Source organism: Suncus etruscus, chromosome 10 (assembly GCF_024139225.1).
Source record: "Suncus etruscus isolate mSunEtr1 chromosome 10, mSunEtr1.pri.cur, whole genome shotgun sequence".
NCBI classification, from domain to species: Eukaryota; Metazoa; Chordata; class Mammalia; order Eulipotyphla; family Soricidae; genus Suncus; species Suncus etruscus.
In genome coordinates, this window is record NC_064857.1 from 725,832 (window position 1) to 870,010 (window position 144,179).

Consider the following 144,179-nt stretch of genomic DNA (forward strand, 5'->3'; position numbering starts at 1 on the left):
CATGCATCCTAACTTCTGTACTAGTTCTCAGTCTCTGTACCTAAAAATTGTGTATTTATATTTGTTTGTTTCCAAATAGCCTTGCATAAAGTAGGTGATAACCAAAATTTAAGAACAATATTTTATGTTAACCAACAAATGCCTCCTGCTTTATAGGTGCTTATTATTTATTCTACAAAGGCAGAAAAACTATATATATCCTCTAGTTGAAGAAGTCATCTGTAATGATTTTGTCCTTTATTTTACTATTATTTACTTCAAATTTATTTTTATTTATTGCTATGAATTTATAAAAATGTATTGTATTTTAATATGCATGATTACTATAATTTACACTATTATTTTTCCTCATGCCTAGGAGTTCTTCATACAACTGTAAAGCAAAAGAGGACAGCTCCATTTTGCTGGTTGGTGTTTGCTTTAAATTTTTCTGTATACTACAATTGGCAAACATGTCTTCCACTCCATGGACAGGAGGTGCTATTATGAAAACAGTCATAGAAATGTATTCACTTCAAGAAGCAAGGAGAGGAATCTATTTTCATAAAACATCTAACCATTTAAATTAAGCAAAATAAATCTGTAAAATTAATTTGCTTGATCAAAAGAAGACTATATTTTAACAGGAACATAAAACACTGATATTTTTCTAAAGTCTTCCATGCACTATTTCTATTTAAAACAGTCCATTTATTTAAGCTAATGTTTAACTCTAATGATCATTATTGTTCCATTCAATTCCTTCCATTGAACACAGAACCTTACATGCCCTTTCACCTCATGTTTGCTCAAACAACCTGATGCCCCTTCACATCAGAGATATTTTCAATTTTTTCCACTTCTGAAGCAAGAATGTTTTAGGGCCCAGAAAGATACTGCAGTGGGTAGAGAGCTTTCCTTGCACATGGCTGGCTCAGGCATCCCACATAGTCCTCTGCACCTCCTGAGACTTATCTCTAGGCTCAATGAGGAGTAAACCCTGAGCACTCCCGAGGTGTAGCCCAAAATAAGCAAACACGAAACTTGCTTTTATAAAGAAAAATACAGGATACACCTACAAGTTCTCCTAGACAGAAGGTCAGCCAAAATGTTTCATTTTTTCACTGCAGAAGTTTTGTGTGTGTGCATGGAAAAGCTCTGTCAAGCCGGGTCCTCGAGATTAATAAGATGTGCGTATTATTTGGGGGTTATTTTCTTTGAGAATTGACTATAGGGTTGGCTTCATTTGGGAGGAAGATTAGTTCTTTGGAAGGGGAGACTAAAAAAAATAGTAAAAGTCCCCCTAGGAGAAAAAGCAGGTCTTCCTTTGTAACCTTTACTGGCACCGTGTGCCCGACTTCAGGCCTTGCAAAGGAGCCAGGCTTCCGTGAGCGAGGAGCAGATGGAACGGGCGATAGTAAGACATTATAAACAGTTTTGAAAATGGGTCTACAAAGCCAAGTGGCCTGTGGAGTAGTGATCGGGGAGGGGAGACGAGGAGAAAGCAGCAACCTGACTTTGAGATTTTTCTCAGCAGGTGGCAAACGCGACCAAATGATTCTGGTATTAAAACCAGTGTTGGGGAGGGGGGTGCCTGAGAGAGCGTTGCAAGGTGGAGCAGATGCTCCCCGCTCCCATCCCGTGTCTGCCTGTGTGTCCTGGCAGACATTCCTGAGTTCCGCCCATTTGTTTAGCTCAGATGCTAGGCCAATAGCGACAGTGGCTCCAGCCTCGCCAAAGGCAGGCAGGACATTCCATGAAAGGCCCAAGACGCTCTACAGACTGGGACGAAAATCCTCATTACCTTCAGGACAAAATCCGAACGCCTTAGCTTGACCTTCAGGGATCTCCTCAGCCCAGTCTCACAGAGTCCTCCAACCTGACTTCCCCACCTCTTGATTGCTAAGCTGAAAGCCAGAGTCCTTCGGTGTTCTGTGTTCACCTTGCACTCACTCCTGTCTCTCATGATCTCTGTCTCACCTGCCTGTCCTACTTGGCCATGTCCCCCAAGACTCAGCCCCTTGCTGAAAGTTCCAGCTTTGCTCACTGGAGATCTTGATCCTGGAAGCTTCTGTCCTGCCTTGCTGTGGCTGCTGGACACCTCCTGGCGATCACCAACATTTACTTGGTGCAGCACTTTGCAGCACTTTTATCTGCTTCATACTGATGCAAGCATGGGGCAGTGCTTCAACATGCCTCTTTCACCCCCTCCAAAAAGGTAATCCTTTACCTTTTTGCATAGAACACAACCACTTACACACTGAGTAACATATATGTTGCTCATATGTACCTCATATGAACTCAAAACTATATCTTTAAATATTTGTTATTTTTCTTTTCCTATTCTTTTGTTTGTTTTTGTTTGGGGGCCTCACCAGGCGGCACTCCTGGCTCTGCACTCAGAAATCGCTCCTGGCTCAGGGGACCATGTGGGATGCCGTGGATCGAACCCAGGTTTGTCCTGGGTCAGCCACATGCCAGGCAAATGTCCTACCACTGTGCTATTGCTCTAGCCCCTCTTTTGCTATTCTTTTTTTTTTTTTTAGTTTTTGGTCACACCCGGCAGCGCTCAGGGATTCCTCCTGGCTCTACACTCAGAAATCGCTCCTGGCAGGCTCGGGGGACCATATGGGATGCCGGGATTTGAACCACTGACCTTCTGTATGTAAGGCAAACGTCTTACCTCCATGCTATCTCGCCAGCCCCTCTCTCTTGATATCTTATAGCAACACTGATAGTAGTTATTGTATCAACTTTTCCCAGAGCTACCTAGACTTTAATATGAAGTTAGGATTGATTGTCAGACCTGAGTCACCTCAAAGCCAGTTCTTTTCACCTATTCTGTCTGGGAATAAAGTGTGATACTTTCTTAAATAAAGAAAATTAATTACGTAGAAATTTACTGAAATTACAAAACAATTGATTCAAAAGACTTTGTGTTAGGATATTAGGACATAAAGAGTGTCTAAGATTTCAGCATCTAAACTGTTTATCCTTTACAAATGAGGATAGTCAGAAATGTTTGTGGAATAGAAAAGTTATCACACTGCACAAAGGCATCGGAACATTGCAAGAAAGGCTAATACTCTTTCAGTAACTACTGCAAAGCACAGTGCCTACAAGGGGAAAAGGAGAGGAAGAAGTGAAAAAGGATAAGTAAGAGAACAGACTTATTTTCTGCTATAAAGTTTGTACCTTGAAATAGTAATTCCCCCACTTCTCCTATCCCTCCACCCCTGCTAAACAAAATTACACCCTTTGAAATTGTGTGTTAATTTAAAAAATTGAGGATCACATGCAATGATGCTTAGGGTTTGCTCCTAGCTCTCTATGCAGAAATCACTTCTGGCAGTGCCCAGTGGACCAACAATATGTGATTCGGGGATCAAACTCAGGTAGGCAGTGTGCTCAGTGTCTTACCTACTGCACTCTCTCTCTCTAATGCATATGCATTCAACTTTCATAGATTCTAAGTAGAATTAATATTATATAGCATATTTCCCTGTCTGCCTAACTTCTTTCACTTGGCATAATATACTCAAAATCTATTTATGATATTATAAATGGCAGAATTTTCTTCTTTTTTTTTTTTTTTTTTTTTTTTGGTTTTTGGGCCACACCCAGTAACGCTCAGGGGTTACTCCTGGCTATGTGCTCAGAAGTTGCTCCTGGCTTGGGGGACCATATGGGACACCGGGGGATCGAACCGCGGTCCGTCCAAGGCTAGCACAGGCAAGGCAGGCACCTTACCTTTAGCGCCACCGCCCGGCCCCAGAATTTTCTTCTTTTTATGGCCAAATTTTCTTTACCTTTCACCCATTGATGGACAGCACATAATATTTTCATATTTTACTTACTGGGAATAATAACAGAACGAACACTGATGTATAGACTATCTTTGATAGTCTCTATTCAAAGTGTTTTTCATAGTGATTGAAGCAATTTTCCTTTCTGCCATGTACACACACATGTCCTTATTTCCTCACACTATGGCTTTCCTGTGTGAGGTACTGTGGATGTCTTCATAACTATTTTAGAATCCCTTTTCTGACCTGTAGTCAATCTTACTATTCAAATCAGAGAATAGCATTATGATTACAGAAAATAGTACTGTATGATAAACTTCAAAATTTAAGATAAATCTTAGCAGCTGGAGAGATAATACAGTGGGTAAGGGTTGGCTCTCAATGTATTTTAGGGTGATACTATTTCCGGCACTTTATAAGATCACCTGAGTCCTACCAGGAGTGATACCTCAGTGCTGAGCCAGGAGATTTTGAGCTCTGTAGGGTGTGGCCCCAAAGAAATTTATGCACACAAACAGATATATAGTTTCTCCCACCACAAAATAAGAAATGATGGATATGTGATGAACTAAAGATAATAGTGAATACCATAGCAGTCATATTGTGATGTGTCAGGTGAGCATGATAGACACTTTAAACATAATTATGTTTATGTTTTGATATATAAAATATGTCAATTTTCTCTCAAATTAATACACAAACGTAGGCATTAATGTCGGTGATATATAGATGATACAGATGTGAATAGATGGTACAAACATAGCTGTTTAAATAAAGATTTTTTTTTAAATAAACAGATATAGGGTTCCAGATGAAGTGATGTCAGCACAAATAACAGAGTGAAAGAGAGCTGGAGAACATATCTTCCCTTTCCAGAACATTCTCTGGCAAACATGCCAGACTATTAACTATCAGAACTAGAGTCATAAGCTTTGGAACAGAAGATGATCTCTGTGACATTAGCTGAGCCTCCCTCAAGTTCTATTTCTGAGAATAAATAAAAAAAGCCTCATTTTTAAATATATATTGATTTCTTTAAATCAATATAAGTATGTACATTTATTTAGGATATAGTTAATACACTAGCATGATCATGAATACTGAGAAAATACTGAGAAGAGTTCATGATTTTTAAAGTTCCTTTAAACTTGTTTATATTTGAGATGAATGAAGTATGCCGAAATAAAGAGGCCACCAAATAATACTAACAGTTGCTCTGAGCATTCCAAGTAAGAGCAACTATACCACAAAGATCACTAAGTTTCCGCCTTAGGACCCTTTCTGGGCACAGTGCCCTTGCAAGACCTAGAGAAATGATCTCTTCAATCCAATAGCTGTGTTCTCACACACTGCACAACATAAGACACTTCACAGTTACAGTTTGTTTATTATACAGTTTGTATATACAGTTATACAGGTTGTAATATAACAGGCTAAGCATACAGCTAAGAAAAATATCCTGAAGTGTCCTAAAATCCGTCAGCTTATATATGAAAGCTGATTCCGAATCGATTCAGCTTAATAACGATGTAAAAACTTCAGCTATTAGTAATAGAAAAACATCTTTCGGGGCCGGGCGGTGGCGCTGGAGGTAAGGTGCCTGCCTTACCTGCGCTAGCCTAGGAGACGGACCGCGGTTCGATCCCCCGGCGTCCCATATGGTCCCCCAAGCCAGGAGCGACTTCTGAGCGCATAGCCAGGAGTAACCCCTGAGCGTTACCGGGTGTGGCCCAAAAACCAAAAAAAAAAAAAAAAAAAAAAAAAACATCTTTGGGACCCAAAGCCATAGAACAGTGTGTCGAGCATTTGCTTTGCACATAGCTGACCACGATTTTGATCCCCTGCACCACATATGGCACCCTCAAACCCACCAGAATCGAGCTCTGAGCATAAAACCAGGAGTAAGCCCTGAGATCCACCTAGTGCGGCCCAAAACTGAACAGAAAAAGAAAAACGAATTTTGATAAGCCATACATTTTAAATAATAATATTTCTCAAACAAATAAGAGTGAATTATCTGGGGCTGGAGAGCTAGCACATCAGTAGGGTGTTTGCCTTGCATGCAGCCCGAGAGAGACCCGAGAGAGACCCAGTTCAATTCCCAGGTTCCCAGGTTGTCCCCTAGCCTGTCAGGGAGATTTCTGAGTGCAGGGCCAGGAGTAACCTCTGAGTGCTGCTGGGTGTGGCCCAATAACCAATCAATGAATCAATTAATCAATAAAAGTTTAAAAAAGAGTGAATTATATTTCTAATTTGATGTAGAAAATTATAGCACAGAATGCTATCCACGAGAAACCAATTGTGGGAAAGTATAGAGAAGTTAAACAAAGAAATGTATTTGAAGCTGAAGTACCTTAGTACTTAGTTCAGTGAGTAAGATACTCGCTATGTATGTGGCCAGCCCAGGTTCTATCCCTGGTATCCCATTTGGTCTCCAAGCATCCCTAGGAGTGAGTGCAGTCCCAAGAGTAGCCCCTGAGCATTGCCACGTGTGGCCCTCCCCACAAAAAAATGTATTAAACAAACTAATTAAAATATGATTTGCTCTAGATCGTTCTGACAATTGACATTGGTCCGGTCTTTTTATATGTTCATGAAGAAAATGGTATGTCCCAAATAGTCACTTATACTCTTCAACATACCTAAACATGAACTAGTGTCAGCTTCAGGCCTTCTTCGGTGTCAATATTCCCCAACCTAGTCGATTTTTATCACACTAAAAATAGAAATATCTGGTTGATACTACTGAGGTCATCTTTTCCATTCTCTAAAGGAAAAGGAGATAATGTCATGAGACCTTTGTTCATTCTACGTAGGAGATTCCTCAGTCTTAAATAATTGTTTCTTCCCTTAGCTTGCCCTTCTTGTGCCTAGAAAATCCTTTCACTCTGAGGAAACGTTTTGCAGTGTTTTAGAGTTAAATGGAATTCTTCCAATTCATGAATCCTTCAAGTTAGTTTCGCCTTTGAAAATATGCAACTGGGTTTTGTTTTTAGTTGTTTGTTTTTCCTTATACTTTATGTGTTTGTATTTTAATTTATGGGCAAAAATGCCATTTACTCAAGTTTTAAGGAAGATAGTTATAACATCTAATTTTCTCTTGACAGTAATCTGTCAGCAAATTATGTAAGGACAGATTTCAAAAGAAAAATTAATGATGTAAAGTAGATTATAGGAACTTAAGCAAGGATCTTAACTGAAGCAAAGACCAATCGATTTTCAGCTGCTGCCATTTACATTGGTGGCTGTTAGGTCATTAGACAGACACTTTAATTCGCTTTTATATATTTCTGCTAAATCTAATTTCACATATATGGTTTTAGATTCTTTTCCAAAAGCATGCAAGCTTCCAGTCTGTACACCGGACAGATTGTCAGGAGCCTGGCCTCAGTCTGTTCTGGTCTCTGTCGGGGTCTAACAGGACCCTAAAAGTAAGGATCCAGGAATGGATCCAGGACTGGACCAGGGCAGCCCTTCTGGTCTGGCTTGATTGTTCTTTTTTTTTTAATGGTAAGCTGATTATATTTTTATATAATTTTTATTTAGACCAATGTGGACTACAAGTATTTCACAGTTCTATTTAAGGTACATAGTGACAGTGAATCAGGGCCATTCCCACCTCCAGTGTTGGCTTTGACTGTTGGAAAGCTTTGACCACCTCCATCACTGAATGTGCCGCCTCCGCCTGCTCCAGCAACTCTGGCAGAATGGCGCCATCTTGTGGCGAACTATAGGTACTGCGTGAGAGTAAGCCTCAAAAGCTGAGGTCTTTGGAGACATAAATGTGTGTGTGTATGTGCGCGTGTGTGTATGTATATATACATACATATACATATATATATATAGATGTATAGACGCTCACACACGTATACTTTATTACACCTCTATTTTTAACCATTAAAAACTTTGTGGGTCAGAGAAGTAGGACATTTGTCTTGCATGTATTCTCTGCATTCCATATAGGCCCCCTAGCCTGCCAAGACTGATTTCTGAATGCAAAGCCAGGAATGTGGTTCACAAACAATCAGGGAAAGAAAAAAGGAAAGAAAAGAAGAAAGAAAGAAAGAAAGAAAGAAAGAAAGAAAGAAAGAAAGAAAGAAAGAAAGAAAGAAAGAAAGAAAGAAAGAAAGAAAGAAAGAAAGAAAGAAAGAAAGAAAGAAAGAAAGAAAGAAAGAAAGAGAGAGAGAGAGAGAGAGAGAGAAAGAAAGAGAGAGAGGGAGAGAGGGAGGGAGGGAGGGAGGGAGGGAGGGAGGGAGGGAGGGAGGGAGGGAGAGAGGGAGGGAGGGGAGGGTGGGAGGGAGGGAGGGAGGAAGGAAGGAAGGAAGGAAGGAAGGAAGGAAGGAAGGAAGGAAGGAAGGAAGGAAAGGAAGGAAGAAGGAAGGAAGGAGGAAGGAAGGAAAGAAAGAAAGAAAGAAAGAAAGAAAGAAAGAAAGAAAGAAAGAAAGAAAGAAAGAAAGAAAGAAAGAAAGAAAGAAAGAAAGAAAGAAAGAAAGAAAGAAAGAAAAGAAAGGAAAAAGAAGGGGAGTCTAGCAGGAGGAGGTTTGGTAGGCCCACGCCTACCAGCACCCCTCGGCCACCTTGCTCCAGATCTCCAGGGCTTCCCCGGGCCACACGCCTGGGCAAGCCGGTGAGTTGGGTCCCTTGGTGGAGCTTGAAGGTACCCTAGGCCTTCCCCCACTATCCATGCGGCTCCTTAGGGAGGGTCTGGGTGGGGCTCTGAACTTCTGTTCTCCCAGCTTCTTGAAGGATCTCTCCTTCCTGGGAGCCGGGAGTCTAGCAGGAGGAGGTTTGGCTGGCACTGGTAATCTGTGTCCAGTCTACATTTTCAAAATCGCGCGGGGGCTATTGTAGCCCCCGCGCGCACAAGAAACATTAATAGTACTCTCACAAGAAACATTAATAGTACTCACTATCATTGAATTATGTTTTTATGTATGCAGAATGTCCATTTTGTACTCTGCCCTTTTGCATACCCCTTCATAAGTTCATACTTCTCTTTAACTTCTTTAACTCCTATCATCATTACTCCTTTTTTACCCTTTCTAACTTAAGTACTGTTGAGTCCTAATTCACAGACCAAAGTGGTGCCCTAGAGTTAACACCCACCCAACTATTTTAAAAGGCATAAAAAGGACACATATCTTTTCAACATTTTATGGGTGTTTTCTTTGACGGCTATAACTTTTGCTAAATACTTTCTTATACATGATGATCCCCCCCCATGTTTTTTATCTTCTCTTTGTGAACTGCTCAATATGGAATTTGGTGTGAAAGAATCCCTCAGTTTAATACTTATGTTTGAACCAAGTCATGGGTCTTGTTGGAAATGTTCTTATGCCCCCATATATCTGATAGCACCACGTGGCTTTATATCTTGTTTGTGTAGGCACACTAACATGGGAAAATACTATACATACCAATAAGTTCTTATCTAATAGAAATGGGAACACACAAATCTTGTAGTGCAATGAGACCTTACACCCTGAACATTGACATAAAGACCTGGCACAGGCCTCAGAAGAATGGGCATTCTCCATTTACCCTTTGATCTACAGAAGACATTTACAAAACATCCAAGGTTGTATATAACATCACCCGGAGGCATTCCTGTACCAGGGACAATCCTACAGCTGCTCTGACATCGATCTACTCAAAAGAGACATCCCTTAACACTGAGAAGACAACAAGAACAATGACCTGCTTACTGGACAGGGCTTGCTGTATTGCCCCTTTATGGTGCGGTTTGTCTATAACATCACCTGGAAGCAATCCTCTACCACGGAAGACCCTACCACTGCTCAGACATCGTCCTGCTCAAAAGAGACTTCCCTTAACACTGAGAAGACTTAACAACAACAACCTGCTTACAGAACAGGGCTTCCTGCATTCCCCTTTCATGGTGAGGTGAAATGAGAAGGCACTCCACATCATGACTTCAATGTAGGACATGCAGATTCCAGAATCTTTAATACAGAAACATGAGACCAACAACGGAGACTGTGTGATAAGTGTGTTGGCGCTACGGACAATGTCTTGGAGCGAACGATAACTTTCCTGAGGCCTAGAGCTGGTCTTATGCCAGGAAACTTCAGGGGTAGGATCTCTTTGTATTTAGGTCAAGGCTATTCCTTTCCATGCCTCTCATATTTTGGTGGGCCTATGCAAACAACAATTGCCACTCTAACACCGTTTTTACTGTGCTCCTTTGACTCTAATCCTTAAAACACACCCACTTAAAATGTGAGGTTAACTTAAGCTAATATGCATGTACATGGAAATGTAAAAAATACTATGCCTCTAATGTTTAAGGAGTTACGTAAGTTTGATGGCTTTAGATTGCCTTATGTGCTGTTAAGAAATATTATAATGTGCTACAATCTGGGGACTTGAGGGAAAAAGTAATTGCACATGGATTCTGTTTTATTTATCTTAACTTTCTTTGGTGAAAGTTCAAAGTTAAGATATCAGCAAGGGGACTTCTTCAGATAATTATGTTATGGGTGATTGTCCTTCCACTGTAACTTTACCTTATCCTCTTTCTTTGCATCTTTTGTTCTCATAATTCATAATAAAAAAAAGTGAAAAAAAAGAAAGGAAAAAGAAAAAAGAAAGAAGGAAGGAAGGAGAAAGAAAGAAAGAAAGAAAGAAAGAAAGAAAGAAAGAAAGAAAGAAAGAAAGAAATAAAGAAAGAAAGAAAGAAAGAAAGAAAGAAAGAAAGAAAGAAAGAAAGAAAGAAAGAAAGAAGAGAGAAAGAAAGAAAGAAAGAAGAGAGAGAGAAAGAAAGAAAGAAGAAAGAAAGAAAGAAAGAAAGAAAGAAAGAAAGAAAGAAAGAAAGAAAGAAAGAAAGAAGAAAGAAAGAAAGAAAGAAAGAAAGAAAGAAAGAAAGAAAGAAAGAAAGAAAGAAAGAAAGAAAGAAAGAAAGAAAGAAAGAAAGAAAGAAAGAAAGAAAGAAAGAAAGAAAGAAAGAAAGAAAGAAAGAAAGAAAGAAAGAAAGAAAGAAAGAAAGAAAGAAAGAGAAAGAAAGAAGAAAGAGAAAGAAAGAGAAAGAAATAAAGAAAGAGGAGAAAGAAAGAAGAAAGAAAGAAAGAAAGAAAGAAAGAGAAAGAAATAAAGAAAGAGGAGAAAGAAAGAAGAAAAGGAAGGAAGGAAGGAAGGAAGGAAGGAAGGAAGGAAGGAAGGAAGGAAGGAAGAAAGGAAGGAAAGCAAGGAAAGAAGGATGAAAGGATGGAGGAAGAACAGAGAGGGAGGGGTGTAGGCAGAAGAGAGAGGGAGGAGGGAAGAGAAAGGAAGAGAACATTCTTCACATCTGATTGTTAGAGACGCTACCAAAACAGACACAGAAAAATATTTACATCTACAACAGTGGTTACTAAAATTGCAAACAAATTAGATCATTTTAGTGAAGATTCCATTGTACAGGTGGTTTTTAAAAATTTATAGATAGGGGCCAGAGAGCTAGCATGGAGGTAGGGCATTTGCCTTACATCCAGAAGGACAGTGGTTCGAATCCTGGCATTCTATATGGTCCCCCGAACCTTCCAGGGGCAATTTTTGAGAGCAGAGCCAGGAGTAACCCCTGAGTGCTGCTGGGTGTGACCCAAAATCTAAATATATATATATATATATACTCATACATTTAAGGAATTCCAACAGATCAAATTAACTCTAGAGTTAATCCCCTCAGACTGGAAGAGACGTTTCTCTGCTTTGAAGGCTACAAACTTGAAGTATCTCAGTGCGGAATTAACTACATTAGGAAGTAAGGACAGTCCTGGATGGGACGCTTCTTCCTTACATGGCCACCCAAAACTTTGAAGACTCTTACCGTGTTTTCTTTGACAGCGGAGCAAGAGATTAAACACCGGACAGCCAGCCCAGTTCAGAGCGAGGGTCTTTAAGTGGGAGTGCCAGGGTCAATGATGATACAGTGGGCAAGGCTATAGCCTCACGTGCAGCCAACCCTGCAGCAGTTATGATCTCCTCAGCCCCACCTGATCATCGCTGGGGTGGCCCGAAAACAACAACAAAAAAGTTTTTGCTGTTCTTCGGCAATGTGCCTTCATTCTTCATAGTTCTTTCTTCCTTTCCAGAAAGCAGACTAGAGGTCTGTTTCCCAGAAAATACCTGAGGTGCAACAGCATCCTCTTCAAATAGGGTCTATGAGCCAAGATTTATAAACATAGAGACGATCCAAGCGGTTCCCAAACTTATTTTGCTCTCAGCACCTTTTCAGAAAAGAATTATGTGGACACCTGCAATCCCCGTTGCCCAGAACCAAGCTATAGCACAGTGGTGGGGTGCTTGCCTTGCAAGTGGCAGCTTTGAGTTGCATCCCCAGAATCCCACATTGTCCTGTGAATACCACCAGGAGTGATTTCTGAGTTCAGAGCTAGAAGCAACCCCTGAGCATCACTCCAGCCGCCCCTTAAGAACCCCCACGCCTCGCAAAATTACCTTCTTGGAGAACAAATAAAATGTGCATCAAATGGTGCCTGGACCTAAGAGTGACTCCTAAGGATGAGGGAGACTGGGACTTGGGTGAGTCCTACACAGTCACTCAGCCCTCTTCCTCGAGTATTTTTCTCAGACAAACACACTGTAGTAGGCAGAGTCAGCTGCTCAGCCAACTATTCCTTGGCCAAGCCAGGCCATCTGCTCCATCTCTGGCAATTAGGTTGAGTGCTAAAAGCCCAAGCATGTCCCCAAGCTCTGTCAGAAGAGCCTGCAGATATTCCAGTGTCTCCTTTCTTCTTACTACATGCCAATCATCATCGGAATCTACATCAGGACCTAGGCATCTGGATAAATGGAAAGATTCAAGCGCTTTCCTTCAATTTCACCAAGAAGGGAGAGAAGAGGGAGGCTCCTGAGTGTCTTTCTGTTCACCCAGCACCCCCCCCCCCCCGGTAATATGTCCTATTATGAAAGACATCTTTCTAGAGAGTTATGCCCTGAACTCCAGCAGCAAGCTTTTTTTAGATTCTCTTTCTTTATTTTGGCAAAGTGTACAGTAAATACCTTACAGTTTAGTTTTTGTTTTTTGTTTATTTGGGGGTGGTTAGGATTTTTGTTTTTGTTTTGTTTTGTTGTTTATTTTTGGGCCACACCCTGTGACACTCAGAGGTTACTCCTGGCTCTGCACTCGGAAATCACTCCTGACTCCGGGAACCATATAGGACACCAGGGATCAAACCCAGATCCGTATTGGGTAGCCATGTGCAAGGCAAATGCCCTACAACTATGCTATTGCTCTGGGCCTAACTTACAGTTTAATGATGGAAGTATACTCATTTAAATTTAGTGCATATTTAATTTTCTTTTATTTATTTATTTATTTATTTTTTTTTGGTTTTTAGGCCACACCCGGCGGTGCTCAGGGGTTACTCCTGGCTGTCTGCTCAGAAATAGCTCCTGGCAGGCACGGGGGACCATATGGGACAGCGGGATTCGAACCAACCACCTTTGGTCCTGTATCGGCTGCTTGCAAGGCAAAGCCGCTGTGCTATCTCTCCGAGCCCATATTTAATTTTCTAATGTTAGATGCCAACTTCTCCTGAGATATCTCAGACTGCAGACAAAATATCCCTTGCCGTGTCCTTATATGGCTCCCCCGTGAGCTCAGTCCCAATGTGTGTGTCCATATGTCTGTTTCCTGAACACACACTGAGTAGCTTAGGTTAAAGCTTCGTTCTTACCTTAATCACTTCTTTGTAAAGTCTCTCCAAGGTTGTTCCATTATTCTAGGCCAAGAAGCTGATGTTTGCGCTGATCCTGTGTTCTGGAATCTCACACCATTGTCAGCTTTTGAGGCCTGACAAATACCCTGTGCAAGAGACTACCATTATAACAGAGCCAGGCAAATGCGTCTTGTTTGTTTGTTTGGGAGGCACACCTGGTAGCACTCAAGGGTTACTCCTTACTCTGCACTCAGAAGTCACTCCTCGAAAGTTTGGGGGACTATATGGGATGCTGGGAATAGAACATGGGTCCATCCCAGGTATCTCTCCGGCCCTGATATGAACAAGTTTAATAGTCAGAGACAAGCTTATAGGCTTACAGGTTGCAAAGGAGGGGAAATTATTCAATGAAACAATAAGCAAAAAGATCTTTAAATACAGGAGGTGATCTGAGTATAAAAGCCCAAAATTATAGCACAAGGACTAATGTCACCAAAGTGTGGCATGAAATAGCATGTTTTCCACCTAAGCCAAGAGGTGGAAACAATCCAAAAGGCCATTGGCATATAAAGGATAAACAAAATATGACGTATACTTAAAGTAGACTTTTATTTATCCTTTTAAGAGGAAAAATATATTGTCACAATCTACAGCATGGTTAAGGCCATGGCTTGAGGCCATTGTGTTAAGTGAAATAATTTACCTGCCTAATGACTCATATTACATGGTTCCTCATAGATGAGGAGCCTAAAGTAGACATAAACGTATAGAAAAAAAGTAGAAGAAAGTGGTTTCTAGGAGCTGGATGGGTGAAGAATAAGAGATAGATTATTTATTGTGTAAAGTTTCAGTATGAAATGGCAGTCACAAAGAGGGATTTTCTGAACTCAGCCATTGCTGCTTCTTGATTTTTTGTGCACCTGTTCTACACTGTTACCTACAGAGGCTACATAGAATCTACCTGATGACATAATGATTTAGTTACAATCTCTTATTACATCACTTTCTTCTGGGGCCAGAGCGATAGCACAGTGGATAGGGAATTTGCCTTGCCCACAGTTGACCCAGGTTCAATCCCTGCTATTCCATATAGTTGTTCCTTGAGTCTGCCAGGAGTAATTTCTTAGCAAGAGGCAGGGTAATGCCTGAACACCACCAGTTGTAGCCCCAAAACACACCCAAAAGGGGCTGTGGAGCTTGCCTTGAATGAAGCTGACTAAGTTTCAGTTGACATCACCCCATATTGTCCCTTGAATAATGTCAGGAGTGATACATGAGTTTAGAGCCAGGAGTCAGTTCTGAGCACCATAAGCTGAGTCTCCTAAACTATCCAGGAAAATGTTGTATCTCAGTAACTATAAAATATTTATTTGCTATTACTTTTGTAATATATAACAAAATATCTCAGATCAAGTAGAGATAAAAAAAATTATCAGACTCAAACACAAAACCCAAAGTCAATAACAACAGAATCGATACCCAATCTACAACAAGCTATACACAGAGGGGAGCAGTTACACTAGCAGTCGAGGTGGGGGGGCAAATGATGGAGATATGCTGGGAACAGGGGTGGAGGGAAGACAACACTGGTAGTGGGAATTACCCTGAGTCATTGTCACTATGTACCTTAAATATTACTGTGAAAGATTCATAATTCACTTTGGTCAGAATAAAAATTATTTTAAAAAAATCTCAGATCAGGGGCCAGAGAGATAGCATGGAGGTAGGGCATTTGCCTTACATCCAGAAGGACAGTGGTTTGAATCCCAACATCCAATATGGTCCCCCATGCCTGCCAGGCGTGATTTCTGAGCGCAGAGCCAGGAGCAGCCCCTGAGCACTGCAGGCAGGGTGTGACCCAAAAACCAAAAAAAAAAAAAAAAAAAAAAAAAAATCTCAGATCAGTAACATTTGTGCACTACCATAAAAACTAGAATGTACTCAAATCATTTTAAGGTTTTGGTTACTGAAGCTAAACTGTGGGTATAGGGCCACAGCAGGCAATGTTTAGGGCTTACCCTTGACTCTATATTCAGGAATCACTCCTGGCAGTGCTCAGGGGTACCAGGGATTGAGCAAGGCAAGCACCTTAGCTTTACATCCACATTATCCTTCCTGTCCCTGAAATTAAATTCCTGTTTCTTTTAACTTTTTGATTGATTGATTGATTGGTTTGGGGGGCTACACCCAGTGGTGCTCAGGGCTTACTCTTAGCTCTGCATTCAGCTCCTGGAAGGCTGGAGGCCCATATGGGATGCCAGGAATCGAACCGAGTTGTTCCCGGATCGACCACATGCAAGGCAAACGCCCTACTGCTGAGTAATCTCTCTAGCCCTTCAAATGAAATTCTTAATATAGATAAGAGTATTACCCAAGTAAGTGGTGATTATTGGTATTTGTCTTTAGGAAAATGTATTGAGTAGCAAATGTCAGCTCTCCACATCAGGTATTTAACATGAAAACAGGTCGTTAAATGTCACCACATAGAAGAGAACTCAGAAGAAGTGAATAAAAATTTGACATCTAATTTCACTCCTCAACTCATGTTTCATGTCTCTGGTCTATTCCTACAACTAACAAGTTCACATATTTGGAACAGAAATTCTATGACCCACGCAGACTAAAATACTTGTGCTCTGGCCCTGCATAGAAAACATTCTTCAGAGTCTAGTGAGATAAAACAATTGGTATGGCGTTTTTCTTGCACGTGGCCAACCCAGGTTCAGTTTCTGGCATCCTATATAGTATCCCAACCCAAACCATCAGAACCCCAATTCCTGCAGAACCTAGACTAAGCCCTGAGCACTGTCAGGTAAGGTCTCAAAACAAAACAAAGCAAAAAGTTCTCCAACAGCTGATCCAAACAAAAAATTTGAAAGCACACCAGTGTTAGCAAAATATATTATACTATATTTATACTTGAGACAAAAAATAAAAACTTAGTTATTTTGTTTATTTATATATGTGTTATATTTATTTTACCTCTGTCATTTTTAAATAGCATATGGTGAAAATATAGAAATTTTATTTACAGAAAAGTGATAATACAATTTACTTGCTGCATAAAATTATATAAAGATAGGCTGTGATCACTTAAGGTTTACAATGAAATATTAAGGGCAATATCTCAAAACATTTTAAATAAAGAGTAAATAATAAACCAATATGATAACTAAAATAAAATTATAGGTAATTGTGAGATAAATAGTATATTGTTTATAGGATGAGAGATTTTTTAGAGAAGCAACTAGAACATTGATTTTCTATGATATTTAAAACTTATGTGATGGTAACTAAAGACATATTATATAAATTAATCTACACAGTTTTATGGATATTGCCAGAATTAAGAAATGAAGAGTTCTAAATATCAGAAGTGTTTCAGGAGACCTGAAAAAGATGAATTTTCTCATGAAAAGTAGAAGTCTCTTTCATATAATTGGGATTACATTAAAGTTACCAGAAAAGAAGAGATACATTTAATAAAACAAATAGAATCAACAACTCTGGTCCCTAATTCTGGGATTGGCTTGTAAGTATTGGAATACCTAATGTCATGCATTTAGGGAATAAATGTTACTTCATAACAAGACTGAATAAAACGAGAAAAAATAAAAATATACTTCACAATTTATTTTAAAGGAAATTATTTATACTCTTAAACTATAGTTAATACATTACTGAGAACTGAAATTTTTAAATGGCTATTGAACTAAGGACACCCTCCAACTGCTATGAGCAGGAAGGGGTTTGTGAAACAAAGATCTGCCACAGGCCATTGAAGCTCTAGTATCCCTAAGTAGGGTTCCACATAAGCAGGCTTATGTGGCTCAAAGACTAACAAAAAACTTGTTTTGTTAATATCTGAGTTCAAAAGAAGCAAACAGTATTTTTTATATTTAAAAACACTGCAAACCTGAATGCCGGCAATCTCAGGAGGAGAGACTGGGTAAGGCCTCACCCTGCAGAAGCCATCCCAATTGCACCCATCACCCTTACTCACTGATTCACCAATGGTTCTGCTTCCCCACTCATCTACTGCTCTCTGCAGAGAACTAATCTGAAGTATGCAGGTATTTGGGCTGACATTACCAAGGCTGTTATTTGAAATTAAAGATAGCATCTTATTCCTGCCATTTATACTTTATGCCTTCTGGTTCTTCAGTCTGGCAGCTAAAATCATGCCCATGAAAACCACAGTTATCAGCAATAGTGCTTGGAATTCTTGGACAATTCCAATGTTTTTAATAATACTGTGTTCCCCTTAGGAACAAACCAATTTAGATGCCCATGTGTATTAGAAGCCACCTAATGTTTAGAAACAAAATAAGTATCAGAATTCTCAATTAGGAATACTAAACCTTTTGACTATGACTTAATGACCAAATTGCAAGATACAATAATTTTCAAAAATTTTCTTATGGCTGTGCTTTTTTATTTTTCTCTTTCTTCTATTTTATTTTTATTTTCTTTATTTCTTCTTTTTTAGTAACTTCACTCTCACTTACCTGGAAACAAATGTATTATAGTCAACTATGTAAATTATGTGATTCATGGTCTTTAAATAAAGTCATTTATATTTTTTTTAAAAAAAAGATGCTGCAAACTTTTTCTTTTTTCTTTTTTTTCTTCTTAGTCTTGTCTTGTCTTGTTTTGTTTTGTTTTGTTTTTGTCTTAGTTTCGGTTTTGGAGCAACACTAAACAATGTTCAAGCCTTATTCCTGCTATGAGTTCAGAAGTCAGCCTCCATCGGGCTCTGGGCATCATTTGTGGTTCTGGAGATTGAGCCCAGCAAACAGTCTAAGTTTCAGCTTTGCATAAAATTATACAAGGGCAAAATTTGAAATAAATTACTCCTATATTTTATGGTTTGTTTATTATGAGTCAAATCTATATTAAGTAGCAACTGGATGCCAAGTACAGTGTTACAAATTATCGATGAGATAATGACTCAAATAGTCAGAGCCTTGCCATGGAAACAGGAACTGTTATGTTATAGAAACATACTTCCTGTTGTAATTCTTAATAATAATTGACATGGAAATCTATAGAAGCTACTTGAAACTGATTTTTATAATTTCTATTTTTATATATTCTTTACTTATTATTGTATATGTCCTTATATCTTGTATATGTCCTTATATCTTGTGTGATATAATACTACTTGAAAAATAATTTGTTATTCTTGGTTGTCAAGTTCTGAGGACAAGATTCTGTATTTTATTTAATAAAATAATGGTGGGGCTATCTTGTTGATTATATTCATCAATTGTCATAATGATGTAAATTTACAATTATAGGCCATTATAAACTTGTCTATATAAATAAGTGTATTTAAGAAGTATTCAACAGGCTGGTCCGATGGCAGTGGTTTATCAGAACTTATTAACGTTCGTATCACAAAAGTTGGTATATAACCCCCTACTGCTCAATTTGACTGGCTTTAAAGAAAAAAGAATAGGCCAACACCTTTTCTTTTATATGCAGGTAAAGGTTCAGATTTTCTTCTAATTGGGACCTATCTGCTGCTTCCTCTATTTTAAGTTCTCTTTGCAGCACTTAACATTTTTCTCCTGGGTGAGGCAGGGTGAGGAGGAGTGTATGGAGTTGTTGAAGAGCACTAAGGACGTGTGTAATAGAACTTACCTTCTCTTTTTCATCCTCCATTGACCCTAACATGATAAAAACATGCTAGGATATAAAACATTAGATCTATATAGGATATAAAACATTGATTCATGTAATGAATGCTTTGAATGATTTTTATTACACATGGCAGGTTGAAGAAACACTCCTGAAGGTATCTGTATTTTATTTTCAAATGACAACCCAAACTTAGCTGTCAAAGTTTGGTCAGTCTCTATGGTTACTAAAGCACTGAACCACCACAGCCAACTGCACTGGAGGAGGGTGGTTGAGTTTGGTCAACACTGGTCAGTGAGATGCCTGCTCCTGCTGGCCCAGACATTGGTCTGTGAAGTGAGAGAAGAAAAAGTCAGTCTAGTCAAAATCTTCATAACCTAGAAAAAGTAATTTAATTTTAGTGGGGCCTGAATGGTAGCACAGTGGTAGAACATTTGCCATGCACGAAGCTGACCTGGGTTTGATTCCTGGCATCCCATATGGCCCCAACCCTGCAGGGCGATTTCTGAGTGCAGAGCCAGGAGTAAACCCTGAGAACCACTGGGTGTGGCCCCAAAACCAATCAAAAAAGATATTAAAAAAAAAAAAAAGAAAGAAAGAAAGAAAGAAACAACTGTCTGAAATGACTTGGAGTCTGGTACAAATGTCTTTAAGGACCATCATTGCTAATATAATTGTTACAGTTAAACCAAACTGCAGACAAACGTTTTGGTTTTCTTATCCAAGTATCTGTCTCCTGTCTCTTTGTGCTAGTATCTGGTTTTTCTTCCTTACAGCAAACACCTTACTTTTCTTATGCAAATATCTGGCTTCAGATTCCTTGCAGCAGACAACCAGTTCTGCTTCCATTTTTTTTATCTTAGGTTTCCCACACTTTTTCAGTCCTCATGATTTTTTTTTAATTTTTTAACATTATTTTTTTTAATAATATATTTAAGCACCATGTTTACAAACATGTTTGTAGTTGGGTTTCAGTCGTTTCAATCATAAAAAGAACACCTCCCTTCACCAGTGCAGCATTTCCACCACCAATGCCCCACCCCCCATCTTCCTCCTCCCCACCCCTGCCTGGATTCCAGACAGGCATTCTACTCCACTCACTCACTACCATTGTCATGATAGTTGTCAGTGTAATTATTTCTCGAACTGAAATCACCACTCTTTGTCGTAAGCTAGCGGGTGTGACCCAAAAACAAAAACATCTGATTAGATATGTAATATTTGATGTAAATAAAATTATAATTAATTATTGTGAATGTATAAAAACTCTTAGCTGGATAGGAGTAAACAAACCGTTCTTGCTCTAGTAAAAGCTACCTTGAACATCATGTATAAATGACACACTTAAGGCCAAGTGCTGAGAAATGTTTTTGTCTTTCATTTAATTTATTTTTTTAGTTTTTGGGTCAGACCTGGTGGCTCTCAGGGTTTACTGGTTTACTCCTGACTCTGTGCTCAGAAATCGCTCCTGGCAGGCTTGGAGGACATATGGCATGCCAGGAATTGAACCACCGTCTTCTGGGTTGTAGTGTGCAAGGCAAATGCCCTAACTCTGTGCTATCTCTTCAGCCCTGTGTTTTGTCTTTTAAAGAACCTCCTTTAATGCTTCCTGGAACTGGTTTCAAAGCCAGCAATTTTCTAGGCTATTGCCTGTCATGAAGTTCTGTATCATTCCTTCAAACCTTAATAATAACCTGCTTGGATAGAGTATTCCTGGTGAGGTGTTTATTTCATTGATATTTTTGTTCTATATCTTCTCTAGCCTTCAGGCTCATAGTTTCATTTGATAGATCTATTGTGAATTTTATGAGCTTTCCCTGTATTTAAGTTCCTTTTCTAATCTTGCTGCTTTCAATATTCTATCCTGTCTCGTATTTTATAATTTTGACTACAACATGAACTTCTTTCATTTGAACAGTGCTTTGCTCGAACCCTTCAAACCTCCTTGATCTGGGTGTCTATTATTCTAAATGCTGGAAAATTCTCATCTATAGTTCTGAAGATTTTCTATGCTGATTTGTACTGGCTGACCCTTCTATGCTATTGTTCTCACATATTGAACTAGGTGACCCTCTCTGTGACTTTCTCACTGATGGTTTTTTGGTTGGGTTATTTTTATTTATTTATTTATTTATTTTTGGTTTATGATCAAACCAGATGGCATACAGGGGTTACTCCTGACTCTGCACACAGAAATTGCTCCTGGCAAGATCAGACAATCATATGGGATGCTGGGAATTGAACCTAGGTCCGTCCTGGTTTGGACACATGCAAGGCAAATGCCCTATCACTGTGCTATCGCTCCGGCCCCTCATTGAGTTTGCTGAGCTCCTGCCACGCTGAGAGTGAATCTTTGTAGTTAGTCCCCCTGGGACTCCTTGAGGAACCAGGCTGAGAATTTATCTTCATTTCCTGCTCACTTTCACCAGTGAGAGGAATTATAACTATAATTATAACTATAAATAAACTTTCATGAGGAACTGCCACACACTTCAGTAATTGTGGAGCTGGGTCTATTAAAATGGCAGAGGTTAGTTGTAGAAGCTGCAGAAGCCTATTTGTAAGAAAAGGGGATTCCTCTAGCATATTTCTTATAAAAATATAAATATTTAAGAATAGCTAGAAAGATAATGAATACCCTTTGCAGACCACACACTTAAACTTAAGGAATATTACAAAACCGTAATTCATCTTATTGTTATTTTCTTTTGTTTTGTTTTGTTTTTTTTGGGCCACACCCGTTTGATGCGAAGGGGTTACTCCTGGCTAAGTGCTCAGAAATTGCCCCTGGCTTGGGGGACCATACGGGACGCCGGGGGACCGAACCACGGTCCTTCTTTGGCTAGCGCTTGCAAGGCAGACACCTTACCTCTAGCGCCACCTCACCCGCCCCCTTATTGTTATTTTCAAATATACCTTATTTTTCCACACAAGAAGTACCCACTATTTTACTTTTTAAAATTTCCTTGCAGTTATACTATTATCGTATACCTATAAAGAACATTATTAGGATTTGGATATCTAACCAGCATTTAAAAAAATTGAAGTTATTTGTATAAAGCAAATCAATATTCCTAATGTTTAAAATTTTCTCACATAGTAAAAACTAGGTTCTTTGTGTATCATGTTCAAATTTATTATTTGCAATATCACAAAACTGAAAATTACCTAAGTGCCCACTGACAGATGATTGCATAAAGAAGATGAGGCATATATGCCCAACAGAATGTATTTGGTTATAAAAACATAAAATTATGCTTAGTGAAATAAGTCAGATGGAAAAAGATAAACACCATATGATTTATTTATGTGGTAAATAATAAAGCTAAGCAAATGGATTGACTGAATTAAGCAAAAATAGACTTCAAGTTATAAAACCAATTAATGACTACCAGAAGACCAATTAGTGATAATCAGAAAAATAAGTTAGTTTTTATAGCCAATATTATACTTAATGGTTAAAATATGATATTCCTTCCCTTAAGATGAAGCACAATACAAATTCGCTGTCACTATTATTAATCTTTGTTTCTTGGGACACCTTTGGCAATGCTCAGGGGTTAATCCTGGCTCTACACTCAGGAATCACTTCTGGTAGTGGTCAGGGTACCACATGGAATGCCCATGATGTATGTGGGTTGACCGCATACAAGACAAGAGACCTCCTTGTTATAATATCCTTCTGACTCCACTGCTGTTCTTAAATGTAATTTTCAAAGTTCTTGCCGCACAATCAGTCAAGATACCCTCCATCTTTTTCTTTTTTTTGGGGGGGGCACACCCAGCGGTGCTCAGGCGTTACTCCTGCTGCCTTCTCAGAAATAGCTCCTGGCAGGCACGGGGGACCATATGGGACACCGGGATTCGAACCAACCACCTTTGGTCCTGGATCGGCTGCTTGCAAGGCAAAGCCGCTGTGCTATCTCTCCGGGCCCGAGATACCCTCCATCTTACCAGCAAAGAATTTGCCCAACTCTGCAACTAATCTCAAAAAGAATACGATGCTGTTGAATATTCCCAGGTAGATTATCTTGACCGACAAAATCTCTCAGTATGGGGCAAGCAGATGCCCATTTCTGCCAGAAGATACAGCAGCTCAAAGCCACACCTGACACCTCTCTGCAGAAACTATCCAGCTCCACAACTAACTGCCAACATATCAAATTGTTCCGGCTCTATAGCTCCTGAAATAATTTGGTTTCTCCTCACCACAGTGCTGTGTCATTTTAGCAGTGTTAGCCCAGTAGGATCACAGCAAATCACATGAGAAAGGTGAGCTTAAACCATAGTACAGAAGGGGTCAGAAACATAACACAGCTGTAGGGCATTTGTCTTGCACGCAGCTGACCCGGGACGGAGAATGGTTCAATTCCCGGCATCCCATATGGACCCCCACACCTGCCAGGAGCAATTTCTGAGCGCCGCTGGGGGTGGCCTAAAATAAATAAATAATAAATAAATAAATAAATAAATAAATAAAAACCAATAGTACAGAAAACTCAACTAACATCAACCAGCCTCGTAAATGCTTAATGACTTTAGTAACACCATTGTGACTTATAAAATGATCACAAATTTACTTTTATTTATTTCGGTTTTAATAATTCTATTTGCCTTTGTGTTGTAACAAATAATAAAAAGAAGTAAATTTGTTCGTGCCTGCAAGGGTACAAGCTGGGATAGTGAGTGGAACACTGGGGACATTGGTGGAAAGAACAAATTGTGGGAATATGTGTTGAATCACTGAATGCCTGCCTGAAACAATCACACTATGAACAATAAATGGGTAAATCAAATAACTACACTTTTTAAAAGAATAGATAAATATTTTAATTTAAAAATAAATTAAAAATAATTTGAGTGCTGCAGTGATAGCACTGTGAGGAGGGGATTTGCCTTGCATGCAGCTGTCCCAGGTTCAATCCCCTGCATCCTATATGGTCCCCTGAGCCTGCCAGGAGTAATTTCTAAATGCAGAGCCAGGAGTAACCCTTGAAAACACACACACACACACACACACACACACACACACACACACACACACACACACACACACACACACACACACCGGGTGTGGGCCCAAGAAACAAACCAAAGTAGAACCTATCTAACTGTGGGTAAGAGCCCTGCTAAAACAGGGCTAATATTTGGATAGTCTTGTAAGGAAAGCAAGCTTCATAAGAAAAAGTGCAAGCATGCATCAGAAGCACCAGTGTGGGGCAAAACAGAAAACAAGCTGGTTGGGAAACTGTAGGATAGGAAAACTAGTTTAGTAAGTAAGGGATGTTGAAAATGCAAACATGCATCAGGGGCCTGACAAAGCAGGAAATGCCTTACTAGATAAATGCAAACTTATGCAGGTTTCTGAGAACTTAAATAATTTTGCTTAGTATAAAACAAGCTACCCCTCAACTTTAAGATTGTACTTAGGGCCCGGAGAGATAGCACAGCGGCTTTGCCTTGCAAGCAGCCGATCCAGGACCAAAGGTGGTTGGTTCGAATCCCGGTGTCCCATATGGTCCCCCGTGCCTGCCAGGAGCTATTTCTGAGCAGACAGCCAGGAGTGACCCCTGAGCACCGCTGGGTGTGGCCCAAAAACAAACAAACAAACAAACAACAAAAAAAAAGATTGTACTTTAAGTGTGCTGGGGCATTTGTAGTTTAAGTAATCGAGTACCTACTTAGCTCCCTGACTATGTAAATCCTTTGTCCTAAAAATATATATATTAATTTGTGGAGAATGGTTTACTAGACAGAAATATGGGAAGAGGGCCGTTTAGGTAATCCCAATGCCCGAACACCCATTGTGTCTGTTTTATTCTTTGTGACCAGCCTTCCTTCCTTCCTTCCTTCCTTCCTTCCTTCCTTCCTTCCTTCCTTCCTTCCTTCCTTCCTTCCTTCCTTCCTTCCTTCCTCCCTCCCTCCCTCCCTCCCTCCCTCCCTCCCTCCCGTCCTCCCTCCCTTCCTTCCTTCCTTCCTTCCTTCCTTCCTTCCTTCCTTCCTTCCTTCCTTCCTCCCTCCCTTCCTCCCTCCCTCCCTCCCTTCCTTCCTTCCTTCTTTTTTTTTGTTTTTTGTTTTTTTTGGGGGGGCCACACCCGGTAATGCTCAGGGGTTATTCCTGGCTATTCGCTCAGAAGTTGCTCCTGGCTTGGGGGACCATATGGGACTCCAGGGGATCGAACCGCAGTCTGTCCAAGGCTAGCACAGGCAAGGCAGGCACCTTACCTCTAGCGCCACCGCCCGGCCCCTCTTCCTTCCTTCCTTCTTTCCTTCCTTCCTTCCTTCTTTTCTTCCTTCCTTCCTCCCTTTCTACCTCCTTCCTTCCTCCCTTCTTTCCTTCCTCCCTCCCACCCTCCCTCCCTTCTTTCCTTCCTCCCTCCCACCCTCCCTTCCTTCCTTCCTTCCTTCCTTCCTTCCTTCCTTCCTTCCTTCCTTCCTTCCTTCCTTCCTTCCTTCCTTCCTTCCTTCCTTCCTTCCTTCCTTCCTTCCTTCCTTCCTTCCTTCCTTCCTTCCTTCCCTCCCTCCCTTCTTTTAACCATTCTTCTTTTAACTCAAGATTTAGTTGTATCCCGGGCCCGGAGAGACAGCACAGCGGCGTTTGCCTGCAAACAGCCGATCCAGGACCAAAGGTGATTGGTTCAAATCCCGGTGTCCCATATGGTCCCCCGTGCCTGCCAGGAGCTATTTCTGAGCAGACAGCCAGGAGTAACCCCTGAGCACTGCCAGGTGTGACCCAAAAAAAAAAAAAAAAAGATTTAGTTGTATCCCATAAAATTAGGTTTTAAAGGGTCTACTTTGAGAGGTATAGTTTTGGTTATGGAAAGAGAGATTGTTCACCAGTAGATGGCAGTGGTGATTTTATTTCTGATAAATCACAGTCAAATGTCTAACATGCTTGCATGTCCAATGTCTTCCTCCCTGTGTCTTTCATCTCTGTCGACTGTTCATGTATAATTGTTCCCGGTACTGTTGCAGTTTCCTAGTCTTGACTCCCTTCCATGTCATGCCTATTATTTCCTTTTAAACCAAAAGATGATCTACCAATCTCCAATCAAATGTTAAGAGCCTCCTGGGACTTAGAATGTCAAGGGAAAACAGACAAACTGGTTCTCAAAATTGCATTTTACTTGTTATTCTCACTCTATTACGTGGCTATATCAGGGTTTTTTTTTGTTGTTGTTTTTCTTTTTTGTTTTTGTTTTTTTGGTAACACCTGGCAGTGCTCAGGGGTCACTCCTGGCTCTATGCTCAGAAATCGCTCCTGGCAGGCTCGAGGGACCTAATGGGATGCCGGGACTTGAACCACCATCTTTCTGCATGTAAGGCAAACACCTTACCTCCATGCTATCTCTCCGGCCCCTATATCAGTTTTATTTTTATTGTTTTCCCAAACAGTGATATCTCATAGTTATGTTCCTGACATACAGAGCTAAAGATGAAATAAAGTCAGATACAGACTTATCTGACTTATATAAACTTAAAATAGATACAGATGGATACATACACTGTTATACAGAATTATTATATATCCCGAGGCCAAAGAGAGAGTATAGAGGTATGACACTTAGCTTGCATGCAGGATTCAACCCATCTAGTTCCCTAAGCCCCACCAGGAGTGATCCCTGAGCACAGAGCCAGAACCCTGAGCACTGTGGGTGTGGTCCAAAAAGAAACATAAAATAATAACAATAATGATAACAAAAGATCGAGCACTGCTGGGTGTGGCCAAATAAAACAAGAAATATTGGTTTGAATAAATTCTATGTGCAATTTGAATAAAATACATATGTAATCTTATTTGACAAATATTGATTAAATCCTATCCAATTTGTTATTTATATGGATAAAATGTTGCAATCCACATAAAATCTAAACTGCATATAAAATATTAAATGTATGTGTTCTTTATTCTCACTCATTCTTGAAGCTTTAGGTAAATGCTGGACATGAACACAGAAAAGCAGGGCTGGTCTGTAGCAACTGCTGCTGTGAGGACCTATGTAGGTCTGGGAGCATCAGCACAGAGCCATGAAGCTCTCGACATATTCCCAGGATTTAGCATGGCTGAAAAATCTACCAGAAAACTCAGCCTTAAGATAAGATAAAAGGGCCCAGAGAGATAGCACAGCGGTGTTTGCCTTGCAAGCAGCCGATCCAGAACCAAAGGTGGTTGGTTCAAATCCGGTGTCCCATATGGTCCCCAGTGCCTGCCAGGAGCTATTTCTGAGCAGACAGCCAGGAGTAACCCCTGAGTACCACCAGGTGTGGCCCAAAAACCAAAAAAAAAAAAAAAAAAAAAAAGAATATTCCTAGGAAGGCAGCAACTTTTGATTTGCTGTTAAATAAAACTTGCTTCTTTATTCTGTCTAATAAAGAGTGTGAGACTTACAGAATTATAAGCAGCTTTTCTTAATTTTTAGTCCAAACCTCACTATGCTCAGTAGTTACTCCTGGCTCTGCACTCTGGAATCCTCGGTAGTGTGGGGGAAGGAGTTGCATGCATGGGGTTTTTGGAATTGGCCACACATGTAAGGCAAGTGCCCTACACCCACTGTACTATCTCTCTAGAGGGCACCAAGAATTAAAAGATTCTTCCTAGTAAAATTCTCTTACAGTATACCACAGTAGTACCTTTTCTCCCCCCAAGAAATGATAAATAACAGAAGATAGCATTTTAAAATCTCTTTTTATTCTGTAGTATTTGGAGCTAGTATTTTTTTTATCATCACAGGATAGAACTCTCACTTTATACACTGATTTACTAGATTTTATTAATGTCAGTGCCTAGAAAATGCTTTTCCCCCTGCCTGCCTGCCAGGAGCTATTTCTGAGCAGACAGCCAGGAGTAACCCTGAGCACTGCCAGGTGTGACCCCCCCCCCCAAAAAAAGATAATAAAGGACTGGGAAGATAGTAGAGTGGGAAAGGCACTTATTTGCCTTGGCTGCCTACTTTGAACTCTGGCACACATATGGTCATTATTCAAGCTCTACCAAGAATGATCCTGAGAGATGAGCCTTGTGGAAACCCAGAACACTGCTGGGTGTGGTCCCAAAAATCTCCATAAAATAATCATAATAATAACAACAACAACAAAAGATTTGATCTCTATCTCCTATCTTTAAAAGTTTTGTTGTTAAAATAATGTGTTACAGGGGCCAGAGAGATAGCACAGTGGTAGGGTGTTTGCCTTGCACGCAGCCTTCCCAGGACAGACGGTGGTTCGAATCCCGATCCCACATCCCATGTGATCCCCCGTGCCTGCCAGGAAATATTTCTGAGCACAAAGCCAGAAGTAACCCCTGAGAACCACTGGGTGTGACCCCAAAGCAAAACAAAAATAATGTCACAGTAGTGTTAACATTGTCTGCCTTGATATACAATTACCATAACTCACTGTGAACAACTGAGACCAATCCCTTCCCCCATGGCCCTTACGTTGCTCCTAGTCCATCTACTAATAAGAACCTTACATGGACTTTGCATTGACCCCATGATAATCAGCAGGCCATCAGTATGTGGATGGTGTTGAATCTGGTTCTTAATTTGAATAAATAGCTGAAATAACAAGCTGGATTTCTCACACTAATCCTTTGCTTTATTCAACCCTCAATTGGAAGAGAAGCATGGTGATTACTTTAATGAACAACCCTATTCTTCCTTCTGTCAACTATAATGTGCTTTTATTGCCCAAACACATATTCTCATTGACTAAAAATTTTATTATACAGGGGCCGAAGAGATAGCACGGAGGTAAGGCATTTGCCTTGCATGCAGAAGGTCAGTGGTTCGAATCCCGGCATCCCATATGGTTCTCCGAGCCTGCCAGGAGCAATTTCTGAGCATAGAGCCAGGAGCAACCCCTGAGCGCTGCCGGGTGTGACCCCAAACCAAAAAAGAAATGTATTTATTATAGTTTTTGAACTACAATGGTGAAGCTTAAGAGCTATTTCTTTGTCTGTAGTTGAGGCTCTCTGTGTAGTGCTCAGGGACCAGAAGGTGCCAGGGATCAGACTTCCCTTATACAAAGCCTGAGCTCAGCCTATAGAACTCTCTCTCTCTCTCTCTCTCTCTCTCTCTCTCTCTCTCTCTTTCTCTCTCTCTCTCTCTCGCTCTCTCTCGCTCTGATTTTAAATATTAAGCTCATTATTTAACTTAAGGTATTTTCTAAGAGAAGATGCCACTGACTTATTCTTTAGAATAAACTTTTACATCACAGGCAAGTGGCTGCCTTCTATGAGATGATAGTTAAGGGGTGTCGTTTAATCATTTTTACAAATTTTTCGGCATATTTTCTGAGGGCAGCTCCTAAAGCTACTTTCCTAATGAGTAACATCAGCAATAAAATAAAGGCAGAGTTGACTTCACAACGAACCTCAGTATATTTCTGGTTGATGTACTTTGTGGCTAACTTAATGTCTGCCTCACGCCACGTTTTGCTTCAAAACTCATTCTGACATCCTGAAGGAGCGCAAGCAGATGGTCAGAGTTCAATTCCCTCTGAACCACGTTTAAGCCTGACAGTTCTACTCTATGATGCTCGGGCGTGCGTATGTGGCACAAACAAGGATGCCCCCTGCGAGTGCACAGCGCCTGAAACGATGTGAGTCCCACGAGCAGGAAACGTCACCCCTTGCAAGCCCATGTGTGAGCCCTACGAGGACACCTCGGAAATCGCTTAACCCCACTCTTGTGATTCAACTACATGTGCTTGCCCAGGAGAGCACGTAAGCAATCGCTGCAAGCCTAAGGAGCACGAACCTCGATGTGCAAAGCAGTTAAGAGTACAAACAAGCACTACAGCCTATTGGCAACTCCTAACAAGCAGCAAAGCTGAAAATGTGGGAGGACCACATGCAAACACATACGCAGTCCTTGCCCCCTGCCCTGCCACTGCCATTGTCACAGTAGCACCAACAATGCTGAAGGGAGAGCAGACGGAATATAGCCAAACAAATGGAAGTAAAGGGAAATGCTCAGGACCTCGGCTAGTGAACAGGACAGAGAAGAGGTCAGAAATGAACAGCCTTAAAAACTGAGAGCCCCAACTGTCTTCCATGGACAGTACATACTGATTGTTTTTGATTCAAGAATCTTTAGAGGATTAAGAGCAACATTCCTGGATCATGTGCCGACTATCTTAGTTTAATAAGGTTAAACCTATTTGCAGATTGAAGGGTCTCAGTGTATTGGGACAGACACCTTTGTTGTGGGCTAGTCTAAAGGGATTATTTCTTAGGGGGAAATTATTTACCTAACCCTCTTATCATATCCTTTACTAAAATAGTGAACGTGTTTCCAACATTTCTGTGAACTTCTCTAACAAAGTAAATGAACCTGTGGAATGGGATCTTAAGAATCTTTTCTTTGTCCTGGATAAACAAATTTACAGCTTGTATCTTTTTTTTTGGGGGGGGGAGGAGGATACACCCAGCATAGCTCAAAGATTGGCTTCTGGCTCTGCGCTCAGAAATCGCTCAACAGGCTCGAAGGACCATATGGGATGCTGGGAATCGAACACAGGTCCATTCTGGGTCGGCTACGTGCAAGGCAAATGTCCTACTGCTGTGATATCTCTTCAGTCCCTAGAGCTTGTAAGTTCTGAGCAGTGTGGGAACAGTCCTTAAAAAATAAGGCCTTACTGCGTGGGACTGAACACTGCTATTCTGTTCACATAGAATGTTAAAACTGAATTGGGGCTGAATGGATACTAATGGGATGAAGGCATCTACCTTCATTATGGCCAACAGTTTGACCCCCCTGCACAGTCTATGGTTCCTGAGCACTGTCAGGATGAGCCTTGACCACTGAGACCAGAATAAGCCACGAAGCACAACTCGGTGTGGCCCCAGACAAACAAGCAAATGAAAACATAAATGCAAAGCAAATCACGTCAACTTGTAGGACACTCATGTTTGATGCAGACACCTGCTTGATGAAGGATCACCTATCCCCTTTGCTCCCACCACCTACATCTGTTGACCAGAAACGTCAGGAGAAAAATTCATAGGAGAGCAAACCTGACTCTCCATTTTATTAATCTATCGACATTCATATATACATATTTCAGTGAATCAATTGCTCTCATTCATCATTTCTAAATGAGTGGGATTCCTTTTTCCAAAAACACTGCTGGGTGTTCATATTACTTCCCTTTTAAAGTAATGAGTTTCAACTGTCCTTCCTTTATATCAATACTTGTTACTGTTAATTTTTTTAATTTAAATCACTCTAGTGGCCAAATACAAAAAATAAACATTTTCATTTAAAAATAATTTTGTTCTTTATACATATGCTTTAATTCTTTTTATATTCTAGATACCTACCCTCTGTATACATAACAAATATCTTCTCTGTCTGACTTACCCTTCTCTATGAATAGGGTTTATGGATAAAAGTAATGATTAATTTGAATGAAATCCAGTGTTTCAATATTTTTTCTAGCTTTTGGTTTTTGGGTCAACCCCAGCAGCACTCAAGGCTTACTTACTCTTGGTCAGTGCTCAAGAATCATGCCTGGTGGTGCTCAAAGGACCACATGCAGTGCTAGGGATCATATGTACTGGCAGGGTCAGCTGCGTGTTAACCCCTGCATTATATCTATGGCTCCTCAATGTTTTATTTTAATTGCGTTGCTCAATAACTGTTTTACCCAAAGGGATATTTTTTCCATGTTTCTTTTCTTGGTTTTACCTTTTCATATTTATTTAGCTTTGTGATGTTTGAAAGTTTTCTCCACTTTTTTTAAATTCTCTTTAAATAACAAAATATGTGATCTAGGCTAAGGCTCACTTATTTTCCACCTTTTATTAAAAAAAGCAGCCTTTCCCTAACGAAGCAGTGATATCTTTGTAGGAAATCAGATTACATATATGCAGGTCTACTTTGATTTATTCTGATTTGACCATGATACAGCCTAGCACTAAACTTGTAAGGCAACAGATAGAACTTTCCAGAGGTTCTCTTTTCAGGTTGACATAAATGCTTTTGCCTTAGTGTAGTTCTTTTGATCTCTTCCCTGATGGATGTTGTCCCTGTGTAAGGAAAAAGATGGCCATGTGTCTTAATATATGTAAATGGCAGTGATGGTATCTGATTTTTCTTCACCGCTAATTCCACTTTTTCTTTTTTTTTAATTTTTTTAATTCCACTTTTTCTAATAGGAAAAATTGAACAAGATTTAGTTTATTTCTTAATCCAATATGCAGAAAAAAATAAAGTTGCATAGAAAACTAGGGAGCATTTTGCATCATTCATAATTGATTTTCCATGCCCGAATATATATACAAAACCTATTAGAAGTAGTCTAGATATATTTTGAAGTTTCATAGAAATAAGATAGTGCTACATCTAGGAATTTTAAATATTTTCAATTTTTCATGCATAAACATGACCCGCCTAATTTTCATTTGAGAAACTGATGCTGAAATACCTATTTTTCATGTATAATATTTGAAATGATCTTTTAGTTTCTAGAAACAAAATAAAACCATATCTACAATGGCTGTGATTTTTCTGAAACTATGATCTTCAGAAACTGACATACAAAATACTTGATGGGAGGTATTGATCAGTTTCTCTCACACATCCAGTGGAATTACTGTACTGAGTCTAGACCAGAAGCATTTGGTCGCTGCAAACTTGTCTTGTGAAAAGCACATCCACCCTCAGAATGCACCTAGTTCTCATACAAATTGGAGCAGCTAAATTTGCCGATGGAATTGCTATGTTATGAATTACTTTCTCCTTTCTCTTAATGCACTTGTCTTCTTCAAAACGTTGTCAACACTTTCAGGTGCAATGACAAGTGCTTGTGGGTAAATCTTTGTGGGTGAATCTTTCAAGGAAGATTTTTGTTAAGAAAATAACTTTAGGTTAAGTTGTTTTTGTTGTTGTTTCTTGGGCCATATGTTACTGTTGAGGTGTTCCTCTTGGCTCTGCACTCAGCAATCATTCCTGGTGGTTTTTGAGTGTATATGAGATGTCAGAGATCAGACTTGGGTTGGATGTGTGAAAGGCAGCCCAATCTTTATTTGGGGGCCACACCTGGTTGGTGCTGAGCTTACTCCTGGTTCCGCCCTTAGGGCTCACTCCTGATGTTCATTGGAGCAAGAAAAGTGCCTTACCCACTGTACTCTCCAGTCCCCCCAAAGCCAATTTTGATTTACTACTATGAAAAATCTAGTCCGCTTGCATTTACAAAGACAGAAAATACTTGCCTGAATTTCTTTTTGGAATTGGGAAATCTGCCAGTGTCCCAGTAGTCTGTCTCTCCTTTTCTCATTTTCCTCTCCCAACTTTTATCCATTAAATCTTACATTTTCTTTCATTTTATCATTAAACTTTTACTTACAAAAGTAGATTCACAGAATATAAAATATTGTATACTATAAACTTTTATGATTCCGTATGTTGTGAATACTTTCCCATCTTTAAAAATGGTTCTTTTGTGTTTGGGCTACATCTAGAAGTTTAGGCTACTCCTGGCTAAGAGCTTGAGAATTACTCCTGGTGATTTTGGGGAGACCATATGGGGTCTGAATCTGGGTCAGCCAGATGCAAGGCAAGCATCTTACCCATTGTACATACTATCACCCTGGCTCATTTGGTTTTCTGGATCACACTTTTCTCTGAAAACTATTGGGATTATCCTGCTGTGACACTTGCCTTCTTTTTAATATCATCCTTTACTTGGAACCATAAAAGCACTTTTATTTCAGTTAAAAAAGTGATTTTTTAAGTTAAAAAATTGATCTTAAATTAGTATTTCTGTAACCTTATGAATGCAACCTCCAATGAGTGAGGAGTCCCAGTGATAATACAAAAGTAGCAAGACAACAATGAGAGAAGTACAAAAATAGTGTATAAATGAAAATCATATATTTAAAACCAGGGTGTTAATGCCTTTGCTAATATAGAACAAATGCAACAGTAGCTTTTTGTAATCAATTTAGTATCATGGAATTTCTTTGTGAAATATGTGCACGGTATTTAAGAAAACATGTATCTTATGTATGTATGTTTTCCAATTAATTATAATAAAACTGTCAATGTTTCACTAAAAATAATCGATGTTGAAAACAAAAAGTCAGCAACAGGCAAAACATATCCTGGAAAGCAGACATCAGGTAGTTTAATGAGAACCAAACCGCAACAGTCAAAACTAAAAAGGTGCCCATCGGCTCTTTAAGCTCCTGTTCTCCCTTGAGCTCATCTCTTTAGCTTGTCTCAATGTTTCTTTGCTTGTTTTCACTCTGGAGAAGCCCGTGTTCTCTCTCTCCCATTATATGTAAGTTTCAATAACAACTACCTGCTAATAAAAAATAAACTCTTTACAGTTTTCCTCTTCCTACTATTATGCATTAAATACCTTGCATTTTCATTAATGCATTTATTTTTATTATTAAAACTTTTTGTGACATTGGTGATGGGAATGTTGCACTGGTGATGGGTGGTGTTCTTTGCATGACTGAAACCCAAACACAATCATGTATGTAATCAAGGTGTTTAAATAAATAAATAAAAACTTTTTGTTGGGGCCTGAGAGATAGCATGGACGTAAGGCATGCCTTCCATGCAGGAGGTTGGTGGTTCGAATCCCGGCATCCCATAGGGTCCCCCGAGCCTGCCAGGGGCTACTTCTGAGCATAGAGCCAGGAGGAACCCCTGAGCGCTGCCGGGCGTGACCCAAAACCAACCAAACAACCAAACAACCAAAAAAAAAAAAAAACCCTTTTTGTTATACACCCTCCCCAAATTGAAAAGAAATTGCCTGTCAAGGAGACAGAATCAGGGGTGGAAGAATCTGGGGCACTGGTGGTGATCTCAGGCATTGCTAGAATGATGCACACCTGAAATTCAACTATCAATAACTGAAAGTCATAGTCCCTTAATAAATATTTAAAAATCAAAAACACTTTCTTCTAGGATCTATATTGCTAAAGTTAAGGCAGAAATATAGACTAGAGGGCCCGGAGAGATAGCACAGCGGCGTTTGCCTTGCAAGCAACCGATCCAGGACCAAAGGTGGTTGGTTCGAATCCCGGTGTCCCATAGGGTCCCCCGTGCCTGCCAGGAGCTATTTCTGAGCAGATAGCCAGGAGTAACCCCTGAGCACCGCCGGGTGCGGCCCAAAAAACAAAAAAAAAAAAAAAAAAAAAAAAGAGAGAGAGAGAAATATAGACTAGAAACTTCAAGGTTTTACTGTCACAAAAAGAAAAAACGGTGAACAAAAAATTTGTACCTTCATATCTTAAAATGAGGAAAAGAGGGAGGGAATGAGGAAGAAAGGGAGGGAGGGATAGAGGAAGGAGGAAATGATAGAGCGAGGAGGGAGAAGGGAGGAAGAAAGCAAAGGATAGAGGAAGCAGGACAAAGGAAGAAAGGAAGGAAAGACGGAGGGAAGAAAGAAGGATTGAAAGGAAAAGTTACCAGCTTGAAGCAGAACTAAAGACTGAAGGAAGAAATTCCTGGAGAAAAGGTGATTTGAATAAAATAAGAAATATCTGAAATAGAGTTATGATAATTACACAAAAGCACAAGAAAAAGAAAAAAGACTTCAGAGACGATAAGCAGTACCAGGAAGGAATTATTTCAGTCCAGGGTCTGACTCAGCAGAAAATACGTAGTGCTGTAACAGTGAAAGCAACCAGAAAAAAACTATGCTTTACAAAAAAGGTTCTTAAGAAACACTAACTCTTTTTCTAAGATAAAGTATATCGACAGTATAAACCAATTCATCAAGAAATGGAGTTCAGTCAATTTGACACAAAGTAAAACTGGACTAAAAAGTAAAATTAACTCTAGGAACAAAAATGGTATCTAGGGGCCGGAGAGATAACACAGCGGTAGGGAGTTTGCCTTGCAAGCGGCTGACGCAGAACCACCGGTGGTTCAAATCCCAACATCCCATATGGTTCCCCGAGCCTGCCAGGAGTGATTTCTGAGTGTGGAGACAGGAGTGACCCGAGCGCTGCCAAGTGTGACCCAAAACCCAAAAACAAACAAACAAAAAATAGTATCTAGGACAGGGAGTAAGGAACATTGGTATTTTTTTTTTGAAAGCATGTTTGTTTTATACCATAAACTTTAAAATAAGGATTAAAGTTCATACATACAAGTTTTGCCCATAGGTTCTAATATTTATCATGGATGCTAGCAAAATTCCGTGTGCTGAAAGTTTAAACAGTTAAAAACAGTTCAAACAATTCAACTTATTGTGGGCAAGAGATAATATAGTGGTTAGGGCACCTGCCTTACAAGTATGACTCAGATTTAGCCATAGCACCCCTATGGTCCCTAAACCCACAAGGAGTGACCCCTAAGCATAGATTCAGGAGTAAGACCTGAGTATAGCCAGGTGAGGCCCCCACAAACAATATTCAATATTATAATAAAACAAAGTATATTTCTATTCAAATCTGAAGAGCAAATTTAGTTTTTAATTATAAAATAGAAAAATAATTTATTTTTACAATACCTAACAGTAAATACCTAGTATGTCCCCAACATTATTCAAATTATTTTAACATATAAAATTATCCCTCGAGTAAAAGCTTACTAACATGTACACAAGGAAACTAAGTTCAGAGTTTATACTACGTGCCCAAAGTTCAGAATCAGCGGCAGAATTGCAAGTCAGGAATTCTTTATTATATGTATACCGACTGACACTCAAAGGTAAGAAGTGAGTCGATGAATGGAGACTTTTTGGTGTCATTTTTCTTATTTTTATAACTTTATTAAAGTTTTGGACTATACTCAAAGGTATATTCGAAGGTGCTTTGGAGTCACTGCAGTTGTTCCTCAAGAGATGTGAGGTACTGGGGACTCAACTAGGATTCCGCATGCCTAGTCCCTGGGCCACTTTTCTTTAACTGAAAATATTATTGCTATCTTCACACTGCTTTAAAAAGGTCTACATGAAAACTGAAAGAATATACAACAGGATATTAAAAAATGAATAAGCGGGGCCGGAGAGATAGCGTAGAGGTAAGGTGTTTGCCTTGCTTACACAGAAGGACGGTGGTTCGAGTCCCGGCATCCCATATGGTCCCCCGAATCTGCCAGGAGTGATTTCTGAGCATAGAGCCAGGAGTAACCCCTGAGCGCTGCTGGGTGTGACCCAAGAACAATTAAAAAAAATGAATAAGCAACAAACTTCAACACTAAAGAGTGACATCCATGAGATTCTGGATTTGGGAGCATTGTCAGCCCTCAATTCTTCTGCACAACGAGGACATATTGAATCATGCATCATATTGTTCCACCTGTAAAAGAAAAGGGCTCCCTGGCAAATTCAAATAGACCCAGAGCCACCCAAGTCTGCTAAAGGAAACCACTCCATAAAAAAGTAATTTATTGCTTTTATATTTTGCATAAAGATGTCACTGAAGGATTGAATATAAACATATCATTTCTTCATTTATTCATTAATATGTTGTCAAATTCTGTTTTCTATACACCATTGATCCTTTTTCCATTTTCTGTACTAGATACACAACTTAAAAATAGTTAACGTATTTTTATATTTTTGAAAAAGAATCATTTTATTACTGTTCTCTAGCAACAAATCTGAAACAAATCTTAACCAGCTGAACTCATTTAAACACCTCCGCTCAATGGCAACTTGTCTAAAAGATCTAATTTACACAATACTTGTCTACATAATACTGTTTCACCCTGTTACATAGTATGTAAAGTACATTTTTATAATAAACATGTTCTCTTTTCATATGATACAAATGTCACACTTCCCACCAATCACTCAAATATATTAAAAATGCATCCTCCCTTAAAAGGCACACACATTTACAGGTTCAAATCTTTATTGTTTTAAAATTCTACATGTCTTTTACAATACAATATTTTGTTAAGTGATCTCTAAATGGTTAATGTACAATGAATTTTTTTTCTGGAAACTTAACCATGAATTACAACTCCACCAATATGATTATATTCTAAACAAAATAACGAAGATGTTGGGAAAGTATGAGTGCTGCATTTGAAACTCAAAAGCAGACTTTTCCCTTTAAAACTCGTGACCAATCCATCGAAAAGTGCTTTTAAAGATTGCTTCTTATGGCTGATTTTAAAAGCAGCCAAGCCAAATTTGAGTTTCTTTATGATCTCAAACATCAAAGGGCATTTAAAAAAATAAAACCATTTGCTTTAGTAATCTACAGAGGCAAACTCAAAATTATGATTATCTGCATGCAATAACACTCCTCCTTTAAGTAGTTTTGAAGAATTGACACATCTTATAAAGAATGTGTTAAAGAGTGCAAGTTTTCTGATACTGATTTCACAAAAGGACAAATGCTGGTAATAACTAACATTAATACCTAAGTTCAAGCTAATGTGTTTATGTAACAGGCAACTAATATGGCTAATTCTAAGCCTCAATGCACAGGGTATGCCCTTTGAGAAAATGAACTAGTTTGGTCCGCATGGCTAGTTATTTGGGTAAAAAAGACAAAATCGAAACCGAAACCATTTTAATTCAGTCATGGGCTTTGACAAATTTATTTTTCCTAAAATGTAGCCAGTTAAAAAGTAAATGATATTATACCAATGAAGTATATTGTTGACTTTTGTATAAAAAGATGGACTGCTATTTTTGGAGTGATGAATAAGCACTAAAGAACAAATCAGAAAAATGTCACAGAACATATTGATTTTTCTCCCTCATAAGTTATACTTTCTTATTCCACGACACAGCTTTTACTCTGTAAAACTTTGTCCCCAAAGGAACTTTAAATCTGTTTTGTGCCTAAAAAAGAAAGATAAAAAATAATCACTTAAATAACCAAGTCACAATTTTCATCCTAGACTACTACTCAATGCTAAATTACCCAGAGGATTAGAGTGGCATGGAGAGCTCTAATTTTCCTTCCTTTGGTTTTTAGGGACACACCTGCCAGTATTCAGGGCTTACTCCTGGCTCGGTGCTCAGAGATTCCCCCCCACTCCCCGTTGCTTTAGTGATCATATGGGGAACTGGCAATTAAATATAGGTCGGTGGTGTGCAAGGCATGTACTATTTCTCTGACCCTATATTTAACATATATACGAACATTCCACTAATACTCAGGAAAAAAATGAGGACGAATGCCTCCCCCCCAAAGAATTAGTAAAAATGAGTCATTATTTTAAGTATCTGTACTATAAAATTTAAACTCTATCAGTGTACAGGAGCAGAGAGGACCCCAAAAACAGAGTCAAGAAGAATGCTCAGTTAATTCCACTTTCCTATACCAAGGGCTGATTTCAGTGTATATTTTTCAGTGGAGAGCACATAAAAAATTCAATGGAGGTAGCATATAAGAATGGGAAAATGTTGGGGCCAGAGTAGTGGTACAGGCTCTAACCTAGGACGAACTGTAATTCGATCCCATATGGTCCCCCAAGCCAGGAGTGATTTCTGAGTGCAGAGCCAGGAAGAGCCAGGAGTAACTCCTGAGCATCACCGGGTGTGGCCCAAAAACCATAAAAAGCTAAGAAAATGTCGGCTTTGAAAAATATGGAGGCTGGAGAGATAGCATGGATGTAAGGCGTTTGCCTTGCATGCAGAAGGTCATTGGTTCGAATCCCAGCATCCCATATGGTCCCCCAAGCCTGCCAGGAGCGATTTCTGAGTGTGGAGCCAGAAGGAACCTGAGCGCTGCCGGGTGTGACCCAAAAACAAACAAACAAAAATAAAAAAAAAATAAGTTGACTTTTAAGCACGCTGTATATACATATTCCTTTACACATGAAAAAACTGTAATTATAGTGTTAGAAGGAAACAGGTTGTAGTTTTCTTGTCTGGACAGCTATGAGGTAAATAACAAATACTTATAAAGTTGCTGGCTCAAATTCATTCTGATTGAACTCAAGAGCACTTAAAAGCCAAGGAGAGCATAATTAACTATTGCATGAAGCTGTACATCTCCATCAATGCCAAGGTGAAGTCCTTACCTTTTTGGCTTGACAATATTCCTTTTCCATTACTTTCCCAAGCACCCAGGGTCTTCTCGTTGCACCTGAAGCTATTGAACCAAACCATTAGTTTCTTTTTGAAAGACACAGTTGTCAACTCTAATGAAAATAAGCAACAACTAAAACAGATGAAGTTCTCCTGAGTGAATGAATATGGCAGGCTCTTAAATCTGTGCAATCACTGAAAGGTATGGCTTGTAAGACACATGGAATTCAGGCCACTTTTCTTTCTTTTCTTTTTCTTTTTCTTTTTTTTTTTGTTTTTTGGGCCACACCCGGTGACACTCAGGGATTACGCCAGACTATGCTTTCAGAAATAGCTCCTGGCTTGGGGGACCATATTGGACTCGAGGGGTGGAACCGAGTTCCATCCTAGGTCAGCTGCTTGCAAGGCAAATGCCCTACCGCTGAGCCACCACTCTGGTCTCGGGTCACTTTTTAACCAACTTTACTCATTAAAGATGTATGTAATTCAAATCATAGAATAGCAAATTTCAAGACATGAAAGAGAACCTTGGGGCATAAATCATAAATGATAATTTAGGGATTTCTAAATTAGCTCAATAATGCCACCTATGGAAAGTGTTATCAAAGATGCCCTTTTGTATTAAAACAAAAACAAAATATTCCAATACCATGCTGTTTTGATAACTATTGCTTTGTAGTAAAGTTTAAAGTTGAGGAAAGTAATTCCTCCCATATTCTTTTTCCCAATGATTGCTTTAGCTATTCGAGGGTGTTTATTGTTCCAAATAAATTTCAAAAGTGCCTGGTCCACTTCTTTGAAGAATGTCATGGGTATCTTTAGGGGGATCGCATTAAATCTGTACAGTGCTTTGGGGAGTATTGCCATTTTAATGATGTTAATCCTGCCAATCCATGAGCAGGGTATGTGCTTCCATTTCCGCGTGTCCTCTCTTATTTCTTGGAGCAGAGTTTTATAGTTTTCCTTGTATAGGTCCTTCACATTTTTAGTCAAGTTGATTCCAAGATATTTGAGTTTGTGTGACACTATAGTGAATGGAGTTGTTTTCTTAATGTCCATTTCTTCCTTATTAGTATTGGTGTATAGAAAGGCCATTGATTTTTGTGTGTTAATTTTGTAGCCTGCCACCTTGCTATATGAGTCTATTGTTTCTAGAAGCTTTTTGGTAGAGTCTTTGGGGTTTTCTAAGTAGAGTATCATGTCATCTGCAAACAGTGAGAGCTTGACTTCTTCCTTTCCTATCTGGATTCCCTTGATATCCTCTTCTTCAGATCAGTGGAATAAGCTTGAATACTCAGAGAATGTTCCCCAGACATACAATCACCTAATTTTTGATAAAGGAGCAAAAAATCCTAAATGGAACAAAGAAAGCCTCTTCAACAAGTGGTGTTGGCACAACTGGGTAGCCACTTGCAAAAAATTGAACTTAGACCCCCAGCTAACATCATGTACGAAGGTAAAATCCAAATGGATTAAAGACCTCGATATCAGCCCCAAAACCATAAGATATATAGAACAATATGTAGGTAAAACACTCCAGGACATTGAGGCTAAAGGCATCTTCAAGGAAGAAACTGCACTCTCCAAGCAAGTGAAAGCAGAAATTAACAGATGGGAATATATTAAGCTGAGAAGCTTCTGCACCTCAAAGGAAATAGTGCCCAAGATACAAGAGCCACCCACTGAGTGGGAGAAACTATTCACCCAATACCCATCAGATAAGGGGCTAATCTCCAAAATATACAAGGCACTGACAGAACTTTACAAGAAAAAAACATCTAATCCCATCAAAAAATGGGGAGAAGAAATGAACAGACACTTTGACAAAGAAGAAATACAGATGGCCAAAAGACACATGAAAAAGTGCTCCACATCACTAATCATCAGGGAGATGCAAATCAAAACAACGATGAGATACCACCTCACACCCCAGAGAATGGCACACATCACAAAGAATGAGAATAAACAGTGTTGGCGGGGATGTGGGGAGAAAGGAACTCTTATCCACTGCTGGTGGGAATGCCGTCTAGTTCAACCTTTATGGAAAGCGATATGGAGATTCCTCCAAAAACTGGAAATCGAGCTCCCATACGATCCAGCTATACCACTCCTAGGAATATACCCTAGGAACACAAAAATACAATACAAAAACCCCTTCCTTACACCTATATTCATTGCAGCTCTATTTACCATAGCAAGACTCTGGAAACAACCAAGATGCCCTTCAACAGACGAATGGCTAAAGAAACTGTGGTACATATACACAATGGAATATTATGCAGCTGTCAGGAGAGATGAAGTCATGAAATTTTCCTATACATGGATGTACACGGAATCTATTATGCTGAGTGAAATAAGTCAGAGAGAGAGAGAAAAACGCAGAATGGTCTCACACATTTATGGGTTTTAAGAAAAATGAAAGACATTCTTGCAATAATAACTTTCAGACACAAAAGAGAAAAGAGCTGGAAGTTCCAGCTCACCTCAGGAAGCTCATCACAAAGAGTGATGAGTTTAGTTGGATAAATAACTACATTTTGAACTGTCCTAATAATGAGAATGTATGAGGGAAATTGAGAACCTGTTTAGAGTACAGGCGGGGGTCGGGTGGGGAGGAGGGAGACTTGGGACATTGGTGATGGGAATGTTGCACTGGTGATGGGTGGTGTTAAGAAAAAAAAATATTGTTATTCAATAATGGAATACAATGTATATACAATATATTATTATATACAATACATTGCATTATAAAAAAAAAAAGAAGATGATTGTAAAAAAAAAAAAAATTTTCCATTTAAGGCTAACAAGGTTAAATTCCATGGGGCTAAGTTTCTACCCCAAATATAATGACACAGACCTCAAGGCCCTATAAACCACATATATCACCCTCGATATCTAGCCATAAAAGGACATGATGAAACACCCTAGAAACACCTTAGTGAGCCAGTGGTCGGCAACCTTTTTTTTCAACTGAGCCAAATCTCGCCAAAACCACGATTAAAATTTATTTTGAGAGCCACATTTTTTTTTGGTGGGTTTTTTTGTTTGTTTGTTTGTTTGTTTTGGCAGCGCTCAGGGGTTACTCCTGGCTCTATGTTCAGAAATCGCTCCTGGCAGGCTCAGGGGCTGCACACAGGGCGCGCACTGACAGAGGCTAGGAGAGGAGTCCTGACTCCTGGAGTGGCTCCCAGGCACACAGAAAAGCCAAATTAAAAAAAAAAAAAAAAAAACTATGTTCACCTTTAAACACACTCCCCTTGCCCTGGCCCAAGGCAAGAAAGACACTGCTTTTTGAATAGCAGTGTTTTTAATCCCAGCTTATCAAAGAACGGGATCTTTTTCATAACTGCCTGTCATCCAGTCTGGCAGGAGTATGGGCATAGTCAGCATAAAATAAAAAGGTAGGGGTAAAGAAGCAAAGAGAAGGTTGCAAAGATAACATGAGAATGGAGGAAGGTAGTTTCTAGCCCATTAATAAATAGCTATTAAGGCTATGACTTAAGCAGGGGTCTCAAACTCGAGGCCCGAGGGCCATCTGAGACCCTCCTTACAACATTTTGTGGCCCTGGCCTAGAGGAGTCTTTTTTGTTTTGTTTTGTTTTGTTTTAGTTGTTTGGGTCACACCCCCCAATGTTCAAGGCTTACTACAGACTTTGCCTCCTGCAGCCCCCAGGTAAATTGAGTTTGAGACCCCTGACTTAAAGCAAAACTAATTTTTTTCCATGTCCCCCATTCACAATACAGACCAGGCAAAGGGCCTGGGCTGAGGTGTATAGGGGGTGCAATTACTATACCTCTTCTTCTTATACAGTCAGTGTAAAGAACACAGTCTGTGGTAAGCATTGGGAGGCCTAATTTTCAATCCTTAAACATCATTTGGCAAGATACAATGGAAAGATCCTGAATAATCAGAAGCTAAAATACAGTGTTAAGTCATTTTAAGCCCCTGGACCAAGAGTTAGGGAAAACAAATGAGCATGCAATAGGTTGAAGTAGCTTGTATCTGCGAGGACTATGACATTATAACTCTGTTATAACTACTAGTAACGTCCCAACTTTTAAAATGTTAATGGATCCAGTGAAATCATTTTAATAATATAAGTTTTTATTTAAGAGAACAGCAGATTACACAGTACCCCTCTTACTAACTTAAATTCTAGTAGGTAACAGGAAGAAGCAGCTTTGATATATATATAGTCTCTCGGCTGCAAGCTTATCATTACTTTAATTAAGGAGTTGAGTGACACTTACCACCCTCACCTGGTTTAAGATCCAGGGCAGGCAGAGACTCTGAATGGAGGAAGTACAGGGTCGGACTGACAGTAAATAATACGTAATTGTCATGGCGTTCGTCTAGGATGATGAGCACTAAATCTCCCACCTGAAAACTGAACAGAGAAATGTGATTTTATTGTGGAGTTATTAGCAACCCATTCTGAAAATACAATCTACTTATACTATACCAAGATTCTATATTTCCAAATAATGATACAATATTCAATGTCATACTCATATGCACACCATTTTTCCTCTATTTGGCTCTTCTAGAAGGGCTGGGCACAGCAGCAGATGCCCCCAGGAACTAGCAATCATTAGATCCCAAAGGCTTCTTAAGAATAAAATTGCAGGGCTGGGCTGGAGAGATAGCACAGTGGTAGGGCATTTTCCTTGCATGCAGCCGACCCAGGAAGAACGGTGGTTTGAATCTCGGCATCCTATATGGTCCCCTGAGTCTACCAGGGGTGACTTCTGAGTGCAGAGCCAGGAGTAACCTTTAAGCTCCGCAGGGTGTGACCCCAAAACAAAACAACTGCAGAGAAGGCTCAGTGATCAAAGGCTCTGCCTGGCTAGTGTTTACTCCTGATTCTGTACATCTGCAACAGCTGTGATCCTGGCAGCTCTGCCATCACTGATCCTGGCACTGTGAGCCTTTTTGGGCTGTAGCAGTGAGTTGAAAGTGAGGCCTGTGGTGAGCACTGGCATGAAAAGAAGATGCGTGAAAACCATGGCCAAGAAATACTCTGCAAAACCATGAGCCCACAACAAAGGGTGTGTGACCCAGTCTGTGAGTCACAGTATCACTAATAGAGAATAAGGAAAGGGATTTTTTTCTTTATTATTCCAGACTCCTTTCTTCAAATAAAGACCACACATCAAAATACACTGCTATGAGGCAATAAGGTTAAAAACATTATCAAACAATAATGTTGTAGTGTGTAAGAATATGACATCAATGAAAGTGTGAAAAACAAAAAGAAGTAAATAAAGCAACTTTAGAACTCAATACTGAACTTGAAAAATAACACAGAAAGTTGTATGCACCTGACCTGGGTTTGACCCAGTCCCTGGAGCTCCTTTGGAAAAGATCCCTAAAAGAGGATCAGGAGGAAACTAGGAGTAAAGAGCCAGGAGTAACTACTGAAAATTGCTTGGTGACTCCCAAACTGGGGGGGATGGTCAACCACCCTAAAAATTCTTTAATCTCAAAGCAAAAAGTAAAGAGATGGAATTTAAAAAAGATGGCACTGACCAATAATAAAGTAGTCAAAAGGTTTCAAAACATCTGTGTGAATGATGATAAAAATGGTAATAATGGTTTAATTTTCCTATTGGTCGCTGAATCTTCATGTTTCAGAATTGAAATTCAGAACAAAAATTTATTCTTAATTTTCAAATCTTTCAGGGTTCATGCTTTGGAATACAGTTGTAAGATTTCAAGCATGCCATGCTCCAACACCAGAGCAACCATCAGGATGTCAGTGTCCCTCCACCAGTCACAGGGTCTCTCCCAACCTCCCCCAAATCTTACTTACTGAAACAAAAAGTTTATTCCCTCAGAGAGCACTGTGCTACACGAACATGGATATGAAAGATTTGAGCCATTAAAATGAATTTCAGAGGCCAAAGAGTTAGCTCAAGGGCTGCAGAGCATGCTGGCCAAGATTCACTCCCAGCACCAGAAGGTCCCACCTCCAAGAACCACCTGGTGCGACTGCCCCAGCCTAGCACCTACCCAGAAGTAGCTCATAAGCACTGATTGGGAGAACACTGACCCCACAAAAACAAAGAAAAAAAACCAACCAACCAAACAAACAAAAAAATGCATTTTCATAAACAACTCAAAAGTACTCAGTACAAGTTTTTAGCACACTCAAAACATAAATTAAAGTGGATAGGGCACTTGTACTATGGCTGACCTGGGCTTGAGCTTGATCTCCAGCATCCCAGGTGGTCTCCCAAGCAAGAGACACACAGACACACACACACACACAGACACACACACACACACACACACACACACACACTTACTCTCTAATAGCTATCTTTTCAGAATGCCTTGAAGATACTGAAGACATGCTCTGAGACATCTGGAGACAAAAAAGAAAAATACAAAGTTCATACAATTAAACTGCAACATGAACTTACTATGTGTATTTACTGGAATATTACTACAACACATTCACATCTCTGAATTCCAAACTTATAAAAACCTCTCTCATTTGGATTTTGGGCCACCCCTGCAAGTGCTGAAGATTACTCCTGCACAGAATCCAGTCAGTGAAGTGTGCACCGCAGCCTTGTGAGCCATGTAGCCAGTCTTCATACTTAGCCTTTCCTTTGTTATGTGTGGTGGGAGGGGAAGTGATGAACAAAGAACTGGTACATAACACATTAGTCCAGGTATGCACAGCAATGAGCCCATGTATGCATATATTTATTGTTTTTTGTTTTTAAGTATGATATGTCTCTTCACTCGGGAATTACTCCTGGTGTGCTCGGTGGCGCAGAAGAGAGGTTGGGATGAAGAGGGTGGGGGTAGAATAAATGATACATCAGATGGGATATCGGAGATCAAATGCAGAGTCCCCCAAATAAAAGGCAAACATCACAGACATTATGAACTGATCACCAAGGTAAGTTTAGTTATTTCTGACATCTTAAATTATAAATTATTTTTCTTCGGAGAACTTCTAAGAGTGTGTGTGTGTGTGTGTGTGTGTGTGTGTGTGTGTCCGTCCCTCTTTTAAGACTGTGTGTGTGTCCCTCTGCAGCACAGAGCAGCACATGTTGAGCACACATGTTCAGTGGCAGCAGCCTTGAGGCAAGGAATTCCTTGCAAGGAATAAAATTTACCTTCTGTCCCTTATCACAAGTTTAAAAACCTCACAGCTTGTATAATGTAACTATTTGAGGTCTGCTTTTCACTTGGATTAATGTAACTTCATGCAATAAAATGAAAAAAGCCAGATAAAAAACTAAATAAAATGTTTTGTTCCTATTTTTCTAGTATCTCAAATAATGTAACTTCTATGTCTTTTTGTTGTTCATGCATAGCTCAGGGCTCACTCTCTGCTATATACATCAGGATCCTTACTGGTGGTTGCTTATTGTGCTCAGGAGACCACATGGAATGTCAGGGTACCCACATGCAAAGTAAGCACCTTAACCTCTATATCTCTTTAAACTGTGATTCATTAGCTAACTACTCCAATTCCATTTAAGTGAACCCTTCTTAAAAGAAAAGGGCTTTTGCTTCTAAAATCAGTGTACTGGAATAAGTTTGTGAGGGCCTTTTCTGATATAAAGGGTGTGTGTGTGTGTGTGTGTGTGTGTGTGTGTTAAACTATTCTTTCAGCAATTTGAGGTGTGTTTGTGTGTGTGTGTGTTAAACTATTCTTTCAGCAATTTGAGGTGTGTGTGTGTGTGTGTTAAACTATTCTTTCAGCAATTTGAGGTGTGTTTGTGTGTGTGTGTTAAACTATTCTTTCAGCAATTTGAGGCACTACTAATTCTGGACTTCATGCTGTATGTGATCTGTCCTTATTACGTATATTGAACCTTTACTCTTAAAATGTTAGGAAAAACAATTTTTTTTTTTTTTTTGGTTTTTGGGCCACACCCGGTGACGCTCAGGGGTTACTCCTGGCTATGTGCTCAGAAGTTGCTCCTGGCTTGGGGGACCATATGGGACGCCGGGGGATCGAACCGCGGTCCGTCCAAGGCTAGCGCAGGCAAGGCAGGCACCTTACCTTTAGCGCCACCGCCCGGCCCCGAAAAACAATTTTTTAAGAGTCAGAACTGCTAACAGTTTTCAAAACTTTTGCAAAATCCCAACAACCTCTTAAGAAAAATATAAAAGTTCAACCAGGGATAGTGAAATAACATTTTGAAAGCTGGAAAAGACCCTTCTCCCCAACACCAAGATAATCCTGAAATGTCTCCGTTTAAATGTCCTTTCACTGTTCTAGTATAAAGCATAAAGCTTCATAACAAAACAAAACAATGAACAGATCCAGTGCCACTTTCCTGAGCAAGCATTAAATCACCCAAACTTAATGCACCTATTAAGTTTTAATCCTAATATCCAGTGCAATGGAATTGAAAAGCTAATTTCTCTGCTAGCTAAGCGCTGCTCATTCTTGACAGGCTTCAATCCTGTCTCACAGCAACCCAAGACCCACAGCCCAAGGCCAACTGCACCCACCATCCACAACTGCTGCTTCATTAATGGCCCTGTCTCAGCCCTCAACTCCAGTTCTCTGCAGAGATCAAACTGACCAAACCCCAGGTTTATAAAGGTGCTTGGGCTGAAATCACCAGAAGTGTTTTAGGAGTGAATGTGGGTAAAATGCCCCACCTTTTCTTACTTCTGAAGATCCTGGCAGCCAAAAACATACCCCACAAAAGCTGCTATATACTAACTATGGTGCTTAGAATTCCTGGAGCATGTGGGTGCAATGACAATTCCAAATTTTTAATATTGACATTCTAGTAGGAACACGCCAATTTAGCTGCCAACACGCATTTGAAGCTCCCTAATGTTCAGAAACAAAAGTAACAGAAAGATTGACTAGCAGCAAGAACTTAGTAAATCTTCTGACAACAATGACTTTATTGTGAAATACACTAATTTCACAAATTTTCTTCTTACTGTACTTTTTCTTCTTTTTTGATTTCGTTCCCACTTACCTGGAAACATATGACCAACTATGTGAGACATGGTCTTTAAATAAAGTAATTAATATAATTAAAAATAAACAAAAATAGGGCCGGAGAGATGGCATGGAGGTAAGGCGTTTGCCTTTCATGCAGAAGGTCATTGGTTCGAACCCCGGAGTCCCATATGATCCCCCGTGCCTGCCAGGAGCAATTTCTGAGCATGGAGCCAGGAGTAACCCCTGAGCGCTGCTGGGTGTGACCCAGAAACCACAAAATAAATAAATAAGTAAATACGTAATAAATAAATAAAATAAAACAGGCATTAAAATAAAATTCTAAGAAATTAAAAATTCTAAAAATTAAAAAGTAGCTACAAACGTTTTCGAAGTATTAAATATAATCCTAAGAATGTGAGAAACTGAGGCAGGGCTCGGTGGCTGGGTGCTTGGACAGATGTGGATCTGTGATTCTGAGTGAGTCCAGAAGCTCCGCTCTGTGATGTCGGTGGCATACAGAGTCACATGAAAGCTCCACAACTTGGGCCCGGAGAGGTAGCACAGCGGTGTTTGCCTTGCAAGCAGTCGATCCAGGACCAAAGGTGGTTGGTTCGAATCCCGGTGTCCCATATGGTCCCCCATGCCTGCCAGGAGCTATTTCTGAGCAGACAGCCAGGAATAACCCCTGAGCACCACCGGGTGTGACCCAAAAACCAAAAAAAAAAAGAAAGCTCCACAACTTAAGTATGGTATCCTGGCAAATCTGAATCCAAGCACTGCGGCCAGTCCTCACAACTGAAAAGGGAAAAGTTTAAAAATGAGCATGCTCAAGGGGCTCAAGCCGTAGTACAGCGGCTAGGGCAGGGCACTCGCCTTCCAATCTGCCAAACTGGGGCTGGCCTCTGGCGTCTCATGTGGTTCCCTGAGGCCTGCTGGCAGTAAGTCATTCAGGCACGTAAAGCCAGGAGTAGCCGCTGTGGTCCAAGCCCCAAGAAGAAAAGAATGAACTTTTTGAAAAATAAGTATTTCCTTTTCACATCATATAAGACAGTCTGAAACACTAGCTGGTTCAAGCAACTGGTTGCCTTCATAGGCAAGAGTAAAGCCAAGGTCACTCTGCAAGGTCACTCTGAAGACAAACATGCGTCTAGTTGAAGATGAAGCTGGTGGTGCTGTGGGGTCCCCAGTGAAATTCTGACCAGGACTTACAAGTAGGACGGGACAGCAGAGGACAAGCATGACACACAGACCCTTGGAGCCATTTCAGGGAGACACTGTATTTGTCGCTCTATAAGATGCGCCTGACCATTTATACACATGGGTTTCAGACGGTCTCCTCCCCTGCACCAAGGCTTCAGCTCGGGGTGGCATTCACTCCATAAGACGCAATTGGGGGGTGGGAGGGAGAGCATCTTATGGCCAAAAAAATATGCTAACTCTGTTTAGTGAATATGCATTCACTCCATAAGACGCAATTGGGGGGGGTGGGAGGGAGAGCATCTTATGGCCAAAAAAATATGCTAACTCTGTTTAGTTTAGTGATAGTGGGATACTTATGATGTGCCTCAGCCAATCAGATACGAGAAAGTAGGGTATATGCTCTGTGTATTTAGCGACATCGCTTTAGGCACCTTCAGTTAAAAAAAAAAAGAAAAAAAGACTTAGAGCCAGAAGTTAGGCATTTGTCTTGCACGGGACCGACCTGGCTTCCATTCCTACCATCCCATAGGGTTCCCCCAAAGCACTGGCAGGATTGACCCCTGAGTACAGAGCCAGACTAACCCTTGAGCACCACTGGGTATGGCTAAAAACGAACAAACAAACAACAAAAAAAGAATCTAATTTGAAGCTATAAAACATAATCATGAAACATAAACTCAATGAAAATCAGAAAAGACTGCTTTTAAAAGTGGAATAGTAAGGCATGGAATACATGCTTGGTCAGGCCTATAATCAGAGACAACTACTTCAGCATCCACAACAGGACCCACCTTCATCACTGGTATCTAAGTCATTATGAATGCCCAACATGTCTCAAAACAATCTGAAACAAATGAATCAAATCCTGTATCTATCCTCTAATGAAAGGATTATCATGAAATGGAAGATAAAAATATTTTTAATGTGAAGATGAGTTACACAAGGAGTAAATACAGCCTTACCAGTCTTTGATTTAACCGCTTGTTTTCTTCTTCTTTCAACTGTAAAGTCTGCAGAGAAGAGAGTCTTATAGTTTATCTTTTTACCTATTCAAATCTAAACAATGATTTTCAACACCTTAATCTGAATGTTTGGCTCTCAAATAAAAGGTTGGTGAATAATCGAATAAAACAATCTGTGTTTTTAGAGTGGATATTGTCTTTTAGTAACATTATAATTTAATAATATAAAAAGATAATTAGGATAATTTTAGTTACATTTATCTAAACCAGTGGTCCTCAAACTACAGCCCGCGGGCCACATATTGTATTTCATAGTTTTTGTTTTTACTATAGTCCGACCCTCCAACGGTTTGAAGGACAGTGACTGGCCTCCTATTTAACAAGTTTGAGGACAACTGAACAAGACAATAAAAAAGACTGAGTTGTTACTGAGTACAACTTATCATAACGTAAATTTATAAGATTGCCAATCTACCAAACTCCAGCTCTTTCCTCTGATATAAACTTTATGCATATTTTTCAGATGTAAACTTGATGATTTATGACAAAGAAGCCTAAAAAGTCTACTGCCTCGGGTCAATAGATGTCGGGATGAGGAATGCAGTCCAGCAGCAAAGTTCATGCCTTAATTATGCATAAGATTAAAACACCACAAAAAATTGTTATGAGTGAACTTCTCATAAGCATGAAACAATCATTAAAACCAGATCAGACACCTGCCATCTTCCTGGCAGAAAATCAGTTCATCTTATCTATAGATCCTGGCCTGCACAGCTGCAAGTCTCAAAATTTTATAGTAGTGTAAGTGCAGTCGTAGTGTGAATTCACAGGAATTCGGATGAGAAAGTTACATAGAAGACCACCAAGCTCCGTGAGCCTGCACAGTAACAGAAGGCCCAACAAGCACCAACCACAGCCCAGTAAATCCTTAGACACTGATATTAAGGACACCACAGAAAGGATATGACCATTTAAAATAATTTTGACAGTCATTGATCAAAGTTTTGAGAATTCCATCTGCAATACAACACGAATACAATTGTATTCGTATTGTAACAATATGAATTAAATGTGTATGTGCCTGCAGGGGGCAGGCTAAGGTGGTGGGTAGGAAATGGGAGACTCTAGTGAAGGAAATGTCACATTGGTGGTGAGATTTCTGTTTGAAAATTTAAAGCCTAAAACAACTGTATTTTATGGACAATTTGGTAAATCATGGTGTTATGATTTAAAAAAATTTTAAATAAAATAAAATCCAATCACGACAGAAGTAACAAGTGTTTTTTACGTAGGATTTAAATACACATATATATTTTAAGAAAACAATTTTACTTACTCGTTCTAACAGCATTATTCTCTGTTTTTCTTCAGAGAGCATATGAATATTTTCCCTAAGAGAAAACAAGTTATATTAGTTTAAGTCTTTAAAAATTTTTTTTATTCTTCAGGGTGATTTTAGAAATTTATTATTGTCTTCAAAGTTAAAGCTTTGTACTACAGTACAAAAAGTGTCCAGCCTATGTTTGTCATACCCAGCAGTGCTCAAGGGTTATTCCTAGCAGGCTTGGGGGATCATATGGGATACTGGGGATAGAACCTAGGTCAGCTGCATGAAAGACTAGTGCCTTTCATCACAGTATTGCTCTGACCCCTTTGATAACATTTTAAAAAGCAGCCTGAAGTTCAAGCTCCAATAGAATATAATCCTATATTAGCATATGTCCTGAACCTTCATTAAATCTTTGAAATCAAAACTTTATAAAGAAACTTTCCTGAGAGAGAGAGAGAGGGAGAGAGAGAGAGAGAGAGAGAGAGAGAGAGAGAGAGAGAGAGAGAGAGAATTGTGTGTGTATTTGTCCATTAGACTGAAAAAATTAAAATCTAGAATAAATTTGATACAGGCTTTTATATTTATCTCTTTTAGAGAAGTATAAAAATCAAAATGTAAAGTATTTAAAGTCTACCAAAAAATGATTTGGTATATTTAAACCCCCCTCAAATTAAAGGGGCAGGGAAAATAGCATAGGGATTAAGGCACTTGTCTTACACTTAGTCAACTCTTTTGATCTTAGGTACCACACAGGGTCCCTAGGGTCCCTCAAGCACTGTCAGGAGTGATTCCCTAGCACAACTGAGTATGGGTCCCCCCCCCAAAAAAAACCCAACAAATAGTGTTATTATTTCTGTAAATATATCCTACACAAATAATCACAGCATCACACAACTAACACACTTTCCATAATTTTCCATATGTTTATCTCATTAAAGTTGGAGGCATATCAAATTTTAATTATCTAACAGTGCAACCACCAACAGCCATCACCTTATACAATATATCTGCAAGTACTTGTGAGTGAAAATTTGCACCCTTTACCAACTTCCCCATTTCTCTATCACTGGCAATCACTGCTCTATGAGCTTATCTTTAAAAAAAATTCTGCAAGAGCTGCAGATATCATAGAGATTAAGGTATTTGTGATACATGTTGTCAACACAGGTCTGACTCCCAGCACTTTATTTCTCCCACACTAAGCATAGCAGTATCATAGTGATCCCTGGTCCCAAAATGACAACAATCCTGAATATAAATTAAATCATATAGTTTGTGTCTTTCTCTGGTTTATTTTTTTTTTTTTTTTTTTGGTTTTTGGGCCACACCCGGCATTGCTCAGGGGTTACTCCTGGCTGTCTGCTCAGAAATAGCTCCTGGCAGGCACGGGGGACCATATGGGACACCAGGATTCGAACCAACCACCTTTGGTCCTGGATCGGCTGCTTGCAAGGCAAACACCGCTGTGCTATCTCTCCGGGCGCCTTCTCTGGCTTATTTTATATAGCATAGTGTCCTCCATTTTCATCCATGCTTATTGGAATTACTTCTTTCATCCACTAGCTGAATAGTAATGATCCATTTTGTATACAGTCAATATTTGGAGGATGGGGTTGGCCACCTCCATCTGTGTTCAGACCATTTTGCTGGCCACTAAGCTCACCAATTCTCCTGGAGGTGCCCAGGATGTGTGACATATATGGTCAAATATGGTGCCAGAGACAGAACTGAGGCTGGCGTGTACAATACTTGACCCTTGTGCTATCTCTCAGGCCCAAGAATGTAGTTTGTTTAATGCTGTTTCTCCTTTTGCTATTGTAAAAAATGCTCCAAGAAACACAGGGGTACAGAGAAGTTAGATCAAACTGTAGGGGTGTTTATGTCTGAAATGTATGTATATAAGAAACTTTATTTGGGCCGGAGAGACAGCATGGAGGTAAGGCATTTGCCTTTCATGCAGAAGGTCCATGGTTTGAATCCTGGCATCCCATATGGTCCCCCGAGCCTGCCAGGAGCGATTTCTAAACATGGAGCCAGGAGTAACCCCTGAGCGCTGTCGGGTATGACCCCCCCCAAAAAACAAAAACAAAAACAAAAACAAGAAACTTTGTTTATATGTGTCTAAGTAATCTAGCTCTTAAGCTTTTGACTATAAGGTCGACTTATATATATTTACTTGTGTAGTTAAAAAAAAACACAAAACCGAACAAATACCTTTGCTATGGGGCTGGAATGACAAGTATAGCAGGGAAAGTGCTTGCCTTGCACAAGGCCATATGGGGTACTCGGGATTGAATTCAGGCTGAGTATTTGCAAAGCAAGTTTCTTACCAGCTAACTGATCTCTCAGACTCCCCACAGTATTTTTGATCTTTCAGACTCCCCAAGGTATTTTTTTAAGTTACCAACTATTTTTCCATCTTCATTTTTATATGAATTTGAAAATTCAATATCAACATTTACTTATTCTGTTGAAATTTTAATAGGTATAAGAAACTGAGTAAGTCAGATTGAATGATTATCTCCATAAAATATATTATCCACTTATCCATTCTTTGACATATAAATTTCAGGAATTTTTTATCTTTCATAAAGTTCTAGTTTCTTCTACAAGGGCCTTGTACAATTTTTGTGGTTAAATTATTAACAAACTTTCCTTTTATTGGAAATTTCTATATATATTCAAAAATAGATTTTGCTGAAAAATGACTTTTCAAAATAAAATGTTAAATTATAAATTTAACACTAATATTAAAATATTAAACATTAAAATATAAAACAAAATTTTATCAATTGCCATATTTGTATCGACTAAGATGATCGATGATTCCTTTTCATGTGATCACTGAGTATGTAAATATCATTATATTCCTGAACTAGACCACTGGGTTATTATCATTTAAGTGTGTGATTATATCAGAGATTATTCCTGGCTCTGCACTCAGAATCGCTCTTGGCAGGTTCAGGGGACCACATGGGATATCTGGAATTGAACCTGGGTTTACCACTTGCAAGGCAAATGCCCTACCCGTCATTATGCCTTGCACTTTTTCACTTACGTTTTGTTAGTGCTATGTATGTATGTATATATATGTTATATGTGTGTGTTATGTCACATGTCTTTCTAAGAACCTAGTTAACCAGTTTATAATTTCTTCTTTTCAATCAGGCCCAAAGCAAAAATAAATGCCTTTCACTGTTTGTTTTGGGGCTACACCCAGCAGCACTCAAGGGTTACTCATGGCTCTGTGCTCAGAAATTACTTCTGGCAGACTTGGAGTACCATATATGGATACAAGGGATTGAAGCAGGACAAACACTTTTCCCTAGGTGCTATCACTATGGCTACCGAAAATGCTTTTTACTTTTAAAAATCTTCCTATGCCTTCCTCACCCAATATGCCTTCAACAAAAATAAATGTGTTAACACCCATCCTCCTAGAAATGGATCTCAAAGCCTGGGTCTTCTCTACACATGAAAAGTTCAACACTGTTCATCCTGACAATACATGAAAAGCATGACACAAAAGCTTGGTATAATACAGAAATAGGCCAAAGTGCACACAGACACACAATGAGCAGTATCTCACTGAAGTATCTCCAACAGAACTGCAGCACTGGTGTCAAAGCCAGTATCATGACAGTAGCACTGTAGATATGTACGTACTGCACAGACATCATGCTCGTCTCCATCGCTGAATCGATCCTTCCTTCATCTGCGACCTCCGTGGCTAATCTCTCAGCTTCACAGGGAAGTTCAGGTGCACAAGCTCCACATAGTTCAGGGGCTGTTGCTCCATATGACGGAGGAACCAAACTGCTACTGCGCAGCTTACTGACTTCTTCTTCAAGCTTTTTCTTTTCCTCAAGTAAACGAGCTCGGTCCTCCGACAGCGACTCTATCAAATCTGAAGACCACCCCCAACCATTGAAATAAGAATTATAAAATCTTTCATATTTTTCCAATGTTAAAAAGAATTTAAAACTACATCACAAAATGTCACTGACCTTTATCTCGCTCTTGCTGCTGCATTGTGCTTTTCAATTTATCACTAAGATCATTAATTATGTTTTCTTTTCTCATTTTTTCTCTTGTTAAAACAGTGTTAAAATTGGTCTGGAACAAGAGAATTAAATTACCCACATGCAAATAGCAATGAGGACTAAGAAAAGTGAGCTTCAAAATAAGTTCTGTGTGGTACATTTGTATAAGGAGAAGATAAAACTCATAGATGATGCTTGTTTCTAAATGAATGTGAACTACTAGGGAAAATATATCAAGACTTTTTTTAGTGCCCTATTGATATTCCCAATTCAGTTAACTTAAAAGCAAATGTTATTTCTTCACTTTTGTCCAGAAATAGATTGTTATAGTTAAATATTTAAACTATGATTTTAAAATTTAGAAGAAATAATGTAATTTTAAAATGTAGGAGAAATAATGCACTTTTTAAAAAGGTAGTAATTGCAGCTATATGCTTCATCTTTCCTTTACTAACCTTCCTACTAGCTTTTTGCTAGCTCTTCACTACCACAGTAGCATTTCTCCTCTCTCTCTAAACTTTTTGTTTTTCAGCCACACCTGGTGGCATTTGGGTTACTCCTACCAGGCTCTAGAGACCACATCGGATACTGAGGATTGAACCCAGGTCGGCCGAGTGCCAATACAAATGCTCTACCTGCTGTGCTATCGCTCCACACCAGTCCTTCCTCTTAGAGACTCTCACAATGACTAGCGCACCAGTTTTATTTTTTGTTTGGAGGCCTGCTGGGGAACGAGCACAGAGCTGGCCATGTACATGCTGTACTATCTCTCCAGTGCCACATCTGTTTGATAATAACTGGACTTACTATTTTCACAGGCTTGCTCACATGTCTGACTAACTAATCTGGCAATCCTAACTATAGGTTCCTTAATAAAAGTGATAGACTTCCCAAAAAAAAGTCATTTAGAAGATCTCCTTTAAGACCTTCATGAATCTGTAAGTGACATAAGGACACTTTCTAGTCACTTTGTAAATTTAAGACTTCTACTGTCCTTAGACAAGTGCATATGCCAGTAATGCCTGTGGCTAAGAGAAACATTTGTATAGTAAGTCACTTCTCTATAAAATATACACAATTTACCAATGGCTCGAATAACAGCACACATACACATTTGCTCCTACCCATGCCTACATCCTGAAATCTTTTGAATCATGCAGCAAATGTTTAAACAAAACTTTCTTTAAGCATAAATGCAATTGCGCTGCCATTTCTAATTTTCTATCCAACTGCTTCCTGGTATCCCAGGGGAAGTACTCAACTATATATATAACACAGCATGTTCAACACATACTGAATAACATATAATTTATTAGAAAATTAAAATATTTTTTTTTTTTTTTTGGTTTTTTTTTGGGCCACACCCGGTGACGCTCAGGGGTTACTCCTGGCTATGCGCTCAGAAGTTGCTCCTGGCTTGGGGGACCATATGGGACACCGGGGGATCGAACCGCGGTCCGTCCAAGGCTAGCGCAGGCAAGGCAGGCACCTTACCTCTTGCGCCACCGCCCGGCCCGAAAATTAAAATATTATGTAAAAATATCAACATTTTAATTGTGAAAAACAGTCGTAAAGCTGTTAAAGTTCAGTTAAGCATAGACTATTTTGTCATTTCTAATGCTGGACAGTAACATTTTGGAGGATCTATGTGACAACACTCATTTAAAAATACATTTATCATGAAAATACTTAATAAATATTTATAGCATCATGTAGAAAATGCCTGTGTGAAGATATTTAATAAATGCTAAGATCATGAAAGAAAAGCATATATCAGGGCCGGGCGGTGGCGCTAGACGTAAGGTGCCTGCCTTGCCTGCGCCAGCCTTGGAAGGACCGCGGTTCGATCCCCTGGCGTCCCATATGGTCCCCCAAGCCAGGAGCAACTTCTGAGCGCATAGCCAGGAGTAGCCCCTGAGTGTTACCGGGTGTGCCCCCCCCCAAAAAAAAAGAAAAGAAAAGCATATATCAAATATAAGATACACAGAGGAGAAATATTAAATTTACCTTTAGACCTAGGATAAATACGAAGGATATAAGCATAATGAATACCTGCTGTTCTGCAATCAAAGATGTCCGGACATTTTGCATTTCCTCATTCTTTCTTTTCTCCTGCTCTTCAAGCTGTTCTAAAAACTTAGCCTTTTCTTCCTGAAGCTTTTCTTGTAGTTCAGCTACTAAGCTTGAAGAATCTTCTCCGGCAGACTCAATCGCAGGACTTAAAAATTTAATATGGAATGTTACAATTATCATAATTAGTAGACCATAGAAAGGCTACATAACTTTATTATGCATATATTGTGCCTTAATACATATATTAATTAATATATATATTTTGTTTATTAAAAAAACTGCCTATACAACTATCTTATGCCTAATACTAGGCATATTTCTTAGCATAATATGGGTTGTCAAGTCACGTGAAGCCTATCCCTCCGTATCTATACCAATTAAAGGGGAACAAGAGGAGAAAGTTTAACATAAGATTATATATCCTAATATGAACATGGCAGAATTACCGTATCTGATAAATTCAAGACAACAGGTGTTAGTCAGCAAATTGCAATTTTTTTCAATATAAAATGAGGGGCGGGTTCTGTCTAGATAGCATGGACGTAGGGTGTTTGCCTTGCATGCAGGAGGATGGTGGTTCGAATCCCGGCATACTATCTGGTCCCCAGGGCCTGCCAGGAGCGATTCCTGAACGTAGAGCCAGGAGTGACCCCTGAGTGTGACCCAAAATAACAAAACAAAAAAAGGAGGGGCGATATGGGATGCATGCTGGGAATAGGGGTAGAGGGAAGACAATATTGCCTGATTCAATGTCACTATGTACCTAAAATATTATTGTGAAAGATGTGTAATCCACTCTGGTCAAAATAAAAATTATTAATAAAAAAATCAATATATCTCTAGAACTTAACATTAAATCTCAGCTTGGACACTTTAATAACAATAATTTACCTGGTGACTAAGATACATAAAGAAAATTAAAATTAAAAATACTGAGATTTTAATTTTCCATTTTTTTTTTTTTGATCACACCCGGCAGTGCCCAGGCGTTACTCCTGGCTCTATGCTCAGATATCGCTCCTGGCAGGTTCAGGGGATCCTATGGGATGCCAGGATTCGAGCCACCATTCTTCTACATGGAAGGCAAATGCCTTGCCTCCATGCTATCTCTCCGCACCTTAATTTTCCATTTTTAAATAATTCATAATTAATTAGCTAAAGAGTAGAGAAACTAAAGCTGAACTTTGAAGTTCACAAGCAGCAAATTTACCTATTTCTGAACTTATTATATTCACGTCCATTGCAAATTAACCCCGTAAGAAGTATCTGGCAAAAAGCCAGAAAGAACAGGGTAAGAAACAAACACAGGCTAATAACTGTTTTAACTTCTGATAGAAGTTAACCTTATCTACTTTCAAAATCATAAAGCAAAAATGTTTGTCCTTGGGCTGGAGTGATAATACAGCAAGTAGGATGCTTGCCTGGCACCCTGCACACCTGAGTTAGATCCCTGGCATGCCATATGGTCCCCTGAGGCCAGCAGGGTAATTTCTAAGTGCAGAGCCAGGAATTATACCTGAGTGCCACCAGGTGTAGCCACTCCCCCCCACAAAAATGTTTGTCCTTGAGGTAGGGGAGATAGTTCCTGATACACACACACACACACACACACACACTATATAGAAATATATATATGTATGTATATTCACACATGAATTATGAAATCAAAGACATGAAAATACAGTAAACCATGAAAAAGGTTACTATGTTAGCAAACATTTCTTAACTAAATCAACCTGATTGTTTGGTTTTAAAGTCACACTTGGTGGTGCTCAGGGATCACTCCTTCCTTGCAGGCAGTGCCTGAGAACCATTTGGTGCTGGAGATTCAAACTGGGTCGAATGCATGTAAGGCCTATTTGAAAATCTCTGCATCTCTCTCTCCCCTCTCCCCCCTCCCCACAACTACTGCTTTAAGCATGTTTTACTCAAAAAGTGTCTTGGGAATCAGGATGCACCTTTATGCCAGTGTTCTGAGCTTACTCCTGGTTCTGCGCTTAGAGATCACTTCTGGAGGTGTTCAAGGAATCATCTGTAGTGCTGGGGAACGCTTCTGTGTGTGTGTGTGGGGGGACCGCTTCTGTGTGTGTGTGTGTGTGTGTGTGTGTGTGTGTTCTGGAGGTATTCAAGGAATCATCTGTGGTGCTGGGGACCGCTTTTGTGTGTGTGTGTGTGTGTGTGTGTGTGTTCTGGAGGTCTTCAAGGAATCATCTGTGGTGCTGGGGACTGCTTCTGGGTGTGTGTGTGTGTGGCTGGGGACCGCTTCTGGGTGTGTGTGTGTGTGTGTGTGTGTGTTTGTGTGTGTGTGTGTGTGCAGGCAAACACCTTCACTGCTCTACTCGCCCTTGGGGACTGCTTCTGGGTGTGTGTGTGCGCGTGCGTGTGCGTGCAGCCAAACACCTTCACTGCTCTACTCGCCCTTGACCCCCTATGTATTTGGTTTGGTTTGGAGCCACATCTGAGGTGCTTGGGATCACTCCAGGTGAGTGGGAGACAAACAATGGTGGTGATCATACTGTAATCAACTTCGTGCATACATAGCTGGCATCTTACCTTCTATACAATCTCTGTAGCCCTTGGGTTATGTCATTGCTATAGTTATTATAGCAACTTGAATAATCATAGATAACTGATTTATGATGTTTCAGACATTTTAATACTTGCATACTTCAAACTTATTGATAAAATTGAGTGACTCAGATAGACCATTTGCCCTGAGGGATGACACTCAATGACCAAACGTGAAATTCGCACTTTAAGACATCATTGTTCTATCAAAGCTTAAGACTTAGTTCGCGGGGCGGTGAGGTGGCGCTAGAGGTAAGGTTTCTGCCTTGCAAGCACTAGCCAAGGAAGGACCGCGGTTCGATCCCCCGGCGTCCCATATGGTCCCCCCAAGCCAGGGGCAATTTCTGAGCGCTTAGCCAGGAGTAACCCCTGAGCATCAAACGGGTGTGCCCCCACCCCCCTAAAAAAGACTTAGTTCGCTTTAAGAAAGACCAGTATGGGGAAATCCACGCTATAAAACACAATTGATTTGCAGGCAGAAGGGTCTGCAAGTTGAAAATCACAAGAGATATGGAAACCTGACAGGCCACAAATATTTAAGTATTACTGAAGAATTAAAAAACAAATAGGGACTCAGAATGCCAACAATAAAATGCTCAGGGTATAAATCAGGCCCTGGCATGATTTGTATACTATACCTGATACTATTCCTTGCCTATTGCAAGAGAAGTATTCCTTAAGAAGTATTCCTGCATAGGATATTAATAGGAAAAATAAAAAACCAAGTTCCATATAGGTAACCAAGGGTGAGCATGGTATAGGAGTCTAGTTGAGGAAGGGCAATAAATATTTTTCTTTTTTCTTTTTTCTTTTTTTGGTTTTTGGGCCACACCCGGTGATGCTCAGGGGTTACTCCTGGCTATGCGCTCAGAAGTCGCTCCTGGCTTGGGGGACCATATGGGACACCAGGGGATCGAACCGCGGTCCGTCCAAGGCTAGCGCAGGCAAGGCAAGGCACCTTACCTCTAGCGCCACCGCCCGGCCCCAATAAATATTTTTCATTTTAAGTATGATGCAAAGTGTTTTGTGTGAAGTTTTAGCTCAATAGACTGTGTCTCAGCTGAATCATGAAGCCCTGGGTTCAGTTCCATGTGCACATACATTTGATACAGCAAAACAAATTTTTGGTAAGTATGAAGAGACTGTATACAGCAATGGAGCAAGAGAGCAATACAGCAAGAAGTAAATACATTTGAAGTAAAAAGGATTTCAGCATGACAAAGGGCACGAAGACTTTCAGAGACAATGAAGCAATTCAAAATGTATCTATGTACTGATACAGATGATTAAGCATTTAAAATTTCTACACGTCTCACATCTCAGAATTTCATGGAGAACTCTGGGGAAGTGCTGTCCCTCTATCAGGGTCATGAGAACAAACACACATTAGTCTCTGTAAATGCAAAAATCACCACAAATATGAGAATGAGCACATTTGGATACTTAGAACAAGGTACATGCTGCAAGGTAGAAACCATTGTTAGGAAGAGCAAAGAAAGCAAAGTTTAATATAAGAATGGGCAATATGGAGCTGGAGTAGGAAGAGCATTGCATATGGCTGACCCGGTTTCCATCCCTTGTATCCCCGTCTCTGGAGCATGCCAGGAATAATTTGATTGCAGATCCAGAAGTAACCTGGTGCTGCTGGGCATGACCCAAAATTCCAATACCAATAAAGCCCCCAAATAAAAGGGCAATATAAAAACTGACCCATAATGCCCATTCTGGAGACAGAAACTTGTGTCCCTAATATTCTAATATAAGTACATGCCACATCATATTGTTTGAAAGTCTCCATGGAAAAAATATTCCAGGAGACATCAGTATCATTATTTCATTAGATTCAAGATAGCTCTGATAACAAGGGAAGAGGGATTAACCTTAGTAATAAATCAAGAGAAATGTTCACTAGCACCAAAACAAGGTTTTTCAGTAACCCCAGAATATTTGGCTTTCTTTGCAATTAGGAGCCACGATTTTACTCGGTAGGAGGGAACACATGAAAAAAAAAAAAATCTCACATTTTAGTTTAAAAATACTTTGAGAACTGGGAGATAGTTCAAAGGACCCAAATGCTTTGTTTGAAAACAGGAGCCCAGAATTAACCCCCAGCATCTCATGGTGGCTGGACTATGGTCCAGAGACCGAAAAAAAAAAAAAACAAATTATCAGTAACACAAAACATCAATTAACTTCAACTTAATAGGAAAGATTTACACAATCCTATCTTCGTATATATTAATATCCTAAAATAGTCTTGGATTGAGAACTCAAGGGAACATATTTGTGAAAATTTAGTTTTTTCAGATACAGGAAATGGAACCATCTTCTGTTGAGTAAATAGTGCATAACAGCTAGCAAAGAGTGCCTGTTATGCTCATAATTTCTAGTCTATAGATTTGCACTGTACTGTTCCATTGTTGAAATTTTATCATTTCAACCCAGATGGCAAGTTATCCAAACACTTGTGAGCCACCTGCACATATTCTTCACTTACATTGTTTGTTTGTTTGTTTTTTTGGGTCACACCCGGCTGTGCTCAGAAATCACTCTTCGCAGGCTCGGGTGACCATGAGATGCTGGTATTTGAACCACTGTCCATCTAAATAAGTACCCTACTGCTGTGCTATCCCTCTGGTCCCCTTCACTTACATTCTGCATGCAGGTAAGTAAAAAGCCCTTTCCAAATTCTCAGAAATAAGATTTTTTTTTTAATGATATCTCAAAATCTCCATTTCTTTAATCCCAAACTGACTGAATAATTTAACTGTTGGTCACTTAATTTCATCTACATTTTCCTAATTTGCTACTACCTGGGACGAGTTCTTTGACATTATTATTCACACACACATAAAACCCATACTGAAAACCTTGCAAATGATTCTCCCAGGCATTTATCCCAATGATGGCTGTGCCATATGTACAACCACTCAATTGGTATAAGGTAGGGAGATGTACAGGAGTGTGCCACTACATTATCATTATCATTTGTTTCCTTCCTCAAAAATTGGCATAAAAGGGGCTGGAGAGATAGCACAATGGTAGGGCATTTGCCTTGCATGCAGCAGACCCAGGAGGTAGGGTGGTTCAAACCCAGGCATCCCATATGGTCCCCCGAGTGTGCCAGGAAGAGTGCAGAGCCAGGAGTAACCCCTGAGCACTGCCAGGTGTGACCCCCCCCCCCAAATAAAACCAAAAAAACGAAGAAAGATTTCATTCAATCCAGTGACCTAAGTTCTGGTCAGGCCAATTACATGAAACAGTAAGAAAACACAGACTCCAAAATATATGTGCACTCCCACATTTATAAAACCACACTATCACATTTACTAAATTATTTTATTAAACAAAAAATTTGGCATAACAGAATACCCTAAATTCCTCTCCCCAAAAATTGGTGAAGGCAGATAGCCATCCAAGGTTTGGAACATTACAGTCTATTCTTCAGACGTGGCTGCAACCATTCCTGTAGGCAATGGAAGGGTACTGAGAGATTGCCAAGTGCCTCACTAGTATTTGCTGCTGACACCAGGAAGTTCTTTAAAAATCTGATAGTTTCCTAATCAGTGACCAGCTTTGGTACTTCCATGAACTCCATCCAACTTCCTCAACTTCTTTGTTCTGCTGTAATCTACGGAGTAATGAACTCACTGCCAGCACAGTGAGCATTGGTGGACTCGGGCATGGGTAGAATAGATGGCATCAGCACTTTGGGAATGTTATGAAGAGGAAGAGCTTGAAAAATAATTCCAAATGTCCCAAATTCCACCAAACCTTTCTTCACAAGTAGCAGCAGCCTTTTCTTCCTTACTTAAAATCCTTGACTCTTTAGCTTGATGTTCTTTCCTGCTAATCTTTAGTTCAATCCTTGACTATTCTCATTCCATTGTTTTGTTTTCTTACTGCTTCATTCTTGATTCCAGACTCATTAATACCCAGATCCCTGGAAGTGAAAGATCTAACTAAAAGGGAATTCTAATTTTAAGTTTTCATTTATTTTGAAGTGAACATGGAAAATATGGGAATGAATCCAATGGAAGTTAAAACAAGAAGAGATAACAATGCTGGATCAGAACAAATCAACTCATATGAATATCCAGATTGTATTCTACATTCAATGTCAGATCCAAGTTTCCAAGTATGGCTACGTAGACCCGGAATCTAACGAGCAGCAGTGAGCCACTGCATGACTAAAGTTTAGGTCCTAGTTTCTTCAACTGTGGCACCTGACGGTATATGGCCATGATGTGATATACTGTGGGGGTAAGGCTCACATGCAGCAATACTAAGGGCTCAAGGATCATTCCTGGTGTGGTCTGGGGACCATAAGGATGCCAGGAAATAAATCAGACCAGCTATGTGCATGTAACATGGCCTACTTTCTCTAACTACACACAAAAAACCTTAAAGTTAGAACCTGGGTGTGGGAGCAGACCCAACAGGTGCTCAGGACTTCATCCTGGTTCTAAGCTTAGGAATCACTCGTGGAGGTGTTGGGGCACCATACTGAGATCAGAACCTGCTAAACTATTTCTCTGGCTTAAATAATAATTTATTATCAGTAAATGTTTGACTGGTATACTTTTTTTATATACCCACAGTCATATAATAATTTCTTGGGCAAAAAGTTGGAAATTAATATTTTAGAAGTGCCTCAGACCACAATTACACAAGCAAATAGCTTGCAGATCAGATCTGGCCTGTCTAGTTTATGTAATTAAATTTCATACCCTTCATGTATAGCACCATAGTGCTCTCTTGCCAAACTAGGAGCACAGTAGCTTGAAGAGATCATGTGACCCAAAATCTAAAAATATTTAAAACCTGGCAAGGTGTTACTCCTATTCCTGGCTCTATGCTCAGAAATCACTCCTGGCGGGCTCGGGGGACCATATGGGATGCCAGGATTTGAACCACTGTCATTCTGCATGCAAAGCAAATACCCTACCTCCATGCTATCTCTCGGGCCCCTTTAAAGAATATATGCCAAATATTCTCATATTATGTCCAGAGAAACTTTCAGAAAATCAGCAAGGTAAAAAGTGTTTTCATGATACTACTAAGATGACATGTCTTTGACACCTGATATTTGCAGACCATAAATTATAGTCACCGACAAATTACACTTTTAGTTACAATACTTTTTACTGCAATTCAGGGAAAAAAGAAAAGTAGGTCTATTTTGGAATCGTCATGAAGACTGCGATTAGCCCCCCCCCAACCAACCTGAGCACATAATTTTTTTAATATATGTGCAATGACATGAGAAAGTATTCAATTACAAATAATGCCAGTCTCCTAGAAACATACAATTACTTAAGTGTGTTGTTTCACCTACTTTTCTCACAGTAGGCTATTTTTACATAAAAAGATTACAATCTTTGCTCAATAACAAAAGTGATTTCTGATAGTGTATCCAATAACACATAGTGTGCCTGCTTAGTATGTGACCAACCCAGGTTCGATCCCCAGTCCCATATGATCCCGAGTGATCCCTGAGCACAGAGCTAGGAGCAAGCCCTGAGAACTGCTGCATGTGGCCTACAAAACAAAAAGATAAATTAATACAATGAAAAAATGTGAATCTAGAAATAAATTAATTTTTAAGACTACATCTGTAACTGTAAGTACAGAACTAATGCACTTTCCTAAGCACTGGTGAATTAGCACATTTTCTTAGTCTATGTTTAAAATGTGTTAGAATCAGAAAGAATAAAACAGGAAAAACAAAATGACTTGGCATTGTGTATTTCCCTAACGTACCTTAGGGAGTATCCCTTCCTAATTCTGTCCATTGCCCCAATGCCCAGAAGACCCCAAACAAAAACAAAAATATATCAAAGGCAGGGAGTATAGCACAGTGGTGGAGCACTTTTTTGTTTTTGTTATTTTTTTATTAAAAAACTTTATTGATTGATTGATTGATTGGTTTTTTGGGGCATACCCCGCGGTGCTCAGGGGGTACTGGTATGGTACTGGTATGGTACTCCTGGCTCTGCACTCAGAAATTGCCCCTGGAAGGCTGGGGAACTATATGGGATGCTGGGAAATCAAACTGTGTTGGTCGAATGCAAGGCAAGTGTCTTACCACTGTGCCATCTTTCAGGCCCCGATGGTAGAGCATTTGTCTTCCATGTATGAAGCCATGCAAATGTGCACACATGTAATCACCTGAGATCCACATGACAATTTACAAATGACAACTTACAACACAATTCAAAAAATCATGAGTCAAAAATATCCCCTAAAAATACAAGAGCTTAACAAATACTAGTTAACACAAATTATGAAAAAAAATTTCATCAAAACAGGCTCAACTCCACAATGAAACTCAAGTTTACATTTCCACTTGCTGGAATTTCACTTAGCATCAAAGGTAAAAACATCACAGTGATCCAAAAAAGGCTACTTTTAAATATTCTTCTTTTCTAAATATACATGAGTGAATAACTAAATTTTTATTTAATACTTATATCATACTTGAACACACTGAACAAAGAGGCAAACAAAAATACTTTAAGTCAAATATATATATATATATATATATAAAACAAAGTAATTAAAACATTTGTGCTAGTTTTAATTATCTCTTAAATGTGAATCTCTAATACAGAAACTATTCCTATAATCCATGTTGTAAAAGAATATCTTTGGTGATTTTTAATGGATAGAAGAGTACTGAGAAAAAGTAAAATAAAATCACATGATCATGGTTTTTACATAAATGGTGGCAGCGTGGGTACTAATAGATAAATGACACAGTGACCGACCCCTAAAATATTTCCCATCTAGGCCTTTTAAGAACAAACACCTTTAGTCTAGAGAAAGATTCCTCAAGAACTCTAAGCAATTATTATTTTGGACACCAAAAGAGGAACCAGAATGCCACCTTTACCAAGAAGCAATGGGATACCTGGCATTTCCAGAGCATTTAAAGAAACAGACTACAGTAATTATATTTGTACTTCTTTGTGATTTTTAAAAATGCTGTCCCCACCTCTCCATTCTTCTACCCCTTAACCCTACAAGTACGGTTGTGATCATAGCAGTTAATACTCTATTTTATTGGCCTGAAATTCAAACTGCACATGAAAAAATTTTGAATTCTCAGGTTTTATGGTGGCTGAGAAAAGATATCTGAGGCCATATGAAATATACAAGCTGAATCACATTAGACAGAAACAAGAAATTTTAAGTGTCTTTATTTATAAATTCAATATTGGTCCAAGAGTTTTGTAGGATTACTTAGTTCAAAATGGGTATTTACTGCTGAACTGTTATTTTGTCAATCCTTTTATTCCCCTACAATCTCATCTGTACAAAAAATGCAGTCTTTATTTTTCCCAATCCCCATTAAATTTTCAAGTTTGTCAATGATAATAATGTACGAAAGTTTTGACAAGCAACTTGGGCTCACTCTCCAGAGTGCATGAAGACAGGTGCAGTTTCCCAGCAGACTGCTGTCAAGTATGTAAGAATTACCCATGCTGACTGCGGACTGAAACCCAGCTCTGGGGCTCTGAAAAGATTCCTGAGGGTTGTGAGCAGCTTCTCAGCGAGCCATGGAGAATCACTGTTGCTTCAACTTCTGTTTTCCTGATATTTTCACTGAGAGCTTTCCTTTGACTTTTGATTGCCCCACTCTGTAAATATCCATGCAGGCCCCAACTGCTACATTAAATTCTCTACTCCAACCACCCTACAATTTGTTTTCAGAATAGAAGGGAAGTTCAATTGGACACAATACATGAATTCTACACAGTAGAGTCGATGACAAAAACTGTGTAAAGAGGTTAGAATGTAACATTTATATCTCCCTTTAGATATAGTCACTGGAAAAATCAATGATAGAAAAGTAGACATTCTGGAAACTTTATTATACTACAAATCCTCTCAACAAATTTTAAAGAGCAGAAACAAGACCATTTTCTCTGATCATCAGACAGTAACAACTAAAGTATGAAAAATCATGATGAATTAAAAAGCACAATTTTTTGAACTACAGAAGAAATAAGTGAAATTGTAGCATGGACTGCTGCCAATGATGAAAACTAGAACCCTAGTTTTTTAGTATTTAGTCTTTAGTAAACACTACTCAGAGGAAAAATCATAATCATAAACATCAAGATAATCAATTTCCACATTTGTCTCCGATAAATGAGCAATTTATAGCATGATGATACAATTAAACTGAACTGGTAGTGTTTAGATTCTGTAATTACAAATCAAAGTTGATTCTTACCTTTTTGCTATTTGAGTCTCAAGGTGCTTAACTTTTGCTACTAGTTCTTTCTCAACAGCCTCTCTCTCCAACTTAAATTCTTTTAGGGCAGCCTGAATGGCTGCTTCTTTTTCACAAGTAAGCTTCTGAATTAACTGTTCTCGGTCTTGCTCCTGGCTCACGACAAATCCCTCTTTGTCCTTCTCAAGTTTTCGGATGATAGCTTCATACTTCTCTTCTTGCTGAACCATTTTTTCGTCTTTCTGTTTTTCAAGAGCCTTCAATTCTGAGTCCAATTTTCTCTGCAGTTCCATTATTTCTTCTTTCAATTTCTTTTCTATTTCAAATGCTTGGTGGTGCAGAGATGTTACTTTACTTAATTCAGCTTTGAGCATATTAGATTCTTCTTCGTGTCTATTAATCAACTCTGAAATGCAATGATCTTTTTCAATTGTCATCAAAGTTCTTAACTCTTCCAAACCCACCTGATAATTCTCATTATTGTCCTCTATCTTCTGATTGAGTTTACTTATTTCTGTTCTCAAATTTTCTGTCTCTTGTACAAGGAGAGACTTTAAGGTCTCCTTCTGTTGTGCTTTGTTTTCTTCCAGTAGGATTTTAATTTCATCAGCTTCTGCTTCCTTTAATGCAAGTTCAACCTCTAATTTGCATCTCATATCTGACAAATCCGACACCTTCAGCTTTAATTCCTGGAGCTGTTGTTCTTTTTCCTGAATGATGGTGGCATGAGACTCCTGTATCTGATCAATTCTTTGTTTATTTTCCTTCTTCAATTCCTCCAAAGAAACTTTGTGGTCGGTAATCACCTTTTCAAACTCCTGAGTGTGCCTGACATGCAGCGTGTCCTCTAATTCCTTTAGATGACTCTGCTCTAAGCTCTGAAACTCAGCCCTCAACAGCTGAATCTTCTCGTCATTTTCAACATGAGCTTTCTTTAAGTCTTCTAAAACCAACTCTCGTGACTGTTTCAGTTCATTAATTTTACAATTTTGGGTATGCATTATATTTTCCATTTCTAACAACTTCTGTTCCTTTTCATTCTGTAAGTAGATGACAGCTTCCTTTTCATGTTTAATCAAAGAAAACTCATTATCTTTATTTTGTAAAACCTCCTCCAGGCATACTAATTCTCCTTTTAATTTTTTTATTTTGTTTTCATTTTCTTCGCTCTCCTTTACTAGTGTCTCAAGTTTATCTTCATATTCACTCTTTACCGACTGCAGTTCTTTTTGATGTTTTTCATTTAGTGTTACTTCCAGAGAGCATTTTACTTTTTCAATAATGTTCCTGATTTCAACTGCTGTGCATTTTAAAGAGTTTGAAAAGTCACACTGTTCCTTTTGCACAAATGTTCTGAAGTGACAAAGGTCTTCCTTAATAGTTTTTATGCTGAAGTGAGAGTCTTGGGCAACCACTCTACACTTTTCTAACTGAATATTTAGAGAAGAATGGTCTCCCGACGACTCGTTGCCACACACATTTGTATCCTGCATACGTCTACTGTCTATTGCATTGATAACTGATGAATAAAGTGATTCTACCATCATTTCTGGACTTTGTGGATCACTTATAGGGTTAGGAGATGACAAATTTTCTTCTATTACAAACTCATTCACTGCAGACATAAAATCAGATTCGGGGCTCTCTGCTAATGAATCCAAGTCTAATGAAGCTTGGCGAATTGTCTGCTCTATGTTTGGGTGGGGGATAGTTTCAAAATCAAATGTATGTGCATCGATGCTATCTGGAGATAATTCTTCTAAGGGACATACTGTAGAACACAGAGGATCCTGAACAGTGAGTGGAGGAGGAGATTTTGGTGAGGTAGCAGTTGTAATTCCTGTCGCATTTTCTATCCGGGGAGAGGAAGCCGAATGTGGGGAAGTTTGACTCGTGGATGCCTAGAAAAGACAAGAAAAACTATAGAAAACTGCAAAAGCGTAGACATTTTTCACTTACAAAGCAAAACATTTTTAAAAACTGAATTTGCCTTTTGTTCACTCAGTAGATCTGTAATGGTCTGTGACATTTCATCCAAACTTTGTGCTGCTTTTACCAAATTATGTAGAGCAAGAACATGCTGGTGTAGAGGTTCAAAGTCACAAAGTAAAGGGACCCTGAAACAGAATGCAAATGAGTTTTTTCAATGAAAATATCTTTAACTAAAATAAACAAATTTAATCTATGATGAAATTACAGCAAGACATCACCAATATAGTGGTAAGAATCTCTCAAATACACTAAAACTTAAAAATCAAGCATAATTTCCTTCATATTTTTTTTGACTAAGAATTCTCACGTACAGTAATGGCTCTGGGGTTATGCCTGGCTCTGATATTACGGGTCATTCCTGGCAGTGTTTGGGGACCATGTGGGATGCCAGGGATCAAGCCCTGGTTGTACTATCAATCTGGCCCCAATTTTCTCCATTTTGTTTGTTTTCATAGTCCCCAGAAATTTTCTAAAAAGGAAAAACCAGTTATAAGGTAATTTCTTACTTTAGTATCTCTAGAATATTTCCCATAGGTTTAAAAAAGACATGAAAGTACTGAATGAAGGTCAGAAAGATAGTACAATAGGCAAAGTGCTGCCTTGCACACACTCAAATGGGTTCAATCTCTGGCTCTCCAAATGGTCTATGGAGCCCCTCCAGGAGTGAAGCCGAAGCACAGCATCAGGAGTAAGTCCTGAGCTCAGCTGGGTGTCTCCTCAAAACAAACAAACAAACAAACAAACAAAAACAAATGAAAGTGGGAGGTGGTTCAAAAGGTGGAGTAAATGCCTTGAACGTGCTAGTTGATTCAGGCAATTGTGCACACATCGTTTTACTAGCACTGCTTAGCGGGACTGAAACCTGAACAGCATCCACATCAGTCTGCATGGCCAAGCCAAACGCTGCTTGCCATTAGTCGGCCCCTGTTCAACAAGCACTGCTGAAGAGGCTTCTATTAAAATAATGGGAGGCTGGAGATGTACTACAGGAGTAAGGCTCTAGCCTTGCATGCATGTGGCTGACCCTGGTTCAATCTCAGCTCTCCACAGTTCCGAACTTTTTTGGGTGCAGCCCTGGAGGGCCCCAGCCCAGTTACGGTAGCCTAGGGCCTAGGTTCTTCTAACACTGACCCCTCAAGGCCTATCATTGTCCTGCCGACCCCCCCCCCCCCCCCCGCCTCCTGAGCACTGCTTGGCAATCTCCCCAACACAACTAAGATCGGAATAAAATTTACCTGAGGAATGGCTGAACTTCTGAAGGACAAAATGATTGCAGGAACTGTAAATCTTTTAATGAAATATCTGGAAGTTCACAGTCAAACTTTCGGGGCTTCTGAGTCTAGACAGAAAAAAGAATTTATCAAAATATATTTCACAAGAGTATTATAAATTATTGAAACTATAATTAATAAGCCAAAAATTAAGTTTAAATAACTTATGCTAAATAATAAAAATAAAGGACTATTTAGGGACAGCACTATATTATTTGAATCTTAATAGCTACATCAGCTGTTGTTGATCACTGACGCAAATGACCCTCACGTGCAAAGCCAGACGTAACCCCCCGAGTACCTGAATACCTTAAGTACTCACATCTTGAGCACCACTGGTTGTGGCTAAAAAAACTAATGACTGCAAAGTATTTCTCTGATTAGTTGAGAATGAAAATCAGAAGGAAAGAGAAAAAAGAAAGAAAATGAGCAGGGTTGGAGAGATGACATAGCTTCCCATACAGCATGGTTCTAGACACAACACCATATGTATTCCCACAAGCCCCACCTAAGTGATCCCTGTGCACAGAACCAGGAGTAAGCTCTGAGCACAGCCAGGTATACCCCCAACCCCAAAGCACTACAGAAAAAACAAAGACAACAAAAGGGGCAGAGAAATGGAGCAAAAATGAGGTGAGAAGAGGAAAGGAATATTAAAAAAGAGTGAAGGAAGGAAAGTGACTAAGATAATCTATTACTAGGAATAATAATAAAAAATAATAGAGCATCATCTCTGCATTAGGAAGGCTTGAACAAAAACTTTCTATCATAAAAGCTTTATGTCTATTGGTTTTTGAAGTAAAAGATCAGGCTGATCAATATTCTTTGAGTTTCTAATAAGATATTTTAGAAATAAAAGATTTGGGCCAGAACAAATAGTAGGTAGGGCTTGATTGCCTTGATTGGGCTCTTGCACATGGCCAACCTGAGGTTCAATTCTGGTCCCCTGAATACCAATGGGTGTGACCCAAAATGGCAGAAATAAGTCTAAACACATATAAAACATAGATTTAAATCATGGATTTAAAATAAATACATACACAAAAGGATGAAGGCCAGGAGTCCAATCCCCTAAACAAACGATTTCTTAAGAAAGATTTCCCTGTGTAAAGAAATTAACCATGTGGTTATTTTCTGACTTTAAGGTTAAAAACTATCTCTAGTATTCAGGGGGGGGGAAAATACTTGAATCACTTAAAATTTAACAGATGAAAAAACCTTATCAAGAGTTTAATGTCATTCATACCTATAAAAGGAAGCTGTGTCAAGGCCGGAGCAATAGCACAGCAGTAGGGCTTTGTTTGCCTTGTACTCAAATGACCCGGGACAGATCCAAGTCTAATCTCTGGCATCCCATATGGTCCCCTGAGCCTGCAGGAGTGATTTCTGAGCAGAGGCAGGAGTAAACCCCTGAATACCACCGGGTGTGCCCCCCCCCAAAAAAAAAAGCCTTGTCTCTACAAAATTAATTGGGGCTGAATCGCGTCCCATGTGGTCCCCCAAGCCAGGAGCAATTTCTGAGTGTGTATAAACAGGAGTAACCCCTGGCCCCAAAACGAAAAAAAAAATGACTCAATCATAAGTACTCACTAAATAATTTTCCAAAAGATTCCCTTTTTGACTTTTCGGCTTCATATAATCGCTTTCCATCCTTGACTAAAGCACCAGCCCACTAAAAGAAAAAGCACACATTAGTACCACACTTTAATTCATTAAGGCTCATGTATAATTAATAGAAGTCAATTTACGTACCTCCCTGTAGTGTTTTATGAACATTTTTCTCCTTACAACCTCAACAACAGCTAAACAGTACATTTGAGGAACTGTACTTAAAGCTTCAACAATTCTGACTCTTTCCAGCAGCTCTATGACTAGGCGAAGCAAAGCCTGCAGTTTTTCTCCATCCTGATCAGCGTGAAGCATTACAAAGCAACACCACCTACACAATGAAATCAAGACCCACAACCTAGTCAATTCCAAGTGAATCAATCAGGTATCTTAATATACTAAGAGAAAATCATTCTTCCACCAGTGCCAGACATCTTCAGTGAAACAAAACAGGACCACTTACTTCAATCTGACATGCAGATTATTAGCTAGTTCTTGTTTGGCAGTGGTACACTTCTGTTTAATATCCAAGAGTTTTCTATGATTCTGTAACATAATCATCAACTGATTTGCATGACTCAGGCACAAATCCGGTAACACAGATGCATCTTTCAAGTTTTCAGCTCTCATTTGATTAGCTAAAAATCCCTTTGAGAGAAAATATTGAAAGGACATTAATTATTAACTAGCATCTGGAAAATCAAATACTCAAGAGGACAGTCTTATAAGCTGTTCTACTTTCAAATGCATTTTCAAATCTCCACTTTTCCAAAGCATAATAGATATCTTCATAGGACAAGAAAGAAATTCTAGCGCTATGATCATCTACTTTTGTTCCATTTGCAGACTAGAAAAGTTAGAAACTCAAAGTGACTTATCCAACACATTTACCTACTAGCACGTGTGTGTATTCCATGTTACTGGTCAGAATATGACATTAAGTAATGCAACACACTAATTTCATGTAACCAAAGATACACGATAGTATACTTGCATAACAAAGTTTTCTTGTATATTTACTTTCAGATGAATTCTCATTATTTTGCTGACTAGAACTCATGTTTCACGTAATTCAGATATAGCATATTTAAGTTTACTTCATATCTCCTAAGTATTTCAGCTCTTTTCATATTAGGTTCAAAGACATAACTTCAAGCCTTCTAGTTATACTGATATTCTATTCTTGACTCTACTAATATACTGTATACTTTTGGGAGAAGGGGAGGAGGGATGTGGCTTAGATATATACAGCAGTCCTCAAATTTTACCTCTTAGCACTGTGATCAGAGATCATTCCGGCTGGGCTGGGGAACCATACGTGGTACAAGAGATTGAACCTAGGTTGTTTACATGCTGTACTCATTAAAAGCACTTTTATGGGCTGGGCGGTGGCGCTAAAGGTAAGGTGCCTGCCTTGCCTGCGCTGGCCTTGGACGGACCGCAGTTCGATCCCCCGGTGTCCCATATGGTCCCCCAAGCCAGGAGCAACTTCTGAGCACATAGCCAGGAGTAACCCCTGAGCATTACCGGGTGTGGCCCAAAAAAAAAAAAAAAAAAAAAAGCACTTTTATATATTAGTTTCTTTTCAAATTGCTATAGACTTAACTGTATCTATAATTTTATATACTAAAATATACTGCTTTGGGGCTGGAGACATGGCTCAATAAGCTGAGGAACCCTTGAGCACAGAATTAGTAATAGCTCCAAGCACTGCTGGGGTGGACCCAAATCCCAGTCCCTCCAGCACACACCCCCTCCCTGAAAAGCTATTGCCATTGGATAATTGGTTACTGTCTTATTAGCCTTCTAAAAATAGATCCAAACCCCCAGATTTCTTGAGGCGGAAAAAACCTTACTTTTACATGTATGTAAGAAGCTTGGAAAATGATGAAGCAGATAAGTGATTATAACATTTCCAATGCTACTGTGTGTTCCCGTAGTTAAGAGAGTTAGTAGCTCAGCTTTTTATCAAGAGCACCAGTTTTCGGGTATGAGAGCTGATGTCAAATTATTTAGTTTCGGGGCCGGTGAGGTGGCGCTAGAGGTAAGGTGTCTGCCTTGCAAGCGCTAGCTAAGGAAGGACCGCGGTTCGATCCCCTGGTGTCCCATATGGTCCCCCCAAGCCAGGGGCAATTTCTGAGCCCTTAGCCAGGAGTAACCCCTGAGCATCAAACGAGTGTGGCCCGAAAAAAAAATTTGCCCCCAGGATTCTTTGCATGTGGACACAGAATTAGTAATCATGTCCTCTTATTGTGGAACTTTCCTTTTCACATTGAGCTCTAAGAAAACTCAGATAGGGGACAGAGAGACAGTGATAGTTACTGGCTGTAGTGATGGGAATGGTCAAGCAAGACAGCAAGGAAGAGACAGTAACGTGAGAAATGCAATGATCTGCAATATCTCTATAAAAATGAAAGTTTCTACTACTTAATAAAAAATTTCCTTGCTAATATACAGATGGTGTGATGTGACGATGCATATCTGTGTTACACAATGTTACATAGTTTATAATAAAAGGCATTTTCAAATGTCGAGGTCAAAGTATTAATTGTTTTGGGGCCGGAGAGATAGCATGAAGGTAAGGTGTTTGCCTTTCATGCAGAAGGTAGGTTGTTTGATTCCCGGCATCCCATATGGTCCCCTGAGCCTGCCAGAAGCAATTTCTGAGTGCAGAGCCAGGAGTAACCCCTGAGCATGGCGAGGTGTGACCCAAAAACCAAAAAAAGAAAAAAAAAAAAAAGAAAAAAAAAGTATTAATTGTTTTCAAAGAAATAAATCAAATATTTAATAAACCACCTTTTAAGTACTTAAATAAAAATCTTGAATGTCCTTCAGTACTATTTTTTTTTTTTGCCTCCATGGAAGTAAGGTTTAGCAGTTATATGCCCTTTATGCTTAAAGGTAGGTTGAGAGCAGATTTTCATCTCTACTATGTTCTGAATTTTGCTATACTAATCATAATGGCTATATTCTAAAGAAACACACTAAGTTGCCAGTTAGTACAGTACTCACAACTCCCTCCAATATACAATAAATGAATTCTGGGGAGAAAAATATTATTTTCTAATTTTACCAGTAATCCTCAAAGAACCACACCATACCCACAAACACAGGCACCATGGTGCCCTTTGGCCAGCTTTACAGATTCATTCTTTTCCCTAGCCTTGAAAAATCATGGTACAAAGGCCACAGAGCAGAAAGCAGGCCATTCTGGGAGGAGGAGAGGGCTTCAATTCAAACCCCTGCCTCCATTACCCAAAAAAATCCCACTTGCTGGGCTTATATCACCAGGGCTTTTTGAAGTGAATGCAGACACCCACCCCCCACTCCTCCTCCTTCCCAGAGGCTTGTCAGATGAGAACACCACACAAAAGCCACTGAATCAGTATATTGCTTTGAATTTCTGGACAACTTCATTTGTTAGGTGCTATCACCCCTAAAGGAACACATCAATATAACCGAGTGGTCAGCTAACAAGAATTTACTAAACCTTCTGCCACTGCTAATTTTCACAAACAGCTTGCCATTGTTACTTATTTCTTTCATTCTTTTCAAAAATATTTCTATCTTCTCTTCCTTCTTTATTTTTATTTATTTTTAAAATAACTGTTCTCACTTGTCTGACAACAAATGCATGATGGTCAACTACATGTTGCATTTTATTTAAATAAAGTAAAAAAAAAAAACAGGCAAATAGAGAAATAATTCAAGATTTGTACGATCTGAAGTTTCTTTATTAATTCAGACCAGAAAAACCCCAAAAGCAAAACAAAACAAATAAAACTACAAACATCCTAAATATAGCTTACTCAAAAGCTGTTTAATGTTTTATTTATCATTTAAAATCTTTAGACAATAAATCTTTCTATTTCTCCTCTTTTATGGAAGGATGGAGGATTCTATTCTTATAATACAAAATCATAAAGTAAGAAAATTAAAACAAAACTTAACCAAGTTAATAAGATCAGCAAGGGAAATGATGTTTCAGTTAAAATTCTTGTATCTACATATCTTGGCGATGCAACATATAGATACAGAAGTGAAACTTGTTCTGTGGTCCCCATACCACCTCTTAATATAACCAACATATCATTTTTTTGGGGGGCCACACCCATTTGATACTCAGGGGTTACTCCTGACTAAGCGCTCAGAAACTGCCCCTGGCTTGGGGGGACCATATGGGACGCCAAGGAATTGAACCGCAGTCCTTCCTTGGCTAGCACTTGCAAGGCAGACACCTTACCTCTAGCGCCACCTCGCCGGCCCTAACCAATATATCTTATAGTTAGTTTCACTAAAGTGCAGCTGGAAGTCATCTGTCTTGAAGTTCTACATTTCATTCTTACAGTTTAGCTTCCAATAGGTAATCAGACAATTAAGAAATATAGTATATCTATGTATTACAGAAGAATATTAAGAATGCACTAATTAGAGATGATTAATTAATTAAATGACTAACTGATAATGTCCAAATGCTACTACTTCAAGTAGCAAAATTAGAGATAAAAGACAAGGGTTTTAAGTTTTAAGGGTTCAATTCTTTTTTTTTCTGGCCACACCCAGTGGCTATCAGGGGTTACTTCTGGCTCTACGCTCAGAAATCACTCCTGGCTAGAGGACCACATGAAATGCTGGGAATCGAGCCTGCATTTGTCCTAGTTTAGCCTCCTTCAAGGCAAATGCCCTACCACTGTGCTACTACTCTGGCCCCTTGAGGGTTCAATTCTTTAAGCCACTGCAACTTAGAATATCAACAAAAACTGCAAATAAATTAGGCATAAAGTAGCATAAGACACAATCATTTTCCCATTATAAGGAATACTTTAGGAACACTGAATTTTACTCTGGCTTATACTGAGGAATACTTAAAAAATCAGACCATGATTTGCCCAGTGGTAGACTCACCACCCCTAAGATGCCCCCAAAATGTTAAAGGTCAGATCATAACCACTAAATCTTTTGCTATTTATTCTTTGAAATTCCATTTTCGTTTTTGTTTGTTAATAGATCTACTTTAACAAGGAATCTTGAAATACTGCAGCAAATCAAACCAAAATATTCTAATTTTAATTTTCTTAAAGATTATCATATTTTTGTTTTTATAGAAATTTCAGTTTTATTCTTTGCCATGGGAGCAAGAGGCATGAATGTTCTTCAACATATACAAAGATGTCCTCTGGGCTACTCAAAGCATTTCAGTTTTAACTCTTCAAGCCTCAGCTCATAAATGTCAAGAAAATACCTCTATCATATGTAAACAATAGTGCTATGTTAGTTAGCAATGTTCAAAGACTAGTGAAAAATGGAACATAACAAATTAATGTGGCACATAAAATTCCTTACAGAAAACTATAAATTCCTTTTCCTGAGAGAAGGCTGAAATAAGCACCTGAGCAAGTTCTTTCTGTTCATTCACCAGGCGGCTGCAGCTAGCGATCATCTGATCCAGGGCATACAGGCGATCCTCAAGCCCTTTGATAGCTTTCATATTCTGATTATCAAGTTTGGCAATAGTTTGACGGCACTCTGCTATAAATGGTCGAATAATCCTCGGATCGAGCTGAACAACAAGGAATGAATATGAATAAAATTTTCAGCAAAATTGGTATATTTCAAAGCATCATATCTACAGAAGAATGAAGACAAACATAAAACAGCAAAAAAGCAAGGAAAATCTGAGTTTTATTAGACTACGTAAATGAAGGTGTTACTTTTCTCTTATTTGGAATTATACCTGTTGAATAACTCTACAATTAAATCCATTCTTGACATCCCACAGAGATTATGATTTTCAGGGCTTGTTTATATTAAGTAAAGCAGAATAACTACAAGACTTTTTTGGTCATTTAAAATAAATCAGTCAGGGGGCCGAAGCGATAGCACAGCAGCAGAGTGTTTGCCTTGTATGCAACAGACCCAGAATGGACCTGGGTTCAATTCCCAGCATCCTATATGGTTCCCCTAGCCAGGAGCAATTTCTGAGCGAAGAACCAGGACTGGGTGTGGCACAAAAAACAAAAGAAAAAAAAAATTTGGTCATTTAAAATAAATCAGTTAGGGGTCCAGAAAGATAGCATAGCAATAGAGCGTTTGCCTTGCCAACAGCAAACCTAGGATGGACAGTGGTTTGATCCCCACATCCCATATGGTTCCCCGAGCCTGCCAGGAGTGGAGTAATAATTCCTGAGCGCAGCAGGGTGTGACCCCCCCTCCAAAATAAAACAAATCAGTATACGGGGCCAAAATGATAACACAGCAGCAGGGTGTTGGCCTTGCACATGGTTTATTCAGATGGACCTGGGTTTGATTCCAGCATTCAACATGGTGCCTTGAGCTTAGCACCCATGGTTCTGGGTGTAGCCCCAAAATCAAATTGAATAAGTAAGAAATCAGTCTAACAAATCTCTAAAACATATCAACACCTTCAAACTTACTTAATCATATGTTCAATTTGCTTAATCAACTACCAATCTTACTACCAATTGTCCCCACACCCTGGCTTTAATTATATAAAATTAATGATGTTCAGACAGTCTAAAATAATCTCGTGAGGTTGCAGAAAAGACACTCACTTGATAGATAACTTCTGGCACAGGTGAACACCAAACCCTCCATCTGGCACCTTGTCACTTCCCCTTCCCTCAACTGTGGCACTCCTAATACTGTTTTTACTGTCAATATTACTCCCTTTTCCCTTTAAGGAAAGTTCACTATAAATGAATCCCCATACATAGAAGGCATTTAGCTAATAGTCACCAATGGCCTCATGGCTCTTAAAAGATTCTACGTTGAAGACCACTTTGGAACATGCCCTCTGCTCGCTCTCTGGTAGCCATAGAGTGCCTCTCTGGGCTCCTTTTGCTGTATGATTTATACGAGGAGTCAAAGGATCATGTTTCATTTCACTGGAGCCCACAGCTCAGGACTTCGAATACTTTTTCTCTTTTATACAACCATGTGTCTTGTTTTTCCTTTGGAGGTAGAAAGTAGCTGTAGGTAAACACAGAGCCTGACAGAATACACATCCTATTTTACTCCCTTGACAAACACCATGTCCTGTTCTTCCTTTAGAGTACTTATCCTTTTTTTCTCCTAACCTAATTGGCAGAGACACATTATAAATATCCTATTCCCACCCAATAAAGGGTTGTTGGAGTTATTCCCTGCCCTCCCCCCCCCCCAAAAAAAAAAGTGGGTCTGGAGGATTTTTGAATCTATAAGCTCTTTGCTTGCCCTGGATCTGACTTCAGCAGCCTCACTTACAAACCTGGAATTACTCAGGGATAAGGGGGATCAGTCGTGACACTGCTCAAGGATTATCTGTAGTGATAACAATAGAATTGGAGCTAGCCATATGCACAATTAGTGCCTCACCCCTCTGCCCTATCTTTCCAGCTCTTATCACTGACCCATTAAAAATAATATGCAGAAATAATAAAATGAGGGTCAGGAGGACCAGTCTATGTTGGAGCAGTGCAATTAGGGTAAGACAAGGGACCACTACGATGATAATAATCGGAACTAGTCAAAGTGGACAATAACTGGGTGTTGAATATAAATATATAAAGTGATACAACACACAGTATTCCTTCATAATAAATAGTGCATACCACACTGTCTAAAAGAAAAAAAGGATAAAGGAAAAAAGCAAGAGAGTGAGAGAGTGAAAGAACAAGAGAGCGGGAGCAGGGAGGAGGAAAGAAAAGAAAAAAATCAGTCACGCCAAAGGTGGCTAATTCTGCCTTTTTCTTTACAGGGCCTGGCATTCAAAACCCAAGAGTAAAGTACTAAAAATGTTAAGTCTTATGTAGCAGAAAATAACACAGCAGAAACAAACTAAAGACGTTGTTATACTATCTAATTTACAAGAGAGAAAAAACTTACTCTGAAGTACTACAATCACTAAGTTTGATAAAGGAACAAGCCTACACTGTTGCTGATTGTTTATGTTTACAATGTCTACTAGTAAGATTATGAATTAAGCCATTTAATGTATACTTCATTGTAAACATGCTGCAAGGCTCGCTACTTTCACTGTAAGACAATATTCATTCACATTATACCTAAAATACTTCGTGTAAATCAGACCCATTACTTAGCATATTACAGAAATCAGGTTAAAGGAGTTATCAGTCTGATGAACAATGGACTCAGATTATTTTTACTAGTATGATTGATCTATGCATACCTAAAACCTTCGTTATAAACCAACATTAGTCTACACAGACATTTTCAATACTCCAAGAAATGCCAATCAATGCTACTTACCCTGCTCATAGAATCAAAACACTTCCTGACCAAAGACTCCACATCATTGGGTCTATCTTGTACATTTATCCAGTCTAACAAAGAAACATTAAAAAAAGGCAGATCCCCCTCTTTAGTATCCAGGACGTTTTCGTCCTTCTGGAGAACAGTCTGGCAAGATTCCTGAATTTCTTTCCCACATTCAGCATCTGTTGTATCCTGGGCTACGTGTTCCATTGACTTGTGAAATGAGGTCAACAAGGATTTGTTCGTTGTTCTAGGCATATCAGGAGAGAGCACCAGTTCAGTGGAGGTTTTCAACTCAGCTTTTTCTGAGCTTTCCTGTTCGGGTAAGGAATGCAGTCTTCCCAAACATTCCCTGTAACTATGCCTGGTCAGGCACTCCAGCAGTGGGATCTTGGCCATGACTGAAACTGCAGTTCCTAAACTGAAAATGGAAAACAGCTGTCAGTACAAAAATGGAACATCCCTAGACTGACATTTTGATATTTGTAAATTTTTATTTTAGTTTAGTTTTTGGGTGGGTCACATCCAGAGATGCTCAGGGATTACTCCTGGCTCTACACTCAGAAAATGCACCTGGCAGGCTGGGGAGTGAGGTGGGTGGGGAGACCATATGGGATGCCGGGATCAAACCCCGGTCTGTCCCAGGTCGGCTGCATGCAAGGCAAATGCAAACACCCTACCACTGTGCTATCACTCTGACATTAATAAAAAAGAAAAATAGTAACATCTATCACACATAATCTTAGTATCTCGATCAGGTAAGTGATTAAAATAAATTTAGGGAGCTGGAGCAATAGCAAAATGGGGAGTGTGTTTACCTTATATACGGCCCACCCGGGTTCAATCCCCAACATCCCATATGATCTCGGGGAGACCATATTACATCTGCCAGGTGTAATTTCTCAGAGCAGAGCCAGGAGTAATCTGTAAGTGTCTCTGGATGTGACCCAAAAGCCAAAATACCAAAAACAAAAGAAATAGGAAATAGGTCAAAGGGATGACATGCACTAAGACACCAAGTGTAATTCCTGGTACTACATGGAACCCTCAACACCACCCCCAAAACCATCAGGCCTAAGAACACTGTGTCGCTGGGTCAGGTCTCATAAGAAATAAGAGAAAGAAAAAGAATATGCAACTTCCCTCAAGTTCAAGGTAACAAAAAAATTACAAATGTCAAAAACAGTAACTATTGTACACATACAAAAGATTTTATGACTCAATGCTTTATTTTCACATTTCTTAGACATCCCCCCTTAAAAATAATTAAAAAAAAAAAAACATGCACTCAGATGGCTTGGTGTAAAAAGTCATTGAAATGAGTGCTAGATTACAATGGTTTAATTTAAGTGTTTTAATTGATATTTGGAAATATCAATTTTCCTTTCCTTTTGACGTGTAATTTCTAAACATTTGCCTGTAAAGCTGATTTACTGGAAATATGGCGGTATGGCCAGAAGACAACAGACTCTTGGCTTGATCAAAAAATATTTCAAGGGGGCCAGAGAGATAGCATAGAGGTAAGGTGTTTGCCTTGTATGCATAAGGACAGTGGTTCAAATCCCGGCATCCCATATGGTCACCCGAGCCTGCCAGGAGCGATTTCTGAGCATAGAGCCAGGAGTAACCCCTAAGTGCTGCAGGGTGTGACCCAAAAATAAAAAAAATTTTTTTTTCAATTCTTTTAAATAAATAAAAAAAAAAAAACATGACAAAGACAAAAAAAAAAAAGCAATATATGTCCTAGAGAGAGGAGATAAGGTGCTGACCTTGAATTAAATCAATCCTGGTTGGATCCCTAGGATCCACCTAACCCTCCAATCATTGTGAGACACATCCTGGGAGACTTCGGAACAACAACACACACACAACATCCTCAAACCCTCCCAATAAACTGACAGCCTGGTTGGCAGAGAATCCAGGGGCTCCAGGGCTTCCTGATTAGCAGTTGCAAGTCCACCCAATGCCCCACAAGAAACAACATAAAGAGAAAATATAGAGATCTGCAGACTATGGTCTAAGATTTTTAAACTTTGATCTACAAAATAATACCACGAGTTTAAAAATAACTCGTCTTTTCGTTAAGACTAAAATTAGTTACCAAACAACAAGTTATAAAAGCATTTTAAATAACTTAACTATCCATTTCAATAGCACATACTGGGTAAGTTTTAACTTGATGTCTTCTATGGATTGCAGATAACTTGAATAAATATTTTCAAATTTGAAAAGTAGCTTTTGGTATGAATTTGAACAATCCTCCAGATTGGCCATGATGGCAGCCCAGCCTTGATGCTGAAGATGTTCATCATGGACCAGACCTTCACAAAAAGAGCAAAGTTTCTTGGCAACTTCATACATTTCCTACATCAAAAAAGAAGGAAAAACTGTGAAAGACAATGCTTATACATATGTTTGCAGGTGTGCTCCCATGTAGTCATGAATACATAAAAATAAAAAAAAAAATACTGCTCTGGCAATTATTTTTTGTTTCTATTGGGCATGTCTGACTTTCAGCTCCCAAGCGTCTAGATAAATTGAGCAACCATGAATCCAAGAGGGAAATGGTATCTATCATGGGAAGTAATGTGTGTAGAAAGAAAAGCCTAGTATCTTCTAGATAACAGTTTATACTGTAATATGTAATATATTTATACTGAAGGAAAGATCAGTATACAGTATTGAATATGAAAGGTAAATGAAGGTAAATTCTTATACTAGTACATAAAAATTCAATTATGGGTGAAGAGATATACAGTGGGTAGGACATTTTCCTTGCGTGTATCTGAAACAACTTCAAATGTGCGCTCCCGAAATGGCCCACCCAAGCCCACCAGGAGTGATTCCTAAGCATAGAGCCAGGAGTGAGGTCTGGTCACCACCAGCCAAAAACTAAAAATCAATTATATATGACCTATATATCTAAATGTAATTATCTTTATAAAAGTATGGCAGATTTGGACAGCAGGAGGTCTTCTGGAAAATGTAATACATACAGATGCTCTAAGGCCTCTTCTACTAGCTGTTCACTTGAAGTCCTTCTTTTTTTCTTTAAATTTTATTTTACTGAAAGTATTGCATTCTACAAAATCCTTCATAGCTGGAAGTTCAGATCTAAGTGATTCAGGGACATTCCCAACACCAGTGTCGACCTCCTCCACCAATTAACCAAGAGTGCATCCTATCCCATCACCCTTTGTCCTCTGGCCTGCCAGTGTAACAGGCCCTGTTTTAAAGAAAGAACAGCTTTTCTTTACTAAGGATAAGCATTTTTTTTTTTTTGGTTTTTGGGCCACACCCAGCGGTGCTCAGGGGTTACTCCTGGCTGTCTGCTCAGAAATAGCTCCTGGCAGGCACAGGGGACCATATGGGACACCGGGATTCGAACCAACCACCTTTGCTCCTGGATTGGCTGCTTGAAAGGCAAACGCCGCTGTGCTATCTCTCAGGGCCCAGGATAAGCATTTCTTAATAAGACTCAAGAGCAATACCATTGAAAATGTGGGCATTGTTTGCAAATACAAAATAACTAAAAATGGATAAGGCATATTAATTATTGTTCATGTTTATTGCAGGTTTTCTCTGTATTTAGACAACTCTTTGATTCAATCTAAATGTTTTTAACAGCAATCAGTTTTTCAGATTATTAATGCCTAAATAAATTAATAGAATTTTGAGAAAATCCTACAACAGCAATAAATGTCATTTTGAAAAATTGGTGGTATTAAATTGCAAAAATAATGATAATTTACCACTGCAAGCTGTGTTCTGGAAGCAACTGTGTGAAAAACTGCAGGCATCATAAGAGACTCTTCAACTTTTATTTCCATGTCATTTTCTGTTGAAAAGGTTGTTTTAGGAATAGTAGGTGGACGATCGCATAAGATCATTTCTTTGTTAAAGAGAAAAATTGGATTCGTGTCCTAAGGAAGTAAAACACATACACAGAATACACAGACATATGCAAAAAGTAATTTGTTGCAGTTCCAGATCACAAACCATCCTCCCTCTGTGAAGCAGAGCTCCCACCCGTGGCATGCAGGTGGGATGTCTGTGTGGAAAGGCTTGAGGCACCTACCGTCCCCGCACTGTAGGTGCACACTCTTCGTTCAGCGGCCATGCACTCTCCTCCGTTGACCACCAGCACCTGGTGTTGAATAGCAATTTTGTATTTGCTATAAATGGCATGCTTAAGGTCAGCCACACTAAAAAAAAAGGGGGGAGGAGGTTCATTTATTTCATTTATTTCCATTTGTCCAGTGATAAACTATATTATCACAATAGCACTAGGTACAATTATCAAAGAAATTTATGAATTCAACCCAAAAGTATCCCCATCAGAAAAGAGAAAAAAGTCTGACCCTCTACTTCTAGAACTGGATTTCACAATCGACAAACTGATCTTATATGAATAAACTGGCCATGTGTCATATCCAAAACAGAGTCCATGAAATACAGGCTAAACATACTTATGGCTGTGCACTTAATATGATGTAGCAAAAAAAAAAAAAAAAAAAAAAAAACTCAAATTAACATCAGGTCAAATAGCATTCTCAGACAAAGGTTGTGTGTCAAACTGCCTTATCATATTGCAATATGAACTTCTCTTCCTCTCTTTAAAAAAAATTATTTAAGGGGCCCGGAGAGATAGCACAGCGGCGTTTGCCTTGCAAGCAGGCTGATCCAGGACCAAAGGTGATTGGTTCGAATCCCAGTGTCCCATATGGTCCCCCGTGCCTGCCAGGAGCTATTTCTGAGCAGACAGCCAGGAGTCACCCCTGAGCACCGCCGGGTGTGGCCCAAAAACAAAACAAAACAAAAAAAATTATTTAAGAGGTAAATTTGTATTTTATAAAAAAAAAACTTACTTTTACACACTTTGATTTTTAAAACAATATATTAACCCACAATAGTTTATACTATTTTGCAGACAGAATTATGTATATAATACTAATAGCAATTAAAATATAGACAGAGGGGCCAGAGAGATAGCATGGAGGTAAGGCGTTTGCCTTTCATGTTTGCCTTTCATTGGTTCGATTCCTGGCATCCCATATGGTCTCCTGAGCCTGCCAGGAGCAATTTCTGAGCATAGAGCAGGAATAACCCCTGAGCGCTGCTGGGTGCGACCCAAAAACCAAAAAATAAAATAAAATATAGACAGAATGGAACAAGAGAGCTACTATAGGTGTTAAAGCCTTTCATGTAGCTGACTCAACTCAATTCCTAGCACCGCATGGTTCACCCATGTGTTGAGAGGTGTAGTCCTGGATGCCCTGAGCACTTTTAGGGCGATTAAGCAATCCCTGGGTTTAACTTGAACTGGATCCTCTGGTCCTTGCATTCAACAACAGCCCAGTGGGATAAGAATTGCTAGGAAGGGATCCTGGGGCATCTATTTCCCACCAGCTGACCTCCCCAAATATATCCACTACCAAATATATCCTCTGCTCCCCGAGAACTCCTGGCCACTCTCACAAATATAAGAAAGTATTCAGTAAACAAACATTAGAAACACTTCCAAAGCTAAGAAATAATTATTAGATAAAGAAGGCTAAAATATTTCAATGATTTATGTTCTCATTCACAAAAACACAAACACTATGTGACACAGAATAATCAAACAAACAAAAATATAACGTGGGTGGGTGGGTAGGTGGCAAAAAAGAGAATAGGTCAGGGAAGATGTTACTTGGAGGAGGGATGTGGCATGCTAAAAGGTGGTAGAGGTATTCATGAAGTTTTATTAGTTACAGAGCTCTAAACTGCAGTGTCTAAAATGTATACTAGGGACCAGAGTAACAGCAAAGCAGAGGGCATTTGCCTTGCATGTGGCCAAAACTTGATGGACCCTGGTTGGATTCCCGGAATCCAGTATGGTCCCCAGAGCCTGCCAGGAGCGATTTTTGAGTACAGAGGCAGGAGTAACCCCTGAGCGCTACTGGGTTAGGCCCTAAAACCAAAACAACTTCAAAGGCTTCTTATTAGGAACAGAGTAAAATCTTAAAAATAAATGAATGAATGAATGAATATAATAAATATATTATATTATAAATATAATATAAAGTGTGTCAAAGAGCAGAGATTCTGGATGAAAGGAAGACTGGGAACACTGATGAAGGATTAGTGTTGAAACAAAGCATGCCAAAAACCCATTAACTCTGCAATTCACCATAACTAAAAACAACAAAAGGAACGGTAGATGCTGCTTTAGATAACTAGCAATAATTCTTTTTTTTTTTTTTTGGTTTTTGGGCCACACCCGGTAACGCTCAGGGGTTACTCCTGGCTATGCGCTCAGAAGTCGCTCCTGGCTTGGGGGACCATATGGGACACTGGGGGATCGAACCGCGGTCCGTCCAAGGCTAGCGCAGGCAAGGCAGGCACCTTACCTCTTGCGCCACCGCCCGGCCCCAGCAATAATTCTTTTAACAATGTCATGTAAAACTCAAAATAGCAATCTGTTAGGAAAACTTCAATTTGATAGCTCTGGCTGGACTGAGTTTATCAGTAAGCCTGATAATTATGGATGAATTATTCAAACAAAACCAAGTAACAGATGTAAACTATATGTATAAAAATGTTCAAAATAAAAGACTTGAGACTTATGATACACAATGCAATTCTTACTTAACAAAGGAATAATCTTCTCAAAAAAAATTCATGACTTTTTGCATGCATAAAATGCAAAATTAAACTGAATAAATGGCATGAATAATGAATAAATGGGTCATCTCTATTGTCTCTGACTAGAAGGACAGGCCATGATATGAAGCTCACCACAAAGAGTGGTGAGAGAAATAACTACACCAACAACAATCATGATAATGGTAATGAGTGAGAGAAGCAGAATGCCAGTCTACTTGAATACAGGCATGGGGTGGGGAGGAGGGAGATGGGGAGTAATGGTGTTGGGAAGGTTGCATTGGTAAAGAGGGTGCTCTTTTTTTATACCTGAAACCCAACTATAAACATGTCTGTAATCATGGTGCTTAAATAAATATGCTATTAAAAAATAAAATAAAAATAATAAAGTGAATAAATGAAATACAGCTCACGTTTGCACTGTAAGTTCAGTATCAAATGTTAGGGTCGTTCCAGTATTGACCAGAAATACATATAACTTCATGATGATTTCTCTGGCTTCTGTGAGCTTAACTCTCACACTCTGGTATAACTGCTAGAAGAAATAAGACAAGTCAATTTTATTAAGGTAGCTACAAAAATATCCACATAAAAGATACAACTAAGCAATACTACAAGAAAAATCCAAATTTTTATATATAAGATAGACAATTCAGTAAATTTTTTGCTTTAAAACAGCAAAAATGGCAGTATCTAAACTAATAAAAAACATAATTGCTTTATCACAAATTTCCCAAACCATGTTCTTTAGAAAAAGAAACAAAACAAAGTACTCATAAATCCACCTTCAAGTGAAAAGACAGAAAATATACACTTTCTGGGGCCGGAAAAATAACATATAGGTGGGGCGTTTGCCTTGCATGCAGAAGGACAGTGGTTCAAATCCTGGCATCCCATATGGTCCCCCAAGCCTGCCAAGAGCGATTTCTGAGCGTAGAGCCAAGAGTAACCCTTGAGATCTGCCGGGTGTGACCCAAAAACCAAAAAAAAGAAAGAAAGAAAGAAAAGAAAGAAAAGAAAGAAAGAAAGAAAGAAAGAGAGAGAGAGAGAGAGGGAGGGAGGGAGGGAGGGAGGGAGGGAGGGAGGGAGGGAGGGAGGGAGGGAGGGAGGGAAGGAAGGAAGGAAGGAAGGAAGGAAGGAAGGAAGGAAGGAAGGAAGGAAGGAAGGAAGGAAGGAAGGAAGGAAGGAAGGAAGGAAGGAAGGAAGGAAGGAAGGAAGGAAGGAAGGAAGGAAGGAAGGAAGGAAGGAAGGAAGGAAGAAAGAAAGAAAGAAAGAAAGAAAGAAAGAAAGAAAGAAAGAAAGAAAGAAAGAAAGAAAGAAAGAAAGAAAGAAAGAAAGAAAGAAAGAAAGAAAGAAAATATCCACTTTCTGCACCACAGACTACAAATTCCCTGGATCATTCCTGCCATATATATATAGACTGGAACAATAGTTCCCTGCATACAGTATTTACTTTGAACTTAGCATATGTTTAATCCCAGCATTCCTTATAATCCCATAACCACTGCTAGGAGTAATTCTTAGTGCAGACCAGGTGTAATACCCAGCACTGCTAGGTGTGCCCCCCCCCGCCCAAAAAAAAGGTCTAAATAAATAAATAAATAAATAAATAAATAAATAAATAAATAAATAAATAAATAAAATATCCCAAATCTAAAAATCGTCTTGGAAAAACTGCTAAATTTACTAGGAAAAATTTAATTTGCTTTACAGGGGCTGGAGAGATAACCTTTACAAAAGAAAGAAAATAGTGATTAATACAAAAGTAACCTGAATATTTCAGGTTTTTTCATAAAAATACTTCACGAAAAATCTAACTCCAAAGTGAGCTTTAATTTTAAATACATAACAGTAAGTTAAGAGTAACTGCTATAATTATCCATATAAGAAATACTGCCCCAAGGCTAGAAATTTCTCAAAAGAATAGAATACAGATTACAAATGGGGAATCAGGATTCAATCTCCAGCACAGTATCTTTCCTTAAGTAACAATGCACACACTCTCAACTCCAAAGAAAAATTATCAACCTCCCCCGCCCAAAAGAGGCTGGAGAGATAGCATGGAGGTAAGGTATTGCCTTGGATGCAGAAGGTCGGAGGTTCAATCCCGGCATCCCATATGGTCCCCTGAGCCTGCCAGGAGTGATTTCTGAGCACAGAGCCAGGAGTAACCCTGAATGCTGCAGGGTGTGACCCAAAAACAAAAACCGAAGGAAGAAAAAAAAAAAAGATCAGCACCCAAAAGTCCTGTCACTTCTTAGAACACTAGAAAAGTACACAGGTTGAAACAGAATATTTAAACCAACTCTATAAGTCGTCCAGGTCAAAACCTCAAACATGAAATATGTTCCTCATCTATAAATAAACAGATTTCAATTTCATTTTATTATTTATTTTTGGGCTGAAGCCACAGCACAGCGTAGGGCGTTTGCCTAGCATGCGGCTGACTGGGGTTCAATTCCCTGCATCCCATATGGTCCCTGGAGCCTGCCAGGGACAATTCTGTGTGAAGAGCCAGGAGTAACCCCTGTATGCTGCTGGGGTACCCCCTGCAAAAAAACTCAAAAAATTTATTAAGGGGCCAGAGCCATAGCAAAGCAAGTATTGCATTTGTCTTGCATGTGGCCAACCTGGTTCAATCCGTGGCATCCCTTATTGTTCCTTGAGCCTGCCAGGAGTAACTTCTGAGTACAGGGCCGGGAATAACCCAAGTGCCAGCATGTGTGGCCCCCAAACAAAGCAATAACAACAAGCAAACAAACAAAAAAGGGAAGTATAAACCTCAACAAAAAAAATCTAACAGTATAGTGGACAGAGTGCTTGCATGAAGCTGAACAGTTTAATCCCTGAGCTTCCCAGGAGTGATTCATGAGTGGAGAGCCAGGAGTACCAAGAGGTATTACCCTCCAAACAAATGTCCATAAAAGTAAGATGCCAGAAACCTGTGTTTCTGTCATAAAAAAAATTTTTTTAAAGAAAATTAACCTTTAAACTTTAAAGAAAAATTATCAGGTAAGAAGAAAAGGTCAATAGTACTTCTGCAGAGAGTAACCTACTCATAATAATAATAATAATCACTTTTTATAAATTTTTTATTTTGACTTGTCCCTCCTGGCTTACAATATTGTGGTTTCTCGGGGTTTTGCTTCACATTTCTACATAAATGTAATTGCCACCTATCCTACAAAATTTCAGTGCCATCTCATCACTAAAAAGAACCCGCTAATCCTCCTTCTAACATCTCTCTCTTTACCTTAGTTTTTCAATACTTGAGTTTCCATTACCTTAGCTGCCATACAGGAGTTAGTTTTGGTTTTGCCATTTCATCTGCTTTTAGTCATCCATATTCTACATAAGCAAAACCATCCACTAATTATCCTTCATTTAAAAGTAATATTCACTTCTACACTCAGAAAATATTTTCAACTATTTCTTTTTTCTTTTTTTCTTTTTTCTGGTCTTTGGGTCACACCCTGGCAGTGCTCAGGGGACCATACGGGATACCGGGATTCGAACCACCATCCTTCTGCATGCAAGGCAAATGCCCTACCTCTATGCTATCTCTCTAGCCCCTGTTTTTAACTATTTCTATTATCATTTAAGTTGTTATAGATAAATATTTACCATCAAGAACTGTTACTAACCTTCAGGCACTGTGAAAATGGTGACCACCTTTCTTAAAGCGCAGATTAAAACTGACTTAGTATGTTTTCTTTTCTTGATATTGGCAATTGAATGGCATTCCTGGTTAAACTTAGCAAACTAGAAAAGAAAAATGTCTAGATTATTATATAGAGAAACCATTTAGTTGTGACATGTATTCAAACTCTACTCTTTAGAACTGCATTTGATTTCTTTAAAAAATGAAAAGAGCTTCCATAATCCAGAACCTATGCTCATCCCCACACTAACAATCAGGATTTGGAAGAAGTAACGCAAATGTCAGATGAATGGATAAAGACGCTGTTACATACAGATACAACAGAACTCTATGCAGCTGTAAAGGAAAAGATAAAATGGTGACAGTTTGCTACAATGGAACTGAAGGGCATCACATTAAGTAAAATAAATCAATGTGGGAAGGATAAATGATGCATAACTGGGCTTATCTATAGTAGAGACTAAAGGGAATAAAAAGTTTCAGTACCGGTGACAAACCCTTAGCTTTGAATTACAGTTTATCAAACAGATGCGGGAAGGAATGAAGGGGAATGAAGAGGCAAATTAGAAGTTAACAAGGGGTTGCACAAACCATATGATCATTGTAAGTCCTCGAAGAATGTCGTCTGAATTTGGAGAAGGATTGCATTGATTCTATATAGAAATTTATGTGAGATAATTCTTCCAATCCATGAGCATGGAATTTTATGGTATAGGTCTCTGATCTCTTTCATTATGTTGATTCCTAGGTTCTTGACAGTTTCGGACACTATTTCAAATAAAATAGACTCTGATGTCTTTCTCCCCTGAGTCATTAATGTATAAAGGAATGCAATTGTCTTTGTGCATTGAATTTGTAGCCAGCCACTCTGCTGTATTGCCTTATTATGAAGTTACAATTATGAAGTTTGTGTGGAACCATAAAAGACATAGGCAGCCAAAACCATACTGAAAAACAAGAAACTAGGAGACAAATCACTACCAAACTTGAAGTTCTACCACAAAACAATAGTGATCAAAATAGGATAGTATTGGAACAAAGACCAATGGGTTACAATAGAAAATCTAGTGACAAACTCCCAAGTATATAGTTATAGTTAATCTTTGACAAAAAAAGCCAAGAACACTGAATGAAAAAACAATTTCTTCAACAAATGATACTGAGACAATTAGATAACCACATGTAAGAAATTAAAGACTGGTCCATATTTCACACATTACAGAAGTCAATTCAAATTGGATCAAAGACCTTGAGATTAGACCTGAATCCAAAAGTTCATGGAGGAAAACATAGGCAGAACATGCTAGACTTAGCCTTTGAAGGAGGTTGACCCTGGTGATGGGATTGGTCCTGAAACAGTTAGTCTGAAACCTAACCTTTGTAAATCACAATTTTCAAAATGATTTCTTTTTAAAAGGAAGTTAGCAAATGGATATTAGAAGAGGATATTGGGGGGCTGGAGAGATATCAAGGAGGCAGGGTGTTTGCCTTGCATGCAGAAGAACGGTAGTTTGAATCCCGGCATCCCATATGGTTCCCGAGCCTGCCAGGAGCGATTTCTCAGCATAGAGCCAGGAGTAACTCCTGAGCGCTGCTGGGTGTGACCAAAAACAAAACAAAACAAAACAAAACAAAAACAAAAAAAAGAAGAGGACACTGGACTCTTTTGTGGTGCCTGAGGGGCAGTTAGACAGTTAACCCACCAAAGATCATAAACTGTAACAAAATTATAAAATGCAGCCTCTGGGCCCGGAGATTGTCTTTCAAGCAGCTGATCCAGGACCAAAGGTGGTTGGTTCGAATCCCGGTGTCCCATATGGTCCCCTGTGCCTGCTAGGAGCTATTTCTGAGCAGACAGTCAGAAGTAACCCCTGAGCACCGCTGGGTGTGGCCCAAAAACCAAAAACAAAACAAAACAAAAAAAAAATGCAGCCTCAACTACAATAGAAACAAAAATAAATTACCTTTGAAAAGCAATCTCTTTTCTAGGGTGTTTTACTAAAAACAAGCTCTTGCTTCAATTTAGATGACTTGTTAGATCAAGGATCTTGAGATTAGACCAGAAACCATAAAGTTTGTTAAGGAAATACAGATAAAAGGTCCCAAGATTTGGACCTCAGAAGGATTTTTAATGATATATTGATACTGTCAGAGGCAACAGTATAAAAAATTAAGTAAACGGGATTATATCAAATTAAAAGAGTTTCTTCTTGGTCAAAGACATGAGCTAAAAAGAAAGCTAAGTGAACAAGAAAATATATTCACACTAAAAACAGGTTGATTAAATACATAAAGTATGGGCCCAGAGAGATAGCACAGCGTTGTTTGCCTTGCAAGCAGCCGATCCAGGACCTAAGGTGGTTGGTTCGAATCCCGGTGTCCCATATGGTCCCCCGTGCCTGCCAGAAGCTATTTCTGAGCAGACAGCCAGGAGTAACCCCTGAGCACCGCTGGGTGTGGCCCAAAAACCAAAAACCAAAAAAATAAATAAATAAATAAATAAAGTATATCACAAAGGTCAACAACAGCAAAAAACCCAGAAGTCCATCCTGAAATGTGGAAAGAAATGAACAGTGAATTTTCAGAGGAAGACAGAAGATGGCCAACAGATACATACAATAGTGCTTAGCATTATGAGGGAAGTCCAAATCAAAATGGCAATGAGATATCAACTCACACCAGTCAGAATGGCACCTATCCAAAACAGTGGAAACAATCTGTGTTCGTTCGAATATGGTGAAAAAGAAACTCTCGAGGCCGGAGAGATAGCATGGAGGGTAAGGCATTTGCCTTTCATGCAGAAGGTCATCGGTTCGAATCCCGGCGTCCCATATGGTCCCCCGAGCCGGCCAGGAGCGATTTCTGAGCATGAAGCCAGGAGTAACCCCTGACTGCTGCTGGGTGTGACCCAAAAAAAAAAAAAAAAAAAGAAAAAGAAACTCTCGTCTACTGCTGTCAGGAATGTTGGCTTGGTTCCACCCCTACAGAAAACAGTAGAGAGGGTCCTCAGTGACCCAACATTTCCAATTTTGGGTATCCATCTCTAAGACAGAAAAACTTCATTCAAAAGAATGTTTACACACCATTATCCATTGCTGAATAGTGCAATAGGTAAGATATTGAGTCAGTCTAGGGGTCCAAAGACAGATAAATGGATTAAGATGTGGTACATAGACACTACAGAGCTGCAAGGAATGAGAAGATCATGCTGCGAGCTAGATGGAACTGGAAAATATCATGGTGAAAATAGTAAGCCAGAAGAAAGACAAACAGGATGATCTCACTTATCCGTAATATAAAGAAGGAGAGAATGCAACATAATAAGGGGAAGATGCCTTAATCCAGGGGTTTCAAACTCACGGCCCTCCATACAATATTTTGTGGCCCTGCCCTAGAGGAATCTTTTTTTTGTTTTGTTTTAGTTGTTTGGGTCACACACCCCAATGTTCAAGGCTTACTACTGACTTTGCACTCCAGATCACCCTGACTTTGCCTCCTGTGGCCCCCAGGTAAATTGAGTTTGAAAACCCTGCTAATCACTCCTGACCCCAGAACATAGGGATAAAGACAGAGAAGTAAAGAAATCAAGGGATGATGAGAAAAGAAGTAATGGAGGAGCAGGATTCTGGGCCTCAGGTAAGTCAGTACTGGGGAGTGGGGTGGAAGGAGCGTTAGAGCTATATATCCAAACCACAAAATTAGCAACACTGAAAACATGAGATCCAAATGATGCCAAAAAATCTTAACTCGAGCATTCCCTGACAGGGAATTTCCTGCTTTCAGTCATTATGAATTATTTATTGTCATCAAACTGGCAGTTTTATCTAGAAGATCATTTCTAAATCTTCACTCTGCACCCCCACTGACTGACAGTCAGTAGGAAGCCTCTGCCTTAGAATACAAAGGACACCATTAGTTAGAAAGGTCATCATTTTCCAAGGTCTACTAGTGTTAATTGTCTGTAATAAATGTCAGACATGTTGTTTTCATGGGCACAAAATGCTCTCATTTATTCCCCATGCCCTAAGCATGCAGCACATAAAGTAACCACAGAGAGTACTCCACAAGTAATCCATCTTATGCCATTTACTGGCAGTTACATGAAGTTTTAAATGCTTTCAATTACTTTTCTTAAATACAATATTTTTAAAATCTCATATACTTTAAAAGTTCATTTACATTTCATTTACAAAATCCAGTTCATTCACATACTTTACAAAGTCATTTCACCAATTTATTTTTGCTTTCTTGTTTAAATTCAAATCCAAATAAAGGCAGCTTGGTTGAAAATGTCCCCAAAATATACACTATTAAAACATTATGTTTAATCAAGGTGATATAATTTTTATGTGGTATTTTGACTACTTGAAGAAATGCAATGGCTTAAATAGAGTTGCTGAACACTAAGCTCCACATATAGTGAGGAGAAGGAAAGAAGTTTAGTCTAGGTTTCCCCCAAATAACTTTTTTCCTGCACCATCCAAAATCACAGATAACGTGGTGCACTGGATTTAACACCCACCCAACTATTTCAAAAGCATAAAACAGACAAGTATGCCCTTTGAATATTTTATATCTATTTTCTTTGACAGCTATTTTCTTAGTAAATATTCTCTTATATAGTGACGATTTCCCCTTTTTATCTTTTCTTCTCTTTGTGAACTGATCAATAAGGAATTTGGTGAAAGATTCCCTCAGTTTATTGTTTCTGTATGAACCAAGTCACAGGGATTGGTGGACCTGTTCTTGCAGCCCCCATATGTACCAATAATGCCATGTGGCATAATTCCTTGTTTGCATAAGCAAATGAAAATGGTGAAATTCTATACATACAAATAAGTTCTTATCTAATAGAGATGGGAACACACAAAACTTGTAGTGCAATTGGACCTCACACCCTGAACAATGACATAATGACCTGGCAGAGGCCTCAGAAGAATGGGCATTCTCCATTCACCCCTGAACTAGGGAGGTAAGGCATTTGCCTTGCATACAGAAGGTCCATGGTTCAAATCCCAGCATCCCATAAGGTCCCCCGAGCCTGCTGGGGGCGATTTCTGAGCACAAAGCCAGGAATGGCCCCTGAGTGCTGCTGGGTGTGACCCCCCCAAAAAACCCAAAAAAATAAAAATAAATAAAATAAATAAATCGGCCTGAGAAATAGTGCAATGGTAGGGCGTTTGCCTTGCAAGCAGCCGACCCAGGACCTATGTTGGTTCGTATCCCAAAGCCAGGAGCGATTTCTGAGCACAGAGCCAGAAGTAACCCCTGAGCGACACCGGGTGTAGCCCAAAAACCAAAAGAGAGAGAGAGGAGAGAGGGGAGAGGGGAGAGGGGAGAGGGGAGAGGGGAGAGGGGAGAGGGGAGAGGGGAGAGGGGAGAGGGGAGAGGGGAGAGGGGGAGAGGGGGAGAGAGGGAGAGGGAGAGGGAGAGGGAGAAAGAGAGAGAGAGAGAGAGAGAGAGAGAGAGAGAGAGAGAGAGAGAGAGAGAGAGAGAGAGAGAGAGAGAGAGAGAGAGGAAATACTTTTATTTTGGGGAGGGGGCATACCAAACTGTGTTCAGCTTTTATTGTTGGCTCTGGGCTAAGGGATGTGGCACCAGGGGATCCCAGTGTCTCATGCAAGGCAAGTTACGTTACTCCTTCTACTATCTCTGTGGCCCCAGAGTAATTTGTAATGAGGTATACAATACTAATGAAAACAGTGCACGATGTAGGATCACACATCTGTAAAGAAAATAATGCAGGGGCCGGGAAGGTGGCGCTAGAGGTAAGGTGTCTGCCTTACAAGCGCTAGCGTAGGATGGACCTCGGTTCGATCCCCCGGCATCCCATATGGTCTCCCCAAGCCAGGGGCGATTTCTGAGCTCATAGCCAGGAGTAACCCCTGAGCGTCAAACGGGTGTGGCCCAAAAAAAAAAAAAAAAAAAAAAAGAAAATAATGCAGGGGAAAAAGCATTTTCTAGGCACTGACATTAATAAAATCTAGTAAATCAGTGTATAAAGTGAGAGTTCTATCCTGTGATGATAAAAAAAATACTAGCTCCAAATACTACAGAATAAAGAGATTTTTAAATGCTATCTTCTGTTATTTATCATTTCTTGGGGGGAGAAAAGGTACTACTGTGGTATACTGTAAGAGAATTTTACTAGGAAGAATCTTTTAATTCTTGGTGCCCTCTAGAGAGATAGTACAGTGGGTGTAGGGCACTTGCCTTACATGTGTGGCCAATTCCAAAAACCCCATGCATGCAACTCCTTCCCCCACACTACCGAGGATTCCAGAGTGCAGAGCCAGGAGTAACTACTGAGCATAGTGAGGTTTGGACTAAAAATTAAGAAAAGCTGCTTATAATTCTGTAAGTCTCACACTCTTTATTAGACAGAATAAAGAAGCAAGTTTTATTTAACAGCAAATCAAAAGTTGCTGCCTTCCTAGGAATATTCTTTTTTTTTTTTTTTTTTTGGTTTTTGGGCCACACCGGGCGGTGCTCAGGGGTTACTCCTGGCTGTCTGCTCAGAAATAGCTCCTGGCAGGCACGAGGGACCATATGTGACACCAGGATTCGAACCAACCACCTTTGGTACTGGATCGGCTGCTTGCAAGGCAAACACCACTGTGCTATCTCTCTGGGCCCTAGGAACATTCTTTAATGATATTTAAAACAAAATAAAGCCACTCTTTTTTTTTTTTCCAGTAAGATTAATCATAGTATGAGAACTAAACATTTTAGACTGAGTCCTCCTGAACTATATTGAGATGAAACTGACCTGGACTATATAAAAAGCCTCACCCCGTCAGGATGCTATAAGAAGTTTTAATCAAATGGCTTCAAGGGAAACAGCAAAAACTATGTTTTTGTTTATGTGTTTGGCTGCACAATCTTATTCAAGTGAACCATCCAAAGAACCAGAAGTGAAATACACAGTATATGGGAAAAAACATGGTCTTTTCACAATAGCTTAAAGAGAAATCAATGAGAAATCATAAAAATCTCCACGTCCATTGTCTAGATCACCTCATAAAGTGCAACATCAATTTCTCTATCATTTCCTTAAAAAGACATGGCAAGTCTTAAAAGAAAAAAACTATTTGTGGTCTGGAGAAAAAGACCAAAGAGGTGGAGGGCACTGCATGCTCAAGGCCCCAACTTTGATCCCCAGCATCACTGGGTGGGGCCTGAGGAATCCCAAGCACAGAGCCATTGGGACTGAACCACCAGAACAAGCATCCTGGAAAGCGGTCCGGGGCCCCAGTCAAAGCTGTGGAGGGTCACTGTAGAATACTGAGAGGGGGCACAACTGGTAATGCACAGGGGTTCTGGTTCTGTGCTCAGGAATCACTCAGGAAACCAATGGGGATGCTGGGGACTGAGCTGGGGTCAGCCACTTACAGGTCAAGTACCCTACACTTTACTATCTCCCCAGCCCCAGACTCTGTTAGAAACCTATTTCTACCATAAGCTATTTTTTTTGTTTTTTTCGGGCCACACCCGTTTGATGCTCAGGGGTTACTCCTGGCTAAGCGCTCAGAAATTGCCCCTGGCTTGAGGGGACCATATGGGACACCGGGGGATTGAACCACGGTCGCGATCTTTCCTTGGCTAGCGCATGCAAGGCAGACAACTTACCTCTAGCGCCACCTCACCGGCCCCCATAAGCTATTTTTTCAATTCCACATTTTTATGATAGTTTCTTTAAGAAACTAATAATAACTTTAAGGCAAAACTGCTGAGTAACTGCTAAATATTTCCCAAACAATTATAAAAAGGATCCTGCATGGCTGCGGGAAGGGAAAAAAAAGATCCTACAGTCACTAATAACATCCCACTCCTCCTTTCCTATCCAGTCCCTTAATGTTAATATAGTTTGTCTCTTATGTATTTGCCTATTATACAAAATTCACTTAAGATTAATTCCAGTGCTTGTCCTTATATCTAGCTTATTTCAAATCACCATTTGTTTCTTTTAAGATTTATCCATGTCAGACTATACATAGAAATGGTTGTCAAAGAGAGGTGAGGCACTTGCCTTTCTGGTGACAAACCTGGGTTTGTTCCTGACATCCCTCTCACAAGGTCCCTGAGCCCAAAAAGAGATCCTGAGCACAACTAGGTGTGGCCCAAAAACATCAAAGACGTCACCTCTTTGATGACTGAGTAATATTCCATCCTATGTACGCATGACATTTTCTCTATCCATTAATAAGCTGATGTAAGCCCTGGACTATTTTCACAATATGCTTTAGCGAATAAGGTATAATAATGCTGTCATGGAAGTCATCTGCTTGAATCGGTTCTCCATTCTTTAGAATCTGTATCTAGAAGCAGAAAGAGTGGGACATAAGACTATTATGTTTCTCGACTGATCTGGTGCTCAACAGCAGTGGCCCGTACTCCATAGTGGCTCAACACAAATCGCAGCTCTAGCATCATGTTTGTTTGTTAGAAAGAATGATGAATTAAATTTCCAGAATGACTAGTATTTTTATTTCATTAGTGATATAGAAGGGTTTAATTCTCCACATCTTAACATATACTTCTTATCTGTAATTTGTATTTTAAATTTATTATTATTGTCATTCAAGTAGCTATGAAGAATCACTTTGGCTCATATTTAAGCCAAAGGGACTTATGTACAAATTTCTACTTGTATATTAAATTTGCACTTTTCAAATAAGCATTGCTGCTGAACATCTTTCTGGGTTTACTGGTATTTATGTCTTTTGTAAGAAATACTTACCGTATTTTCAGCGTATAAGACGACTGGGCATATAAGACGACCCTTAATTTTACAGTTAAAACATAGGTTTAGGCCTATATTTGCTATATAAGACAGAATGTTCCTGTGCTACAACTGTATCTTCCACAGTGAGCCAATCACAACAAGCAAAGGTTCAAAGGTTATACTGTAATAGACGTCCTCTCTGACTCTGGCCAATCTGAGCAGGATTTTGACAGTGTAGATTCGGTCCAGAACATTGTCTAATTTGCATTCATAAAAAGCCTGCTTGGACTGGCTGAGTTAGAGAGGCAGTCCGAGCAGCCTGGCAGTGATTGGTGCTGGATCGAGTTGGAAAATTCGTTTTGTGGCAATATTCAGACAATTTTCGTTTAGCGGCATATTGAAACATTTTTCGGGATATACTCGAGGTATAAGATGAGCCCTGGGCCGGGCGGTGGCGCAAGAGGTAAGGTGCCTGCCTTGCCTGCGCTAGCCTTGGACGGACCGTGGTTCGATCCCCCAGTGTCCCATATGGTCCCCCAAGCCAGGAGCAACTTCTGAGCACATAGCCAGGAGTAACCCCTGAGCGTTACTGGGTGTGGCCCAAAAAAAAAAAAAAAGAATGCCCTCTGCATGCCTATGTTCATTGCAGCACTATTTACAATAGCTAGAAAATGGAAACAACCAGATGCCCGACAGCACATGAGAGGCTAAAGAAACTGTGCTGCGGGGCCGGGCGGTGGCGCTGGAGGTAAGGTGCCTGCCTTGCCTGCGCTAACCTAGGACGGACCGCGGTTCGATCCCCCGGCATTCCATATGGTCCCCCAAGAAGCCAGGAGCAACTTCTGAGCGCATAGCCAGGAGTAACCCCTGAGCCTCACAGGGTGTGGCCCAAAAACCAAAAAAAAAAAAAAAAAAAGAAACTGTGCTGCATATACACAATAGAATACTTTGCAGTCATCAGGAAAAATTAAGTCATGAAATTTTCCTATACATGGATTGACATGGAAACTAATATGCTCAATGAAATAAGTCAGAGGGAGAGAGACACACACAGAATAGTCTCACTCATTTAAGAAAAATAAAAGACATTATTGTAATAATACCCAGAGACCGTAGAGATGAGGACTGGAAGGACTAGCCCATAAGATGAAGCTTACCACAGAGTGGTGAACGCAGTTAGAGAAATAAATACAGTAATCATAATAATGGGAGTGAGTGAGTGAAATAAAATGCCTGTCTAGAATGAAGGCAGGGCTGGGAGACGAGGGAGGTGGGGGAGAAAGAAGGAAAAAATAATAAAATGTTCTCTTTCATATAAGATACAAAATATTGGGCCAGAGTGATAGCCCAGTGGGTAGGTTGTTTGCCTTGCACACGGCTGAACCTGGGTCCAATCCCCAGCATCCCATATGGTCCCCTTAGTCTACCAGGAGTGATTTCTGAGCACAGAGCCAGGAGTATAACCCCTAAGCTAGATGTGGACTAAAAACAAACAAAAAGACACTTTTTGGTTTAGGGGTACAAACCCAGTGGCACTCAGGGGTTACTCCTGGCAGGCTCACAGATACAATATGGATGCTGGAGATTAAACCTGGTTTACTGTGTGCAAAGTAAATACCCTATCTATTGTACTATCACTCTAACTCAGATCTTGTCCTTTTTTAGTATGAAAAAAAGAGGGAGAGTTTGCTATCCCAGTGCAAATGAAGATTCCAACTAGTCTTCCCTGGAATTAGCTTTCCAATTGTTATCTCATATACATAAAGGAGATACTATATCTGTGAACAAGAGATCTGATATCAGAAGACCCAATTCAAACACCTGCTAATAACTGTATGATCTATGCAGCTATAACCTTATGCATCTTATCAAACATGCTATTGTGATAATAAAAATGGAGGGAACCTTCACAGGGTTCAAAAACAATCTACACATAAGGGGCCGGCGCCTTGCACGTGGCTGACTCAGGACGGACCACGATTCGATCCCTGGGTATGGTCCCTCAAAGCCAGGAATGATTTCTGAGTGCATTGCCAGAAATAACCCCTGAGAATCATCGGGTGTGGCCCAAAAATAAAAAACAATAACAACAATAACAACAAAGAATTTGGAGCTCTAAGTTTCTTAAAGATTTAGACAACAAAAACAGCTGGCTCATTAAATAGATTTTTAGGGGCTGGAGTGATAGCGCAGCAGTAGGGCATTTGCCTTGCATGCGAAAGGGATCTGGGTTCAATCCCAGGTGTCCCATATGTTTCCCAAGCCAGGATTGATTTCTGAGCATATAGCCAGAAATAACTCCTGAGCATCACCAGGTGTGGCCCCAAAGCCAAAACAACAACAAGAAAAAAAGAAAGAAGAATATACACATAAGAAGTTATGAAACTTCAAATGCAGCACATATATCAATTGACTTGATAAAAACAATTCCATGTCTCTATTCTGGCAGCGGACTAATTTAGTTTTTATCTTTGAAATGATTTATTCCCCTTTTTGTCCAAGTTTTCATTCTATTTCTCAAAACCTTATTTTTTCCTCTTTATAATCAATCCAACACCTCATTTTCCAATGACATAATCCTTATTTTAGGACCTAGACACTCTTCCACTACCTTAAAATCTGTCCCACTGTAATCCTTCCTGAAATCCTTCCTGAACACTGAGCTTTAAACCAGCCTTGAACTAACTTTCCTGCAGAATCACCCTAACAGTCCATCTTCTGTAGTTCTAGGTGGCCTCCTCATACAACAGCAACTCAGGTTCAGTTCTCAGACGACTCACTTTTTGTCTATCCCTTGAAAGAGGCACAAATTTGGCATAAAACAAAATCAGCACTAACTTGACTCTTTGGCATAAGATCTATCTATACATGGAAACTGATCTTTCAAAGTGAGGCTAAATGTCTTCATACAGTTTGTTATCTGTAAAATAAAGACACTTTTTGCCTAGTGAAACAGCAACATTGTATTTCAAATTCTGTAACAGTAAAAATATAATAAAAGCTTACAGAGCCGGGCGGTGGCGCTAAAGGTAAGGTGCCTGCCTTACCTGCGCTAGCCTAGGACGGACCGCGGTTCGATCCCCCGGCGTCCCATATGGTCCCCCAAGCCAGGAGCGACTTCTGAGCGCATAGCCAGGAGTAACCCCTGAGCGTCACCGGGTGTGGCCCAAAAACCAAAAAAAAAAAAAAATAAATAAAAGCTTACAAATACAGCCAGAGCAATTGGGTAGCCGATGAGGTGAGGCACAACTTGCATACTGTGACCTAGGCCTGATTCACATATGGTCCATGTGATCCCTCGTCGCCCCCCACTCCACTTCCCACCAAGAGTCATTCCTGAGTGCACAGTGGGGCATAATACCTGACAATCACCAGGCATGGCCAAAAAACCTCCATAAACAAACAAACAAACAAATAAATGTAAAAGCTTGCAAATATTGGCAGTTAAGTTGAAATTCCAGACTTAAACATTTTTATATCCCTCTACAACCCGTTGAAACTCACTGACATAGTCCAGAGAGAATATTCCCCTTAAAACTGAATTTTCTGGGCCCGGAGAGATAGCACAGCGGCACTTGCCTTGCAAACAGCCGATCCAGGACCAAAGGTGGTTGGTTCGAATCCCGGTGTCCCATATGGTCCCCCGTGCCTGCCAGGAGCTATTTCGGAGCAGACAGCCAGGAGTAACCCCTGAGCATCGCCGGGTGTGGCCCAAAAACCAAAAATAAATAAATAAATAAATAAAATTAAATTTAAAAAAAAAACTGAATTTTCTTCAACCACATGTGATCCAAATGTATGGTCCTCTTAGAAGCTTTGACAGGAAAAAGAGAATATGGGTTTTGCCAGAGTAAAAAGCTGAAAATACACATCTTAGATTAACGTGAGGGTCAATCTGTAAGATAAAGAATGAGTCAAAAAGTAAAAGGAAGAGGGAGCCGGAGAGATTGCATGGAGGTAGGGTGTTTGCCTTGCTTGCAGAAGGACGGTGGTTCGAATCCCAGCATCCCATATGGTCCCCCGAGCCTCCCAGAAGTGATTTCTCAGCAGAGAGCTAGAAGTAATCCCTGAGCGCTGCCAGGTGTGACCCCAAACAACAAAAACAAAACAAACAAACAAACAAAAAAAAAGTAAAAGAAAAATCACTGTTCAAGATGCAAGGCCAGGGACCAGAGTGATAGCACAGCAGTAGGGCATTTGCCTTGCATATGAATGATGGAATGAGTTTGATCCCTACTGTTCCATATGGTCCCCAGAGCCAGGAGTAACCACTGAGCATCACAGGTGTGGCTCCAAAACCAAAAAAAAAAAAAAAAAATACAGGCCAATATCCAGGTGAAAAATGAACCAAAGACAAAAAAAAACAGCTAACCCTCTGGTATTTATTGCTATGATACAATAACAATACAAGGATGATATCTAAAGTGTGATACCCATAATAAAATACTAAAACAAAAAAAAGACTATCCAATTTATCGATTGGAAATTAAGTTAAAATAGAGATTGCGAGTCTTAACAATCATTCTAGTTTACTGTCAAGTAGTCAGCTCTGTTCAAAAGTTAGAATCATCTCCCTTTCAGGGCAGGAACAAAAAAAAAGGAGACACCCATGATACCAGGCACACTGTGCCTGATGTTTGGAAAATAAATGTCATGGAATTTGGATACCACTAGATGATCTGGAGGAGAAAGAGAAATAATTTTTGTGTGATTTGTTAACCTGTAGATTGCAATTCAACTTCATTGAGAGATTAACAGGTTAACAATTCAAATGTCTACAACACAAGGGGCCCGGCCGGAGAGATGGCTTGGAAGTAGGGCATTTGTCTTGCATGCAGAAGGACAGGTGGCTCGAATCCCAGCACCTCATATGATCCCCTGAGCCTGCCAGGAGCGATTTCTGAGCTTAAGAGCCAGGAGTAGGGGCCGGGAAGGTGGCGCTAAAGGTAAGGTGTCTGCCTTGCAAGCGCTAGCGTTTGATCCCCCAGTGTCCCATATGGTCCCCCCAAGCCAGGGGCGATTTCTGAGCGCATAGCCAGGAGTAATCCCTGAGTGTCAAACGGGTGTGGCCCCAAAACCAAAAACAATAACAACAACAACAACAACAACAACAACAACAAAAAAGAGCCAGGAGTAAGCCCTGAGCCTGCCAGGTGTGACCCACCCCCCACCCCCGCCCCCAAAAAAGTCTACTATATACATACAGTGTCTAGATTACCCAGGGGCAGAAAACTAAGTTTCAGTCTCTCCAAATCAGATTATTTACATTTTATCCTACCTTTGATCTGCTCAGAGGAAGAAAAAAGGAAGGAGTAGGTCAGTCATCTTCCTCACATTACTTCCAACAGAATTCAAAGGTTCACAAACTATTTGGCTGCATGCTACCCCTTTTTCAGAAAAAATAAATCCTACTCAGTGCCCCCTCAAAATCTTACTTAAATGATCAAAAAGTGCATCCTAACTGCTCCTGAAGCTACTATCTCACCTCCCAACATTCCAGTGCCCTTCATCTTTGCCCCCAAGGCCTGCAGAGGTGGTATTTATTGTTCATCCTGGGAAACTACTAAAGAATGTCCAGTGTAAGATCCGGAAAGCAGCTTCAGGTAAAGATAACAGAAAGAATGGTGATAAGGAGACTATCTCTGGGGCCCACAGCGAGGTGGCACTAGAGGTAAGGATCTGCTTTGCAAGCGCTAGCCAAGGAAGGACTGCTACTGCAGTTCGATACCTGGAGTCCCATATGGTCCCCCCAAGCCAGGGGCAATTTCTGAGCTTAGCCAGGTGTAACCCCTGAGCATCAAACTGGTGTGGCCCGAAAAGTCAAAAAAAAAAAAAAAAAAAAAAAGGAGACTATCTCTACAGGGCAGGGCACTTTTCTTTAGGTTCTTATCCCAAGCATCAAAAAGTGCATATTTACCTATGAATAGTCTCTGCTGGTGTAAAAATGAGATAACAGTATACTTTAGTGCTACACAATTTGTAATAACTTTTTATACAATGTGGTGACAACATAAAACATGGTATAACTTTGTTATATACCAAGGTGATCTTTTCATGTCAGTAATAAATACATCAATGCATTTCAAACATTTTATGCCCATATAAAATTTATGCAATTATTTTGGATTTGGAAATACTAGTGAATATTTTTTTCAGAGCTGTACTGAAATTGTACTCTACTTTCTATCCCAACACAAAGAGCAATTTGCATTTGCAACTTTTAATATTTTCAAAGTGTCACTATCTTACAACCTCATGCACAAAGCTTTTATTAATCCTATTGCTCTTCGTTCACAATGTATTACTGCAGGAATTTCACATTTCCCCTAGACTCAAGCACCAAGTTGATTTCCAGCTTTGTTAGAAGTCTTTCCTAGACAATTCTCTATGTCTTGCACACCTAAGGTGAGTAGAAGAGTTCCCTGACAACAAAGCAAAACCAAACATCCAAGAACAAGCAAAAAACCTAAACAAAGCCTCCCTGGGACATTTTCCTATTCCTCCCCCCCCCTTCCCTTCAATGTAGTGACATCTCTTTCCCTTGCATTTGTCAACTATCTCAGAGTCTGGTTCATTAGTCATTTCTTCTCCCAGTAAGTATTTTTTTCCAGAACAGTCATAAACTAGACACCATGTTGGAACTGCACTTAAAAAATGACATCAATGAGACTTTCTTCCCTGGCAACCTCACTTAAGTTTCAATCCTATAATCTTCATTATTTTCCTATGATGATTACACAAATCTTGGTTTGGTTTACTCATCGCAGAAACCCCGGCATTTCAACAGCAGTGCCCTCCTGGGTTGAGATTTTGTAAATTCTGTCTATTTTATCAACGCAAATGCTACTTTTTAATTTGTCAGTTCTGAGGATAGGATCCTCTTTCTTCACACAGCCCAGTGGCCCAACCCCTCTCATGTTAATATTTCTAAGTTTGTTTTGGCTGCTCATTAAAGATGTGCACCTTAAAAAACTTGTTACATGGGGTCAGGGAGATTGCAGTGGTGGAGCTTTTGCCTTGGACCAGGCCTTGACGGACCTGGGTTCAATTCTCAGCATCCCATATGGTTCCCTGAGCCCACTAGCAGCAATTTGTGAGAGCAGAGCCAGGAGTAACCCCTGAGCACTTGCTGGGTGTGGCTCCAAAACCAAAACCAAAATAAATAAATAAATAAATAAATCCTTGCATAAAAAAAACTTGTTACATGTTTACATGTAGTTCAGTCTTCATGAAATGAAGATGATAATACATAATAGTTGACATAAAACTGACCATCAAAACTTTTGAGATGACCACAGGGGTATAAATCTTTTTTGTTGTTGTTGTTGTTATTTTTGTTTTTTGGTTTTTGGGCCACACCCGATGGTGCTCAGGGGTTACTCCTGGTTGTTTGCTCAGAAATAGCTCCTGGCAGGCATGGGGGACCATATGGGACACCGGGATTCGAACCAACCACCTTTGGTCCTGGATTGGCTGCTTGCAAGGCAAACGCCGCTGTGCTATCTCTCCGGGCCCGGGTATAAATCTTTTAAATTTCTAAATGAAATGACTTAATTTGTGCCCATCATACTTTCACTTCCCCAGGAATATCCTCATATGGTCTGTAAAACAGGGGTGGAAGGAGGACAACCCTGGTGGTGGGAATGGCCCTGACTCATTGTCACTATGTACCTTAAATGTTAATGTGAAAGATTCAAAATTCATTTTGGTCATAATAAAAAGTATTAAAAAGAAAAGCCCAAATCCATTCAGTTAACTTTCTGTAAGTTTCCAACAATGCCAATCATTTTATACAGGACTACAATTTTTAAAATGAACAATTTCCTTGGCCCAACGTGATAGATAGTACAGCAAGTAGGACCCTTGCCTTGTATAACGCGGGTGCATGTTCCCTCCCTGGCATTCCTTATGACCCCGAGCCCCCAGGAGTAATCCCAGAGCAGAAAGCAGAGCCAGGAAGAAGACCTGAGCACCGCCAGGTGTGCTCTGAAAACAAAGAAACAACAGGGCCGGAGTGATAGCACATTGGGGAGGCATTTGCCTTACAGGGGTCCTCAAACTTTTTAAACAGGGGGCCAGTTCACTGTCCTTCAGACTGGTGGAGGGCCAGATTATAGTACAAACAAAAATTATGAACAAATTTCTATGCACACTGCATATATCTTATTTAGAAGTGAAGAAACAAAATGGGAATAAATACAATATGTAGCCCGCGGGCCATAGTTTGAGGACCATTGACGGACCCGGGTTCAATCCCCAGCATCCCATATGGTCCCTTGAGCTGGCAGGACCGATTTCTGAGCTCAGAGCCAGAAGTAACCCCTGAATGCCAGCAGGTGTGGCCGAAAACCAAACAACAGCAACAACAACAAATGCATATAGAATTGAATGAAGGAAGATACCTCCTGAACATTTCTGTATAGGTGAAGACAAGTTTAACTGGGGTTAAGAGAAAAGAATTGTCAAAATGACCAAATTTTACCAGCCTTTTCTTAATTTTCCTTTTTTGGGAATCAGGGACAGGAGGGACTAAGGACCCTCATACATGCAACACAAATGTTTTTTACCACTGATAGCCACATCTCCAGTGTATAGCATTCTCTTTAAAAAAAAGGGGGGGGGGGGCACACAGAACAAACCTCTTAGAGGTTATTATCTAGGGGCAGGAGGGCCTTCTCTGCCTACTGGTGTGGAAGGATGAGGTGGCAGGGTATGATCTTATCCCCAGCATCAAGTAGTTCCCTGAAAGTATCCCCAGGAGTGAACCATGAGCACAAACAAGCCAGATAGATCAGCTCCCAACAAACAGTTCCAGATGTGTCCCAAAAAATAAAACATAATGGCCCCTTGTCAATGACATGCATGTGCATAGAAAAACAGATGTCCAAAAACATTTCCTGAAAAGCAACCTCAAAATCCAGGGGCCAAACAAAAACTTCTCCAAAGTTTCTCATAAATGTCACACTCCCTACCCCCCCCCCAAAAAAAAAAACCCTCTGGGTCTAATGTGAGGCTTTTTGAGAAACAGAACCTTTGAGTTAGTATCCTAGGACCTGGGTGACTTTTCAGGAACCTGAAACAGATACAGATGCCAGAGTCCACCCCATGACACTGCTGCATCAATAAGCAGCCTGAGAGCCAGTCCTAACTTTTGACTCACGAAACTGTTTCCAAAACACACGGACGTGACATCACGTCAACCGACTTGTCAAAACAAAACAAGGCGTGCCCAGGACGAGTCAGTCCTCCTGGCCTCAGACCATGGGGCCTAGGACAACGACAGACAACCGGAGAGAGGCAAGGCTCCTGTCAGGATCCTGTCCTTTTTGGCTTCTTCCTGCAGGGGGAGGATGGGGAGACCTCGTCCAGCAGCAGCAGCCCTTACTCCGTAGGCAAACTTAGGGGGTGCACGGGGCACCCTCCCCCTCCTTGGCATGCGTCAAGTCGAGGAAGAGAAAACCAGTTGCTAGGAGCCTGAAAGAACCTGATGGATGGATGCAATCTAAATGAAAGGACCCTGAGAGGCAGGCGAGCAGAGTCCGAGTGAACCCAGGGGAGGGGGGAGGCTTGGGTGCACGAGGGTGGGGCACCCTCCTTGGCCTGCGTCAAATCGAGGAAGTAAAAACTAGTTGCAAGGAGCCTGAAAGAGCCTGATGGATGGAGGCAATCAAAGCGTAGGGACCCTGAGAGAGGCTGGCGAGCAGAGGCTGGGCGAACCCAGGGGTGGGGGTAAGGAGAGCTTTGGGTGCACTGGGGCATCCAAAGTTCCAGTCGAGGAAGAAAACCAGTTGCAAAGAGCCTGAAAGAACTTGATGGATGGATGCAATCGAAACGTAGGGACACTGTGAGAGAGAGAGGCTGGAGAGCAGAGGCTGGGCGAACCCAGGGGTAGGGGAGCTTTGCGTGCACGGGGTGGGGGTGGGGCACCCTCCTAGGCATCCAAAGTTCCAGTCGGGGAAGAAAAACAGTTGCAAAGAGCCCGAGAGAACCTGATGGATGGATGCAATCAAAGCGTAGAGACCCTGAGGCAGGGCGAACCGAGGGAGAGGGGACGGTTTTGGGTGCAGAAGGGTCACCCTTCTTGGCATGCGACTTTCAAGTCGAGGAGGAAAACAACCAGTTGCAAGGAGCCTGAAAAGAACCTGACAGCTGGATGCAATGGAAAGCTAGGAAGCCCGAGAGAGGCTGGCGAGCAGAGAAGTTGGGGAACCCAGGAGGGGCTTGGGGTGCACGGGGGCACGCTCCTTGCCATCCGAAGTTGCAGTCGAGGAAGAAAAGCAGTTGCCAAGAGCCTGATGGCGAACAGAGACTTGAGCACCGACGGGGGGGCTGCAACCTGGACGGCGCAGGCTGAGTCATGCACGCAAGCCAGGCACGCAGGGTGCGAGCCACTTGAACACCGCGATCGAGACCCCTGGGGCAGGCCCCGAAGCGAAGTTCCCTGCGAGGAGGAAAAGGCAGGCCCAACCAGGGAGGCCCAGGGCGGGCACGAGTGGGGCGAGGGGGGAGCCTGGCACTCACCAGGCCAAGGCGGCGGCGGCGGCGGCAGCAGCAGCACCTCCTCCGCCGGGAGCAGCAACGGCAGCAGGGCCCGCGGCCCCGGGCACCATCTTCCGCCGCCTCCTGGCCCGGGAGCGGCTGCCGGGCGCCCGGAGGAGCCTGGGGAGCGGAGGGGAGGCGAGGAGAGGGGGAAGGAGGGAGGCTGAGGCGGGAGGCTCGGCCCTCAAGACCCAGCCGGGCCCCTCGGCTCTGGGCCGGGGGCCGGGGCGCGGCGGAGCCGAGGGGCCGGGGCGTCGGGGGGCGCGCGAGGCCGGCGGCAGCGCCCCAGGCGAGGCCGGGCCAGGCAGGGCAGGGCGGCGGGTTTGTTGTTATTGTCGACACCTCGGGCGGCCCGTCTTCCTCCGCGGGGCATGCCGGGAGGGCGGCGCGGGGCGGGGCCGGCTGCGCAGACGCTCACTGCGCAGGGGCGGAAGTGGCAGCGAGGCGCCGCCGGCTGCGCAGAAGCTCACCGCGCAGAGGCGGAAGTCGGCTGCGCGCCGGGCATGCCGGGAAGAGGCCATGGCGCCGTTCCAGGGTGCTGGGTCGTGTCGTGTCCTCCCTTGACCCCCGCCTTTCCCCGGAGCGCAGCCGCTTGGCGACGGGGCCAAGTGACTGTCCTTTCGGGGGGATTAACTGCGGTGGGCTCGAGCGAGCTGAGATGGAAATGGAAGGGAAAGGAAGGGTTCGCGTCTGGGCCGCTGGGTGAGTGGGTGGCTGGGTGGGTTGGTGGGCGCGGCCATTTTGGACCCTTTGAGGACACATCCGGGCACTTCCGGGATGGGCTGAGCGAGGGCCAGATTGGTCGCGTTTCCGGCGCCAGATTAAGTCGCACTTCTGGCGCCAGAATGGGGGGCTCCCGGTGGCCAGCAGCGCGAAATAAGTCGCAGTGGCCTTGGGTCTCTTCCGATCCTGTGCTACCCGACTTTTCGGGGTCGAGCGCCTCTAGAACGGTCCAGCAGGGATGTGGGGTCCCCTGTTGTAGGCCACGCTCCCGGGAGCTAGTAACCACCCCAAGGTGGTGGGACTTTTTTCACGCCATTGCTCCAGGCTCCCCGACGTAAGCAGGCCTCCAGGCCCAACTTCCGGTCTCCTGTTGGCTCTTTGCCTTTGCTGTGGGTCCGAGAGCCCCAATGAGCCTCATCAGGCCCAACAGCTTCAGGGGATCCTGTGTGCTGCAGAGAAGTTGTGCCCGCAGGGGGAACTAAGAAAGGGTCCATAGCCTTTGGAGACAATGCATGCAACCATTGGGCCAGGCAAGGGGCAGAGATCATAATGTGACCAGGTAATCGATTCATCTGTCAATCAATCTATGCCTGGAAGAGTACTTCGCTGCTTGGACTTGGACTTAAGCCACCGATGTCTGTCCATCCTTGTGAAAACCTTCAGATCAAAATGGAACGTCGTCTATGCTAGTGGTTAGTTGATTTATAAAATTGCCTTTTTTTTTTTTTTTTTTTTTTTTTGCTTAAATTTGATTGATTAGTTTGGGCCCACACCCAGCGGTGCTCAGGGGTCACTCCTGGCTCTCTGCTCTCAGAAATCACCACCACCACCACCCCCGACTGGCTGGAGGACCATATGGGATGCCGGGAATCAAACTCCCAGGTCGGGGCCAGAGACACGCATACACACTCACCAGGAGTAATTTCTGAGAATGGAGCCAGGAGTACCTCCTGAGCACTGCCGGGTGTGACCCAAAAACCACACACACACACACACACACACACACACCTCCCAGGTCGATCCAGGTCAGCCACATGCAGCCACAGAGCCTCTGTGCTCTCTCCTGGCCCCCTTTACATGTTAAGTATCTTTCTAATTGAACTAGAGGGAGTGGATCAAGGATGTTCTCTATCCCCGAAACTACATACATCCAAGTCACACCTAGTGTTGGCCTTTTCTACTTCCTCTCTTGTTCATCTTTCAGGGTTAGAATTTGCAAAGGGATAATGTGGAGGCCTGTCATGCATACAACCTCCAGTACCATGTTGTCTCCTGTCCTGCCTTGTCTTTCACCTCCTCCCAAAAGAAGCTTACTTCACTTCCAGCTTCTGAATAGTAGTGATCATTCACACTTGCTTCCATTGCATATAATGCTTTTAAATTTCTCCTCTCATTAAATCCTTTTTAGAGCTATAATCTATTTTTACTTTTATAAATTTGTTGATTATTAGAGATCTTGGCAGCAATCAGTAATTTTAAATGTCAAATATATTAATTTCTGCTAATACTTCAAGACTTGTCTAATGGTATGTTACTGTGGAAAATTCCTGCCTTCAGAAATCTCAGACACATTCAGAGGAGCGTTAAAATCATTCCAGTGGTTTTTTTTTTTTTGGTTTTTTTTTTTGTGTGTGTGTGGTTTTTGGGTCACACCCGGCAGTGCTCAGGGGTTATTTCTGGCTCCAGGCTCAGAAATTGCTCCTGGCAGGCACAAAGGACCATATGGGGCGCCGGGATTCGAACCGATGACCTCCTGCATGAAAGGCAAACGCCTTACCTCCATGCTATCTCTCCGGCCCCTCATTCTAGTGTTTTATGTTTAAGTGTCTGTGCCAATAATCTTTCTTTTACACCGAAAAAGCCAAGATACTAGAAAGATCTGGTTCATTGCTTAATTTTGCTGACTCTCCCAGACCTATTTTATTCCATGTATACTTTAGATTTTTTCATAACTGAATGTCATCCTAATTTTCTTTTGGATTTTATGCTTAAACTGTCAATAACCACGATATAATCTTATTTTATTTTAAAGTGAGTCACAATTGGGTTTTGTTTTGTTTTAGGGGGCACACCTGGCAGCACTCAGGTTTCTCCTGGCTCTGACAGGCTCTGAGGATTATATGGGATGTCCAGGATTGAGCCCCGGTTAGCACTGGCTGTTATCGCTCCAGCTCCTCATAATTGTACATTTTTTTTAAGGTTGACTAACCACATTTTTTAAAAAGTTTTGGGCTTTTATTTTTTAAGATTGTGCCTACTTCTATATTGTGTAAAATATAAACATAGACTACTTAGAGCAGGGGTCTCAAACTCAATTTACCTGGAGGCCGCAGGAGGCAATGTCGGGGTGAGGAAAGGCCACATAAGGGATTTCGCTTACCGAATATTCGCAATAAAAAAATCACATTAGTAAGAAAAAAAATCGCATTAAACATTTGCATGCTCCGAACGGAACTGCTCGGGGTATGCGAATGTTTAATGCGATTTTTTTTCTCCTTAATGCGATTTTTATTGCGATCATTCGGTAAGCAAATAATCGCGAATACTGCGATTTTGAAGGCCGGCGCGGGCACAAAATGTTGTATGGAGGGCCGCAAATGGCCCGTGGGCCACGAGTTTGGGACCCCTGACTTAGAGGCTATTGGCACTATAATTAAGATCATGTTTTCATTACTATTTAAGGATCTTACAAGACTTGGTACTCACAGATTAATGATAATGATAGTTAACTTCTGAGAGACTATCTTTAAAGGTTGAGGAATGGAGCTAGTGACCATTGTATTTAATGCAAGTAAATACTTTCTAGACTTAAATTGCCAGCAGATTTGAACCAAAAGACTGAGTTGAAACAGCTTACTGATTTCTTTCTCATTCTGAGGAAGAACTATTTGTTTTGTTTTTCTGGGAATTGGGCCATGCCCAGCAGTGCTCAGGACTTCTGACTGCTCAGAAATCACTCCTGGCATTGAGGACCCAAGTGTGTTGCAGGAGACTTAAACTGGTCAGCAGGAAGCAAGATAAGAGCCACACCCTCTATTTTTGCTCTGGCCCCAAGATAAAGCTTTTTAAGAAGAACTGAGCTACACAGTATGTTTGCCTTGCACAAGGCCAACTCAGGACAGACCTGGGTTTTAATCCCAGCATCCCATATGGTACCCCGGACCAGGAGCAATTTCTGACCACAGACCCAGGAGTAACCCCTGAGCACAGCCAGGTATGGCCCAAAAACCAAAAACCAAAAAAAAAAAAAAAAAAAAAGTTGTTTAGACATGCTCATTTTGAAGACCTTTATGAGAAAAAAGTGTGGGAGACTTATCAGTCCTATAGAAAGCCATCTGCAGTAGACTCCAGCTGTTTTTGCTGACCCACATTATGAAATATATGTAGCTGGAAAGATAGCTCAACAGAGGTTAAGAGCATGGTTGCCGGGACCGGGCGGTGGCGCTAAAGGTAAGGTGCCTGCCTTGCCAGCGCTAGCCTTGGACGGACCGCGGTTCGATCCCCCGGTGTCCCATATGGTCCCCCAAGCCAGGAGCAACTTCTGAGCGCATAGCCAGGAGTAACCCCTTGAGCGTTACTGGGTGTGGCCCAAAAACCAAAAAAAAAAAAAACAAAAAGAGCATGGTTGCCTGCAGGAGTCTTGAGCTTAATCAATCCCCAGTATCTCTTGATCCCCACGTACTTTCAGGAGTGAAGGCCAAGCTGATATGAGCACTTTGGCATGCTGTCCACCTCCCACACCCACCGAAGAGGGAGAAAAAAAAGTCTCAGGCCTGGGAAGTAACTCACTGATAAAGAGATTGCCTTGTTTGACCCTTGGCATTTCCAATGCTAGCCTTGATTTTACTCTCCTGTAAAACTTTGAAACAATTTATTGACTTAAGCCCCAAACTTTATTATTCTTTGCTCCTGGTTCTGTTATCTTTGGCTTCCATATTTTGGAATATCCTCAATAGTGAAATCTATTTTGTTTTTTTGTTTTTAATAAGCATACCCTTACTGCAGTCCGAAAGTCTTATGTCAAATTTAGGGTTTGCATTTATAACGTTTGTTTTTTTTATTTGTTTGTTTGTTTCTTTTTTTGCCCTAATTGCTGTTAAAATTCTGTTAATTTTCTCCCTTTTCACAAATTGAGAAATGACTGATTAGGATATTGAGTTCTTCAGCTAGTAACTGTCAGAGCAGGAAATTTAGTCTAGGTAATCTATTTCTACAAGTATCTTAAACAATTTGTATGGTACCCCTTAATTTGGTGAATCCTTAGGAGAGGGAAAGTGCAAGGAAACTAAAATCTAGCAGCATGGAGAGATAGCACAGAGGTAGGGTGTTGCCTTGCATGCTGGACAGACCCCAGTTCTAATCCTGGCATCCCATATGATTCCCTGAGCCTGCCAGAAGCAATTTCTGAGCACATAGCCAGGAGCAACCCCTGAGCATTGTGTGTGACCCAAAAACAAACAAGCAAATAAATAAATAAATAAATAAATCTAGCAGCATGATAGAGTTTCTAAATAACAGCAATGTTAGTATTTGGATCAGTTCTTTGTTATATAAGGGACTGGCCTCTGCATTTTAGGTTGTTTTAACACTCCTAGCCTCTTCAGACTGGATCTAGGTGACACAATATGACAGTCAAAATTTCAAGACACTGTTCTCACAGGTATACAATTGTCCCCTTCCCAGAACCATGGTCTAAATTATGGTACATCTTTATAATGAAATATTAAGCAGCCATTAAAAATTTTTATAAAAATATTTAATGCAGAAGAAAATACAAAATATTAGAAAACTACTGTTTTTAAGATGCACTGACCAATTCTTCTGTTATGTTTTAGCTTCTCTAAAACTTTATGCTGTATAACTGTCCTATAATCCTTTAGACAACTGTCATTGCCTCAATACTCAAAACCTTAAAATAACTCTGAGGGAGGGGTCCAAAGGATAGTAGTGGAACGGTCTTTGAAAATCAAGGTACTGGGTAGGAATATTTAGATATATGGTGAGTAAAGTCTGTTGGACAGCATAACACGAGTACAAAGCTTGCTGCTCTGGTTTTCTGTGTGGATTCTCAAGAAATTATAAATGCTGGGTCTTGCATTGTGAGATTACTGGATGGTATAATGCAGTATACTTAGAGTAGTGCTTTTCAAATAGTGGGGCGCGCCCTCCGGGAGGGGGGCACGAGGCTCCATAAAGGAGGGGTGCATTTGACCTCGGCAAACATTGTCATAACAAGCTCTGTATGTCTCTGGAGCTGAGAGTTTCTGTGTCCTGCTTCACACCCCACTTCAAAAAGCTATGCATTGCAAAACATACTCATTGTAGCCATTAATCCAGACATCACCTCTGATTAAAAAATCAGCTCAAATTATTTTATATATTTTTGTTTTGCAGGTTAAAGTTTTGGTTTTTTTTTTTTTTAATAAAGATACTGTTTGCAGTCGTGTGGGGAAGTGGTGCAAAAAATGTTTTCTTCATAGGGTGGCATGACAGAAAATAATTGAGAAGCACTGACTAAGAGTCAAATGTTATTCATATTCAGACAGGTTAAGTATTTTAAGTGAAGAGAATTTAGAAATAGCATTGTAAGTGTATTTTGCTTATTTATTTTCCAGATTAATTGTCTTTTATGTAAATGCATTATTCTCTTGTAATTAAAATGGTTATTTAACATTAAAGATTTTTGCTAATTTGCATAAAGTCTGCTTAATTGTATTCATTGGTGTTTTACTATTAATTCCTCAGACAATACCTGTTTTAATAATCTGCCTGTTCACTGCACACTAAAACATTTCCACGTTTCCCTGTTTTTCAGTCCAGCAGGAGCAGATGCCTAAAGATCTGGCTTTCATTCAAGTACTGCTGAAACCTTTGGATCAACTCATCAAATCATCTGCATTGTTTTCTAGGGCTGTGTGGGTGTGGCAGGTGCTCCCGAATATGCTCAGGAAGTTCGGGTACCCTACTGGTGTTTCGGCAGCCTGAGGATACAGTGCTGTTCAGACCCTGCAGTGTAGGGTGTACCCCAGGTATCCCTGTGTTGTTGGGGACCACCAGAGCTCCTCCCAGTAATGCTAAGATCATGTGGTGCCAGGTGTTGCGTCCTCAATGTGAACAGTATCTCCCACCCCTGGTCTGCATGATTCAATTCTCTTTCTAAAGCTCAGTGCTTTCGGTCATACTCGCAGGGCTATGGGTATTGCATATAGCTGCACATCTAAACTGGGGTGTCCATATAGAAAGTATTCTCTCCAGGTAGTTGAAGTTCACGATAGTTGCTCTGGGGCAGAGATAATACAGTGATGGCACCTACACTTCAGCTTTTCAGGCATTCTCCCAACTTAATGTCACCTCTTAACACATCTAGGAAACAGAAACCATGAAAATGGAAATTTTTCACTTTCTTTGTATTGGCCTTTACTCCATTTTGTTCTGTTTCTTCCGCAGAAAGTAGCCATCCTGTTTTACTATATTTTTGACCCGTCCTGCTTTATTATGTTCATTTCTTCCTTACTATGTTTTTATTCATTTCCACTTGGTAAATTTACAATTATTTATTAATTCACTGAATTGAAATTTGTTTATTCTGATTGATATTGGGGATTAAAAGTAGAACACACCTCCCATATAGGTCTACATAACATTACATTGTGACTTAATATTTACCTAAAATATCTTTCCAATATATTAGATGCTAGGTAGTAATTGACAACGTTTTGGTTTATTTTTGTTGTTGTTTGTGTTTTGTTTTTGGGTCACACCCGGCAGTGCTCAGGGGTTATTCCTGGCTCTACACTCAGAAATCGCCCCTGGCAGGCTTGGGGGACCATATGGGATGCTGGGATTTGAACCTATGACCTTCTACATGAAAGGCATTACCTCCATGCTATCTCTCCAGCCCCAGTAATTGACAATGTTAAGAGATTAAGTTATAATTTTAAAAAAATTTTTTTTGCACTTCAATTTCTTAAATTGTGTGTAAGGACCACAGTATTTTGTATAGCTCCAAAATAGTAATCCAGCAACCCCCAGGCCCAAAGACAGTGGGATATAGTAGAAAATAAAAACTCAATGAATAAATGAATGCCTGGGGCTAGAGAGATAACATGGAGGTAGGTCATTTGCCTTGCATGCAGATCAGTGGTTCAAATCCCGGCATCCCATGTGGTCCCCTGAGCCTGCCAGGGGCAATTTCTGAGCATAGAGCCAGAGTAACCCTTGAGTGCTGCCAGGTATGACCCAAAACCCAAAAATAAATAAAATCTATCATCCTCTAAAAATGTTTCACTTGCCAAGAAAAATGTTATGATCCAATGAAAAATGGTCTTTGGGCCCGGAGAGATAGCACAGCGGCATTTGCCTTGCAAGCAGCCAATCTAGGAATAAAGGTGGTTGGTTTGAATCCCAGTATCCCATATGGTCCCCCATGCCTGCCAGGAGCTATTTCTGAGTATACAGCCAGGAGTAACCCCTGAGCACTGCCAGGTGTGGCCCAAAAACCAGAAATAAAAAAAAAAAAGAAAAATAATGTTCTTTTTAATTATCAAGAAATTTAAGTCAGACCAGAGAGATAGTATGTAGGTAGGGCGTTTGCCTTGCATGCAGAAGGACAGTGGTTCGAATCCTGGCATCCCATATGGTCCCCCAAACCTGCCAGGAGCGATTTCTGAGCGTAGAACCAGGAGTAATCCCTGAGTGCTGCCAGGTGTGACCCAAAGACCAAAAAGAAAAGAAAAGAAAAATTGTAGTCAAGAATCTTTTTCAATTACCAAAGGACTGGAGAGACAGTATTGCATGGGTTGTGCCCCTTGTGGTTTGCTCACCAGTTTGATCTCAACTACCATAGATCATTCCCTGATTGGATCCTTAGATTTAACTATCAGTGAGATACTTTTCAACTACGTTTTTTATTTTCATGATAATTAATAAAAATAATTTCTGATTTGGAAGAAAGTATTAAAAATTATCTTTACCAGGGAGCGGAGCAGTAGTGCAAGCGATGGGGTGTTTGCCTTGCATGCATTGACCCAGATGGACTGGGGGTTCAATCCCGTGTCCCATATGGTTCCCACAGCCAGGAGCAATTTCTGAGCACATAGACAGGAATAACCCTTGAGCATCACTGGGTGTGGCCCAAAAAAACAAAATAAAAGTTACCTCTATCAAGTATCAGATGTGCTAAGATTCCTGGAAATGAGAAAGGATAGATCCTTTGGGGGGGGGGGGCTCACTAAACTTTACTCCTGTTTGATATCACAAACTGCCAGCTGCCATGAAACTGGAGACCAGACTTATTAAGTGGGGACATGCAGATAGGTCAATGACAGCACTTTCTCTGAGTTGGATCCTGGCACCACACACACAGGAAAAAGCATTGACATTTGTAAAGAAAAAGGGGGGCACCAATGTCACCCATAGAGCAAAACTATGGAACAATTAGAATATACAAGTATTTTAAATGAGTTTTTTTAGGACTATATTTACATTTCTAGAGGCCTTATTTTCTACCATGCATCTAATTAGTCTTTATTTAGGAAATAGTGCAGTATTTGTTTCTTGCCTGATCAACATGCAGTTAACCATCAGCAAAGCTTTGGTGCACAATCTTAATTTGAAGGTCATAAATAAAAGGAAAAGATTTGTAAGATAAACCTCTGCAGTGCAAGAGTCAACTGGAGTCACTTGTAAAACAAGTGCCTTCCTCCTATACCTGATGGCAATGTTCAACATAACATGTTAATATTTGTTTCTGGAGCAAAGGAACACTGGTTAATTTTACAGAAGTCATATTAAGAAATTTCTGATACCATGACAAAACTTCACATATGACCTTCCCTACTAAGAGAATAGAATTTCCACAATGGGATACTATACAGCAGTAAGGACAGACGAGACCTTGCAGTTTGCTACTGCTTGAATGCAATTGGAGGGTATATTGAGCAAAACGAGGGAGAAGGGCAGATAACATCATCAGACAGAGAAACAAAACAAGGTAATAGAAAAACAAGGTACACGGAAATAAAAGGTACAGAGAAAACAAGTCATACCGAATGGAGACAAACATTTTTGTAGTGGTGAGTTATGATAAGTACATCAAGAACATAAAGTCTGAGTGGTAGTCCAGTGGGAAGTATGTTTGCCTTGCAAGTGACTGACCTGGATTCGATCCCCAGCATCTCATATGGCCTTGGAGCCTGCCAGGAACAATTTCTAAGCACAGAGCCAGAAGTAACCTCTGAGTGCAGCCAGATGTGGCTGATCCCCCCCCCCCAAAAAAAAGAACATAAAGTGTTAACACTATTGTAAGCATGCTGCTTTAACTACAATTAGAATTTTTTTCCCCACAAAGAAAAAGATCTGGACTGTCTCACTGTGCATGTTTTCAAAAGTAACACTAGGGGTCACTCTAAGCTAGAAACATTCTTTAGAAATGTTGAGTTCACTTTTATATATTTGAATATTTGCTTGTTAGATACTTTTCCCCCCAATAATTTTAGAAATGTACTTTTTTTTTTAAAGATCTTTGGTTGCACAGCAACCCACTTTTTTCTTTAATCTGATCTTTGCTTTTCCTTTGGGGACCATATCCAAGGGTGCTCGGGCTACTTTTGAGTGTGCTCAGGAATCACTCCTGGAGGTACTAAGGAGACTGAATGGGATGCTGGGGAGACAGAAACCAGTTTGGCCATCTGCAAAGCAAATGACTTGTCTGCTGTGCTGTTGCTCTAGCCCCATAAACTGATTTTCACACAACTGAAAAGAATTCTTTTTGTTTTGTTTTTTGGGCCACACCCGGCGGTGCTCAAGGGTTACTCCTGGCTGTCTGCTCAGAAACAGCACCTGGCAGGCACGGGGGACCATATGGGACATCGGGATTCGAACCAATCACTTTTGGCCCTAGATCGGCTGCTTGCAAGGCAAACACCGCTGTGCTATCTCTCCGGGCCCAAAAATTCTTTCTTTAGGGATTTTAGAAATGCAGTCACACCCCCCCCCCCAAAAAAAAAACGGAGGGGGGCCAGAGCGATAGCATGGAAGTAAGGCATTTTCCTCGCGTGCAGAATGTCGGTGGTTCAAATCCAGGCGTCCCATATGGTCCGCTGAGCCTGCCAGGAGCGATTTCTGAGCATAGAGCCAAGAGTAACCCCTGAGTGCTGCCAGGTGTGACCCAAAAACAAAAAGAAAGATAATGAAGAAATGCAGTCACAATCATATTGACAGTTTTCATTTTATTTTATTTATTTATTTACTTATTTTTGGTTTTTCAGGCCACACCCGTTTGATGCTCAAGGGTAACTCCTGGCTAAGCGCTCAGAAATTGCCCCTGGCTTGGGGGGACCATATGGGACGCCGGGGGATCAAAACGCGGTCCCATGGTCCTTGCTTGGCTAGTGCTTGCAAGGCAGACTCCTTACCTCTAGCGCCACTTCGCCGGCCCCTGTATTTTATTCTTTAGGAAAATTGTGAATTCCTTTTTCCAGGAAAATAGTTAGCTGTCATATTTTAGTAGATAAAACCAGATTTAAAATCAGGATAGGACCTTAGAGATGGTACAACTGTCAAGCTGCTTGCCTTGCGTGAATTCAAATGGGGTCCAAGCACCACATATCATTTCCCAGTCCCTCCAGGAGTGACTTGAGAACAGCCAGGTCCACAAAAGAAAGAAAAATCAAGGATGATAGTAGTGGTGGTATGTATATCTGGGGTAGAGTGTGTGTGTGTGTGTGTGTGTGTGTGTGTGTGTGTGTGTGTGTGTGTGTGTGTGTGTGTGTGTGTGTGTGAAGAATCAAGCCAAGAGCCTAACACAGGCTAGTCTGGCTGAGCTACATCTTCCCCATACTCTAACCCTCAAGAAAAGTTGAGTTCTTGAATTTTCTATGAGTAGTCTCATCTTTTTCCTAAATTTCCATCTGAATGGTAAAAACTACATTAGATTGTCTCTGAGAGTCTATCCAGTTCTATTTTTTGTCTCTTTGTTTTGGTTTTGGGCCAATCCAGTGTTCAAGAACTACTACTGTCTTGGTGCTCAGGGGAACATGTAAAGCCTGGATCAAACCTGGGCCTCCTGCATGCAAAGAAACAATCTCACCAGCACCAGTTTGTTTTTGTTTTTGTTTTTGTTTTTAATAATCAAGCCAACGTATCCCATCTTTGATTTTTTGTTTTGTTTTTCTTTTTTAAAACAGAGTCACAGAACTTACTTTATGTCCTACAGACACAGACTTTTTTTTTTAAGTTCTTTTTTTTTTCTTGTTTGGTTTGTTGGCAACAGTTGATGATGCTCTGCTTATTTACTCCTAACTCTGCACAGGGACCGCTCCTTGCAGGACCAGGAGACCATATGTAGTGTCCAGGATCCAGGTCATCCACATGCAAGATAACTGCTTTATCCACTGATTATCTCTCCATTTTATCGATAGGCCTTGGGCAAACCAAGACCAGACTTACAGGTATTTTACAGGCTTACATTAGTCAAAGAGGTGCTAAAGAGAGAGAGAGTTCAGAAGGTAGGTTCTTGCCTTGCACAGAGTTAATCCCCAGCATTCCAAATTATCCTTCAGCATGGTTAGAGTGCAGAGCCATGAGTAAGCCCTGAGCATCATTAAGGATAGCCCCAAAACAGAAAGTAAATAAGTAAATCTATAAAAGAAGGGGTAGTTTCAAGATTTTTGTTTCAGAGGGAAATTTAATAGGGTGTCTGTTCATACAGCCATTTCCAGCCCAGTCAAGAAGGCAGTGCCCCATGTGGGTCCCTCCTGCCAGCAGCGGGGGCCCCAAGCCTGACGTAGCACCAAGACAGAGTTATGTGAAGCACCTTAACTGTCTTTCTTGAGTTTGCCTTTAATGTAGAGGACCCAGTCGAGAACCAGGCGCCAATCAGGGGCCCACACCAGCCCCACGGCGCCCACGGCCCCAAGAGTTGGGTCAATATCGTTGGGTCAATATCAATTATCCGCAGGTCAGAGTGACCCTCGCCTACCTGGTCTCACTCAGTTTCAGGATTCTTGACAGCATGAACCCAAATCCTATAATAACAGGTTTACACATACCTCAGTGTCAGCCTACTTCCGTACTACATAAATGTTTCCAAACTGACATGAGGTTAACTCTATCCCTCAACACTTGCTCTGAATGTTTTTCCAAATCAGTCTTGAACAAAGGGAACATCTGCTTTCTTTCAGCCCTGTTCTCCATCCTTAACTTTGTTTAAGCCAGTATTATCAGGATTTTTCTATACCTAAGGCCTAAGGCTGAAATGAAAACATGCTTTGCAAGCAGAAGGCCTGTGTTTGATCCCCAGCACCACGTGATCCCTATGTGCCATAGGCAGTAACCCCTGAACACAGTCAAGTGCAACCCCTGAGCACCATGAGTTTGATAAGCAAAAAATAAAATCAAAAGAACAATAAACGCCATTGTCTCACTTTGCTGCAAATATATGGTCTGTTCAGAATACCTGTTTGTTCCTTCACTTTTTTCCCCAAAGCTTGGATTTATGAGTCAGTGAATACTCAGAGAAATCATTGTGACACTAAGCTATTGTCTGAGCCTCTCAGCTTGTCATATTCACATTCATTTTCCCGAAGAGTTGCCTAGTTCACAGAAACCCAGATGCTTTCTATCTTCAATTTTTTAAACTCCCGTGAAATGCAGCCAGATCACATACTTCATTCAGCAAATAAGCCCTCAATCAATGGCCTACCTACTGAATGAATCAGTAGCTAAATATGGACAAAAAAGGCTATTTATTTTTGCTAAGTAGGACTCCTTTATAACTTTGTAGTCTTATAGTATCAATAACAGAATTTTCTACATTTTCCCGCATCACATGTTTTAATGTTCCAAAAATGTGTGCATTTTTGGTGTCAGATATCATAAACCTTAATTCTTACTATTTGGGGGGGGGGGCACACCTGGCATTGCTCGGGGGTTACTCCTGGCTATCTGCTCAGAAATAGCTCCTGGCAGGCATGGGGGACCATATGGGACGCCGGGATTTGAACCAACCACCTTAGGTCCTGGATCAGCTGCTTGCAAGGCAAACGCCACTGTACTATCTCTCCAGCCCCAATTCTTACTCTTTTAAGTGTATTATGACTTATTAAGAGAAAAAAAGCCCACAATTAGCTAAAAATTACTTTTAAGTGTAAAATAAGAGAGAGAATCACTATCAACTAAACAATGTACTTTCAGTCCCTGCCCAGTTTACTTTTTTATTGTAACCATAATTTTACCGATATGCTCACAATTCAGTTGTTCCTGGGATTAAATGTTCGAGCACCAATTACACCACCAGTGTGAGCTACCTTCTACCAGTATCCCATTTCCCACCCACCCACTACCCCTTACAGGCACAAAATAATAACTCCATATTGTTTGTTACTACAAAAAGATAAGCAGAATGATTAAAACTTAGATCAGTTGGGACCAGAACCATAATTGCCTGGCACATGGCTGACCTGGGTTTCATCCTCTGTATCCCAATAGGTTCCCTGAGCACGCCAGGCATAATTTATGAGCACTGATCCAGGAGTAACTCCTGAACATTGCTGGGTATGGTCCAAAACCAAAACCAAACAAACAAAAAACTTAGATTGTACGAGTCCATTTGAAATCATTTTTATATCTCTTCATGGTGTTACTCTGCACTCAGAAATTGCTCCTGGCAGGCTTGGGGGACCAAATGGGATGCTGGGAGGATCGAATCCCGGTCAGCCATGTGCCAAATGCCCTATGGCTGTGCTATTACTCCAGCCCACAATGTGACTAATTCCTTAGAAATTAGAAACCAGAAAGGAGGAACTTCTGGAAATAGTTAATAATATAGTTTTCACTTTTGACCAATTAACTTTTAAATTCACAGAAGCTTGTGATTCTCCTTCTTCCTTCTGCAATGCTTTTAGTGTGAATTTATGTAAATCATTCATAACATTGTATGTCTGATAAGTTTAAGAAAAACTCAAAAAGGCCTGACAAGGTCTTCCCAGGTAGAGGCCCCAAGTCTGAAACTACCACAGGATCATTAGGACATCACCAACACTGCCAAACATCACCTGGAGTGGTCCCAGAAGCCCAGAGTTCTGTCTGAGAAGCACACACCTGGGGAAGCTAACATACAGATCAATGATCTAGTCCAAGTCACCTTCTTCCCACTGAATGTGTGATCCAAGAGCTTGATACGATTGGCCCCATTCTGGGAAGAGAGCACACTCCGTAACTTCCCACGTGAACACTCATGGAAAACTCTCAAACATTGCCCTCATGTACCAAAGTGAAAACATGAGAATAAAAGCATTTTATGTTTGTCTTTTGTTTGTTTTTGATTTTCAGTAATGGTCATAGCAGTCCTAAGAACTTACTTCTGGCTCTGTACTCAGGGATCACTCTAGCCTCCAGACTTACCACATATGGTCTTTTGTTTTGGTTTGGTTTTGGGCCACAGCCGGCTGGCTATCTGCTCAGAAATAGCTCCTGGCAGGCACGAGGGACCCTATGGGATGCCGGGATTCCAACCAACCACCTTAGGTCCTGGATCGGCTGCTTGCAAGGCAAACGCCGATGTGCTATCTCTCCGGCCCCACCACATATAGTCTTACCTGCCACGTTCCTTGAGCAGAGACAGGAGTAATCCTAGAGCACTGGGTATATTACACGCACACATCCTCAAGAAAGAATGTATATGCAAAATGAGTACAGGAAAAAATGTGTTTTCTGAGTACAAAATAAAGGTGTGGCTGGTCTGATGGCAGTGGTTTATCAGAACTTATTAACATTAGTATCACAAAAGTTGGTATATAACCCCCCCACTGCTAAATTTGACTGGCTTTAAAAAATAAAAAAGGGTTTTTATTTTTTTTAATTAGAGGGAGATAAGTAGACTTCTATCCAGAAGGAAGTCTGAAGAGATAGCTCAGAGGGTTTAATACGTACTTTACATGTAGTAGGTCTGCTTGGGTTTGATCCCCAGCACTGCATGGTTCCCACAAGACACTAAATACCACTGAACGCCCCTGAAAGCAAGACCCCAAGCAAGAACCGGCTAGACTAGGGTCTCTGAGCACAGCTGTGCTGGAGGCAAGCTCAAAACCAGACCAGAGACCAAAAGAAAAAAAATGCTTAGGAAAAGCTTGTGTGTGTGTGTGTGTGTGTGTGTGTGTGTGTGTGTGTGTGTGTGTGTGTGTGAGAAAAACCTATATATTTAACCATTTAACCACACTCACTGGCTCTCAGAGAATCCTGTTGTTTGGGATATTGAACCTTGGCTTGTATGCATTTCATCCAATTAAATTAGCTCTCTATGAAGAAAGTCAGGGGCATCGCCAAGGCCAGCGTTAGCACTAGCAGAAAGGAGTAAAGGTTCTGCAGTGACTTATCTGGTGATTGTGCAGATTTTTTCCAGAGGATGAATAAATTGTAAAAAAAAAAAATAAATAAATAAAAAAAAAGAAAAATTTACAAAGAAACTATCTCTCTAGCTCAGAAAAAAACAAAAACAAAACAAATACACTTATTTTTTCGAGAGGGCAGTATTTAAGCCATGGTGTGGCCTCATTAGCATTCATGGGCTACTCTGGCCTTGTGCTCAAGGTATTACTCATTCCAGTATCAGAGATCAAAGTAAGGCTGTCCACATACAGGGACAGTTTCTTTTTTTTTCTTTCTTTTTTTTTTTTTTTTTTTTGTGGTTTTTGGGTCACACCCGGCAATGCTCAGGGGTTATTCCTGGCTCCAGGCTCAGAAATTGTTCCTGGCAGGCACGGGGGACCATATGGGAAGCCGGGATTCGAACCGATGACCTCCTGCATGAAAGGCAAACGCCTTACCTCCATGCTATCTCTCCGGCCCCTGGGGACAGTTTCTTAACCTTTGCAATATCTCTTCGATCCTTAAAAAATAACTCACATAGGCAGAGAGATACATTTCCTGACAAACTTAGTCAGGGTTTCATCCCCAGCACACAGAGCCAGGATAAAACATTCTTAATCATACAACTCTGTGAACTTAGCTGAACAAAATCACATAAACAGGACTGGAGAGATAGTACAGCAAGTAAGGCATGGGCCTTCTTCAAGGCAGACTCAAGTTCTTTTGTTAGCACTGTGTACATAGTCAATTGAGCACTACAGGAATGATCCCTGGTTTCAGAGCCAGGAGTAAGCCCTGAGCACTGCCAAGGATGAGGAAGGAAGGAAGGAAGGAAGGAAGGAAGGAAGGAAGGAAGGAAGGAAGGAAGGAAGGAAGGAAGGAAGGAAGGAAGGAAGGAAGGAAGGAAGGAAGGAAGGAAGGAAGGGAGGGAGGGAGGAGGGAGGAGAGGGAGGGAGGGAGGGAGGGAGGGAGGGAGGGAGGGAGGGAGGGAGGGAGGGAGGGAGGAAGAAAGGAAATAACAGAAAAAGAAATTGAGTACTTTTTGTTTAGTATGTGAAATAGAAAAAAAGTAGAGAATGCAATATAGGGAAAATGTTACATTTTTAAAAAAGGAATGTCCAATCTTTGAAACTGAGAGATAGAGCATTAAAGCACATGTCTTGCATCTTTGCATCCAGCCAACATGTTTGAAGTTTGGTACCACAAGAACCCCCAGACTTTTGCTCCTCAGAGTGTAGCCCTAGCCCCCCCACCCCCAAACCCGCTGGAAGACCTGAGCACTTCCGTCCTCAGGGCTTCACATCGAGCTATCAGCCTTTTGGCTAGAAGGAAGCACCAGAGCACCTCAGAAGACTGGCCCATCCCCCAAAAAATGATAAATCTAAACTTACCTTTTTTTTTTTAACAGATGTAGAGAGGCCAGAGAATGTAAATGCAAAAGAGATGTAAGTTCAGCGAAAATTCAAAAATCTACTAGTTCTCTTCAGAGTACTTATGAATATACCCTACTGCTAGCCACCTAAGTTTAATGTAAAAGAACTAAAGAGTTCCCCAAATGAACTCAAAAGACTAAATAGGCTTTTGCTAGAAGATATTTATATCCTTGAAGAGATAGGCTGTTTCCAGATGACGTGTGTGTGTGTGTGTGTGTGTGTGTGTGTGTGTGTGTGTGTGTGTGTGTGTGTGTGAATCTCATTATGTTTTGTTTTGGTTTGGTTTGGACCCACGCCCAGTGGTGCTCTGGGCTAACTCCTGGCTCCGCACTCAGGGATCACTCTTGATGGGCTGGGAACATATGAGGTACCGAGGTTCCAATCTGGGTTAGCTGGGTACAAGGCCTTTCCGCTATATAATCTCACCAGTCACCTCTCATGTTCTAAGACAACAATATACTGGTTCATAGACTTATGTTATTGTTGTTGACTGTAAGGCCACCCTGAATTAAGATTTATCATAAATTCCACCATTTTAAGACATTAGCCATTTTATACACGCTGGCTGACCTCTCAGTCATTCCTTACCATGTCCTAAAACCCTCCCCTCTCTGGAATGAAACTTTGTATAAGCAAGACAAGGTGAACTAACACAGCAGTTACCTCCTAATCAATTCTTGAACCTCCCAACCATGACCTGAACAAAGTGCCAATCCATCAAAAAGGAGGGGGAAACTGGTGGTCTGACAGTTCACAAGAAAATATGTGAACAATATTCCCTCCAGGTTGATCTAACAACTCATTGTAAAGCATCAGGAATTAGTGTGTTGCAGTTTTGGAGTATAAAAGGAAGCCCCTTACCCAAAGATGGGGTCTTTCTCCTCCTAAAGGGGACCACCCTGACCAGTTAGCTACAGGCTCAAAACTTGTTAGACTTTTGCTTTGTGCATAATAAAATCTTTAATACAAAGCTTATTGCTTTCTGTGATCTTTCAGATACCAGACCTTAACGTTGGCCCCTATATTCTCAGCAATAACTATGCATTGCTATTATAACTACAATCTAGCAGGGAAATACTACATTGTAGTAAACAGTACTGAATAAACTATGTGTAGTGGGGATGAAAGCAGACTAGTGTACTATGTGTCAAATCAAAGGGTCATCCAGAAATATAATCCTGAGAGCAAGTCTGGGAAGGTAACAGGGTCATAATCCCCTAAAGACATAGAAGAAAACCAACAACAAAAATCCTAGAAAATATGGCCTTTAAGGAATAAGGGCTCTCCAGTGTCCCCAGGCTAATGATCAGTGTTTGGAAATGCCCCAGGCTAGGAAGGGGAAAAGGTAACATTCATGTATTAAAAGATGCTATTTTTTGGTATGGCTGAATCCCAACTACAAACATGTTTGTAATCAAAATAAATAAAAAAGTAAATAAGAGTTGCTATACTAAACAATTGAATCATCCAAACTCTTCCCCTTCTTCCCCTATTGAGAGTTTTGGGAATTGAGAGGTTGAAGCTATTATCCTGAACAATAAATTGAAAGTATGAAGTAATTATGACCAGCTAGTTACGGAATCAACTACAGCTACATAAATATGAAATATAATTGGTTTTCCTTTATTTTTTGTTTTGTTTTTCGGTCACACCCTGCTACACTCAGGGATTACTCCTAGCTCTATACTCAGAAATTGCTCCTAGCAGGCACGGGGGACCATATGGGATGCCGGGATTTGAACCACCATTCGCCCTGGACCGGCTGCATGCAAGGCAGACACTCTGCCACTGTGCTGTCTCTCTGGCCTCATATAATTAGTTTTCTGCAGTAATTTATAGAGCTCTCATCTAACAAGGCTGGTGACAGTACAGGGCCTTGCAAGCAGTTGATCCTGTTTTGTATATCCACCACCACGATACCCAGCAGTATCTTGAGTGATTCCTGAGGATCAGGTATGGCCCAAATACTCTGCCCCCCCTCAACACACACACACATGCACACACACACACACACACACACACTCAAATATCAATGTGCACAATTTATGTTACTTAGGCACCATGATTTACAATATTTAATACTGCTCCAGAAATTCAAAGTTGCTGTCTCACACCCAAAACCAGTGCTTTCGCATCCTTCTATCATGGCCTCCAGGTCCCTTTTTGCCCTCTACCCAAGCTCAGTTCTATAAGAGGATTTTAGGGGTCTTTTTATCATTGGCCATTGTATATTTCCTTACTATGCTGCTTTACAGGACACATAGGAAATGTTATTTGGTATTTATCCTCCCTTTGACTCACTTAACAATGAAACATTTTCAAAGACACTCATGAAATATTCCTCAAAGAAATGACTGGCTTCTCTGAAAATAAAAACCAACACATGGGGCCGAAGGGATTGCACAGCAGTAGGGCATTTGCCTTGCACACTGTGTTCGATTCCTGGCATCCCATATGGCCGCCTGAGCCTGCCAGGAGCGGTTTCTGAGTGCAGAGCCAGGAGTAACCCCTGAACGATGCTGGGTGTAGCCCAAAAGCCCAAATCCAAAAAACAACCAATCCATAATTTCTGGCAGGAACTGTGGACTGTGGTACAGTGGGAGTCAAAGGGTGAAGGGCCATTTGGTCATTTTAATCTCACCACACAAAAATGTATCCCATCAGAAATAGATAATGAGATAGCTGGAGATGGGGAAGAACTGCAGCTAAATGGGAGCCCTGACAGGGAGGCTCTCCTTGCTCGCTCACCTGCACTCAGGCCAATGGCAGGACTCATAGGCCCAAAGAGCTGACCGGACAGGGCTCTCACTCACGTACACAAGGCCTTGGCCAGAGTCTAAGGAAAACTTACCGAGGAGCCTGGAGGTCAGTATTAGAAACATCCAGCCACAGAGTTCAGAACAAGCAAACCCCAGCGAGAAAGCATGCGGGAGAGACAGCCCCATCCACAGATTCCCAAGGAGAAATGTAGACACAGGGAGAAGGGAGGAGGGAAAAGACCAAGTCATCACACACTGGAGAGGCCAGGACATAGCAACGTGGTCCAGACAGTTTGGATGAGAGAGGCCTGCGAGGGTAAAAGAAAAGACCTGGACCTTGGGGAGCAATCTGGACCTGTGTGCTTGAACTACAATAAACTTTAAATTGAGCTTCTGAGTTTCTTCTACAAATTTCCATAGAGTTGTCACTTGAGCTCCAAAATAAATAAGGCCAGAGAGATAACGCAGCAGTAGGGCATTTGCCTTGCATGCAGCCGACCCTGGAGAGACCCAGTTCAATTCCTGGCATCCCGTATGGTCCCCCAACTTGCCAGGAGCAATTTCTGAGTCTAGAGCCCCCCAAACCAATAAACCAATAAGTAAATAAATAAAGGTTAAAAATAAATAAATAAATAAATAAATGCTTTTGAGCACTAACACTTTTCTTCTCCTTTCCTCAAAAGCTTAAGACAAAAGTTGAACCCTGAAGGAGAAACTTTTGTTCCGTGTGCCTCATGGGGACTTCTATTAATCTCCAGTCTGACACCCACCTTTCCTCAAAAACGGGTTTTCTTGTTTTCCCACAAGAGCCACTTGTGGACATGTAGACCATTGCTTTGGGGACAACCTGATGTCTTGCTGCCAGTGAAGCTGAGTGAGAATGTTTCTGGCACGAGAGATTTCAGGGCTGCTAGAGAAACATGGCCCTCTGCGTTCACAGTGATAGCTAGGAGTGGGGAGGCCACTGGCAATGGAAGAGCATCTTTTGCACACTTTGTGAACTGAAAACAAACATATTTTAGGTGAGTACTGATTATTTTATTGTCTATGATTTATTTCGGTTTGGGGACCACACCTGGCTAAGTAAGCTAGGGGCTACTCCAGGAATAGAGCTTTTAGATTGTTCCCAGCAGTGCTCAGTGAGCAAAGAGGTGGGATCAGTGTTGGCAAAGCATGCACTTCAGCTTTTTGCCTTACATCTCATCAGTGTAAGGGAGTTCTTTAAAGAGTCAAACAGACACTAACACTTTCTCCTCCTGCCCTTCGTGCTCCCCTTCCTCCTCTCTCTTCTTTCTTCCTCCTGCTCCTCCTGCTCCCCTTCCTCTTCTCCCTCCTCCCCCACTTTCTCAAAAACCAAACCAAACAAAGCAAAACAGAAATTAAGCCCTAAAATGACAGGAGTTATGGGGGTCAGAATGATAGCACAGTGGGAAGGGTGTTTGCTTTGCACGCTGCCAACCTGAGCTTAATTCCTGGCATCCCATATTGTCCCCAGAGTGATTTCTGGAGTGATTACTGGAGTGATTTCTGAGTGCAGAGCCTGGAGTAACACTGGACCGCGGCTGGGTGTGGCCTAACCCTCAAAACCAAACAGGAATTAGCTTTTTGTTAGCTTTTGTTATAATTTTTGAGACCTAACCATAAAAATATAAAGAAACATTACATATTAATATAAATGACATCTTGATGAAAATAGCTATTTCCTAAACAAACAAGTAAAAATTCTTGAGAAGACTGGTATTATTTTATTTTTGAAAATCTCTTTAATAACTGCATTTTAAGATTAAAAATATTTGGGGGGAGGGTTTGGGTCACACCCAGCAGCGCTCAGGGGTTACTCCTGGCTCTATGCTTAGAAATCGCTCCTGGCAAGTTCGGGGGACCATATGGGATGCCGGGAATCGAACAACCAAACTTCTGCATGCAAGACAAACATCTTATCCTCATGCTATCTCTCCGGCTCCTAAGATTAAAATTTAAGGACAAGAATTTTCAGGAAGAAGAGATAATACAGCAGATAGTGCACTTGTCTTGTTGCTGCTAACCTAGATGATCCCTGGTACCCAATATGAGTCTCACCAGAAATAATCCCTAAGTGCAGAGTCAGAATTAACCCCTGATCCTGAGCACTGCCGAGTGAAACCCTCCCCCCAAAAAAGAATTAATCCCTGAGCACTACTGGATGTGGCTCTACAACCAAAATACCAAATCTAAAAGCAACAAAGAAGTCTTTTCTTATATGCTTCTATAATCTTTCTTTTCAGACTTTACAACATTTTTATTTCTCGTGGTTGTAGCAATTCCATTTACTCCAGAAATTTAATTATAATTATGAAGAAAGACTAAAAAATGTATTGATCCCCAAATCCCTTGAGATTAGTCGTGTTTTCTAATTTTTACTCCAAATTTTATTGATGAAACTTGATTTAAAGTACTGCTTATGGAAGTTTCATGCATACAATATTCTAACACCATGTTAACCACCAGAATGTCAATTTACCTTCATCAATATCACATTACCTTTCCCATCCCAAACCAACTACTTGGAAAGTACACAGGCTCTCACAATTTAGTCTTCTGACATCTCTGCATAAAACTCCTAATTTATTTCATGAATATTTGACACATAATAATATTGATCCTAATTTTATAACACCTCTATGAATAAAAGAATATTCTAGTTACTAAGCTTTTTTATTGTTTGAAGCTACTATCACATATCATTTTGGGATTAATATTTTTTTAAATAATATGTTATTTAAACACCTTGATTACAAACATGATTGTGGTTGGGTTTATGTCATGTAAAGATATACTTCTATAATCTATTAGTAGCCATTTTGTTTGAAACTTCATACAGATAAGCAGTTGGAAAGTAGCATTTTTTTTTACTTTATTTACTTATTGGTTGGTTGTTGGGCCACACCCAGCAGCGCTCAGGGGTTACTCCTGGCTCTGCATTCAGAAACCAACCCTTGGGGCCGGGCGGTGGCGCTAAAGGTAAGGTGTCTGCCTTGCCAGCGTTAGCCTAGGATGGACCGCGGTTCAATCCCCCGGTGTCCCATATGGTCCCCCAAGCCAGGAGCCCATATGGTCCCCCAAGCCAGGAGCGACTTCTGAGCGCATAGCCAGGAGTAACCCCTGAGCGTTACCGGGTGTGGCCCAAAAACCAAAAAAAAAAAAAAAAAAAAAAACAGAAACCAACCCTTACAGGCTGGGGACCGACCATATGAAATGCCAGGAATCCAACCAGATCCTCATGGTTGGCTGCATGCAAGGCAAATGCCCTACCGCTTGCTATATCTCCAGCCCCCTATATTTTTAACCAAAATAGGTAATGGATATTTTATGTTGGTGCCGCCTTTAAGTTTAACTATTCCAAAAATTGGTCCAGGGCATTATATGCATGTAAGCCTATCATTAAGAATATTATGGGGCCAGTGAGGTGGCGCTAGAGGTAAGGTGTCTGCCTTGCAAGTGCTAGCCAAGGAAGGACCGGGGTTCGATTCCCCAGCGTCCCATATGGTCCCCCCAAGCCAGGGGCAGTTTCTGAGCATTTAGTCAGGAGTAACCCCTGAGCATCGAACGGGTGTGGCCCAAAAAACAAAACAACAAAAAAAAGAATATTATAAATCAGGCTGGAGAGATAGCACAGCGGTAGGGCATTTGCCTTAGACGCTGAAGGACAGTGGTTTGAATCCTGGTGTCCCGTATAGTCCCCAGAGCTTGCCAGGAGCGATTTCTCAGCATAAAGCATAGAGCCAGGAGTAAACCCTGAGCGCTGCTAAGTGTGACTCCCCCCCACAAAAAAAAATAGATTATAGATCATGATGCATAAAATAACATTAAAATTTTTGGTTGAGAGGCCAATGTATTATACAGGGATTAAGGTAATTGCCTTACTTGCAATCCAACCTTGTTTGGATCCCTGGTCCCAGCAGAGTTTATGTTCCTCTCAGCACCTGGGCAGTGACCCTGAGCATCACTAGAATGACCCATAAACACACAAGCACAAACATACAAACACACTGTCACTAAATATTTCAGTTTGTTAGATAAAATCCATTAGTTTGTCTTTTCTTTTGTGTGTTTGTTGTTGTCTGTTTTGTACTGGAGTCACACCCCACAGAACTCAGTCGTTTAATCCTGTAACTGCCTCAGGAATCACTGCTGGAGGGCTGGGAGTATTCTGTTGGGTGCCCTACTGGCTGTGCTGTTGCTCTAGCTCCTGACATTTTGAATGAATCTTAGGCCTAGATATGATTTAATTATAGTTTAGTTTGCATCAACATTTTCATGTGACATGAAATCAGTCATGCTTACAAAATTATGTAAAATGTTTGTTTAAAGGTTGACATATTATTTGGGTTTCTTTGTTTGTTTTCATTTTGGGGTCACACCCGGTGCACTCAGGCTCCTGGCTCTATGCTCAGAAATTGTACCTGGCAGGCTCGGGAGATCCGGGATTTGAACCAGCCCCTGAAAGTGTTTTTATAAAGAAATAACATTTTATTTATTTTATTTTTATATTATTTTGGTTTTGGGGTCACACCAAGCAGTGCTCAGGGGTTACTCCTGGCTCTGCACTCAGAAATCGCTCTGGCAGGCTCATGGGACCATATGGGATGCCAGGGATCGAGCCCGGGTTGGTCACGTGTTGGCAGCGTGCTAGGCAAATGCCCTACAGCTGTGCTATCACTCCAGCCCTGAAACTGAGGTTTTATATTTGATTCTAGTGATATCCCTTGTGAGAGTGTGTGTTTATGTGTGAGAGAAGAGACAGAGAAGAGAGAGAGAGAGAGAGAGAGAGAGAGAGAGAGAGAGAGAGAGAGAGAGAGAGAGAGATAACAGAGCTACATCCAGAAGAAAATGTATCTGTTACAGTAAGGATAGGCAGTTCTAGATAAAACTCCAGGAGAAATGCCCTGATTTTTATTTTATTTTTTGTTTGGGGGCCATACCCAGCAGCGCTAAAGGTTACTCCTGGCTCTACACTCAGAAATCATTCCTGACAGATTCAGGGGACCATATGGGATGCTGGGAATTGAACCCAGGTCCATCATGGGTTGGCCACGTGCAAAGCAAATGCTCGACTACTATGCTATCACTTCGGCCCAATGACCTGATTTTTTAGGTGTTCTATGTACACATCAGTGACCCCTGCTCTTTGGAGGAAAATATTGTCATTACTTGTAAATTTTATGATTGTCTTCTGCAGATTATTAAAAGAATCTATGAAAAACTTGCAATGCTGACCTGAACATTTAAAAGGAAGTGAATAGAAATTATGAATTTCTGGAACATGTGAAATTTGTCAGACCACGTAAGCAGTTCAGTTGAGGAGTCAGTGGTTACTGGCCATGTTGGTCTGAAATCCAAGAGAAAAATTAGATGCTGAATAGACCTCATTAAGATATTTACTATCATTGAAACTCTCTGACTAGATAAGGAAAAAAATAAGTGCAATTGTTCAGAGGTGAGAGAAGGACTAAGGATAGACAGGATTTCAGATCTCATAGACAAGATTAGATAGGAATTTTTTTCTTTCTCAGGGTGTCTATCTGCATTTCAGCTGGGGAGTACCAGCTACCAACATGATGGCTTGGTATTATAGGACCCTGATGCATTTACTAAGGTCCCACACTCATTAATAATGAAAAAGCTCAACAATATAGGAATGGAAGGAACTTTTTTAAATACAATCAAGGTCATTTGCCACAAGCTCATGACAATTAGAATGTTCAATTTGAAATAAGCCTTTCTACTAAAATCTAGCACAAGAAAAGACTGCCTCCTCTCACTCTTCCTATTCAACATAGTACTAGAAGATATACCATAGTGAATAGGCAAAAGGATTTCAAGGAGATCCAGATAGGAAAGGAATAAGATAGGAAGGAATAAGACTCAGTGGTCCTCAAACTATGGCCCACAGGCCACATATTGTATTTGTATCTGTTTTGTTTCTTCATTGCAAAATAAGATATATGCAGTGTGCATAAGAATTCGTTCATGGGGCCCCCGAGAGATAGCACAGCGGTGTTTGCCTTGCAAGCAGCCGATCCAGGACTAAAGGCGGTTGGTTCGAATCCCAGTGTCCCATATGGTCCCCCGTGCCTGCCAGGAGCTATTTCGGAGCAGACAGCCAGGAGTAACCCCTGAGCACCGCCAGGTGTGGCCCAAAAACCAAAAAAAAAAAAAAAAAAAGAATTCGTTCATAAGTTTTGTTTTTACTATAGTTAGACCCTCCAATGGTCTGAGGTACAGTGAACTGGCCCCCTGTTTAAAAAGTTTGAGGACCCCTGCTCCAGAGTCTCAGAGAATGTCTGAATTCACATTTAAAAGTGCCTTTGAGGGCCAGGGAGATGGCATGGAGGTAGGTGTTTGCCTTGCATGCAGAAGGATGGTGGTTTGAATTCTGGCATCCCATATGGTCCCCCAAGCCTGACAGGAGTGATTTCTGAGCATAGAGCCAGGAGTAACCCCTGAGCACTGCTGGGTGTGACCCCAAAATAAAAAAAAAAAGTGCCTTTGAAAGACTACAGTAGGAAGAGGTTTGCAATCTTTTGAGACATGCTCACTAAAAAGGTGACATCTTACTAGAACTGTAGAAAAGAGTGCTAGAAAATTGAAAAGGTGGGGCCGGGCGGTGGCGCAAGAGGTAAGGTGCCTGCCTTGCCTGCGCTAGCCTTGGACGGACCGCGGTTCGATCCCCCGGCGTCCCATATGGTCCCCCAAGCCAGGAGCGACTTCTGAGCGCATAGCCAGGAGTAACCCCTGAGCGTTACCGGGTGTGGCCCAAAAACCAAAAAAAAAAAAAAAAAAAAAAAAAAAAAAAAAAAAAAAAAAAAAAAAAAGAAAATTGAAAAGGTTTTAGCAGTAGTTTAATCTTTATTTTTATTAATATATCCCCATCTACCCTCCTACTTGACTTTTCTGCATTTATATCTTTTCATCTAATAATCCTATGGCACCTAGCTGTTAAAATTCCAACTATTTAGTTCTTGCTATTGATAACCATTGTGGGCTAGCAGACACCCCAATTTCTAATCACATTAAGTCCTGTAGTGTTTTAATAAGATGATGAGGAAATGTATTCCTATAAAACATTATTTTCACAAATAACCACTGAGCTCATATGTATATTGCCCAAATTAGTTACCTGAAGGCAATCTTTTTTTTTTACTTCTATTTTTAAAAAATAAATTAACGGGGCCGGGCGGTGGCACTAGAGGTAAGGTGCCTGCCTTGCCTGCGCTAGCCTTGGATGGACCGTGGTTCGATCCCCCGGTGTCCCATATGGTCCCCCTCGCCAGGAGCGACTTCTGAGCGCATAGCCAGGAGTAACCCCTGAGCATTACCGGGTGTGGCCCAAAAACCAAAAAAAAAAAAAATAAATAAAAAAAATAATAAATTAACGTAACTGAGATCAATGAGGATTTACTAGAAGGATCTTTGTGGAATCAGAAAGCCTAAATCTGTCTCTTTATTTTACATCTCACTAATTGTGATACCATATGTAGACTGTATAATTGTCTCATTAGAAGACCTTGTTGAGTAAAGCAAGAGCTGGAGCCATCTGGTACGTGAGGTGTCTGTTGTTAAAAAGTAATGAAGCTAAAAATAATCTTAATGCGATAAGTTTGTTAAAATTTAACATCTAGACAAACAAGCCTGGGTCAACCCAGGAGGCTATTATTTCCATATTTAGTGCCCAAAGATGAGACATGGTACAGACCTAGAAAAATTACAGGTTTGTACGTGGAAGGGGGGATTGTTAAGTACATGATTTAACATGTCAATAAAGATGCAGGCATGATGAATCATCATCTTGATGCTTTTAAATAGAGTTGAGTAGAGTTTAGAGCACATGGATAAGTGGAAATGAATTAAACAAATAAAAGGGGCCCGGAGAGATAGCACAGCGGCGTTTGCCTTGCAAGCAGCCAATCCAGGACCAAAGGTGGTTGGTTCGAATCCCGGTGTCCCATATGGTCCCTCCGTGCCTGCCAGGAGCTATTTCTGAGCAGACAGCCAGGAGTAACCAACCCCTGAGCACTGCCGGGTGTGGCCCAAAAACCAAAAAAAACAAAACAAAACAAAACAAAAAAAAACAAAAACAAATAAAAGAGGGATAGAGACTAAAGACATGATTGCCAGTGGCAAATATTTCCAAGGACTTATAGAATGAAGGCAATTTTAAATGAATGTTAGTGAACAGTGCTATATTAATTTTTTAATGCTTTTCAATGTTTCAATATTCTTTCAATAAATTATTCTCCATAGTTTTCAATAAAATTAATGCATTCATGTATATTTTGTATTAAAATTGTAAAAAGTTCTTTACTTTTGTTATTCTATTTGTTTTATTTGTGAAGTTTCAAATACACAAAAAGTAAATTTTAAGGGGCCGGACGGTGGCGCTAAAGGTAAGGTGCCTGCCTTGCCTGCGCTAGCCTTGGATGGACCGAGGTTCGATCCCCCGGTGTCCCATATGGTCCCCCAAGCCAGGAGCAACTTCTGAGCACATAGCCAGGAGTAACCCCTGAGCATTACCGGGTGTGGCCCAAAAACCAAAAAAAAAAAAAAAAAAGTAAATTTTATACTTAACTTTGCAGGAGAGATACCATGATCACAAAGGTGGTTTCCCCTGGGCGAGGCTCACCCATTGCACTCTGGGTGTGCTGATCCCTGAGATTTCCCCAAATGTGGGAAACTCAAAAAAAAAAAAAAGTAAATTTTTTCAGTCAAAACATGCAAGCCTAGGTTTTATTTTTTTTAATTTTTTTATTTTTAATTATGAGAACAAAGATGCAAAGAAAGAGGACAAGGTAAAGTTACAGTGGAAGGACAATCACCCATAACATAATTCTCAGAAGTCTCCTTGCTGATATCTTAACTTTGAACTTTCAGCCAAAGAGCATTAAGATAAATAAAACAGAATCCATGTACAAATATTTTGTCCCTCAAGTCCCCAGATTATAACATATTATAATATTTCTTAATTATTATAATATAAATAAATAAAAATATTTATTTTTTTATGGGCCACACCCGGTGGTGCTCAGGGGTTACTCCTGGCTATCTGCTCAGAAATAGCTCCTGGCAGGCACGAGGGACCATATGGGACACCGGGATTTGAACCAAGCACCTTAGGTCCTGGATTGGCTGCTTGCAAGGCAAACACCACTGTGCTATCTCTCCGGCCCCATAAAAATGCAAGCCTAATGGGGCCGGGCGGTGGCGCTGGAGCTAAGGTGCCTGCCTTGCCTGCGCACGGACCGCGGTTCGATCCCCCGGCGTCCCATATGGTCCCCCAAGAAGCCAGGAGCAACTTCTGAGCGCATAGCCAGGAGTAACCCCTGAGCATCACAGGGTGTGGCCCAAAAACAAAAAAAAAAAAAAAAAAAAAAAAAAAATGCAAGCCTAGGTTTTATTATAGTATTTTTTTCTTGTTTTTTATCTATAATATTTTTGTTATTCTACAATCCATCAATCCATTTTATTTCTTATGCTTTTCATAGTAAATTGAAAATGTTGGTGCACTTATCTTCAACTCATTTTTGTTTAGTTTAAAAAAATAAAACATTAATAAAAGTTTTGAAGACAAACCCAGTAATGCGTAAGAGTTTACTTTGGGGCCCAAAAACCAAAAAAAAAAAAAAAAAAGAGTTTACTTTGATTCTATATTCAGGGGTCACTCATTTTGGGCTTGGGTGGCCATCTTTTTACTCTGGTTGGCCTCTTTCAAGTACTCAACCTGCTGTATTATTGCTCTGGCTTCTGCTTTTTTGGTTGTTTGTTTGTTTGTTTTGGTTACACCTGATAGCATTCAGGGATTACTCTTGGCTCTGCACTCAGAAATCACTCCTGGCAGACTCAGGGGCCATATGTCATGCTGGGGATTAAACCCAGGTTGACCACGTGCCTTACCTGCTACACTATTTTTCCAGCTCTCCCCTTTACTTTTTAAAGGAAAAATTTATACTTAATGAAACAAGCAAATCTTAAGTTAGCTATTTTGAATTTTGCTTGTTTGTTTAGCTGGAGTAGATTCCAGACACACCAAAATACATATGAAATAGGTTTCCAATTACAGAATGACATTTTTTGGGGGAGGCACACCCGGCATCACTCAGGGGTTACTCCTGGCTCTATGCTCAGAAATTGCCTTTGGCAGGCTCAGGGGACCATATAAGATGCTGGGATTCAAACCACTGTCCTTCTGCATACAAGGCAAATGCCTTACCTCCATGCTATCTCTCCGACCCCACTGAATGACATTTTATGAGCTTCTATAAGAGTATAAATAATAAAATAGGGGCCAGAGCGGTGGCGCTATAGGTAAGGTGTCTGCCTTGCAAGTGCTAGACTAGGACGAACTTCAGTTCGATCTCCCGGCATCCTATATGGTCCCTCCAAGCTAGGAGCAATTTCTGAGTGCATAGCCAGGAGTAACCCCTGAACATCAATGGGTGTGCCCCCCCAGAAAAACAAACAAAAAGAGTATATATAATAAAATAATAATAAAGTATATATAAACTATAAGAATATATGTATATGAATATATATGTATATATCCAGTTTATATACCTATATATAACAAACCTTTATTAAGAAACAGATCACCTTCATCACCTCAGAAAGTTCTATTTTTGTATTTTTTCAATCCACAAAGTCATCACGAGCATCTATCTCTAATTCAAGGTTAGCTTTTATTCATTTAAAAGTTCCAGAGCCAGGAAGGTGGCACTAGAGGTAAGGTGTCTGCCTTGCAAGCGCTAGCTAGGACAGACCGCGGTTCCATCCCCTGGTGTCCCATATGGTCCCCCCAAACCAGGAGCGACTTCTGAGTGCATAGCCAGGAGTAACTCCTGAGCATCAAATGGGTGTGGCCCAAAAACCAAAAAAAAAAAAAAAAGTTCCTAGGAATGGAAAAATATAACAGCACTCCTCTGTATTAGATTTTTTACTTAGCATATAGATTTTGAGTTCATCTATCACAACTTATTGATTGTTTGTTTTTTTATTGTTTGTTTTGGGGGTGTTCAGGATTTATTTCTGGCTCTGTGCTTAGGGATCACTTCTGGTGGGGGCTGGGGGATATGGGGTGCTGAGAATTGAAATAGGATTGAACCAGGATTGCTTGTAGGCATCATCCAGCATCTGCTAGAGGAGTGGATAGGTCATTCCTGACCAACCCAGTTGGTTTAATGCTAGGAACCAGTGGTGCTTATGGACCTTCTGGGTTACATGAGGATGCTTATGAATATATTAGGACTACACCTGACAGGGTTCAAAGGACATGATATCCTGTCCCCACAGCTTGTCAATCATTAAAAAGAATGCTAAAATGTAATTTATTTTGTAATTAATTGACCCTTTTTTTTTTTCCTTGGTTTCGGTTTTTGGGTCACACCTGCAGTGCTCAGAGGTTTCTCCTGGCTCTACGCTCAGAAATAGCTCCTGGCAGGCTTGGGGGACCAAGTGGGATGCCGGATTAGGACCACCGTTCTTCTGCATGCAAGGCAACACCCTACCCCCATGCTATCTCTCTGGCCCCTACCCTTTTTCTTATATATTTACTTTTGGGGTCCACTCTGGCAATTTTGGGAGACACTGTTGGCTGCCTAAAGATCATTTAATACTGGAGATTGAATATGGGGTTCTCATGTGCAAAGCACGTGCTCCATCTCTTTAAAACAACTCTCTGGACCCTCATTTATTTTTAAATGCATAAAAGGTCAGCGAACCATATCAATA

General features: G+C 40.5%; 1 protein-coding gene, 1 non-coding gene and 1 pseudogene across 4 annotated transcripts; 1 reads left to right on the top strand and 2 right to left on the bottom strand.

Moving 5' to 3' along the window:
• Positions 1-37,445: 37,445 nt before the first annotated feature.
• On the bottom strand, positions 37,446-112,258 carry RB1CC1 (RB1 inducible coiled-coil 1). 3 transcript variants are annotated; one of them, XM_049781905.1, is made up of 24 exons: positions 112,121-112,258; positions 92,858-92,975; positions 89,627-89,748; positions 86,647-86,773; positions 86,321-86,491; positions 84,730-84,932; positions 82,563-82,989; positions 79,684-79,854; positions 74,758-74,942; positions 74,439-74,625; positions 74,277-74,358; positions 73,727-73,788; positions 72,651-72,754; positions 71,414-71,540; positions 69,424-71,324; positions 58,593-58,758; positions 56,505-56,613; positions 56,164-56,404; positions 52,504-52,558; positions 51,168-51,215; positions 46,379-46,437; positions 44,330-44,457; positions 40,063-40,133; positions 37,446-38,875 (listed from the first exon to the last, which is right to left on the bottom strand). In XM_049781905.1, the coding sequence occupies exons 3-24, from the start codon at positions 89,695-89,697 to the stop codon at positions 38,798-38,800; spliced, it is 4,773 nt and encodes a 1,590-aa protein (XP_049637862.1). In that variant the 5' UTR covers positions 89,698-89,748; positions 92,858-92,975; positions 112,121-112,258; the 3' UTR covers positions 37,446-38,797. The 3 variants fall into 3 exon arrangements, with proteins under 3 accessions (XP_049637862.1, XP_049637861.1, XP_049637863.1); XM_049781904.1 differs by having other exon boundaries at positions 44,321-44,457; XM_049781906.1 differs by lacking the exon at positions 51,168-51,215 and having other exon boundaries at positions 44,321-44,457.
• Positions 43,790-43,921, bottom strand: LOC126021105 (small nucleolar RNA SNORA51). Its single transcript, XR_007499717.1, has one exon. It is a non-coding gene; the product is annotated as a small nucleolar RNA SNORA51 (small nucleolar RNA).
• Positions 112,259-141,018: 28,760 nt separating the features above from the next.
• LOC126021322 (uncharacterized) lies at positions 141,019-141,147 on the top strand (annotated as a pseudogene).
• The last annotated feature ends 3,032 nt before the right edge of the window (positions 141,148-144,179 follow it).

Excerpts from the sequence above, each read along its gene's own strand:
- RB1CC1 (XM_049781904.1), bottom strand. The coding sequence starts at position 89,697 with ATGAAGTTATATGTATTTCTGGTCAATACTGGAACGACCCTAACATTT. Across the intron at positions 86,774-89,626 it reads ACTGAACTTACAGTGCAAAC|TGTGGCTGACCTTAAGCATG; the intron begins GTGAGCTGTATT and ends CTTTTTTTTTAG. Across the intron at positions 82,990-84,729 it reads ATCAAGTTAAAACTTACCCA|TTTAGGAACTGCAGTTTCAG; the intron begins GTATGTGCTATT and ends TTCCATTTTCAG.